General features: G+C 47.1%; 4 protein-coding genes across 17 annotated transcripts in view; 1 reads left to right on the forward strand and 3 right to left on the reverse strand.

Annotated features, from left to right (window-relative positions):
* Positions 1-8186: 8186 nt before the first annotated feature.
* Positions 8187-61032, reverse strand: LOC115351944 (lethal(3)malignant brain tumor-like protein 3). Of its 11 annotated transcripts, none has more exons than XM_030039425.2 (21): positions 60886-61032; positions 45858-46011; positions 41959-42061; positions 41228-41399; positions 39730-39787; positions 38584-38672; positions 37217-37321; positions 36434-36569; positions 35840-35931; positions 34706-34857; positions 33008-33084; positions 31470-31555; positions 27570-27680; positions 26255-26369; positions 26040-26139; positions 25028-25207; positions 23498-23629; positions 23056-23117; positions 20441-20607; positions 15820-15882; positions 8187-12440 (listed from the first exon to the last, which is right to left on the reverse strand). In XM_030039425.2, the coding sequence occupies exons 3-21, from the start codon at positions 42012-42014 to the stop codon at positions 12312-12314; spliced, it is 2082 nt and encodes a 693-aa protein (XP_029895285.1). In that variant the 5' UTR covers positions 42015-42061; positions 45858-46011; positions 60886-61032; the 3' UTR covers positions 8187-12311. The 11 variants fall into 11 exon arrangements, with proteins under 11 accessions (XP_029895285.1, XP_029895286.2, XP_029895277.1 ...); XM_030039426.2 differs by lacking the exon at positions 60886-61032 and adding an exon at positions 57187-57330; XM_030039417.1 differs by lacking the exon at positions 45858-46011 and having other exon boundaries at positions 60920-61015.
* Positions 61033-68008: 6976 nt separating this feature from the next.
* SRSF4 (serine and arginine rich splicing factor 4) lies at positions 68009-80912 on the reverse strand. Of its 2 annotated transcripts, XM_030039309.2 has the most exons (6): positions 80753-80912; positions 73562-73704; positions 72574-72686; positions 70583-70797; positions 69622-69705; positions 68009-69446 (listed from the first exon to the last, which is right to left on the reverse strand). In XM_030039309.2, the coding sequence occupies exons 1-6, from the start codon at positions 80857-80859 to the stop codon at positions 68663-68665; spliced, it is 1446 nt and encodes a 481-aa protein (XP_029895169.1). In that variant the 5' UTR covers positions 80860-80912; the 3' UTR covers positions 68009-68662. The 2 variants fall into 2 exon arrangements, with proteins under 2 accessions (XP_029895169.1, XP_029895170.1); XM_030039310.2 differs by lacking the exons at positions 73562-73704; positions 80753-80912 and adding an exon at positions 73008-73177.
* Positions 80913-81024: 112 nt separating this feature from the next.
* On the forward strand, positions 81025-85474 carry LOC115352069 (heat shock transcription factor, Y-linked-like). The gene is made up of 2 exons (XM_030039725.2): positions 81025-84170; positions 84833-85474. The coding sequence occupies exons 1-2, from the start codon at positions 83652-83654 to the stop codon at positions 85472-85474; spliced, it is 1161 nt and encodes a 386-aa protein (XP_029895585.1). The 5' UTR covers positions 81025-83651.
* A 38513-nt stretch (positions 85475-123987) lies between these two features.
* MECR (mitochondrial trans-2-enoyl-CoA reductase) overlaps positions 123988-125295 on the reverse strand; it is an 8936-nt gene continuing 7628 nt past the window's right edge. For all 3 annotated transcript variants that reach the window (XM_030039741.2, XM_030039740.2, XM_030039742.2), the window contains one exon: positions 123988-125234. In XM_030039741.2, coding sequence (XP_029895601.1) covers positions 125071-125234 — 164 coding nt within the window. In that variant the 3' untranslated portion in view covers positions 123988-125070. The remainder of the gene's footprint in view (positions 125235-125295) is intronic.

Consider the following 125295-nt stretch of genomic DNA (forward strand, 5'->3'; position numbering starts at 1 on the left):
GCAGGGACCTCATAAAGCCCTGTTCCTTACAAAGGTGCTTATAGACATTATTATTGTTAATTTATATAGATCTACACTTGCACTAGAAGAACTTAGGAACTAATTAAACAGCAACTGAAGAACAGCCCTGGCCTCAGCTCTTGCCCAGAGAGAAGTAATTCCTGGGAAGAAACAATACTGTACCGAGAGGGAACTCAGCTGTTGGAGTGCTGTTTTCCTCTATGTGATGCTTAATTTTCCTAGAAATTATATGAAATTTGGGATGATTTTCTGGAAAAAAGGGAAACAAATTGGCTTACAAACGCTGGAGTTCTCCCAAGGCAACAGTGCAAGCTCTTTTGGCCTCTCAACGTGACAAAATGGGTTCCCCCTTGGTGATCCAGGGGAAAGGGATCATCTGATCAGCAACGATTTTTGACACCATGTTAAGTGGAAGACTTGGATCCGGTCTCCAAGTGACTGTATCTAGCTGAAAACCAGGAAAAAAAGGAGGTGCCATTTGGGAGAGTAATTCGCTAACCCTGCTAACGGGTGCTGGAGCAATTACGCATGTGACTCTAATAGGCAGGAAAATAATTAACACTCTGCCAAGGGCTCAAGTGGTGATTTTATGAGTCCTGCTGAAGCCAAGCTCCCATAGGAGTATCAGGGTGGGTTTTTTTCATTCTTTTGGGACTATTTCATGATCTAACATGCAACTATTTATTTTTCCCATCTATGGATTTACACTGAGCTGCCTGAGCAGCAGTGAATTAGTTGACCCTCCTGCCCCATGAGGAAAGAGCTCCAACACACCTCACCTCCAGGACCACCCGAGCCACGCGCCCACATCACCAACCCCTCCAGCCGGGGATATTTCCCAGCCGATGGTTTCCTAAAGTTAACCAGCACTTGCTGAACATTGCAAGGAGCTTTTCTAGGTTAATCACACTCAGAGCCTGCACAGGCAGGCATAAGGGAAGAGGAGAGAGGAGAAAAATCTTGTCATGTTATTATAATAATACATGCAATAAATACTACTGAAAGCATCCTGTACATCTCGCCCGCGGAGATTCACCACGTCTGACCTCAGTCATCTGAAAATCAGCTGTCCTCTGGGCTCTCCCAAGGGTTAAGGGGGTAAAGTCAGCGTTTCCACACATCCGATCCCAAAACAGCTGTGTAAGAGAAGGGGGATTCCTTCATTTCTGCAGATCCTGGTTTCTTCTCCCTTGACCAGCACAGGAGCCAAGACGCCTCAGACGAGATGTTCAGCTGATGCTAGTTGAAATGAATCATACTTTTGACATTGTCCTGCAAATCTCTGGACCACACCAGATCACACAAATCCTGTCCTATCTCACTTCCCTCTCTCCTTTGCGTGCCAGGGAAAAGGGATGAAAGCAGACAGCACTCACATGCGGCAGAGACGGGCTCAGGCTGGAGCTTTTGTCCTCACTTGCCCTCGAGCCGAGCAGTTGATGCTCTGTGTTGTAGCGACTGGCAGACAGGTCTACACCCATTTGGATGATGGTCTCCCTTGAAACCAGGCAAGAGCAACACATGATGGTCCCTCATGGTCCAAAGCTTTTTGAATTCTGCCCGAGAAAAGAGTGTGAAGAGGGTAACAGAAGGTAAAACTGTCCATTATTTGCAGAGTATCTCTGCCACAGAAGGTCTTACCCCGTGGGATCAACAGAATACTTTGTTTACTTTATCCCTTCCAGTAATTAATCAATTTTACTGCTAAACAAAGCCGCCTCTTTGAAGGCAAGGTCTCCTATTTTAAATCTTGTTTCAGAGGAAGCAGTAGATGATCTTAACCAGACGTGTCTTCTTAAAGGGATGCAGTTGCTACTGCTCTGGCTGAAGACTCTGGAAGATCAAACAGTGCTCTAAGAATTCACTTTACTACACCATATTCCTCTGTGAAGATGCCGTTACCTGATTTCCACTATCCAGAAGGGCTTAAACACATATTCCCAGCTCTTCCCACTGACAAAGCTCATACAGAAACTATACATCCATCTCACACGGGTGACAGAAAGTTCGTAGGGAGGAGGTGGGCAACAGCATCTGTCAGAAGCTCCATCATCTCACCGTAGAGGCTGTGATACCCCGATTGCTTGGATGTTTGTTAACACAACACCTGGAATGACAACCAAGGCTCATGGATGACTTCTTCTGCCATGCCAAGTCTCCAGCTGGGGTGGATATTGTTTGTTTGGAGGTATTAGCATGTTATGCTCCTCCTGCTTACCATCACAAGCTCTTTGTGGCTACAAGTGGACAGGGTTAATTTTGTTACATTCTATGCTCATGTCCAGCCCCCTTTTTTTGCAGTTACAGGGGCAAATCTCTGTCTTTTTATCCCACCTGGAAGAAGGCTTGTTGGTTCCACAATCAGAAGCTCCGATCCAAGTTTATAAAGGTTTCCCATTTGCAGTAGGTATAGAGTTATTTGCAACATCCAGCTGGAAATATGGTGGCAACATGCAAGAGTGCTATCTGCTGCATCACTCTGGATGTTTAATGTAATTTGATTGTAAATAGATGTAAACAAGCACTGGCTTTAGGGCAAGAGAAAAGCTTTGGCAGCTCTGTTGTGGGGATAACTCTGTGCAATAGTAAAAAAACCCAGAGTCTGCTTCCTGCCCTGCTTACATCAAGTCCTTATGCACATTTTATCAGAAAAACTGCCTGCATAGAAAAAAAAAAATAAAAATAAATTACTCACTATGAAACTGATAACATTGAACACAACTATGTTTTGATCCAAAGCCAAAAATGCTTTATTTATTTGAAATGTAAATGATTCCTTTATCTACTGCCTGGTTCATGAGTTGTTTAGGGCAGTTTCCTTCCAAATGGGTCGCTCAGCACAGAGTTTTGCAAAATCCTGGGGAAGTGGAGAAAGCGGCAAGGAAGACATGGAAACCCTCTTGGCTGATTTATGGAGAGAAGGGTGGGAAAGGGGCCTCCCCATCCCTTGGGAAAGCATTCCCAGAGCTGCCTTCGCTAGAGACTTGCTGCGAGGATGCTGCAATGAGATGAGCAACACAGCCCATGCTGCAACCATCAGTGTCGCTCTCCCACTCACACCAACTACATCTCCGATGCTCACTTATCCTCCCAGCCCAGCCTGCAATCTCTAACTGGTGAGCATCACAGGAGCACAGAGATCCTGAAAGCATCCTGCATCAACAGAAGAGTCTTTGTCCTTTGAGCGCTGTGAGATTCCCACTCATTTTGGGTCACCCCGTTCTGGCTCCTGCTGCAGTGATGGGTAGAGAGACGGTGCTCCTGCCTGTAGCCTGGTCTCGCTCAGGCTGGATGAACTTGGTGCTGCTTGCTGCTATTTATTCTGGGCTTTCTGGCTGTGGGAAGGGTCTGCAGTCCATCTCGGTGGGAGCAGGGGAGGCTGCGTTGCTGCTGGGGCTGTGCTGCTGCTGCCCAAGAGCATCCTCGTGCCGTTTTGTTATAGGATTTGGAGGAGCTGGTGGGAAAGCTGCGGGTCTGCCTTCACCCTGCAATGCCCCAAGGACCCCCTGTCCTTTGCTGCCCAACCCACCACCTCCGGGAGGGATGCAGGATCAGGGTGGGCATTTGGGACCGTGGATGTTGCTGGGAAGGTGGGGAAAGGAGGGATGGGGGTAAAGAGAAGGGGAAGCCCATGGGTTCACGCATGTGGGTGCAGTATTCATGGATGGGAAAAGAATTGATGTTGGAGAGCAGCAGAATTAACCAATCACATGAAGAATTGATTGATGTGGAAGCAGCTTCACATGGCAGTGGAGCTGAGCAGGCAGGGAAATCCCACGGGCAGGGGAGGGAGACCAGGGAGAGGAAAAACAACCTGGGGAGAAAAACAGACAAGGTGCTACTGAGCTCTGAAGACTAATGAGGTTAATTCTTTCAGTGCATGGGGCTCTGGCACAGCACAAAGGAGAAGGAAAAAAACAAATCTGTTTCATGGGGAAAAAAATAATCAACGTTTCAACTGTTGTATTTCTTTTGAAATGAAGATGCTTGAGAAGTTTTTCACTGAAATGAAAGGGCAAGACCTTCCCCAGCCATCGACCAGCAGCAGAGACGTGCTTGGGAAAAGGGAAATTTATATTCGAGCCTCTTCTCTGGCCTTTTTCAATTCCATCCAAAAGAGAGAAGAGTTCAAGACAGTGCAAAAACTATCTAGACTCATTGAATAGTTGTGTGGTCCCACTTCATAATGCAGAGACATACCACAGCTTCCCTGCACTTCATTTCTGCCAGGGATAACAAAACCCAGAGCTGCATGCCCTGGGCACCCAAGCCCAGAGCGGAAAAGCTTTATTCGAGTTTTAGGATGGTGCACGAAGCAGAGGTGTTTTGGCAACCTTGACCCGCAGAGCTGCTGGCTCCCAGCACAGCCACGACCCCAACGATGGAAACCATCTGACTTTGGAACAACCTTTTTTTGGCATTTTTATCACTTGGGTAATTTGAGACAACCCAAGCACAGAGCTGAAAGGGAGCCCAGACAACGCTCTGCAGGTAGAAAAGCTTCTTAAATCAGCACTGCTGCAAAAAGCCACTTTCTGGCCCAAAAGGACCCACCACCGATGATGTGTGGGGACATCAGGTTGACCCTGGTGAAAACATAACATTGTTTTTGAGGACAAACCTTACTGCAAATGCAACACCCACATGATGGAAGGCACTGGTGCTGTGCTCCGAGATGGGAGCTGGTCAGGCTGGCCGGGAAGGGGTTTGCCAGGGGGATACCAGAGCCCCCGTGCTGGCACCTCTTGGGGCCATGGGACAGACACCCTGCTTGCGCAAGTCTTTGGCGCATTTCTTGGAGAAATGGCTGGAAACATTCCAGCAGCAAATGTATCCGTCTCCAAAAGGGGGAAAAAAAAAAAAATCTTGCTTACATTAACAGTGTCTGGATGGTGAATAATGTAGAGAGGAGAAAGTGTCGTAGGGCAATTAATAAGCTGAGGCTGTACTTGGTGGCAAGGATGTAAGAAAATATTAGGGAAGTGATATGCAAAGCCAATAAATAGTGGAGCAAGTGCATTATTTGGGGAAAGGACTGGCACTCCTGCTCATGGCTGGGGTGCAGTGAACACAGTTAAAGCCCCCCCCCCCGCCGCCTCCAGGCAGAGCACAGCCAGCCTCATCATTGAGCCCCTCCAACCACAGCATTTTTCTTTCATGCCACCGTTATCTCTTTCTCCCGAAGCTGGAATTTGCCCGTCAGCTTCAGACATGCAGGATGGAGAGGGCAGGTTCCCCCCTCCATTCCCACATCCTTCTTCCCCGCTGGGGCTGGGCTGTCAGGGTAGTGCAGCGATGTTTGTCTCTACAGTTCCTGCTCCTGGGAAAGCTGCTGGGCTTGAGAGTTTTAAGTGGCCAGATGAGATGCATGTATAGGAAACCAAGGCAGTGACCCTGCCGGGTATCCCTGAAGGCGCAGGATCCGGCCAGCCCTGTAAGCAAGTATGAGGAGGTAAGAGCTGGAGCTGGTGCTCAGTACACACCTCCTTTTACGCCCACTGGTAATAGCAGGTTAACTGAGCCCTGATAAAATGCTGATTAACACCTCAACTCTGCTGCAAAAGCACAATGAAAATCAGCGTTTAAAAGCACTTAAAAGGCAAATGGGCTTGGCTTCTTTTTTCATTTAACGAGATGCTCAGCAGAGCAACCTTTGCAGCAGCCTCCGGGCTGCTCCCTCCCACGGGTGAACTGTGGGGGCATGCAGATACCTCCTTCACCAGAGCAACCCCACCGCAGCCCCTCAAATCTCCCCATGGCACGTTACACTTGCAGGGAACAGAGGCTACAGACAACCTTTCAAAGGAACACCCCAACTCCAGCACAAGCTTTTCTCTCAAAATTAGTGTTGTTCACTTTTGAAAGCAACCAGCTCGCACTACCCCAAGCATAAAACCCAGATCCACTGCCACCATCGCTCCAAACGCAGCCCCTCTGTGCCACACCATCTCACTTGATGATGACGGGAGCAGATCTCAGCCCAGCAAGTACCAGTTCTTAAACTCCAGAACCACGTAGCCAAGGCCGACAGCCTCCCGTCAACCCCAGCTCTCCAGAAGGCTGCAGCATCCATGGAGGCACAGATGCAGCGCTGCTGCCCTGCCGAATCCTTTAAGGGAGGAGACAGAGGAGGAGAGGGCAGGTGGTCACTTATTTTATCATGCAGGAGATGTGCTGCATGGGGTGGAGGTGGGTAGGATGCTCCTTTTCCCCGTTGCTGGCTCTACCCCCATCAGCCACATTTGTCCCTTCGGCACGTTTTCACACCAGCACGAACAAGAACGAAGGAGGTGCTCGAAGGGGAGCTCAAAGCTCTGTGCAAGCGATAAAATCACACAATCTCCCGTGAGCACTGCAGGTCGCACCTTCCCTGACGGGAAAAGAGCACTCTTTCAGCAAAGAAAGGCAACAAGAGAAGGTTTGTGCACATACCTCACCGCAGAGCTGGGTATCACCGTCCTCCACGGGGCAGAGCTGCTGGAGAGGAGAAGGAGGAGGTCGAGGAGGTCTCTTCTGGAAGTGCAGGCTAAGGGAGTGCTTCAATGGCGTGTGTGCAAATGCAACCCTTGAGTCACAGCTGCCAAAGCTCAGTATAATTACAAGGGTTTTTGATGAGCATTTGGGACAGGCAGAGTTTAAGTAGTTTTGCTCCGATAGCTTGAGCTGGTCTGAAGGGCTGCAACCAGGTTTGCGAGGGGAGAGATGTTCAGCTGAAGGATGATGCAAAGAAGCGATGCAGGCGGCATGTCCCTTCCACCATACTTTGTCTTCACTTTAAATCAAAGAGACCCCTCCAACCCCTCAAGTGGGTGTGCAAAGCCCACCAGGGAATTGTGCAAGGGCTTCAGCACAAGGGAAAAATCAGTCCCAAGGAGCACGGTCAGGGCTGAACACAGAATGACTTGAGCATTCAAGCAGGCAAAAAATAAACTACAGGTTTTTCCTGCCCAAGGAGAAGTATGACTCGGGACTGTCTGCCTGAGCAGAATAATCTGCAAATATAATCAGCCATTTGGGTGATTAATGCACCCTGCTCTGTTAAGACTTCTCCATCAAAATCTTGGTTAAAAAAAAATCCCTTCCGCAGAGAAATTCAGATATCACAAGTGCAGTGACACAGACAAGCATGCATCCCAGCAGAACCCCAAGGGAACTAACAGAGCAAGTAAAAGCAAAATTTGATGTTACTGAGCGTGCAACAAACATCCCAGCTAACCAGACTGGGAATCCAATCACGGTAACAAAAGCAAACAAGCCAGGGTTTAAATAGAAGCAAAAAAACCTTGGAAGGGAAAAACCAATGAGAGCAAATGTTTACCCTGATGATGGGATAGTTTAGAAATTATGGCTGGGTGCCAACTCTCCAATATTTTTAGTTTTGAAAGGTCTGCTAATCTCAGTCACCAAAGTGAATCTGTGCCCTGGTCCCCTCCTGCCCTTGGCTCGGTGACGCGCTGCAGGTGCAGCTTCAGCCTCTTGGCTCTATCAGAAACACCTCTGTGAAGATCAGGAAGAAGTTTCCGCCACCTGAGTTTGAGGCAAAACCAACTGATGGCATGTTGCACAGTGTTTTGCAATTTATCAGCTAATTACAATTACAGCAGAAACAAATGCCCAGGTGAGTTAATTAAAATTGTTATGGGGGACACAGTGAAGAAGCCCAACAGAGCATTAAGGAAGGGAAAACAGACACAAAACCCTCAAAATGCAGAGTTTTAACATTGATTCATAATAATAACAAGTTCTTGCTAAGTTTTAGTTAAACACTCAAAGTTGGAAGCTGCTTTAGGAAGATGGCAGAGTCCTGGGATGGTCTGCAACAGGAAACCATGAGGGATTAAAATATTCTGTCAGCAGTAGAGGACAGCAAGGAATTGGGGGATTAGGCACAGCCTCAGTGGATGAAGCTGGCCAAGGCTGATGCTGTCCTGTGTACAAATCAAGGAGAGCTCAAATATATGGCTTTGCTCTGCCTGACGAAAGAGATGAAAGATGACAATGCTGCCCGCATTTTGATTGCCAGGTTTAGGGGGAGGAAAACAAGGGGACAAACTTCTGCAATGACCAAGCCACCCCAGTGACAGGCCTTCAGGGCAGCGAGCCAGCCCAGCTTCTCTGCAAGCATGTGCCAGGGTCAGACCCAAACACGGAAAGATCAAGTCAGGTTTGAATTTATATTAATTTTATTCACATTTCCAGAAGAAAGCATCGGTGGAGTGCAACGTCATGGCTAGTGTCAGAAAGCTCAAGTATTTGTTTGGTTTAAAACAGGCAAACATTTCAGAGGCTGAACCGAGACAACGGGCGCACACTCCCTTCCCCTGCACGTGTTTCCAGTTCAAGCAATACGAATTTCAAAAATAAGCTAGCTCATCACATGATGGAGAGGATGTCAAAAACTTTAAAGCTTTCTGTAGTATAAATCCCTAAGCAGGGCATGAAAGTAGCAGGCAGGAAATCTTCTACAGCTGAACTAGCTTATCCCCTGGGCTGAATGTTTTTTTTTTTTTCTCCTTTGGTTGTAGAGTTTTGCTATCAGTGTTGCCAAATGCTTCTGTCCAACTTTAATGCGATTCATTACCCAGAGCAGAAATTTGCTGCTACTGGATTACAAGGATGATAGTTGGTGATGGCACAGAAAAATTTTAACAGGACTCTCTACCAAGGAGAAAAAAGAGAAAAATTTGATCATTTTGGATTTCAAAACCAGGGATACAGGAACAAAAACATAACCAGGAATGAGATTCATTTTAACTGAGAACTGAAACCTCCCAATTGCACTGCTGGCCCACAGGAAGTTGTCACAGCTCCGGGTTGCTTCTAAGTAATATATTTACATTTCTAAGTGACTTCTGGGTTCAGTTGGGCCAACAGCTGGTTTCTGCTGACATTTAGCAGACAATGAAAGCCTCCTAAAACCAGGTGGCATTAACCAGTTTCAGCTTTGTTCACCACAGAGCTACAACTTTTGGCTTTCTGCTTCAAAGTGCATGTTTCAAATTAGACAACAAGGCATTAGAGAGTCAAAGGCATCTGCAGACCCCTCGCCTTGACACAGGCCTCGATCAGGACTGGGAAAAGGCAGAGCTGAGTTTGTACAGGCAGTCTGGCAGCAGAAACAAGTCACCAAATCACAGGTGAAAGTGGCGCTCCCCGATGCAAGTGAAATGGCATCAGCAACTAACGAATTCCTAAGTTATGGGGCTAAAAGATGAGCTGGTTTAGTTGTTTTTCTGTCTTGTAAATATTAGGGAATTTTAAATGTGTCCAGTGAAGACACTGGAAATCTTTTTGCCCTGGTGTTATTGTGAAGTTGCTTGATTTTATTAGAATATAGCTATATTTGGAAAAGGAGTCAGTAATAGATATGTGCACATTCTTGCTTGCTCTGCAAAGACAATTATCGGATTACAAAAAAAGGCACAAGAAGCACATTCCTCCTTCTTCTATCCCTAAAAGGGTTCCTCCTTCCTTCTTGCTGAAAGCACTACTCTTGCTGTCACTGAACAAACTCCAAGTACACATTTTCGTCTTTGATCCAGCTGGCTTGGAAGCCTCTAGGATTAAAGATTTCTCTTCTGTTTGAATAATTTCAGTGACTAGCATCTCATTGCTTGTTTCACCAATTCTCTTCATTCTCTATCTATATATAGTAAAAGAGATGAAATAATATTATATTTTGTTTTATTGCTGGAGGCAATCTGCTGTCCCCCAACTCAGTTTCCCAAAGGAAGGAGGTAAAACAGAAAATCTGGCAGGACCTGCTTGCTAGAAACAAGAGCAAGGTGAAACTGCACTCACCCCATCTGGCTGGGTGTAACAGAGGGGGAAACTGGAGCAAAGAAGGGCTCAGGGTTATTTAGCAAGTCGGTGAAGAGCCAGGAACAACACAGTCCAGCTACAGATCCTCTGCTCCAGTTGTCAGGAAACAATTTTGCTTTGCCTAGAAGGCGAGTTGTGTCAGAGTCCAGGACATGCCACTTACAATTCAAGTCTACACTGACGCCAGATGCGCAGAGTGGGATAAAGGAATGTGACTCTTTGGTGAATATCCTGGTTATCATACTAAAAATGTGTTTTAATAAATTAAATTCCTATCTTGTCTAGTCCTTAACACTGCATTAAATTATTCTCCTGCAGTTGCCTGGCTGATATTTAATGTTTCAGCTATTAAATATCCCACAACCCTATGTCTTCTCTGTGGAAGGCTTAAACTCCTTAACATCTTATATAAAAATAGGAAGTATGGAGACAAATTGCTCTATATATTAATTCAGGACTGAATGGCTTCAGTGGCGTGGATTCTGCTCTATTTACAGTTTTAAGGAACTTACTACTTTAGGCAAGTCACAAGGACCTTCTCAGCAGCTGGAAGGTTGGACAAAGGACATGGAGTGATTAGGGAAGGAAGACCAAGTGCGTTCCTTGCGTCACCACACAGTCATGGACAGCGTGTTCATCCTGTTCCCAACGGCTCTCGAAGCAGCAGGGCTGGGAGTGTGGCAACAACACTGGCAACAAAGATGCCAAGTACAGGAGGGAGTTTGAGGTGCCTACAGACGGATCACATCTCATCATGCAGCACCCTGCGAAATTCATGCAACCCTCGGCAGAGGCTGATGGCACACCTGCCTTCGGCAACATCATGTAAACACCCTTACAGTGCTCAGAAGGATTCATGCACACAGGATTTAACCTGGCAGCTCTGAATCAAGGGTGAAAAGGCTTCCCTAGCTAAGATCGTTCTAGCTAAACTCCAGAACAGCTAAGTAGCTATCAGGGAGAGTGGCCAGAGGAAGAGTCATGAGCTAGCATGCTGCCAGGCACAAATTGTAACACTGAGCAGAGCCCTAGCACGACTCACTGCTTCTCCCAGGGCTTCCATTGTAATAGGTCAGCTCTGGAAGTAATGGTGTGGAAATCCCCCATCCAGGACATTGCAGTCCCATGTGAATGTTCATAAAACTATGCTCTGACTTTGAGCAGAGCAGGAAATACTCGTGCTCCCCTCCTGCCAGGAGAGCACAGACTGCATGCACAGGAACACAGCCACAAGCTTTGCTTCCTCCCTGATATAGATTAGCTCTCTCTTTTGAGAAGTAATTCATACCTCGTTTTGCTGTCTGTTTAAACCCCAGTTCCCCTCCAGTCAAATTTCCCTGTGTGCTCTGCCTGCCTTGCCACTAGAGAGGCAGGGGAGTCAGTGCCCTGCTGCTATAGCACACTGACTCTTGGGTAGAACAGACCAAAGTCCACCTGGAGGCTGAAAAGGCTAAAACACAAAGCGTTCAGGAGTTTTGATTGTTCAAAAATAAAAGCAAATTGTTTCTAGGAAATCTGTTTGCATCTGTATGCATATGCTGGCCACTGCTGGGTTTCCAACTCATATTCCTAGCATTTGGCTGACAGTGGAGAGGACAAGAATGAACCCATCAAATTCCCAAGTGCTCCTGATTGTGCCATTTTGCCCCAAGATGTTCCTGGTCTAGACAGCAGTTGCACAAAAGCACTGATGGGAGAATTACAGCTAAAATATTTATCTTTGTCTCCTGTGGGAAATATCTTTATGAGAGATCTTTCTCTACCCAAAGGCTATCTACACAGGGCTTGCTTCCCGCTCTCCGGTGACATGAACAAGAACATTTTGCTTGTTACCAGAAACAATGCAAGCCGTCACTGATGGAAACCCTTTGCCCGTGCCACCTTTCTGCTGCGGTGTAAGCAGCCCAAGTAGCCAAGGGTATTAGAACAACTAGGATCAGTAAGTGAAATTGGAATTTAAAAATCAGTCCTGAAAAGGTCAGGTTTTGAGTCACAGCATTGAAGGATACAGGTAAGTTGCTCTGAAGTGCATCTTTTTCCTACTCTCTTTTCTCAGAGTTTTTATACATACAGAACATATTAAACAAGCTGGTGACAACTCAGTCTCTCTTTCAGGCACTATCATTGGACACAGCAGTCATTTTACTCATAGCTTTCTTCTTGCTATTGCAGCTCCACCAACATTACCCTGGATTCCCCTTATAACCGGAGGTTTCTTCTAGATCTCAAAAAGAGATTGATATATCAAAACCAAATTCAATTACAAAATATAATAATATCCTCTTCTTGGAAGTGAAGCTGCCCCATATTCCAGACTGTGGCAGGATTTTTATGTCCTCAAAATATTTTTAATAAGTTCTACTTAAAATATATCTGAGTCCCAATTTGCCTGTTCGGCACGTTGTCATGCTCTCAGTTGAAGATCCGTTCCCTGTCAATTCCTTGTGGGCTCTGCTGAAGGGCTCTTCTCAGTTGTCTTCTGCAGACTTGAACATGAGAATGGCGTTGTAGATCTTCAGGGCAGGACCCAGCTTGATACTGAGTATTTTAACTATGTCACTCTGGTTCAGGAGCAGGAAGGCCTCACCATCTATCTGCTAGAGGTTGGAAACACAAAATAAGATAAAGATTAACATCAAGAGATAGACAGGATTCTCACTTCTGGTCGTTCAGTTAAACAATGTACTTTGAACTGAGGAATGAAAGTACGAACACAGGTCCAAAGACTGAAACCTTGTATTTCACCCTAGTTCTGGCACCCACATCCCTGTGAGGTTCCCAGGCATGCTGCCCTTCCCAAGGGTCTCAGACCTCATCTAGCAGCTCTTTTTCTAGAAATAGAGAAGTCTGAGTGTGGGCAAGGCTTATGGAAAGACCATGAGGAAGATGCTTCACTAGACTTTATATTCACTATAATTGCTCTAAAAAGCCAGCAACTGTCAAAAAACCTAAGGCCTATTCACAATCTGTGGCCAGAAATTAGATCAGGAAATCTAGCACGCGAGTCTTCAGGAGGCGGCTATCCAAGAACTAATATATTACACTGATTTACAATGATTAGAAATATAAAATCACCATTTCCTACTGCATTCATTACATACTGTCATTCCATAGACTCTTCAACCCCTGTTAAGCTGTTCAGGGTAAAATTTAAAGCCAAACACCCTTTTTTTTTTGGCTTTTTTTGGTCAGCTCTGCAAAAAACCTTACAGATGAGAAAAATTCCTGAGATGTGAACATCTGGCTACTCTCACAACTAGGATGTACTCTGCCCATAGACAACAAGTCTCTGTTTAAAGGAGAAACAGGAGGCTATTGTGAAATCGTTTTCAATGACACTAAATGGGCTTGTTTAGCACATGGTAAAAGAGATAATGTGCTATATAGAACAAGGCATAGAAAAGACATGTAATCTGTCTGAACTTACACACACTCTCTCCTAATCCATCAGCAATTCAAAGCAAGCAAGTTAAAAACATACTACCTTGTGAAAATACAGGATTCTTTAGGTAGCAGCAAGTGAAATCATAACATATTATTTTAAGAAGAGGTTAAAAATTTACTTAGGTTTACAAGAACATCCGCAGAGACAACACAGATATAATTAATATAAACCTCAATTGCTGCAGGGAAGAAGCCAAAGATTAATGGACACAGACAAACAATATGTGACTCCCTAAGTTATTCCGTTAAACTCCATTTACAGAGACTGACAGCATCTCATCCTCTCAGTTGATGTTCACCAGTGCAGCAGACAACACCGGACACTCAACACATCCAGAAAAACAATTCTTCTATTTCTGTAGTCTTCCTAACTTGGACAGTAATGACTGGTGGAAGAGGACACATTGAATAAACTTGGACAAACATATAATTAAAGCAAAGAGCTGGGAGCCAGGAGATTTGATTTCCCCCTCTCTAACCACACAAGAGACTGTTAGCAAGTTACTTAACCTCCCAGTATGTACACTGGAAATGACAGCAGTGCTCCCAGCCCACAGATGATTGGCCACACAATGTCCCCGAATCTTGTTTGCAAGCTGCCTAGAGTCTACACTACTGCAATGAACATGTTAAAAATATCTTGAAACAAATGGACTGCTGCTTAAATTAAATCATACAGAGTCAAGACTAGCAGAAAACTGCTGGAAAACAGTCCTACATTTCAAAATGGTTTTGAGTCCAGCATTATTACTATGCTTCATTTTCACTGCATTGCCTCAAAGATGCTTATTTTAAACAGACCTTCCCTGAACTGGACCTAGAACAAGCACAGTATCAGTGCTTGTGCTTTATTATTCATTTCTTTGTTCCATCTTATTTGGATGGTTTTTAAAATTCTGTGCACAATTTGTTCTCTTCATTCCTAATGTAAGCAGCAACTTATCCCTCTCCCCCCCGCCAAGAGAAGTCTGCAAGGGATTTATTTATCCTGAACGGTGAGCACTCAAAGGCCTGATTACAGCTAATGGACAATGTGGGTGGAGTTCAGCAGTCCCGTCACTCACACCTGAATTCTGGCCAAAGCCAAACTGCTAAAAGGGTTTTAATTTCAAACTGACAATTTGGTTTGAGCGTAAACCTGAAAAACAACCCAAGCCCCTCTCATTTGGCACAGGGAATCATACTTTGAGGCTGCAGAAAGTAAGGTATGAAAATAGAACATGGCTATGCTGCTCTCTGAACCAGAAAGCAGTCACTGTGTTCAGGACCCGTTTAAATTAGGGCTAGAAGAAATAAAATACATTGTGAATGGTTGGATTCATTAGAAGATTTGCTAGTTACATCTTACCTACCAAACTCTCACCCTGAATGCATCTTTGCTAGAAATCAGGACATACCTTTTACACTCAGCTACACTGAAAGATTGGTTCATTCGAATAAATTTCATCATTCCCACTATATTCAATTAAACAGTAGTCCACTATATTGTTACATTGTGAATAGTGCTTTGTGCAAGCCTCCATTTCTTTTGCTTTTTATTTTGTGTGAGTGGATGTTTTTTAAAATAAGGGAAAACAAAATACAAATACATATATCCCATAAAATGCACTACAGCCTGATTCATCCTGAAAGGAAGCCAGCTCTGGGGAGCAGTCATCTATTAAAAACCTGCCCTTTACAGTTGCTACAATGTGCAATGCTTTTCCTTGGTCCAGAGGGTGCACTCAGTGCCACACAGAACAGAGAAGGTACAGCCCCTTCCCCCAAGCTCTTACAATCAGAGCTGTAGAGCTGTGATGATAGAAGGGGAGGTATGTCTGTGCAAATTAATCAGGGGCTCATAAAGAACCTCCAAGTCATACCTGCAATGTAACTGGAAGCCAAAGCACTCAACGGAGACTAAGTGTCTACGATCCATGCAAAGAAGTGTGCTAAAAACCAGGACAGCCATATCCTGCACCAGCTGAGGTTTCCGAGAAGCCATGGTGAAAGCACCACAAACAGGGAACAAGTCCAGCCCAGCACGTGGCAGCGGTGACAGGACACACTTGCAGGAGATGCTCTGATTGCCCAACCACTGCTTGTTCAAGGAAAGGTTCCCTTCCTGCTCTCACCTCAGCCCATGGGGCAAGCCAGCAATTCCTGGGAAACCCTACGACTGCCAGCCTCACCAAGAGAAGCAGGCATATGTGCTCGTTTGAGGGAGCAGATGAGATCTTCATTGCACCATTCCAACAGGACATCTTTATAACGATGCCAAACCCACTACACAATAGTCCAAGACAGGATGTTAAGCATAAGCTCAGTGATTGGAACTGCAGGGGAAATTTAAAGCAGCAGAATGCAATTAGCCATGCTGGAATTCAGCTCGATGCTGAAGCTGCCTCCTAAATGCCACAGGCTCTTTAATGACAAGTCTGAGCATGTCTATGCTATCTGCACTGTAACTCCAGAGTAATGGGGTACAAAACCACCTCACTGCCATCAGACCAGCCAGTGGCATGGCACAGGATTTGGGCAGACTTGACTTACCTCTTCCCTGAAAACAGATGCTTGTTCCTTGCAACCAGGTAAACGCTGGATAAAGCTTACCACCTGAAATTACATTTGAGAAAACAGGAACATGGACGATTAAAATGGCGTATCACCAAGGAAAAACATCTTATTTCTGTATGAGAGTTCTATATGCAAGAGTTTTTAAAACTTTAGTACTTACAACTCTCCCATTAATGAAGGATATATATGAAAAACATTACTGGGTTGTTGCTGCAACACCCCTGCAAAGCGTATTCTGATTACCTATAATACTTTCCATATTGCCTTTTGACCATTTATCCTTCTGTAAAAGTCTAGTTTCTCCATTTTAGGATCTTTATAAAATATCAAAAATATTTTTACAGATTAAAAAGACATATATGGCTATACTATTTTAAACCCATCCACAACTTCACTTTCTCTATGGTATTACTGGAAAATAAAATTAAAAAGAAAAAAGGATTTAGACGGTTTCCCATGATGACATGCCTTTAAGAGACAAGATAAACCAACCGAATGAATACTGCTGGTTTACCAACATAGAGAAGGCAGAAGAGCTGGGAAGGAAAGGAGTTTTGGTTTTATTTAATCCATGGTGGGTGCACAGGATCCATGGAACGAACAGGATTAAACGAGTAAAAATTTTACATTTCACATTAGGGAAAAACCTTTCTAAGCAGGAAATCCATTAACATTTGGAATAATCACCCCATAGACATGCTAGCAGCCCTTGGATTACATTATATAACACTAAGCAGTGCGAGAAGCAGTCCTGAATGCAGTGGAAGATGACTTAATATGTATTGTCTTCTCCAGCTGTAGCTTCACTGGTTCATAGAAGATTTGTATATTGAGGCATAATCAGATCAAACATCTCATGCTAATTGGATGCTCCCTTGCAGGAACAGCTCTGTTTCATCAGGCATATTCATTTGAGTTATTACAGATGTGACATTTCTTCCATGAACACAAACAGACAAACAATTAGGAGGGGTCACTGTCAAATACAAGCTTCCCTTTAACTCAGGATTGTCAGATTCTCTCCTAAATCGCGTCATTGCATCTCCAGCTGATCCTACCACTCGACTAATATTCATTCCCTTCCCCCAGGTCCGACCACGCAGGAATGGAGCTGTCAGCATGCCCTCTGGTTTTGCTCTACCCTGGCAGAAACTGATTTTTGGTGAACAGCTCTGACTCCCGTTGTTTCTGTTATGTAATCTGAAAGCAGAGCATCCCTCTCATGTTTTGCCCTTATCTTCTGCTAGTAGGGACAGCTCCATTTTAAAGGGAACCCCTAAAATCCACATCAGGCAATGACTCCACATTTTCTTCTGTAGAAGTGCAGACTCCTATTATAAACAAATAACAAAATACTACTTTCCTTTTGAATCCCCCCACCTCCTTATAATTAAAAAAACAAATGAAAATCCTTCTGCAGGGTCTGGTACCTTCCAGAATTTAGGAGACAGTTGGACCCCTCGGGGCAAAACGATAAGTGTCCTTTAGTGTCTATGGTATTGAGAGGCTGGTAGAAATCTCTGGGGAATGGTCTGAGCTTGCCTTGCTCCTGCGTACTTCCCTGCACAATTGCTGCTGGCTATTGTCACTGACACTGAGTGACGGGCCTTTGATCTGTCCCAGAAGTAATTTGTACAAACACTGCAAGCACTCTTTGCCACAAGAGCGGCCTTTTAAACAAACAGGAGTCCTGCGGTTTACCAGAAATGGCGAAAAGAGAGGAAAGGAGGATGCAAGAGGAGAATACAGGAGAGAAGGTCCCCAGCATGTGAGCCAGACCCTGGGTTCCACTGAGCTGCAGTGACCTGCCTGGCCCATCACTGCTGGGGGAGGAGAGTCCCCAAACAAAGACAGGGCAGTTGAGGGACAAAGGAGGTTCGGGTGCACAAGGCCAAAACACAGTAACACCACGGGCTAGAGGAAACCAGCACAGCCCCACAATGGTTGGCAGTGAAGCCCTGAACCAAGGGAAAGGGTAAGGCCGGAGGGGCTCAAGATGAGGGTGGGAGAGGTGTCAGACAGGTTCGGAGCACAGTGGGATGAGGCAGATCAGGGCTTTTCCTTTGAGGAGGTCAATGCCTGCCTGCCCTTCCAGCTGGCAACAACCTCAGTGCTCACAGAACTATCTGGTGGAAGCTTCTTACACTACGACTACATGTTGGTAAAGGGAAGGGGGTTGAAAAAGAGCTTTATGTAATTCTGAGAACACCTTAGAAACTCTGTGCAACCCACATGGAAGGTGCTGACACAACCCCACTTGTGTGTGATATATTGAAATCAGCACAGTATTGGCGTACCTTTTTGGTAAAGTTGGAAGGTAGCCTCATACAGCGCTCCTTTAACATCAAGCTATAGCAGAACTGACAACACCTCATGAGACTATGCAGAGAGAGGCTGAGTTTAACTGGAATTTAGTAACACACAAGCAATTAGCACAAGGACAGTCCCCCCACAAGGTATTAGCTTCTGATGCAGGATTAACTAATGAACAATACAACTCTAGCACATACTAATGTTCTTCTGTGATTCAATATCCTTCACTAGCTGTGCTCTGAAAACATGACAGGAAGCTTTCAATAAATAACAAAGCTGTATTAAAGTAACTACTCTTGTTGATTGTTCAGTGTTACCAAGAGTTTCTTAGCTTGAAGGCCCCTAAATACTGCTGCTGCTCTCCCATTTCAGCTGTTCTCAACCAACAGAGAATTAAAGCAACATTTTTTTCCTTAATGTGGGTTTTATAAAATAAAAACAGTTCTTCAGTCTGAAACCAAAGGAGAATTTTACACCCCCATTGCTCTTGTTTCAGATCAGCAGAATGGCCTCTTTTGTGCAGCAGAGTTCAAAGTACAACCCAAAGGCAAATGCTTGCCCTGTAGGAAGATGTTAGGAGCCCAAATGCCGACAGATCAAATCTACTTTGGACTCACTAAAACACAGAAAGTCCTGCTGCTTTCATCTTCCAGACCTCCGGCTACATTTCACTGCACATGCTGATCCTGCAAGTGCTCATACAGAGGCCAAGTTGATTCCTATGGGAATCTGTGATGAACATAATTTGCAAAACCAGATCCACTTTACTGAAATTCAAGACAAAGCCTGTAATGACTTTAGCCAGTCCATTGTGGTGCTGCAGCTGATCTTTTTAATGTACCATTCACACTCCTACTGGCAGTCGAAACTTCATCAGTTGTTTCAGGCTGCAGCACAGAGCACAGTTCAGTGTATTCTGGGTTTTGAATCACTATATCCAGACTGCCCTGCATTCATGCCCTGTGGTCCCTGCTTACATTCATCTGTTATCAAACTAATATCCCAGTTAAATTTACCCAGCAGTTGCTTTAAAGGTCAACTGCAAAGGACAAATTTTATTTGGCTTGTATCCTGACTCTGTTCTTCCATGAACCAGCCTCCATGTTTTGTCCAAAAGAAAGAGATTCTGATTTTCACATCAGAGGATTAACTGCTTCTGCCTTTACTGATTTTCTAGAAGACCTTTTGGAAAAATCATTGGAAGCTTTCTCAAAAGAAGGGTATGAACAACAAATCTTTCAGAGATATTTTTTTCTTCCTTGCTATGGATTTAATTCAAACACATTTTCATTACCCCAAAAAACCCCAACAAAAAAAAGGACCAAGTTTTAAAACAGCAACACTAATTGCTCTATCCCCTTCACAATTGCTGTGGTTCCTGTCTCCTGTGAGACTGCAATCCCACCAGCCTCTTAGCAGCCTTCCAGCATGAAGAGCAAAGTCAAGATTGGATTTATCTGATGTAAGAGGTACTTTGGGAAAATGCACTTTCTAAAAGTCTCTGAGGATCCTCTATGCATCATGAAGAACAGCACCTTTTTCCTGCTTTGCAGTTTACCTACATACTTGCAAGCACAACATTACAGCACATTTCTCTTGAATTAAATGGCCTGCGATTAAGTGCCAGGATCCAAATTGTCACCACTTCTCAAGTGGAGATACAAATATTATTTATGCCCAAGGCATCGAGGCAAAAACCAACTACTCAGCACACAAAAGACACCGGCTTTTTCACATGCCACCTAATTACAGGAGACATCTCAAGAGCTAGGACTGCAGAGACATATCCCCAGCTGCACAGCTACCTCTGTCAGAAATCAGGTCAGGCTGTGGGCAGTTTTGTTCCAGGGGAATCAGGCAGGAAGATGAAGGAGTGGGCATGCACAGTGCAGTTTGGAATTATCTGCAACGTAGAAGTGAATCAGCAGCAAAGTCACAAGAGAGGGGGAGGGAGATCAGAGAGAAACAGAATCTGCTGTCAGAATCATGTTTCAGGCCTGAGGACTAAAAGATCAAGGGGTAAATAAACAAAGAAAGGGAGAGAATCCTATTCAGGGAAATAAGCTGTGGACACCAGAGGGTTAACAGGGATCCTTCCCCTCCCTTATAAAGGGACTTGGGTATAACTTCTAGCTGAGTCAGCTACAGCATATGCAAAGCAAACAGAAGAGCATTGCCTAGGAAAGGAAAGAAAATAAAGATGTCTTCCAATGAGCATTCCAGAAGAGGAGGGCTCTGGCATTCTTGCACCCCAAGAGAGCAGAAGGAGGAACAGGTAACTCACCTCTTCCACAGTCCATTTGGCCACGTGTTTGGCTGTGAGGCCCGAGACCTCTGGCAAGAGCTTGCAGTGCTGCTCCCAGCAAAGATGGAGACGGTGGGTCGGGTTAGAGGCCAGGGAAGGCATGAAGATGGACTGGTGGAGGGCCTGCTGGAGATCCAAATCAGGGTCTGGAAAAGGAAACGAGACAAGTCAGAGTGAGGCTTCAAGCAGGAGCAATTACGACAAAGCAGGAGGAAGGGTCACACTCCGGAGGGAAAAGCAAGGCAGGGTGAGCAGACAGCCAGACACGGCTACTGCATGGCACGCTGAGCTTTGAGGGCGTTCTTTCCACCCTCCCGAGAAGGAGAAAGAAAAAAAAGATAAGATTGCCAGGCTGGAGGCTTTATCGTCAGCTTCTTCCCTGGAAAATGATGTCATGCTGCTAACAGAAAAGATGTTTGCAGCGTTTTATTGACAAGGTGGAGGAGTTCTGGTAACAGAATCTTCAGCTGGAAACTAATGGCATCATTCCAGCTCACAGCTGTAGCCAGCCTGCGAAGAGCGCTACGCGTGCCAGCTGATGGCCTGAGCTTGCTGTCTCCCCCAGAGACTCCCAGGCCAGGAGTGCTGCATGTTACCTCCAGACATCAACTCCCTCCTCATGTGTCAAGTGATGGAAGCTTTAAAAAACAAGGCGAGAAAAGGAAGAAATCACCCCTCCCTAATGAGATCACTCGAGTAGTGCAGAGTCATGGTCCTACAGGGACTTGCCTGGTTATACAACAGGAAGCGAAGCAGAAGATGGAAACAAGATGGGAAACATTCCTCTGGTTTACAGCGGTTAACGTGTGCTGTCCCCTCGCCCCCCACCATGCCAGGCTGTGCACAGGTTGCGCAGGCTGCCCGGCGCCATCCCGTGGCAACCATACAAAATTCCCATTTTCTTCCTGCTTTCAGAAAGGTTCGGCATGCCCAGCGCTGGTACGGCTGCTGCTTGCCTCTGCCGAGCTTGCTCAGTGTTAGCACAAACGGTTGTTAGTAGGCTGGTGTGTTAGTATCTGTGGGGTGTGCCAGTCGCTATGTGTAAAGCACAAATCAAAACAGTATTATAAAGAAAAAGCAAATTTCCATGATTTGCCTGCTCCTCACCAGCCTAAGTGAAAGCAGTGCTGGAGGGAGAGCCTGATCTAGCGAAAGGTCACTCCCCTGTCCCCCACCGTGTCATGTTACCTCGTCTCCACCCCCTAAAGGATGTGGGACAGCATCAAATACAGGTCTGTATTTCTAATAATGAGACCAAAGAGGGAGGATTTAAAAAAATAAAGCCTGAGCAAGAACTGCTCAGTTCAGGAGCTGATACTCCTGGTGACAACAGGGCACAGGACACTGCTCGTGGGAGGGCTGTCACTCCTCACCTGCCTCCCCCACCTCCCCGGTGGCGCGGGCAGCAGCTAGCCTTGCCCCCACCTCCCTGCCACAGGAGCTCCTATTCGTGCCTAGGGTTTTACATACTGCCACGTTCCTGCTGGGTGGGCACTGCTTCTATCACAGACTGTCTCCTTTTCTTCACTAAGCCCAAATCCTTGGAGGTAAGCGTCCAAACCACGATCTAAACAAATTACTTTCCCTTTGAGAAGGAAGCTGTGTTCTAATAGTTTAAATATAGATGAGATGAAAGCTCTGGGTAATCGTGAAATTACAGGTCAGTGGATTATTGCAGAACTTCCCTCCACTGATTTCCATCACTCTGTTTAAGGTGAATGCAAAGGGAGAGCAGACAGCTTTCCCTGCCAGCTGCAACTGCAGCTCATAGCTGGCAGAATTCTCAAGCTCTGACTGCAGAAGTCAGCACTAGGTAAAAATGAGTATTAAAAAAAAAAAAAAAAAAAAAAGAAAAAAGCTAGGCACCTGTCCCAGTTTGTGCCTGCTTAGCTATTTTTGATTGGAGACTTATTACCATGTTAAATCCTCCTAAAAGCCTGGTCAGCTCCGTTCTCTGAAATGGCTTTTTATAGTAAATCTGAAAGTTAAGCATATGGTTTGCTAAAGTGATATCAGAAAGCTTCTCTTAAAACTTAACCTGTCATGTACCAGGAAAAAAAAAAGACATTGTTTTTCCATTTAATTTTTTGTTTTCTTTTTCATCCTTAGGCGAACCTTAAAAAAGTCACCACCCAAAATGATTCAGATTATGTTTCTGAAAACCCAAGATGGTCTAAAGAAAGAAGTAAGTCGATGGAACTTAAACTATTTGCCAGGTTTTGAGCAAGTCTCCCTTGACACCTCTGCTGGCTCTGTCAGCAGAATGGTCACCAACTGTCTGGGGAACAAAAACCCCTTGCTACTTCAGAAGAGTATGCAGTGGTACAAGAGATGGTGCAAGCTTGTCTTCTCAGTTAATAAATATGAGGCTTCACTCTACAAAGCATTAAACCTTTCACTTCTAAGTAATTTCACCCCTCCTCCTCATTTTAAAGGAAGAAAGACTACCATTACCATCACCTCCAGCATCTGCTTTCTCTTGACTGTGGAATCAAAGACAAAAAAAGCTGTAAAGTTTTAAACGCTCCTTGTGACTGTGGTATATTGCACATATATGCACACACGCATAGAAAAAGAAATAAAATTTAACCAACCTTTCCCATTGCTTTCCTGTTTCACCAGCTGGAACTTTATATAGGCATGCGAGCACCCAAACCTGAAAGCACCAATTACAAAACATTTCAAGAGATACACAAATTGATATAATTTCTCTATACAGATATTAACAGGACTTTTAGGAAACAAAACCTTTTCCCTCTTAAAATAAGCAATAGCCCTGCTCTGTCCTTGACACCTCTCTCTAAGCTAAGGACTGTGCTATTAAATTCATGGCTAGAACTCAGATTTGAGTTTACTGCAGGAAAGAGAGGGCCCAAAATAATGGGTGGAAGGGAGGAGATTTTACCCTATGCTGCAAATCTCTGATCAAATTGGGCTGTTCTAACTTATGATTTACATCTGTATTTCAAATACAGCATCATCATCAAGAAACACAACTGTAAATGCATGAAAATACATCACAACAATCTTATTTACTTTTTTGGTTTGGCTTTGATGTCTGCAGAGGAATCCTCTTCTACCCAGTCCCTCTCTTGATTGTTTTCAGACTGTTCCGACAGACTGTGAACACTGCTTTGACATGACTTTTCACTGTCTTGTGCAGATTTTCTAGAAAGACAGACAAATGATAGTAGCTAAGCTGATATCCTCTGTTCCCTTTTCCCGCAGGAGAGCAAAGCTGGCTGCTCCTTGCAAGTGAGAGCAACAACTACCACCTAGTGGTAGAAGCTTTCCTCTCCCCCACCATCATCACGGGCGCAGTACAAAGTGATTTTTTACTCTTCAGCGTGGATTGAGAGAGATTATGTGAAATAAATCAGCCCCTGTGGACTGAGGCTGTGATTCCAGCAGCTACAAGAAACCCACTGAATTATGTGTTATGGTGAAATCAAGAGATTTAAGATCTTTGAATCTTGATACCTCCAGATAACATTTAAGACTCTCCATGACTGAGTTTGATGCATAAACTGAGCTACACAGTTGCCCAAGGAAGAACAAGCAGTAGGGTGTTATCAGATTTGCATACTGAATACAGACCTCCCACTACCAGGAAATGAAATATTTAGAAGAATAGAAATATATTACAATTTTAGAATGCTATTTATTCTGGGAGAATCCCAAAGCTCCTGAGAGAATCCCAAAGCTCCTGAGAGAGCTTTATGGTAATGGTGCCATTGAAACGCAATCAATTCTGGTGTTAAAATTAGGAAATGGAGATGCCTGCGCATTTCTGGGATGGGAGGAGTAAAACTCTGGCCATGTATACCAGGGAGGGGAGAGAAGTTTTCCTTTTTTCTAGCCAGATATATCTTGAAAATGTTATAAATCTAAGCAAAGAAATGAACTTTAAAAGGTATATAAGATGTCATATACAACAAAGACCAAAAGCGTTGCTGGAGTTTGCTCTAGTGAGACTGGATTCGTACAGACTAAAGGTGACAATAATAAAAGCCTTCATGTCCAGGTCTGTCCCATGACACGTTCTAACTGCCTCCTGCAGTCCAAGAACTAACACACTGTTTGCTTCAATGCTACTCAATTCCAAGATTTTCATGTAAGAAAAAAAAATATCTGAAGGAGCTCAACTTGTTTGCCAAGTGATACACATGTAGTCATTACGCCTACCAGTGTAATGCAGCCGACTCTGGGGTGGATTGCAGTTACAGTTTAATAGTGCAAAATAACCTTGCTTGACAGTTTTAGGACAGGAAACGAAGGAAAAGAATATATTTTAAATTGAAACAGCAAGGAAAAATTTATGGAGACAGAATGCAATTTCCTTTGTTGGAATGTGACCAGAGCAGCAGGATTAAGGAATCAAGAAACCTATTAAGGCATATGAGGGTATAAAAGTGCACTGCTCCGCGTTAAGAGTGTCTGGGGCATGGGTCAATATTACAGACAGATGAACTCAATGCTCTGCTGATTCTCAGTCTTCCTGTGTTTTTCAGCCTTGTAAAATGGTTTTGCTCCCCAGTACCTGCCAAAGAAAAGGGTTCAACTCACCTGGATTGTGGAGAGTCCTCCTGAGAAGACTCTCCTGCTCCCAACAGAAACGGGACAGGAGTTTCCAGCCTCTTGGCTTTCTGCATGCTATTGCTAGGGGAAGGTCTCTCCCCACTCAGGCGGTCCTGTAACAAGTTTTCTCTGTTGAGGTTCACATCAGAATATGGGCAGCCAACTAACCTGTATTAAAGAAAAAAAAGACAAAAAAAAAAAAAAAAAAAGAGAGAGAGATGACGATGCATGTTTTTAAGTCATACAGTCTTACCAGCCTCAGGCAGACATATCCATCAACAAACTCAGAAAAAGTGAGGCCAGAAACAGACAGGGAGATGTTATTACCCAATTTTAGGTACGGGAAAGCAGGGGACTACATGGCAGAATTAGAAACCAAAGTCATGTTTTTAAAGAGTCACCTCAGAGAACAAGAAGAGCTCTTCCTCTGTAACCTGCTTGTCTGAACAGTATTTCATGAAACAAGAGGCCTGCAACTTTCACTCAAAAAAATTCAAAGCCCTTTACCACATTATATACTGCCAGATCTTCAGACCTCCCACCCGAGTTTGTTTTCTTGCTCTTTAAAATAGTTTAATAGAGAAAATCCTTAAGAAATCAAAAGGCAGAGCACAAAACATGAGCTAGCTCTCCTCACTCTTATACTTTAATCATCTACCCACACTCTCTCCCTCTTTAACTGTCTCCTTGCATGCTCTTCCTGGGTATATTATTTTACAAAAAACCTCCTTCAGTAATGCTGGAATGTAGAAATTGGAGTTAATTAATCTATGCTGGATTGCATAGCAGTTGTAATGATTATACTGGTATAAACAGAATTTATGATGAAACAGCACATTTAGACACAAGAGGGAGCTGCAATTGCAGTTATAACTATCTCCAGAATAAACATCCTGAGACAATTTCAATGCAGTGCAGGTGCTTGTTGCTGCATTATTATTATGGACAGCAGTCAGACTCTTGCAGGCAGAACCCTTATAAGAAGATCTCATATACATACGTATAATGTGTTCCATATCGTGGTCCCCTGACGTGACCAATACCATGGCAGCCTGGAGTAGGGCATGCTTGTCCCACTGTTCCCACTCGATCAACAGCACCTGGTAATAAGAAGAAAAAAGTTAAAACAGATTTGTAAAATGCTCCCTGCATCTAAAGAGCAGACTTCACTTCGGAAAATTATTCAACATAACAATACAATGTAATCTACTTTACCTAGAGGGACTTGCAAAGCATGTCCAGTTTTTGCACACCAGCCTACTGGATGAACATCAGGGCTGTCTGCATCGACCCAGAAATCATAATTACGGTCCCAACCATCAAAATGTATCTAAAAGAAGCACACAGTCTCAGTGAGAGATACAGTTAAGGACATGACTCAGCTTTTATTTTAACTTCCCCCTTTGTTTCACCTTGCTCAGCTTGGGGATGATTCATTCAATCTTTCAGTCAAGCACAATCGTCCTTTGTGCTCAAACAAACTATTTGTTTTCCTGACCCCTGCCCCTATGTTTTACAGAAAAACCAAATTCTGGTGACACAGTCAAATCGCAGGGTCTGCAAGAAAGCACAGACCATGGGGTACTCCAGCACACTCTATACTCAAAGACTAAATCCATGCAAACACAATTGCTTATTTAATTGTTTTGTTTTCTGAGGATCCCAAAACACCATAAAAGCCAACAAGTTTGGTGAGTTTTGCAGTAATCAAGCTAGAATTTTCTGCTGGACGAAGAGACTAAGAATAGCTCAGATCCAGGTCAGGTTAACAGAGACTAAGGATCACTGCAGTTTAAAGGCTACTGGGTTGTCTATGCAGCAAAGTTTCAAACAAATGTATGTACTGAGTATCATGCTACTATATATTGGCAAAACTTGACTTTTGCTTGCGATCACAGCGATGAGGCTGAGAATCAAATGGCTAATGGGGAGCGAACTCCACTCCTGCCCACATAATCATAATTTAGGAAGCAGACCTGTGGCCGAGGAGCCTCCATTAGTGCAGCCTCCACTTTAGCTGGCTCATACTTAATTACTCAGAAGCCAAAGCACAACAGATTTTTCTGGCAATATATTTATGTGAAAAGAATTAGTTAAAATCCATTTATGTACCAAATTCACACTGGAGAATGAAGCTGCTTCCCACATGTGCCAGGGTTTAACTTACTTTGGGTTTTCTTTTAAGTATGCTAGGAAAAAAAAAATTGTCAGATAGCTTCCCACCAGCAGAACATTAATGCTGCCTTCACTCACACAGATCACACAGAAACAGATAAGAGATGGAAAATCATGCTGTCAAATGTTATTTCAAAATAGTTACATCAAAACAGTAACTAACAATACCAGGCAATTCCATAGGAGTTCAACAGGACAAAACAACAGAAATAATTTCCAGCTAGGCAGGCCTGTAGGCTAGATCATCTGCAAGGTGTTTGTTTGCTGCTCCTCATACCAACTGGATATTTTTTCTGTACTGCCAATCACTACATTCCTCAGCACAAGGGCTCTGCACTTTGAAGCAAGGTCATACCTTAATGCGATGGTCGTCTTTGTCAACTATTGTCGCCACTCTTATCAAGATGGGATTTCTTCTGTCCACAGCCTCTAACTTCATATTAACTTGGAATCCGTGAGCAGGACGCTGTAAGAGAGGATTATAAGCAGAATGCTAAAAAGTCTGTGCGTTCAGAGCTAGTCACCTGCTCTGAATAAAATGCGCTGAAGTTTTCATCTTCCATTCAAATGCCTTTGCAGCTTTGGCCCCTGATCTCACACGGCAGACTGCTTCAGAGGTTAAAATCAGAGCTTCCTAGAGGATTAAGCTGTCTGTTTGTCGGCAGCCCAAAACTACTCGAGTGGAAGTCTGAGCTTTCTCAGTGCAGAGGAGCATTTCACAGCCAGGGCAATTCCCTAACAGAAAAAAGGCCAGATACTACTACAAGCTCCACTGCCATACAGACTCTGCAGTCTGACGGCAAAACTCCCAAACACAGTAGAGAGATGATCTCATACCTGACAAGGACAGTGGCCAGTTCACCACTGTCTTACACCTGAACCACACCACCACGTGATGTCTCTCTTCACTACACTATACATGACATCCTTTTTGGCATCTGGATATTACAGAGTTACCTTCATTAAGCAGGTTACCACCTACTTCTTACGACGACAACTGCATCTGCTTGTTAACAACAACTGCTGAGAACTGCAGTGCTGGGACTCAAAAGCAGCTCCAGCTGCCGGAGTCTCCCATCTGCAGTTGCCAGCTTACCCTTTCTCTCAAGCCCCAGCAGTCAAACTACTTTGTAAAAACTCCAGAATGTCCTTTGACCTCATGCGTGCCCTTTGCAGCACCCACAGATGTAAACCTCTAAGTAACAGACAGCGTTTACCAATTTTTCCATTTAAATGATCAACTGCAAATTCCTCCTCTGACCTCCTCAGCTGGGGGTTACGGAACACTGGATACTCATTCAAAACACGTCCTTCTTCACTTCTGCACACAAAGGTCAGGATTTTAGCAAGAGATGATAAGTCATGTCTTTGAACAAGATCAGGTTAATGAAAAGATGATCATAAACATTCTTCCCTCACAATCTTCCTTACCCTTTTTACTGCTGGTAGCTGGGGGCAGGGAAGGAGGTCCACTTCTGAGCTAAGTGGATTACAAACTCCAAACCTCAAGTTTCTCTTTGGTCTTTTCACCTGGACGCAGACATTTATCAACAGGCTTTCAGCCACAGGACACACTGGAAGCCAGACAATCTAAACTGCTTTTAGTTTTAAGAGCGCCTTATTGAACCAGCCAACCTTGTCCGACTTCCTTGAGGAAGGAGCCTGAGTGCTAGAGAACAAAATCCTGCCCAGATGAGCCAGGGTGTTTGTTTAAGTCTTGCTGAAGGGTTGCTGCCTTTTTGGCAATGGCATCTGAATGTTTTTGAATTGACAGCCCAAGACAATGGGCTGAAATAGCGATGCTTACGACAAAGCTGTCTCCTCCTGCATTTTTGGGTGGAGAAGGCAGAAATCCAGACGCAAGATCTGCTATTTGTGCTGATGATCCATGTCTTCAGACTACGCAAGATAGCTCTTGAAAACTGTTAAAAACTAATTCAGTGAGAAATGCCTGTTCTGGCTCTCAACCCATATTTTTATGTACTGATTTCCTGTAATTGCTAGCTGGAATAATAATAATAATAAAAAAAAAAAATCAATAACTGTGCCATGTATTTGCACTTCAGACCAACCAAGCCAGAAAAATAACAAGGTTTGATTTTGCAAGAGCTCTATTAACTGTTGATATATCAAATGCCATTTTTTTTTTTTCTGTCTCATTTTCAAAACACAGTCTCAGATGCTAATTTATATTCTGGAGTTTCATGAGAGCCAGAATTGGCCCTTCTGCTATTCTCTCAAAGCCAGCTACCTGAAGGAGCAAAAAACATGGCTGCAGAGACGTAGGTAAAACAGGAAAAGAGGCAGACAAGGCAGTTGCACTCCCCCTTGGAAAACCACTTCACTTTGTAAGAATCCAAAAAAAAGAGCACTCAGTACTGAAAAGGCTCCCTGTCCTGAGCAAAGCCCTGTTATCGGTGACAGTTCTCAACATATTTTGTATTCCCAAAATCTGAGGAAAGAAGGCTGTAATGACAGATTACTGAGGACTTCAGACTGGGAGTTTTAAGTAGGTCGCACTTCACTGTTTCTTTTTGTATCATGAAGAGTTTTATTATCTTTCCAAAATATTTGTCCCTAGAAAACTACTACTATTGTTTCTCTATTGTGTAGAAGACCAATTGCTGCATACTTTCACTCTTGTATTCTGAAGGCTCCTGTTTTCCAGCACCGCTGGGATTTTATAAGTATGGCTCAGAAAAAGGCTGAGCCTACACTGGGGGCAACAAATGTGTCCTACTGACAAGCTTCACTCGTTATCCTGCACACTGGCTCTAAGGTGCTTCACATGCTGCGCTGCATGATCGAAGATGCTGGCTGCCCAACTCTGGAAAACCTTAATCCAATGGATGTTTTTGGAGTTCAACCGTGCTGCAGATAACTCCAGCTGTGGCCTTACAGTTCTCTAAAGTGGCAAACCCAACCTCTTCCTATTCCCTAACACCCACCTTGCAACCTACCACAACTTCAAATGGACACCTGCTGAAATCTAGCAATTATCAAACTTGTCTGGCTGGATTTTTACCTCCCTTATCTGAGGCCTCCCTGATTGCTTTTCTGCCTCAGTCCCAAAAAGCTTACCAACAAAATATACGGGAGGGCAGCAGGTATTAACCTGCAACGCGAACTTCATCAAAAGGAATCAAGACAAGTGTCATGATGGCACAGAAAAGTTTTCAAACATATTGCAAAGTTTAGCAAGGTGAGCCAGCAGTGCGGAAGAAGCTGCTAAGAAAAAAACCAACAAAACTTTAAAGAACGGGGAGTTTTTTAATAAAGTTATTTTAAAGCTTTTATTTTGTCTCTGCTCACAGAGAGCTTCCAGATAAATGCACTGAACTCTAATGTAAGAAACAAAAGCTCATGCTCCCAAGGTTGAGAGAACCATCTTCAGATTTAGTCTGCAGGATGATCTTACTCCATCTAGGAGTTTGGCAGAGACGCTCTATCATCTGTTAGTACACTTATTTCTGTGGAGGGTACAGCTGGCTCCTCCCTAGAAGAACTAAGATCTATATTAGAACATAGTTCTTGATAGGAACTTCTCGCTCTGCCTTAATTTGAGTCTCACCAACCAGGGGAAGAAAGGATTTGCACAACTGCAAGGTGAAAATATTTTAAAGAAGTTTTTAAAACTTTGTGTGGCGGGGAAACCTGATGGAGGTAGTGCACACTTCTCACTCCCCCTCAAACACATACACACCCCACCCCCCCCCCCTCCTCCCTTCTCCACCAAATGTTGCCAGTTGCAGGCCAGTGATATCCACTTCTGACCCCCATGAAGGGAGTTTGGAAAGTCTGTTAGACCAGCATCAGTCCTGCTCAGATGTCAACTGGGAGATCCCCTTTGCCCACGCAGTCAGACCTCAAGCAGAAGACCAGCTCCTTCTCTTCTCCATGTCCTCTCTGAGGCAGGGTACTGCCCTTCACACATTCCTCTGAAAGCTACAATTATCTGTGTGGACTGAAGGCTCTTCCCTTAAATCTACTAATGGAGCAAGTGAAGATGTTTAGTCAAAAATCCTTTCCAAGACAGCTTTTCATGGCATTTTTTAAAAAAAATAATCTTGTAGTCTGCTGTGTGTCTTGTTTTAGCAGCAGTGAGAGATGATCTTAAAGTAAAAAAAAAAAACGTTTCACCCTCTTGGCACAGACATGGTGAACCACCATCAAATAAAGCATCTAGCAAGAAATGGTAGATAACAGCAGTTTCCACTACCCTCCTGAACTAGGACAATCAGAGAGATTCACCAACCAGTTTGAATGCTCTTGCTGGGGCTGCCTGAGAATTAGTTTCTTCCAAGTACTTCTCCCATGAGAAGGCTTTGGAATCCTTGTATCCTGAAAAAAACAGAAAATTAACATTTAAGTAAGAAAAACCCACATTTATTTTACAAACAACAGAAAAGCAGCGATGTAACACATAGTTATTATGTTAATTTAGCACTTACAATGGATGGCACTGGAAAGTGGTCTGTTTATTCATACACACCACCTACAGCACACAGAGCAGCACTGCAAGTTTCCCCAGCTTCTACATAGGGCTTTAACCCTGACCAGAAAAACCTGAAGAATTCATTTCTGTACAGCTTAATCAATGCTTATTCTCTAGAGAAAGCTGCCAATTAAGAGCTAGTCAGAGGATTCAGTGATGTGCAATGGCATCACTAAATTAATTTCCTATTTTATTAACTATTCTATGTGTGAGTGCCTGCAAGATTGTAGAAACTTCTCATCTTCTGCTACCTACTCACCCATAGCTGAGTAAAACTAGCAGTCTGGAGATAAAAGGCTCCATTGCCATTACCTTAATCTCAAAACATCTACATGGGTGTGCTACTCTAACAACAATGGGATGTTTCTCCCTGGCAACTACATTTAAGAAACTGTTCTACTTTTTTCCCATCCCATTTCAGCATTTTTTAGCCTCAGTATTGTTTCCTTTTGGCAGGAGGGTGCAATGACTAAACACACAGGACAGTCTGCAAATTGCTGCATGTAAATCTCTCGGCAGAGAAATCAGAATTGACTGCAGATTCTGCTGGGGGCACAGGCAATCATGATATGAGTAGAGGAACTGCATGCCACAGCCTTGTTGCACGTTCGAGGAGCAGGAACAGATGTAGTGTTGCTGAAGAGTAAGCATTTACAACCCCTTTTGCATCTGCAGCAAAGGCACAGAGGCCAATTCCTCCAATGCAGAGGGATCTTGTAGTGCCATCCCCTCTACTAAACTTGATACACAGTAATTACAGAAATTCTTGCTCCAGGGCTGTCAATCTAGCCAACAGCAGACATAGTTTTCTTATATTTGTTATTTTTAAGGTGAATGAGCACTTCCAAGGCCTGAAAACAACACTGATTTTCCTGTACGTTCTGTCCTTTTTCATTTGCCAACATTGTCTTCATTTACTGAATTCCAATGCAGCAGAAAGAGATGTGGCTTCAGTTACTCCTTCATTTCCAGAAATTCCACCTTATCATCTATGAAATCATGATACTGATTCCTCTTTCTTCCAGCTCACCTTAAAGGAAATGCTGCAAATACTTCAAAGTTCTTTCCCTTCTGAAATCAAATTCAATTACAAATTGCCAAACCCTGTTCCATTTTTTGAAAGAGCTATGAAGCAAAATAAAATGCAGTGGCAAGAAGTATGAACAATAATGTTGTTCAGTCAGTAGAGAAGAGAGTACTGAATGGAACCTGTAACTTGCAAATACATAATTATGTGGAAGATAAAACTTGTAGGTTTTTTGACTGAGGCAGGAAATAAAGTCTCACTTTCTACATACCAGGTGGTGTTGTCAGTGGGGTTCCAGTTTCTTGGCAGTAGCCAACAGGACGAATATATGGGCTGCTAGCTTCACACCTGAATAAAGAGGGAAAGTTGGCACCAGTCAATTTTAAAGCAAAAAGAAAAGCAGAATTGCAAATGCTGTCTGATATGCCTTTGCTGGGTTAGCAGATGCTTTCAGTGGGTGTGATCATGGTGTAAAAGACAAGCATTACCTCGTTAGAATTTATAACACCAAGTTTTCAAGGCGTTCAAGCTGCCTCAAAAGATAGGGAAATACAAAGAAGAATGTCCGGTGCCTTAAAAAAACAACAACAACAAGCTCCCCCCCACAGACCATACCAACCACAGTTCAGCCTGGACATAGATCATCCAAAATAAAATGCAAAGGAAGCAAAGAAACAAAAAACAAACCTTCATCCCTAACTGAAATACCATTACTGTAGAAGACGGGGAAATTACTTTTAAGGTCTTTGCCAAGAACTGCACATTATCCATTCATTCTAGCTGAAACCTAGTGGTAGTTTGCCTGGTTCCCAATTTTATTGAATGTTTAGATCTTCTGAGTCCCTGAAGGAGACGACAGGCCAATTTGAGACAGCCCCTTTTGTCACATCTGCTCCGAGGAAGGGACCAAAGCAGTCTTTCAGATCGAGGAAAAAAACTGTGTGTTTTCAGCCAACCTGTACTTTGAAGCTTTGTTTGCTTGTGTTTCCCATTAAAATTTTCAAATTCCAGACAAAACATGGTGTGGAAACAAAGCTTCACAGGCTAAAATGGTAAAGGAACAAGATCTAAAGTCCTGCAAATGGAACACTGGTGTTACAAAGCTCTGCGTGAGGTATTTACAGCAAAGAAAGAAAAGACTCACTTGCCACCAAACAGGTGCCTATTCTGAAAAAAAAAAACAAACAAAAGGAGATGGGGGAGAGAACACAGAATACTGAACGAACCAGTGCTATTTTGATAAGCATGTGTCTTGTGTTGCTTTCACAGACAAATAAAGTTAGGCTGTTCATGTAGGTTGGAAAACACAGACCAAAAAGGAAAAACATTTCCTTGACTAATATTCGACCTGGCCCCAGCATGACGGCAGGGGATCAAGATTCTCAGATGCAGAACAACTGTAGTACAGGTCAGGACTTAAAAGCCTAAATGTTGGACATAATTTTTATTTTCAAAGGGCCTTAGCCAAACTCCACTGAAGCAAATGTAAAAGATTTTTACTGACTTTGGTACTGCCTGCTTCCGAATGTAAGTTTGCAGAGAGACATGCCAACACCCACTGCTAGTCCTGGAGGAGAGGATGTTACTAATTCCAGGTGGTGTCACTAGTGGAGCTTACTCTTCCTTCAGCTCTGCCAGAGGAATGGATAACATGAACATTCCCTGATCTGACCCAAGTCAGCCAGCTTCATTACCTCAAACGCTTTTTACCTAGAATGCTTCACAAGTAGTTCAAGCCAACCCTACTGGTTTTGCATTGAGCCAGCTGATGAGCACTCAGACAGCAGGGGAAGCTACTGGGCAACTGACACTTTGTAAAAACCCAAATTAATTATTCAGATGCTTGAAAACTCATTTAAGATCCCAACTCCAGTGACTACGTTTAAAATATTAGATATTACCCTTAGTGGAAGAGTGAAATAAACCACCGTCTACTTGCAAATATATATTAGAAATAGAATCTCTTTACCAGTAGTCATAACTCTCATCCCAGTTATCAAAATGAATGAGCAGGCGGTTATCCACCATGTCCATGATGGTTGCAACACACATCAGTGACGGATTCTTCTTGTCCACTGCCTCTAGTTTCATTCCCAGACGAAAACCAGAGGGTGTGACAGGCTGAGGAAGAGGACATCAGGAAAAGGAAATCAGCCACTTCTAGGTCAGGCCATTTAAATTAGCCTTATAAACTCACTTGTTGCAGGTTGTAACCCCGAAACCCACAGACCAAAACACACTATAGTTACTAGCAAGAGGTCTACAGACAAGATTTCCATGTGTTCTGGCAATGATTGTTACTATTTCTAAAAAAGAGCTGATGTAGCTCGAATACCAGAATCTCCAGGTACACAACAATACAGACGCAAAGGCTAAGATGCACATGCCTTGCAGTGATGAATATTGGCTGAGGATAAGCGTGAGCATTGCAGGTACTGTTGTCTTAGTGGAAAAGTTACAGAGTCTTCAAGGAAAATAGGTGACTTGGTTGGAAGCAGAGCAGAGCTGCACAGTTGGGCCCTGATCATACTGAAGTCAGTGCCCTGGTCCATCTGCAGCATCAAATCTGCCGCACCGTGGACTTTGTGTCATCTGACTGACATAAAATGGGAGTGTGTGTTATACAGGAACTGAGGCTAACAACCAAAAAGAAAGCAACAGTGGGTGAAGGATGAAAAATGCTCAAGATCCATAGCCTCATAATGAATCCCATGGCGCACATGAGTATGCTGCTGGAAACCAGAAATTATTTTGGAAATGATTAAATTAGAGGAAAGTGACACAAATATCTTGACTGTAGGGACACAGCAAAACAGACTGTTGTAATATATTTAATAAATGGTAGAGTAAATCTTTTCCCTCAGTATTAAGGAGAAAGGGAAATACAAATTCTCTCTCTGGAAAGCCAGTGACTGGGGAAAGGAAGAAAAATTGTACTAGTTTCCCATCTTAAAAATAAATCACAGCAGGAAATAGCTTGCATCCGATTGTACCATGGTTGTACCTCTTACATGAGCATATTAAAAACACGTAAATATTCTGGTCAAAACTCACTTAGCATCAGACCTATTTGAAACATCTTGTATTCAATATCACCACTTACAGTGCTGAGGGTCTTAAAAAGGTTTTTTGGAGCTGCTTGAGCTTTGCAATTCTTCAAATAGGAAGTCCAATTAAATTCTCCCTCCTTGAAACCTAGAAAGAGAGATAAAAAGATTGTTTTACACAGCCCCGTTACATTCAGATTGGTTTTTCAGAAATGGAAATTACCTGGGAAGAATATGAACTTTGCATGATAACTGCCCTTCTACAATCTTCAGGGATTATCCATTTCAGCTAAAACATCTCTCCCTTTTTCAGTATAATGTCCAATCATTAATCTCAACCTTCAAATGTTTCTAGGAAATTGAATGCAGGAAAGAAGCAAGTTCTGAAACCCAAAGAGACTCCTTGCTTTATATGCTCATCCAATAAAGAGTTTCTAATTTGACTAACAATGTCAATCTTTGGGAATATCAAAAGGAAGCTGTTTTGTTCTTTTGTGATTCACTATTTTAGTTACACCTCTTCCCTTTAAGCCACTCAGATCGAGTTCCACAATGAAATCACACTAAAAATGAAACATGCAGAGCCAGGACAACTAGTTCTTAGTAGAATTTATGGTTTCTTGTACACCATTCTATTTTTTTTTTCATACCTTTAGGAGGGAGCAGCTTATGACTTGTTTTTTCACACCAGCCAACGGGATGGATGTCTGAGGAATCAACATTAACCCAGAAGTCGTAACACTCTGGATAACCATCAAAGTGTAATCGCATTCTGTACCCTTGTACCTATAAGCAGGGGAGCTCTGATTATCATAAAGGGTCATAAAGGAGTTAAAGAAAAACACTAATCAAGCACTCTTTCTGTATTTGGATGTATGGATAAAAGTAAATATAAGTTCTCATTTATTTCTCAAAAGTCTAGTTTTATTTCTCATCATTTATGTCTCCCAGTTTCCATGCTCCTCTTTCCTCACTTCCAACAGCTGAAAATAACATGGGTTGGTCTAACTTCACTGGCCTCCTATTCCATACTCATACACACATTCCTGTGCGGCAATAACTGGAGTACAAATGCAGCCTGAGAACATTTATGTCTATATCAGATCAACACAGATTTCACAGAATTGGAGGCATAAGTGCATTTCAAATTGCTTATATATGCAAGACTTAAGACCTAATTGCACTGTTCTTTTTAATATTTATCCACTGCATGCAATTAATAGGTTTACTATTGTGAGTTACAATTGCAAAAATCTGACAGTAGGATTTCAGGCATAGCTCCTTAACCACATAACACTATTCCTTTAGTGTCACCTTGAACTCCTCGTAACCATTAATTAATTAAAGTACTATTATTATGTTTATACTTTTTATTGAAAAAAATCGTAAATGTACATGGGACTTTTAGAATCAAAGATAGGAAGAGCAACTACCTCAGCCACTGTGAGAACACAAAATCGAGAGGGGTGTTCAGGATCCAGCCCTTCCAATTTCATTCCAACTTTAAATCCATTTCGGCCTTGTGGGAATGACTGATACTGAGGGGGAAGAAGGAAACATTTGTTTTTAATTCCTAAAGACAAAATCTATTGCAGAGCAGTCATCAGATATACTTAAGGCTTCAAATTTTCAACTCAGAGAAGAAAATTCTATCACTAAATGATTGCTGCTTTAATAGGCAGATGCAGGTACAGAGATCAATAATGGCATGATCATATTTCAGATTTACTTGTTATTCTAATTAATCTCTCAAAAACACTAAACCACAAGCCTGCTGCAATTAGCTATGAACAAATCTTTCAGCAGATGCAGAAATGAGCTCTATTCAAACACAAAAGAATCCCCTTCACAGCCCAATGTAGGAGGGCTGGCAGAAACAAAGAGCCAGGAAAGCTAAAATCATTTTGCCTGTGTCAGCATGAGGTCAGCAGTCCAGACTTTCCCAAAAGGTAACTTCTCATCTTCAAACGGTAAAAGGGAAAATGCATGTTTGATCTGGAGCCCATTTACACAGTCATTCCAAAAAACATTTGTGTTTTTCATTTATTTGCAGTCTTAATCCAAATTAAACGTGAAGTACAGTAAAGGCTTAAAAGAAATCCGAACTGGAATTGCAAATGGCTTATTGCATCCATTGCAGTTGCTCGACTTTACTTCTCATCTCACTCTGTAAGGTGCCAACAGCCCTCGGCTTTGAAGAGCTCACTGGGAGGTGAACTTTTAATGTGGGCTGGTACACTGGAATGCAGAAGCAGCTTCACCAAGGCTAAACTCGCCCTCTCCCACCTTCAATGCATTCAGACTATGAATGAACACAACTTCCACCCTCCCTCGTAACAGTCGCTTCTCACTGAGACAATCTACAACATTCACAGACCTGACTTGCAGTTTTCTACAGAGGAAGGCTGAAAGGGGTGTTGTACAACCACAGATGAAGCAGAGGACATGTGAAAGACATTAAGCTGTCCCTCTCCAATGCTACTTGGAGATTGCCTAACAGCCCATTTATCCAGAGCTACCCAAAGCAGATCAAAACCGTCATTGTTTATTTGTGAGTGAGATTCAACCAGCATTTTTTACACCCTGGTTTGGGATGAGACTCACAGGGCAGATGCTTGTTTCCACAGTGCTTCAGGGCTGGAAACAAACATGTGGGGGTTTTACTGCCTGCTCACACCGAAACAACTCATAAATGTAACTGCTGGCTTGAGGGTAGTCTCCAATCCTACCTCCACTGAGTTAGTAATACTGTTCTGTTGCCTGAGAAAAACATAGCAAGAGAGTTGAAAAAGCTGCCAACCTCTCTGAACAATTTTAGGGGAGCAGCTGGCATCCGTTCCTCTTCTAAGTAGGAAACCCAGTTCCATACCTTCTTCTTTCCAGGAACAACTAAGCAATCAAAAACAAAGAGAAAAATGAATGTTTCTCTCAGACGCCTCCCACTCTGCCCTCTCTTCTCTTTCTCCTCCCACGTACACGCCAACACTGTTTTGCTGTTGTACCTCAAAGGAGGCAGTGTTACCCAACTTTTGAGGAAAGGCATGAATTCCAGCAGTAGGAAAACTGTGCTCATTTCTCATTAAGAAAAAAATTATTATATCACAGGTCAAATGAATTGTGGCACCCGGATTGCTGGCATGCTGCCCATGGAAAGTTGCCACTGTAAAGTCTGGACAAGATATAATAACTTAAAATTGTGGAAAATAATTCCTTCTCCTGACATTTCACAGAGGAATAAGGGGTTAGATATAAACTAAAAGACAGCACAGAGAGGCATATAATTGCAGCTGAAATAAACCTAAAACAAAGCAGATGAAAAACCAAGTGATTTTTTTTTTCAGTTCACAAGATTTTTTTATATATATACACATATATTTATAACGTGCTAATACCACAATGCCTCTACTAGAGAGGCAGCTACCAGTACACAGATGATGAAAACAACAACTTGGGTAGGTGCTTGGATTCATTCTAGTAGGACCACGGTCATACACACAGAAAATTACATTTTAAATGCATATGAAAAATCTCCCCCCAGTTTACATATGCTAACTCCTTTAAGGTATATAATAAATTTAACCCATATTCTATAAACAATCACATGTTGTTTACAACTTATTTTCTATTTAGCATGTGTAGTCTGTGGCTATGAAGCTCTCCAAAGTCAATGGAAAAAAGATTCTTATTGTCTTCAGTGAGCTTTGGATCAGGCTGTCTCCTTCTAGATCCTCTATACTGTGCCTATCGTGCAGGCAAATCTAGTCTATTCTTGCTAATACATTTCAGAAGACTGGCTGTGGTAAGAGGGTTATGTACCTAATAAGCTATTCTGAATGTGAAATGAGCTCTACTGTCCTTTCCTCTCCTGTTTACTATTATTCATTTTATAATAGCTAGTAAAAAAATCTATAAACATTAAAGAAAAGAGACTATGAGCTTAGCTCACCTTGTTTTATTGGTTTAGTGTTTCTGCGGCTTTTCATATTATTTGATTTATTCTTCTCCTAGACACAGATATGTTAAAAAAAAGTTTAGCAATATTGTTTTTTCCTCCCTCTTTGATCATCTCACAATGCAGGTACAATAAGGATGTAACATGTAACTAACAGGACTATTAGCTAGCATTATTTTCTTTTGAATAACCCTGCAAGAACATTAGTAGGGTATGTTACATATATAACTTTAATCCTGCAGTATCCCAAAGTCCTTTACAAGTTATTTAATATATGCTACTAAAGTTCATTTAAATATGGCTACTGAAGAGCAGCACGGGCCCAAAATCTCCATTACAATACACAGGATTTGCTTTCTGCAATGCAGGATTTACTGCTCACGTAAGCAACCTTACTGTAATGCTCCATTTTCCTTTTCCTTTCAGAGGTTCTTATGTCCATCTATGCCAGGGAATGGATACAGAAAAAAAAATCATTTATGAAGCCCTGAAGGAAGCTTCAAGTAACTACTGTCATAGATGAACACCCCAGAAAATGTGGTCTCCCTGTGTCACACTCCGAGCCAGACTGCCATTCACATTTCTTCTATGTGGTTTTCAAACTCATGTAATTCACCCAGGGTTGTCATTTCTCAAAACAAACCAAAAAGGGCAAAATCTGAAATGCAAAGCTGCCTGCCAAACATGCCCCAGAAGAGACAGGGGGGCAGTTTCAAACAAGTAGAAGGGGGAAGAGACAGAATGCAAGTACTTCTGAAAACAGACGTACTTTAAAACATCTTACACACATCACAAAGATGAGCAACAAGATGAGTTAAACTGTTCACGACATCAGAAGTTTCAGCTTGCATTTCCAACAAACACCTACCCCAGCATCTCTGCATTACAAAAGCATGTGCAATATGTGAATATAAATAAAATGGTTCAGGCCTGAGACGCTATGCACACAGTAGCAGTGTGCAGGCTTGCACAAAGAAGGGCCCCTAAAGGGAGTAAGATGCTTAATGAAAGTTAAGAAAAGATCAGGTCAGGACTGAGGTACTTCTATTCATCCGCCATTAATACAGGTTTCTAGTAGTGTAGTGAGTCTGCATGCAAGCACCTAATAAAAAGCAATCAAACTCTGCAGTTTGACACTAATCTTCAATATCACGTAATAGTACTTGACTGTAGTTAGAGAAAGTATTTTGGGGGGCATGTGGTTTTATTACTGTGAAATACACTTGGTGCACAGGGCTATAACTACACCTATAAAGTTACAGTCTGAAATCTCGACCTTGACTTCACATGAGCTATTCACCCTTATGACTAATCAGACTTCAGAACAGATATTCTCGTTACTGATGTAAATGAGGACCAGACCCAGACCATTCTCATGGGTACAGAACAACCTCCCTCAGCTCAGTTTGCATCGCACAGTGAAATCTGAGACACAGAATTGTCCCTGCTTTTCACAGTTCTCTTTAAAGAAAATACATGCAGCCTCATTTACCTCATCCTCATCTGCATTTTCCTCGTCATCCTCAGACTCCAGAAGCAGTCTTCTCTTCCTTCTGAGACGTTTGACAGGTCTGTCAGCCTCATTCACCTGACAGCCACTGCTGGTATTAAGATTTCTACTATTTCCCCTGTTTCTGTAATCATCTGCAATGTCTCTGGTATCACTAAACATCCAAAATTGAAAACAAAATCAAATTAAAAGTGCAACAATACTCCTGCAGTATTCCCAGTGTCTCTGTACCTCTTCAGAAGAAAGAGGACGCCTGGGCTGAGAACCTAAATAAGTGAATCGTGTCTGCAGGATTTGCCAGATATGTATCTTTTAAAAGCACTCCAAAGTACCGGCACAGCTCTCACCACCAGAGCAGCTTGAGAGGGTTTTTAATTTTGCCTTTTTACAACTCTACAGAAAGTTAAGGTATCATCCTTATTTGTAGTAGGATGGGGAACTGAGGCATCAAGCACACAACCAGTGTTTCCTCAGGCTGGGAAGAGAAATGAGGACAGAGCTCTAGAGAGGATCTTTCCTCTGTAGGGCGTGGGAGGCTCAAGGGTAACAGGAAGGTCATCAGCAGAGCTGTACAGGTGGCACTACCTCAGCCATGCCATGGTAACACTCGCTCTGAGGATTTCACTCTACTCACAGCAACACTCTTCTCTTAACACAGTGTTCTCTTTAAACATTTTTAAACACAGAACAGGAAGAAGCTGGGGTTTCTTTACCTGTGCTGCTGGGAGCCTGTTTGAGTACAAAACTTTCCATTCTCAAAGCAATCCATTTGTTCACAGGTTTGGAAATCAGAGCAGGGCACGTGTTCTCTGGGCACTGCGGAAGCAAAGAAAAAGGAAACTATTAAATTAAAATGTTAAAACAACTTTCATGCAACTAGTTCTGTCAAAGTCCTTTACAAACTTTCATTAAGTGACCCTCAGTATCCCATGGTGAGGGAAGTAATTATTATCTGTGTGCTGGCACATAGAAACAGTGTACCACCTCATTAAAGAAAAAACCCCTTTTATCAGTAATATTTTAATTCTGGAGAAACCCTGCCCCCATAAAAGTGATAAAGGAGGATATAAACTCAAGGCTATAACCAGGACACAGTTACAAATCTTTTTATACTTCTTTATTCCTAGTAACCCTCTAACTTGAAAGACAAATGTCAAACAAGTCCATCATGTTTGGATACTTCTAATACAATTGGTTAACTTTAAAAACTTTCACCTTTACATACTTTGTACATATGAAAATCCTTCATAGGCAGCCTCTAAAACCAGCACATTATTGATGGGAGAATAGAAACAATTATTTCTGTATCTAGCAAGGGATCTATATCAATTTTTCATCTGAATGAAAGCATGAAAATGTAAGGAATAACTCCAATATATCATTTATGTTTACTTTCTCCTATGATTTGAGTTCTTCCTAATGCAAATTAATTTATGTTTAATATTTTAACAAAATACAATTACAGTGATACCCATTACCAGGCATCTGCACTATCCCAATGCATACTTTGCTCAAGTAACCTGACATGCAAATAGTGCTCCTACGTATACGTCGTTCCTATTCTGCATTTAGTGGCACCGTTTGTGTGCACTGGTTTGATAACCCATTTTTGAATGCACCATTAAATGCTTTAAAAGAAAAAAAGAAAAAACACACCACACCACACAATCCAGAACGCTGAGATATGAGTCACTGCTTTTTGTTTAAAGCCATTTTCATAGTCTCCTTACCAGTACTTGTACTCATTCTGCTAGGACAACTGACATTTTTCATTTATATTTGATTGCTCCCTATAGCCCAATATGGATGTCAGATGGTCCTGGCTGGAATTGGGCAGACAGACTGCCTACGCAGAGAGTGCACGCATGCCTGCTTGTATCACAACTTAAAGCCTCTCGCTATGCCATTGGGGACCAATGATTCCAGGCAGGGAAAAGACAAAACAGGGAAAACTTGCAAGAACCAAGAGTGCTTGAAGAGCTCTGCTCAATTAGAAGTCACACTGATCTATGGAATACACTTGGACAAAAAGGCTGTGAAAAATTCTTAGTGCTGAGGTGTCCATATAAGAGCGAGTTCTTCACCTGATAGATTGACATCTCCTCAGCTTGCGCAGATGAGGAGAATGACCCACAATCAGCAGGAGTGTAAGTGAATGCCTGTAAGTGTAAGTGAACCTGCAGAGCTTACAATGAAATTTGAGATGAGAAAAGCCAGCAGGGAAGACAGGTACAAAGCCTTCCTACCAAAACCCAGAAATAGTTCCATCAAAATCCTGGGGAAAACCAACTGGCAGACACTTGTCCAGGCAGGCAACAAGATGAGAGATCGTCCTCTCCCCAAAGAAGAAATTCCCTCCATAGGGATGTATGACTTCCATGATGTAGCTCTGCCTTGATTAGGGATCCAGCATCGCTAACACAGACCTTATACAAAGAGTTAATGCCCTTTAAATTACTGCACCAGGATGCACTGGTGATGTCGAAGACATTGAGACACTGAATAAGCTCCAGCTGCTGTCCTGTGATGCCTGTGTGTCCCAAGCTAATTCTCAAGTCTCCTGTCACCACCTTAGAAGAAGATGTTTCAGTACAAGGCATCAGGCAAACCTATCAAAGGCTCCCTATGCCACAACCACATGCTGTCACGTTTAACCAAGAGCATCTTTTAAAATATGACCTTATGCTGGATGGCTAATGGTACTCTTGGGATGAGAGCACTTAATCGTTACTCACTCCCTAGCACTGGTCTCCATTAGTACCCTCTGGAAGACACCCAGGCACATCTGTGAGGGAGCTCTACTGAAACGGTGAGTAATTTAATCAGAGGAAACTAGTGATTTACCAAAGTAAGTGAGACTCGCCAGCTTAACCGAGTGGTCTGGAATGAAGAGCTCAGAGGTTATATAAATATTCTGTTTTGAGCTACTCGTTTCTGGATAAACAGAGTAAGAACAGGTCTGCAAAGAACTGAGATATTTCTTGTCCATTACATTGACGTGCATGTTGTAGAAGATTTTAGAAAATTTAGGACTATAAGACTGTTAGAAATCAATATAGAATGGGTTAAGGTTATTAATGGCAACAGAGCTGCTCAACAGGCCATGAACAGTGTTCTCAGCCTGCCCCCCTTGTATAGCCCCAATCCAGGACCAGATTAAAACCCAGTCAAACTAATCAGTAGAGACAGATGAAACAAAAGATGAAAAATCAGCAAGATACAGGGGCGTAGCTGGGGAGTGAATAAAATATGTAGAACTTACAAAGATATATGTGGAATAGTTAATGGAACAACCAGAGAGGTTTTTTCAGAATTGTGTAGGTACGAGACTTCAAAGTAAAGGGTCAGTCATCTTCTCATCCCCAAGACGGACTTCGAAACCCACACGACGATGACCAGATGTAACAAAAGAAGAATGGATAAGATGATGACGAATGATAATGACATGGGAACCGAGATCAATTGGAAAATTACAAAGACTTTGGACTGGGATAATGGGTAGTAAAAAGGTATATAAGACTGAGAAATTTTTGGAAGGTTGCCACTCACTGCAGTGGTGGCCCAACTCCGAGTTGTTCATAAAGCAAACCTAGAGAAACCCATGACTGAAAATTCTTTAACACACGTCCAGTAATATGCTTGTATTACCCTGTTAAAACTCAGTTTTTCCCTAATTTCAATTACAGTAGCCTTGGAAACCTCAAAACTCTTACGGCTAATAGTGTAACTCTTGGCATGAGCCAGGTTAGAGGAGATTCTCCAGGATGTTCTTGCGAAGATAACTAACACTACTGGGAATTCATCCTGAGCCAGGAATCCCAGGTTAGCACAACTCTGTGCTATCCATTCATGCTCCACGCTGTGTAATGCATGCAACCAGAGAAAGGAAAAACACTGGAAACTCCCGTCACTCCTGAGAGCAGTCAGCTAAGGCACAGCTATATGAGTAAATCAAACAGTGCCAGGTCCTGCAACTCAGCCACATGCATCTTTAGCCCAGGGCACCTAGCACCATCCCAAGCAATTCCCAAGCACGATTCAGGAGTTAGCACGGAGCTGAGATGCTGCCCAGTGGGTGCAGCCACTCTGTTCTGGAGGCTGAGAGTATTTAATAAGGTATATATGACCAGACAATTCCAGTCTCAAAGCCCCCAATCAGGCAGTTTGGTTTAATGTGGACGCAGACTTAATTGCTGTCATGACAAGCAAATCACTGGTGTTACGGAGAAACACTGATGTCACTGATGATCCACTACCCTGGAAAGAAGGGGGTCCAACTTCCCAGAATCACCACTTAAAGAGATCCCAGGATGTAAGTTAAAACTCAGCGTGAAAGGGATGTTTGACTACATCGACAAATCTAGCCCAGAACATTTATATAACCACACTTACCTTCCACAAAGGCGAGCACAATGCGTGTGCCAGGTACTGTTATGACTATGCAGTAATTACATTCACTCTAAATACTCCTAAAATATTCGAAATAAGACAGTGACTCACTCCACACGCTGCGCCAGGGAGCACCACTCTACTAAAACACACATTTCAGTTAGACCTGTTTCTAGAAGCTTTTTCAGAAACTGTATATTCTCTTCCACAGCAAAAAGCTCACCTTCCAAACCAGTGCTAGAGGCAGTGGAAGCGTTGATAGCAGCAGGAGCAAAGCTGGTTGGGCTGGCATTTACTGCTGAGGCTGAAAGAGTTTTTATGGCTTCTGCTTCTACTTCAGTAATGATTTCTAGCAATCCAAACTCATTTAAACGGAACTGCAGGTAAGAGAAGAAAGCAAGCAAATAAGCAGTAGTAAAAGGGCTAGGATGGGGGACAGAAGGAATAGGATTCCCTGAGGAGCAACTAGGTAAGGGACAAAACGAAATGGCTGAATGTACATTAAAAAGCATTAAAAATAAGTAACAATAAAAGCGAGAAACACACAACACAACTCCTCCTCAAAATGTCACCAACAGGCCCCCAAAAAACCCCAATGATGCATTTTGTTGTCAACAAAGGAAAGCAATTCCACCTGCTTTGGATGTGCTCCCCTTATAAAACCTGGACTTCTGATGAACACATCAGAATAAATACCATCAGAAAAGCAGTTTAACCCAAAACTCTGCAGGCCCAAAACTCTGCTCTGACAGTTCAAATTCATCCAACAAAGCACAATTACATGTATTACAGCAACTTCCCTAAAATCTCAGTGCAAGCAGGAATCACCCAGCTGTTGACAGAAAGGTCACATTCCAGTGGAGAACTTGTCCAATACATCCCCCAGCTGGTGCTGGCTGGGCTTTAAACACCTCAGAGCACAGCGACAGCTGGGACTGCACAAACGCAGCAAGCATCTGGAGCTGCAAGAGGCCAAGCAGTTCTCAACCCTTCTTCAATGACACTTGACAGTCTGGTGGGACATGAACTTCCTAGAGGAGCAGAGGAATGTGGGGATAGGCAGAGGCAATACTGTTGAAGAACAGCAGACACAGAGGAATAACTAGCCTTTCTTCAATTGATAAGCTCCTCCTTGCACAGTACCACTTATTAGTGAAAGCCACAGTGGGGCCCTGACCCAAAGACAGAGGGGAGGGTCTCAAGTCCAAACCAACTGTTTCCAAACAACTTAGACATACACCCAACAGAAGCCACAGGCAGCGCAGGTGGGTACGTGACACATACCAGTACAGCCAGGAGTCACAGTGTCCGAACTCCAGTCCCGGCTCCCCCACGTTTTGACCCTTAAGAAACCCTCCATCAGCTGCTGGGGTAGGTGACCCTCCCACGGAGGTTCTGCTAGCACACCCATCCTTTGCTCCCAACACAGCACCTACCTACCAATCCTGCACACACAACACCTGTCCTACTACAGGCCAAGAGTAAATTCAGATACAGAACAAGAAAACCCCTCTAGACACAGAGCAAAGTGCTTACACCATGAGGTAGCTATGGAAAAGGAATGATATGTGGCAGACTTCAGAGACTCTCATCCTTTAAGCTTAAAAAATTTCTTAGGCTATGAAGAAACACTTCAATGCTCCAGATAAAATTATTAAAGTGTGCCAAGTAGTGTCAATTCAATGTGCATCTTTTACTAGTCCCAATCTGCAAAGGCAACCGAGCACCAAAAAAAAAAAAACCAAAAGATTTTTACAGATCACCTTTCTGATGAGCAAATAGCTCTAGATTACTCACTCCTTGATCTTCTTTACTGTCTGCAATACAGAGCTACTGAGCTCCAGAACGAAAGATACAAGTCAAAGGTGGGTTGCATTTGCAACCTCTGCTCCAAAGCTTTTATTCACAGCACTTTATTAGTTTGAGATCTTTTCTCAGCCATCCGCTCTTCGCTCAAACCTGCTAAACCCAGTTTAAAAGCATTTGCTTCACCTCTGAAGCAGGGCTCCTCACTGCATTGAGAAGCACCATTCTTCCTCTACTCCTGCATGCTTCCTGGGCTCAGGATCCTGCCTCCAGCACCCTATCAAAGCCTTATTCGAAACATTCTTCCCCTCTTCCCTCTTTTTTATCCGAAGCCTGTATTTCTTAAAGCTTCAAAGATGTTGGACTTGCTTCTAAAAAGCTCACTTCTTCCTCTCCAGCCCTGAAGAGACAGAGCATCATTTTTATTTCAGCACCAAGAGAAACAATTCATTTCAAAGAAATGATAATCCTAAGTGGACTAAGTTTCCCACAGGAGAACATCCAGTTTAGAGAAGAAACCTATCACTTTCCTCAAATGCCAGAATAACAGCAGCACAACAGTGCAGATCCCAGGGGTTCCTTGCTATGGCTGATAATGGACAGCTCAGCATCATGAGCAGAAGGTCAGTGGAAGGAGCATCTCCAGAGTTCTACGTGCCATTAAGCAGCAGAGTGAGCACAAAGCAGAGCTCGCAGCTGGAGGTGGGGAAGGGTGCCAATGTCATTTTGTATTAGCAGATTAGTCTCTGGGGTAGTGACACTCCTGCATACAAATTAACAGTTCTGATTCAGCTCAAACCAGTAAAGACAGCAGGCTGTTATTTCCTCCTTTAATAATTTCATGGCATACCTGCAGCCACACGAACTGGTGAAGCCCAGCCCCAAGAAAACATAAGTTTGCATTAGAAAAACAACGAGCATCTTTATTAACAGTCTCTGATCTGATGCTGAGGACTGGCTGATCCATGGATGCAACCGCCAGTTTCATCCTGAGACTCTTCAAGGCAACATCCCTCATTCCTAAGTTCTGAAAATGCATAACTGTGTTACTATCAGGACTGCATCTTCCTTTACACAAAGGAGTTCAATATAGCATGTTTGCTAATATGAAATCCACACAAACCCTCCAGAAACAATCTGTCCTTCCTGAGAATTTTTTGAAGAGAATTAAGGAAAAATATATTTCGTTGTGCATGCAAGAACTGGAATATAGCAGAAAGAGAAGGGAAAAAGGATTAAACAGCAAAAGCAAAAAAGTAAGTGTTTCGCATTTCTGCAGGGCAGAGCGGGGCCAGGTGGGGAAGTGTTTAGCATCTAATGACCGAAGTGGCTTCCTGTGCAGCTAGTTATCATATTCCAGCTAAACATTTCTAGCAGACTCACTAACTGTGGTACTCGGTGCTCTTATACTTGTCCATCTAATATAAAAACAATACAGTATTATTTGGTGTCTTTCACTCTAATAAATAACGTGGTGTTTTGTTGATTCTCTACTATTACGAGGAATCAATAAAAGTGAAGCTGTTTCTGCAAAGGAACATTACTGCTGTTTAAGAGAAAACCTGTGGCAATACACTGTTAAGTTCTTTTAAGAAGCAGAAGGATAATGACTTTGATTAAATACAGGGCAAAAGTTGGGCCACTGCAAAATAATCATCCAAAGGACCTCCTAGAAAGTCAGAAGACCCAATTCCATGTCAGTTTTATGGGAGTGTAAACCACTGATCTCAAAATACTCCAAGCATGCAAGTTCATCCACGTTCTCTCGACATCTGCTGGCAAAAGCATTTTCCTCATAGCCAAAGCGAGGTCTGACAGCCCATGTAGAAGACTTTTCTGCACAAAGGGATGAGGAGGAGGGGAGGAAGGGGAAGACTGTCAACACCTGCAGAAGGTGGAGGTCCTGATTCTGAATGCCTGATGTGATACCAACAATCTGATTTTTCAGAGCTCTCAAGCCCCTTCAGCTCCAATTTATTTCACTTGGAATTGATCTTCCCCCCCTGAGATTCAGAACTTGCAGCCCTGAGGGCAATTTTATGTATTCATTTTCAGACATCAGAAGTGCAATCAAACTGAAGTAACAGTTGAAGGTAATTTGGGAAACTGTCAACAGACTCCCTCCTCTAACATAGAACACCATGTTTGTGACCATCAGATCTTGGTTCTGATTTACACAAGAGCTGTATTTGTCACTATCATGAATACATAAGATACAGACAGCTGTCAAAAGCTACAAAAAACAATCACTGATGTGAAAAGAACCTGAAGACTCAACCCCACAAGCTGAGAAAATTTGTCTTTCAGAGAAAATGTCTTTCTCATGCTGGGCTGAAATTAATGGGATTTCTTGCCTGAGTATGTTGTATGGACATTACTGAGAATTAGGAAGATCAGGCCCATAACTTCTATTAGCAGAAAACAATTACCTAAAATACTTCCTGCCTTTAGAAATCAATTGAGCAAGAAATTAGAAGGGGAGAGGGAGTATCACCAGGCTTTCAGAAACATTACTAAAATTTCACCACTTCCTTGGTAATGCCAACCCACTTGTTTAAAAGTGTCTTCTCTGCACAATTTTTATTTGCAAACTACATAATATATTGCAAATGTTCTGTGTTGCCAAAGGCATGGTGGCCACTCAGGTATTGTGTTCCTTGGTTTCTTACTTGTATGTTGCTACCAGGCAAGGTACCAATGCCGTCTTTCCAGTCTAAGGCATTCAATGTATCGTAGTCTGCTGTCGGGATGCTGATGGTTCTCTCCGAGACATTCTGTTCCATCTTTCTGCTTAGCCTTTGGGCTCTTTATTTAATTTTAAGAAAGAAAACTAGGGTGTGAAAACAAAACAAAACAAAAAAAGAGGCACAGAATAAACAGGCCTGTTGCTTACATTTCACCAAGGGTTTTCAGAGCAATACTACTTTCAAAAGATGGGAAGAAATGTCAAACTTGCATTTTGCCCATGACACTTAAGTAAATATGAATAGAAAGTTAAGAGCATTAAGCATATGGGCAGTTTGAGGACAAAAAGATAAACCAGTAAGTTTTAACAGTTACTTGATTTGTATGATGTTTTTGCCAATTACAGTTCACTGGCAAGATCCTGGTGTCTCTGGATTCAGTAGAAGCTTTGGTCTGGATATTAGGAGTAGCAGGATTTAAAATTACAGAAACACAAATACACAGGTGCATGCACAAACTCATATACTATAGACAAGTGACAAGTCTTTACAGCTTTGGGGGGAACAGCAGCATCTAACGGCTGTTGCCAGGTCCCTCTATACTGCTATAACGCCAAGGCTGTATGCCAGAAATGCTATAAAGCTCTTAAAATGCTTAAGCTCCATGTATTGCTTTCACGTCCCAGAAAATAAACTAATGGGCTCCATTAGAAGACTTGACTAAAAGCCATACTGCTATATGGGCTCCCCATATCCAATTACTCAACTATTTTTGCGGTAGACATTAACCAAACACTGACCATAAATTAACTGCACGTTCCTGTCCTTTAAACATAACCTGAATATTTTCAGCCTATAATTGCTTGCTTTAAAAAAAAAGAAAAAAAGATTCACAACCTTCCCTTGGAATGGTCAGCTCTACTAATTTTTCCAGTGTGAGAAAAAACACTGATGTTAAGTTCGAAAAAGCACAGGCCAGCTGACAGGTCTAACTGCATTCCTGTGGGAATGGGTCAAAACTGCCCATAGTGGGGGTCTTTGCTCTGACATTTGAACGCCGGAGTTCAACAAGGTCACTCTGAGCTCTTAACTCAGAGTTAACAGAGAAAGAGCAGGCATCATCCAAGGACCATGTGCTTGATCTGCCTTTGGCAGATTGTTTCTCTCCTTGAGCACTGGAAAGTGCCTTAAGACACATGGCCAGGGCAGGGTTTTAACTGCTGAGTGCTTAAATTAGGGCAGGTGAATTCCACTCTTGATCGGAAGCCTTCTACATGCTAGACCTACCTACAGGTTGAGAGTATAAGTTTAATTCAGCCAAAGGCAAAACCACAGATCTGATGTAGGATAATTTATGACATTTGAGCATTCCTGCAACTCTAATTCAAGCATCACAGCTCTTTATGATTATCTTAATTGGGTCAAAAGCAGGACAGACCTTTGTAAACTGCAATACCAAGTATCTTTGGGTATCACAATCTAATCCCTGTAGGAGGAGTTCCTCCTCTTCCCCCAGCCCCCCCCAAATATAAAATTCCAGCTACTTACAATCCTGCATAATGGCGAAGTTTAGTGGCATATAGGCTAGTCAGAACAAGTCAGGAGGGTGAAAACGGGAGCAAAGTGGACCAGCAGTCAAGCTGCAGAAGCCAGTTCAGCTTCCAGCAGTTCTAACTGAACTGCAGGTGCGGAAGATCCGCAGCCGGTGTCCTTGGCTACGTACACAGAACAGATCCGCATCAGCACTGCGCGCCACGGCTGTATGGAGATTTATGAATTGGACTGAATCAGCCTTATGTAGGGCGGTATTGAACAACTGTAGCCAAAGGCTCACCATACATTAATATTTGATGTAGCCTTGTACTTCTATAAACACTTGTTTGCAGCCAGTGTTTTGATGCCAGTTTCAGCAAGGGCAAAACCATCACTTTTTAGATGTTACTCTTTGCATTCAGGCTTTAAAAATAAAGAAGCTCAAACATCAAGACTATTTGCAGAGCTCCCCCTGGGAGAAGGAGTTTGGAAGATACTTGGACAGAAGTTGTAGAATTTATTTAAAACTGGGCCAGGAAAATTGTCAAAAATCACAATGCAGAAAATAATCTTGTACTAACCAGAGAAGATCTGATACAATAATGGCCCCTTTTCATCTCTCTATTTTATAAATCCAGTAAAACTCCTAGAAAAATATAATAAAGAAATTACTTTTCTTATAATGCTCCCTATCAGTAAAATCTACAATAAAAATCAAGATAGCCCAATAAAAGGAAGCAAGCTATGCAATTAAAAAGACAGCAGAAACTAACTTGAAAAATTTTGAAGAGCCACAGTCAGGCACAAATGTTCCCCATTTGTCCGTATTTGTGATTGCTTTTCATCTTTAACATTTTAAGACTCAGAAACATTAACGCAAAAGAAGATATAGCAAAACTGAGTCATTCAGTCCCAAGTCGCAGATTCAGATTTATGAAATGATAAATGACTACCATGCTTGCAAAGATAACGGCTCATAATTAATATGCTACCACCCAGACCTCTGTGCTTTAGATAAGGGAATCCATAGGCAGAGGAGGTCTGAAATACTCAAGTTTTGATCTCGTTTCTGCCATGGAACCACAGTGCAGCCTTGGGAAACTGCTTCATCATTACTGTAGAAAAGCAGCTTTGGCTTTTAACATCCATCTTGCCTTAGGAGACAAAAAAAAAAAAAAAAAAAAGGAAAAAAGCGCAAGTTCATACTAACAAAAGTGTGAAGGCTAAATGGGTGGATGGGGGTTCACTGTATTTCTCTATACACCATCAGATCTACTGGGAAGAGAAACATTTCAACAGAAGTCCCATTTCATATGCTGCCTGGTTGATTTCCAATGACATGAGGATTTCAGTGTCTTTATATGAGGGTAAATGTGAGAGAAACAACGGTGCAATAAACCCAAAGATCGTAAATCAAGTAACAACACCAAAGTTTGCAGCCCTTCTGGCTAAGCCTCCATGTACCAGGAGGCAAAATTCCATTCGAGAAGCAGCTGTCATCAAGAAAACCATCTGATACTGTGCTGTTCTGGGAATAACCGACTTACAAATCACCTTTCTTCACCGAAACAGCAAGGGAAACATAGCAAAGCTGGTCATTTAATTCAGTGTAATATATACGCACTCAAAGCGAGTTGGCATTCAGAGCTCCATGCATCCCCAGTTTCTTGTAAGATTTGGCAGCGGTGTCTAACACCCAACGCATTAGATCTGCCAGTCACTCTTATGACGTTACTGGAGAAATGAACTGCAATTTAAACAGAAACAAACAAACAAACAAATTCATGACTTCTCGCAGGGCACAACTAATCTGGTCTCAGGAACTGCTTTGAACACTTACCACTTCAGACACAAAAATCATTTCCCTGTCCTTTGCTATGATGATGACTGATGATACTTTACTTACCCATCAAAACCTATTACTCACCTCGGGCAAGTAATATTTTGCAAGGCTGAACTAATACCATTACCAAAAACCCCCAGCCTCACCTCCAGGAACCTCATCAGTCAGGGACTGAAATGAACTTTCAGAGGGAACCATACCAATGGCTCAAGAGAAAGTGTTAGTAGTCACCAGCAAGCATTTAACTGCGTGAAGAAGGCTTAAGTGCTTTCACTATCTATGTCAGTGAAGAAAAAAAAAAAAAAGAGATAAAATTCAGAATTGAGGAATCCCAGGCTCCATCCATTGCACTTCCTACTAATTTTTGTTTCTCAGGAAAAGAGAGAAAAATTGTAACTACAAAACAAGGCAAATATTGCTCTGAAAGATTAGAGGGGGAAAATGGCCTAGGAAAGGAGAAGGAGGCCTTGGGCTTGCAGCATGGGCTGGAACAGAGGAGAAGCAAACGCTTTTTGTCTTAGCTCCGCCGCAGGACCGCTAAGATAAACTGCTTTGGTTTTCAGGAGTTTGCCACGTTCATTTGTACAACACAGCCCTTCCAAGGTTACCTTAAGTACACATTAATGTACGGATTATGCTTAGATAGTACTGTGCTGGGAGACAAATAAATAGGCACCATGGCAATGTGACTTAAATCAATTTATAAGATCAGACAGCAATATTGTGAGTTTACTCTAAACCCAGCAGCTGATCCCAGTATTAAGCCCAAACCAGCATTGTAGTTCGTAAGCTGCTATCTCTTGGTTTCTTGTCACAGTTGTGCCAAAAACATACACACGCACGCGCGCGCACACACACACACGCATATTTATTTCAGCTGTTGAAAGAAAAGCACCCACACAGGCTGCGGCTGCTTACTACATGAACACACTTTCTGCAAAGCACCTGTTTTACACACAAACCCATTCCCCGCGCCGCTGACGCGCCAGCCAGCTTTCTCCACAGAGCACACTGAAAAGCAAGCGTGCAGCAAGTCGGCGGCAGCACGTCTGACTGTGAAGGCTGAGAGCGGCACTGCCTCACTTCTAGTCTAACTATCCCCATCTGTGATCATACTCACTTTGTCACCTTTCTCTTTAGATTTATGTGACGTTGTGAAGCCAGCAAGGAAGCAGCCTTTCTCCTGTCCTTTCTGCTGCAGGAGCTGAACGAGGCACTCAGTACTATGCTGATGAGCATTTCAATCTATTCCAAATAGAAGGGGAGGGATACAAAAGAAGGTACAAAACCTACTTCCATGTCCACAGAGTTAACGCTGTTTGTTTACTGAAAGCGAGGAACAGAAGCACATCTTATCACTTTCATTAAAAGCATTTGGTGCTGAGCTGCTTTTCCCCAGCTCTTCATCTCCTCCTGCTTGCGAAGAACGGTGGCTCTGGGGGAGGCATCTGGCCACTGACAAAGCCCTGTGCAAACCTTGCACTCAATGGGCTCAGCCAGGAGGCCCAGGGATGTCTCCTCGAGGCCTGAGACCGTGACACTGCTAATCCCAGTCTCTGGGATCCACTTGTAACCACGATAACACTTGCACATGCTAATGAACGTCACCCGGTGCCACACAGAAATCATATACCATCAAAACCGTCACGTTCAGAAGAGCTCTGCAGTAGCAACCCAAAGCACTCCCTAGCAAGACACTGGAACTTCTGCCATTTCTAAACCTGATCCAATTTCTACAACAGATGCAAGATATAAATACTTTCCATCACTCGTAATCAGAACCATTTTCACTCAAAACTTAATGACCTGTAAGGAAGCCGTAAGATTTGTGATTCAAGATAAAGCCAATTTTGTGACAGCATAAAAGTTGCAGTGCTGGGGGCAAAAAAAGTGATTCTTCTAATGGTAAACTAAAAGTTCAGTCACACCACTTACATGTTTAACTAAGACACAAAGAATTAATTTTGCAGTAAAACATGTTCTTAAAGTGGAAGTAGTTAATGAAAACAATCAAGAGGAGCACGACATTACCCACAACGTTTTGTTGTCCTCCAACATTTCTGACATCTATAACGGCTGCATGTTGGGTGTAGGCTCCCAGATAGACCCTTTAAAGGGATGTCAAATCTCTGCACTAGTTATTTTATTTGCTTCTGTTCCGAAGCCACTTTATTATGTTGTACTTTTCTGAATACTTAAGAATTCAGAATAATATGGAATAATTAAGGTTGGTTATCTAAACTCCAAATGACTGGTGTTAAGGGGACTAGCCTTAAACTCCGGAACTACCAGTACCTACTCCACAAGTTCTTCATGTGTCATACTGACACCAACAGCAATTGTTCCATCTTGAATAATGCATGTCAAGTACTTCAAAAGGAAAAAAGTGCACTGAATTGACGAAGCAAGCTTAAAAAATACAAGTAAGTGCAGGCTTGTCTTTCAGATCCATTTGATGCTGAAGTCAAGAGGCAGAACCAGCCAGAGTGCTCATATACTGTGTACATAGTTGTGCAACAAAAATTGCAAAACAGATTTTTCTTCTAGTATTTGTTTTCTAAATAGCTTCGTAGAATATGCAGTCAAATCTGGCACAGACGGCCATCAATTAAGCATCACATACCTTCTTTGTGTTTAATACAATGAGAAATTGCAAAAATACTGCTGTCCCTGTTGCAGAAAAGGTTAGGTCAAGAAGGAATCTTCTTAGAAAATCATCTGAGTCTGAAAAGTGAAGTGTTTAGTCAAGGAACTAATTAAACAAAAACCTGGAGAAGTACTTTTTCAGATAATATGAAAAAAAGCACAGCTTGCACACATACATAAGCCATTTTCCATCCCTCCTTTCCCATCAGAAGTTTCAGCAAGTACAGATGGATTGATACCACAGTCATGAAAGGTGAGCGGGGGAAGAAAATGTGCAAATTTTGTAAGCAATATTGCTGTTATTGATCCAACAATGCACTAAAGTATATGCTTAGTCCTACTGGATTTCCTAAAGGATTTTGTGCGCCCTTTGGAGCTTCACTGAGAGCATCTATGCAAGTGCCCAGAACCCCACGCTTTCTTTACTTCAACTACATCAACCAACTTTTCACCTTGAAAACTTATAACCCAAATTTCCAGCTAACTTTTTAAAAAAGAGAAAAAACCTCACCCGCAATCCACACAGAATTACCATTTTCCAAATGTGATTTATAAACATCTTGTGATTTATAAACATCTTGTGATTTATAAAACAAGGATAAACAAATGATACCTTGGGCTCTGATATCCCTGTATCAGGTTTAGTACAGTGAGTTACAAACCAGAGTTGAGATGCTAATTTTCTCCAACAACCCAGTACCATCCCCAATCTCGCCATGCCTGCTCTCTCAACTGAGTGAGCAAGGGCAGCTGTAGACCCTCTCCAGGCATTTCAGAGGCAATTCCTTCTCAACACCCCTCCTGTAGCCAAGGGTGACCCGCTGGAAGTACAGAAATCTGCAGCTGGTTTCAATACAAGTGCATGACAATGAAAAGGACTGCTGAGCAGGTAAGGGCCTTGCACTGTTTGAAATAAATTTTTAAAAATACACCTTTATGGGACTGACCTTTTTCCTATGCATTTACTATATTTAAAAAAAAACTTAAGTGATCCAGTCCTATGCTATCTCATTTGAAAAGCTGCATTATGCCAAACTTACATATATTCTGCCCCCGAAGTGGATGTAGCTCCAGCACCAACAGGGAAACTGGGAGCCCAGGCTGCCATGCACGGGAGGGGACAGGACAGAGCTCAGGCTCCCGGGTCCTGTGTCATGCTGCCATTCTTCTCTAGCCATGAAGACATCCACTGAACACAGCACAGGGAAGAAAGCATCTCCTTAGAGCCACGACAAGGGCACGTGAGTTTAGCATTAACAAGGGAAGTGAAGGCTGAAACTACTGTGGCTCGCCCTGTAAATTCACTGCAACTATCTTCTCCCTGCTCCAGCGTTCTCACCATTCATGTTCCAGCTTCTGCGGACACCATACAGTAGCATTGTGGAAGAAGCACTCAAAAAAACCAAACAACAACCCAACAAACTACATGCAAACGGAAGAGGAAGGGTCACACAAAGACATGGAGCAGCAGGAACGCAGGAAGAGCTGCCAGGTACTATTTGAAAAGCCATTCTGACACAGGTTGGAAGACATAGCACACCCCTGCAAGCCTTCCAAAACTCCTGTCTCCACCAACTCCACCACAGAGACAGACGAGCCACACAGCTTTTAACAGTGGTGACTATTTCCGTCCCTGGGATCATCTGATGTGCCAGCAGGACCTCAGCTCTGCACTGCCCTGCCACCAGCCAAACAGCAACACGCGAGCAAGCTTTGATCTGCCTCACACTAGTCAAGAATGAACTCTGCTGCTGCTTATGTTCAGGTTTCTTGCTTAAATCAGGTATTTTGTTTGGTTTAAAAGCTACAACATAAATAGGGTTATCAAAACAAATCCTGTGTGGTTCATGACTACAGCTTCTACCTCTGTTTGCTTAGATCTACCATGCTTTTATCCCACCATTTAGCTGGATTCAATCAGAAATTTAAAAAAAAAACAGGACGTGAGCCAAAAGATGCTAAACCTAGTAATAAAACATCCATTCCTTGGAGGTAAAGTATTTTGCCAATAAGTTGAACCAACCTCTGGAAAGTAATCTGCCAAATTTAGCAAAGCACATCTGCATGCATACCTCACCTGCGGAGCACAGTTGGTGCTACTAATTAGAAAGGATGGGGTTTGGTCGGATCTCTTTTTGCTTCGATTGCTAATTGATTCCACGTGTCGGAGCTTTCAGCTGCCAGCCTTCATTAGCAAGTAAACATTTGGTCATTTTTCCCCCCAGTCTCTAATCTAATTTTTCAACCCACTGTGCTACCTTCTTCCCTCTCCTCTACCTCAAGACAACACACTGCTGGAGGGCTTGAGAAAAGGCTGAAATAGATTAAAAATTACAAACTATGTGAGAGAGGGAACAGTGTTTGTCTGGGGAAGAAGCACTGACACTGCAACTCAGGAACCACCCCGTTATTCCACAGAAAGACTATAAAGGTCCAGAGCAACTGCTGCTGTGGTTCAGCCTGGTTTTGACCCAGTTTAACTATGTTTTCCTGATATTCAAATTGTGCAATCCTGATAATGGGACTTAGGCCTCCAAAACCCCTTCCTGCGCAGAGGTGAGGCGTGGACTGGGACAGGAAGGCTCAAGAGGCAACACTCCACACCTTCATCTGCGTCTCCATCACCATCCTGGGAGAATCTGATCTCACTACCCATCTCCCAGTGTCAGGCTTGCAGCCCACCTCTCGAAAAATACCAGCATTCATATGGAAAAGGACAAGGGGGTTATACTGAGGCTTCACCCTCAAATTCATATCCCCCCTACCAATGGAATACGTGATCATACCAAGATGTGTTTAGACTAAAAGCTTTGCATGAAGATAGAAGAGAGATAAGGGAGAGCCAGACCTTCTCCTGCAGCTATAACAATGCAATTTTAAGCCAACCATTATAAAGTAAAATTGCAGATGGTGTTTTAAATAAATTCTAGATGCTACTTTTAATAATCAGTCTGAAGACCCATGCTCCTGCTACTGCCTTAAAATTCCAGTAAATAAAGAATTAGTGGTAAAAAGTGCAGACAAACAGCACGGCTGAGTCAAAGAAAACATGTCCTTGGGCCATGATAAGTCAGTCGGTCAGGAATCGTCTGCAGAGCACATCTGTTTGTAACCACTCAGCCTACTGCAACTTACTTATTATGGCAATAAAAACCACAAAGGCAAGATAAATTAACTCTGGCCAAGAAAAATGGAACTGGCCCTGCACAATCTGCCCAGTAGTTGTACCCGGTTGTACTCAGCAGCTCAAATTCGGGCTCCATTTCCACCTCTGTACTCAAGATGAATTACAATTTATTTCACACGCATTCAGCCTTAATAGGATTATTTGCAATGTAAGGTGCGATCAATTTTAGGCCAAAACTAGAGCACAGAGGCCAAAAATGTCCTCTGTTTTAATTGCATCTGTAATTACTTTATAAGACTACAATCCAGCAAATTACCCTGGGGACTCTTACTAATTATTATTACATACCTTACACCGCCAAGTAGAAATACTCACTGAGGAAAAGACTGTCCCCACCTTCAAAAATATATACTCTAAATAGATGCGACAAGGAAAAGTGGGGAAGCAAAACACTGACGCTAACAAGACCACGTCAGACTGTTGTTAATGGCTATGTAGTAAGAAGAGTTTGCAGCACCAAGTACCCATTTTGTCTCCTTTTACTTCTGTTTCATTGTATAATAAGACATGAAGCAGAGAGGTCTTATGTAATTTGGCACAGAAGATCAGAGCTCTTTATCCCTTAATCCCAATTACAGACCAACGTGCGCATGTTTTTGTTTCTTTTCTAAACTTATCTGGGTGATATTTGAATAAATTAGAGGAAATGTTTTCATATTAAAAATCGAATCCAATTCTTTGCGGCACCAAGTATCAGTAAAACTGTCCTAATCCCTTTCGTCTTAACACCAAACATCATTAAGATCATCCTATACTGATCTTTACCCAGAGCACTGATCAATACTTTTAAAGTATTATGTTTATCCCTCTATTTATCTGGCACCGACATTCCCTCCGTTCATGAAATCTTGGTATCATTAGTTCTAGTCTTTGAATTTGCCATCAGAAAGTTTGAAGATGTTTTCCTCCCTCACATAAAAATCTCTGTTTTCAAATGTAAGTCTTTCTGATCTTGGGTAAGTCTCCAAGATCTCTTTCTATTGCACGGTATTTACATACTTTTTAGTATTTTTGAGTTTTCACACTCCCAAGAAGTTTCTACCGGAGCTGGGACCAGGGCTGGATAACCCCAATTTTCTCAACCACCTCTTGTGGACCCATTAGAAACGGGAAAAAAACCCACCCCAGAAACCGTAAATACTTTCTAATTTTGCTCCGTAGCCTGCAAACAACTTAAACTCGGTTTCTGAAAGCCTCCTTCGCTGAGCTTTATAGTGGACTTTCCCCTCTCTAGTGGTTTAAAACACACTTTCCCCACCCAGCTGGGAGCTTTAAGCCGAGGGAAACCCGGAGAGGTTTCCTCAGCACCCAGCGGGGAGGAGACCCCCAGAGAGGGGCCCGTCCTCGCCGGGGGTCGAGCTGTGACAGGACGCGAAGCTGCCCCTCACCCCAGAGGCGCCATTTCCCCTCACAGACCCCGGGGCCGAGACGGGCCGGGCCGCTCCGCCACGGCGAAGCGGCCCGGCCCGTCTCGGCCCCGCCGCCCCCCGCCACAAGATGGCGGCCGGCGGCTTCCCGCGCTCCCGCCGTCCCCCCCGCCGCCCCCACTCACCCCGGCCCGGCCGCCCGGTGCCTCTCTCGCGTACCGGGTCTTTTTCTCTTTAACTCCGGCAACAATTAGTGCCCCGGCGGTCCCGCGGGGGCGGGAAGGAGCGCATGCGCGGCGGTCCCGCTCCGCGCCGGTCCCGGCCCCGGCCCCGGCCCCGGCCCCGGCTGAGGCGGTGCTGGGGGCAGGGCGGGACGGGGACCTGGGATGGGGACGGGGACGAGGACGGGGACGAGGACGGGGACGGGGACTGGGACGGCGAGGCACTGGGATGGGACTGGGGTCACTGGGATGGGGCAGTCAGTGGGACAGGCTGGCAGCAGGACGGGGCTGGTGCTGGGACGGCTGGTACTGGGACGGGCTGGCACTGGGGCAGGGCTGGTACTGGGACAGGGCTGGCGCTGGGATGGGGATGAACTGGGACGGGCAGGCACTGGGACAGGGCTAGCAGTGGGACACGCAGGCACTGGGATGGGGTTGAGCTGGGACAGGGCTGGCACTGCAACACGCAGGAACTGGGATGGGGTTGAGCTGGGACAGGGCTGGCACTGGGACAGGGCTGGCACTGGGACGGGCTAGTACTGGGATGGGGTTGAACTGGGACAGGGCTGGCACTGGGACAGGGCTGGCAGTGGGACAGACTGGTACTGGGATGGGGTTGAACTGGGACAGGGCTGGCACTGGGACGGGCTGGTACTGGGACGGGCTGGTACTGGGACGGGCAGGCACTGGGTTGGGGCTGGCACTGGGATGGGGCTGGCACTGGGACAGGACCACTGGCAGGCATGGGTCCCTGGGGCACAGCCCCACGCCTGGTGCTGCTCGCCCTGAGCCAGCCGGGGGATGAAGCCCAGGCAAGTCCGTGGGGCATTAAGGCACATTCCCGTCCAAAATGGAGATTTGGGAAATGGAGATGTAAATTGCTATTACTACCGACATCCAGTGGATCATGACCACGCCGGACTGTGCCATCGTACTGCCTCCCTTGCCGATGATTAATGTAAAATATTTCCCCCTCTTCTCTGTGTTTGTTAAACTTGTTTTTCTTCTCATCTGAGAATGTTATTTTCCTTTGTATTTGAATTTTGAAACAATAAAAGATGTGGTAGGATTTTTTAATGACACTTTGGGGGTTTTTTTGCCATGGTAAGCGAGGAAGGAGCATGAGCGGGCCCCAAGCTGTGACAACTTAAATGGAATGGGATTTCAGGAAAATAATAAATGAGATTTGAAATGGCTCATTTGAAATACACATCATAATATTCTTCATCCCTCGAGTGAGGCACATAAAATACCCGTCTTTAAAATTAGTCAGAAAACAAAGACATTTCTCGCCTCATCTGTGTCAGCAAGTTCCAGCTAAACCCCTAATTCTGCAGATGCTCGTGGCCGGTGTTGAAGTACACACTGGGTCCACGTTTATAGGGGTGTTGAGGAGCCAAAAGAGTTTATAAATAACTGAACTATCGATGTTTATCTAGACTCATATTTTAGTTTTAATTGTAGTAAGGTAAGTTTTGTTGAGAGATCCCTATTTCAGGGCTTCTTGCCCTTTTATCTCACTGCTTTGTCCAATCATTTTGGCAGAGCCTGCCCTGTGCCTGCCACATGAATTTCTGCTTTTGCTCCTCAGAGCTCACCTACAAGTTGCATTTGCCCCATGAGAAGGGTACCCCAACCCTAAATCACATTTTGGGGCTGTTTTTCAGTGCATCTGGGTAGATAAGTCCAGCCTAAAGCTGGCTTCTCACTTGTATTTAATTATTCAAACAGAAATATTGCTTGGAAATGTTGCAGAACTATTGCAGACATTCCACTCATTCTTCTTCTCCGGCCATGCAATATTATTATTATTAATATTATTATTATTATTATTATTATTATTATTATTATTATTGCACTGGCTTCACAACTGCTGCCAGTTAAGTCCCTGCAGCTTCATGAGCCCATTGTGCAGCACCATGATTACAGCAGCTCCGGGCTGGGAAAGGCTAAGTGCCAGCACCAGTGAGCCACACGAGCCAAAGGTTTTCATGCAAAACCCTACACTTTTATGCAAAATTAGTGGGGGAGACTCATTCAGTGACATTCAAACACCCGTGAGACAGAAATGAACATTAAATTATACAGCATGTGCCCATCACTGCCCATGGCAGTGCTGGTGGTAGAGGCATGCCAGGCACGGTGACCCACGCCGCTGCAGAGACCTGGTGCAATCGCTGCCCTGCCGTGGGGGGCACTGACGATGTGTCAGCCTAATTATTGGCAATAAGATGCCCCAGAATATCCATACCCTGGAAATTCCTGCTCCGACACCCCAGGCCACACATCTGGTGCAAAAAGGTACCTGGGCTGAAAATCATGGTATGCACCGGGGAGGATGAGCATGCTCACGGGGTGGTTGCCCTTCGCTAGGCAGCAAAGGCTTTCCCTACACCAGGTAGTAAAGCATCTCAGCGCTTCTGCAAAGGGTCGGTGGGGAAGTGATGATGCCCATCACCCTGAGAGCAGGCAAACCCGAGTGAATATTTCCATCCTATAGGTAGGAAACTGAGGTACACTCTGTGCAGGCAGCGGGCTGAGGCTTCACATCGTCCCTGCCCCTCTGAGGCACCCAGGATTATGGAGCAAAAGGAGAAGGTGCCACAGAAATGTCTGTGTTCCAATTTTTTCCTGCTTTCCAGACATGCCTCAAATAGTTTCCCTTTTCTCTTGGACAAAACATTGAGCAAGGGTGGAATTAGGAAAGAAAAAAAGAGAGCAAGAGACTCCTGAAGTGCTCCCTTCCAGTGCTGTCCTGCCGAATGCCACCTCCCAAAGCTGCTGAATTCAGATAATTTAGCATAATACACCCACAGTGCTTGGGAAAGCAGCACTCTCACCTGGATTACAGCAGACCGTTTTCTCCTGTGGAGGCCAGCTCTGCGTGGCATCCCCCAAGCTGGGGGTGGGCAGGGAAGGCTTTTGATTTTCGGTGCTGCTGTTTTGCCTTTTTAAAATGCTAATGGTTGGGGATTTGGGGACAATGAGTGCATGTGCCACCCCCTGTGCTTGAGACCTCACGGTGCTCGAGGGCTTTGCAGCCCAAAGCAGCTCTCTCAGGGCAGGGAAGGGGCAAATGTGCTGGTCGGTTGGTGACGGAGGGGTGGTGGGTGCAACTCTGCGCTCTTGGGAGGAGACCTGGAGCATCCTGGGCATTGGAGCATCTCAGTCATCAGCAGCCTGCGGGGATATTTTAGGGGGGGTCTCAGTCCCGGAAAAGAAGTAGAGATGCTGGGATCACAGCCAAGGTGGGGACTTGGGGACCAGGAGAGGTTTGAGGACTCCCAGGCCAGCCCACAGAGCCCACCAGCACCCACAGGCAGAGAGGCTGAAGGCAACGAATGACCATCATCATCTCAGCCTCCAGCTGGGGACACTGGGCTGTGATGGGAGCCATGGCTGTTTCCCTGGAGGAGCCCATTCCCACGCAGCCCCTGGCCAGACCAGGGCACAGGGGACAAGGAGGCTGCAGGGAACCCCTGGGGACTTAGTGGCAGCTGGAGTTGCCCACCCTGCAGAGGCAGGAGCTGGAGGAAATAATGCCTCTCATTTTCTTAATACAAATTTCTATACCTTCTGCAAACAGCGGCAGCAACCCCTTTTATGTGCTAAATCCTGCTTCAAAGCTGACATCGCTAAAGGCTACCTTCACTGCCTGCCTTTGTGGCACGGGAAGAAAGCCCCAGCTGAGATGCACAGAGGGAGCGGGGCGAGGGCAGTGGAGCTTGCTTAGCTCAGTGCATTTTGGGACAGCTATCACCACCCAGCCACATCCACCCCATGGGAGCATCACCAGGTCCCCCCAGAGCAGGACACATGGGGATACAGCCCCAAACAAGCCACTTGCTGGTCCTGCTGCCAGCACTGGGACCTGGGGTATTCGATGCCCAAGGAAGAGCCAGAGCCCAGAGCTGGGGCAAGGGTTTAATTTTTCACCGTCCTGATGGTTACAGCTGATGAAATCTCTTCAGGAAGATGCTCTCCCCCCATTGCTCCTACCACATCCTTTCTGAGCGGGTGCCCAGCACATGCAGTAGCTGCATCACGTGTGTGTGGTGGCACAGCCGGGTTCCTGGCTTTGTTTGTAACTTCATGTGAGCAGCCAGAGATGCGGCAACCTCAAGCCAGCCAAAAAAGGGACTCAGCAGTCTGAGAAAGCAGCTTGCCCTGGGGATGAGGGTAATGCTGCTGCTGGGGTCGCTACATCACTGCAGCCCCCGCTTAGATCTGGGCACATTTAGGGGTAAACCAAAGCACAGGAGGGTGCAGACCCAAATTGTAGCAAGTGCTTAAGCACAGGCTTCGTGTCAAGTGTGGGAAGAGTCCCAGGTGTTCACTGGGGTTACTTGCGTTCAAGACAAATCCAGCCAGATCACAGCCTCGGAGCAAGGTTTGCTGAGGTAGCAGGAGCCTGAAGTGCAGTTTAGCAGCTCTGGGCTTTGCAGAAGACCCTGCCTCTGGTAAGTGACCAAATTCTTACTGAAATCCAGAAATTAAAATTCTTACTGAATTTCTAGTGCTTCCAAATAGATGCTGTAGGTGCATCTTTAAATACTTAAGTGATTTTGTGAAGAGCTGCCTCCATAAAGGTAAGCCAAAGGCTCCTCCTGATACAGAAGTAGAGACTTGGGCAAACACTGATCTCAGGCTGCCCAACTCTCAAATATTGTCTTTTAATTAAAACTTTTTTTTCTACCCCTCAACAATTTGCTTGCAACAATCAATCACCTGCTTTGAAAATGGCAGGAACAAAAGCAGGGAACTCCCACTTAATTATATCAAAACCCCATCCTAATGCCCTATGCACACACAGAAACTTCCCCGTAGGGCAGGTGCCGGCCCCATACGTTCAGCATCGCCCGAGGTGCTCACGCACACAACCTCAAAGGATTTTTGTCTTTCCCATTGCAGGGAATGTCCCTTACTGCACACAATGAAAATTTATACCTCAGCCAAAAGTTTTCCATGTACCTCCATCTCCAAGGGCCTGTCTTCAGGTATTTAAGGAAGAAATGTTTCTCCCAGAGGGCTCACTAAAACCACACTCACTTCATTAGGAGCAGCCTTGGCAGCCAGACAGCAAAAGCCAGAGTCACTTTTAAACTCTTGGCCTAGACTTTATCATTTGCAGATTTTCTTAAAGGTATTCTTAAGCTAATTATCCCCTATTAGCAAACATCTTGCCTAGCCTGGTTTGTTTCTGTACTAAGATTAAGCAGCAAAAGGGATTAGAAATGTTATTATGAGAGCCTAAGATGTTAAAGCACTAAATGTATATAGCTGAAAAAGGCTTTTCCTTCTAAAGAAATTAAATATCACTTCCGCAGAGCTTTCCCATGCTGCTGTAGTAATATGACATTTGATAAAGTCTGAGCCACTCATCAAGCCCTGACCCTTCTCAAACTCTACGGAACTATTTTGTGTTGAAAGCAACTCTTATGATCTATTGCCCTTTCATCTTTTTAATAGGGCAGTACAAGTTTCAAATGATCAAATTATATGGAATTACTTGCACCTATGAAGTTAACATCTAGCTGCAAGAACTGCTGTTATAAGTATTGTTAGCAGTTTGAAATTTGCTAAAGAAAAGTTTTTGATAAAGCCATAACTAACCCTTTTTTTCCAGACCAAGTAAGCACTCACAAAGTAGGTTTTGCCCTTTAGTTTTTGGAACATTGCTGGCAGGCAGAGTGGGGTGCTGGGGACATCAGTTCTTCATTCAAAGCCACCCGTGCAACAGAAGAGCTTGCGGAAAGTTCAGTTTGAGCAATTTGCTAATGGCCTAAGTCTAAAATTGGGATATTATTCAGGAACATCTACAAAATTCCTGCTAGAAGCTGCCTGCCTTCTTCCCCATGTCCACGGGGATGCTGGGTACACGCCGGCAGAGCAGCCCCCACCACTCTTCAGTGTTTCCAAGCTCAGAGCTCCTCAGAAGCACATCCTGCACTTTTTTTCTTTTATAAAGGTTCCTCCCCAAGCACAGGTGTTTTATTAGGAGGAAAAACTCCCAGAAAATATGCTGAGAAGAGACAAGCCGAGGCTTCAGCCTCAACTCCACGTTGCTCTGGGTCTAACTAAAGAAGCCGGAAAGGGAAAGCGAGTGCTAGGAAATTTCAGTTAGATGGCAGAGCCAGTCTGGACACTGCAAACTCAGAGCAGACGGGGTTTCTCTACAGCAGCTCCCTTCCAGGAGAGGGCCATACACAAACTGAACCTTCAATCCACAACTGGAAATGCCCAAGCTATAATTCACCCCACATTTTGGGGGGACATTAAGACAAACATGCAGCTATGCAGTGCCCAGAGCAAAGGCTGGTTCATGCTATCAAAGTCCTTAACGTCCTCGTCCCACCTGGGTCAGACTAACACCTTCCTCTTTAGAAAGTCATGGTTCGTGACTGAAATCCCAAATTCACAATCAGGGATCACGAAATCAAAGAACCAGAAGTAAACAGCTGGGACGGCTTCACATTCTCCTGCTGAGTGTGCTGGACTAGAAAAACACGTGTAAAAGCATCATGCTTCTTCCCCCTTCATTCCCCAAAGGTACCGTAAGAAAGGCCAACAGTGTGAAAGATGAAACAATTGAACTGATGATCTACAGAATAAAGCAGAGAGCAGAAAAGCACACTTTCCGTGCCAGCCACACTTACCTCCAGCATCAGCTCTACAATGTGTAAAATGTTGTGGGACAAACAATGATTTCAGTTGACTTGAGTCAAGCGAGTTAAGTGGGTGAAAAATTGTCCTCTCTGTATTATGGAAGCTGAAGCTTACTATGGTTCATTTATAGAGACAGTGGAAAACAGGCTTGTCACCTTCGTTATTGCTTCTGGTTCATTTTCCTGTATTCTTCTCCTTATTGCAATGTTAAACCTCCAAACAACGCAGTAAGTGTTTCTAGAGAAACAAGTTATTTTAACTCGATTGTATTCGAGTGTCATGACTATATTAATATTGAAGTGGCTTTCTAAACCAAGAACCCATTCTCTGCAAGTAACTTCTGCAAATTCAAGCTTACACCAATTGATATAAAACACTGACAAATCACAACACGACTTCATGTAACCACCACCAAATGTCATCAAGCAAAAATAGTCTTTATTCAAATTTCATGGAAACAGGAATCACTGTACTTTGCAAGACAGGGAAAAATAAAATAAAAAAATTTAATATAAAACAAGGATATTGTCACAATACCAGAATATGGAACTATACTTCTTTTCCCTATGGATTACTGCAAGTACCTATATTTTCTTTTTCCTTTTGACTGTGCTATTCACAACTTTGTAAGTCCAAAAAATATGAAACAGAAGTAGTATGAAACCTAAGACTTAGCACTTCCACTAAATGGCATACATCAAAGGGCATCAATTCAAGGGCAAAGACTGTTGAAGCCATCATACCTACCTATCAGTCATCACTGCAATCTCATAAACCCACCAAGGTGCAGTGCTCATTCTCTGCAAGGCTCTTCCTGGAAAACAGGGCAATTTTGGTGCTCTAGGAAGAGTTATATTTAAAGAGAACATTTCTATAGGATAGAAAATGAGCTGAACAGCCTTGCATCAGAGAGCATTGCAGGGAGGGAGCACTGCAGTTAATAATGACAGACATACCATCAGGTTTGTTAAAAATATACAGCATCGACATGTTTTCTACTTCAATCACTTGCGCTACAACTACTAAACATGTACAAAAGACTTTTCCAACCATTCCAAGTGTGGCTGCAGCAAGGTTAGGATCTGGAGCGAGACCTTGACCGCGATCGGGAGTGTGACCTAGAGGGAGACCTAGATCTAGACTTGGACCGGGACCTAGGCTTTGAAACAGATTTAGACCTGGAACGAGAATCTGACTTGACATTTGGTTTTGACTTGGAAATCGACCTAGACCTGGAGCGAGACACCCGACGTCCGACTGCATCCTCACCCTCACCTTTTGCCTCCTTTTTGTCAGAATCTGCTTTTAGATGCTCCTTTTCTTTGGAGACTGACCTGGACCGCTCGTGGCTGTCCTTCCTTTTCTTCTTGCTACTTGGTTTGCTGTCTCGCTTGCTGCGCCTCTTGCTTTTCTCACTCTTGCTGCGGCTCCTGCTTCTACTTCTGCTGTCATCCCTGCTTCTCTTCCTACTTTTCCTTTTATCCTTACTGTGGCTCCTGCTCCTACTCTCGTCCCTGCTCTTGCTCCTGCTTCTAGCCTTGCTAATGCTCTTCTCCCTGTCTTTGCTTCTACTCTTCTCCTTGCTCCTACTCCTCATGCTCTCCCTCATCTCTCCCCTGTCCTTACTCCCACTCCTGCTCCTACTCTTTTCCTTGCTGTGGCTCCTGCTCTTTGCTTTCTCATCACTGTTATGGAGAGTGCCCTCAGGTTTATCTTTACTTTTGTTTCGGGATTTCTCTGCACTCCTGCTCCGGCTCCTACTTTTATCCTCTTTACTTGGAGTCCTGCTTTTCTCTTTTTGGCCTCTGCTACGGCTCTTGCTTCGACTACGGCTCTTGCTTCTGGAACGGGACACAGACCTGAAAGCACAAAGGCAACAGACAGCTCCACTTTAGTGTGGCTTGGATTTGACTAGCACTTAAATAGCATGCATAATACGGTAGGGAAAAGAAAAACAGTGTTCCTACTGCAGACTTAGGATGATGCTTCTCATTTAAGTGGGTAGCCCCCATTTCTTCCAACACAAAGACATACCTGGATCTTGATCTACTCTTGGAGCGACTACTACTGGCACTGCGGCTCCTGCTCTTATGAGAATGTCTGCTTCGAGAGCGAGACCTGGAACAAAATCAACCAGCTTAACATTAGCACATGCTCATGGAGAACTTGTGATCCCCCAGTCCCCTGTGGGTAAAACCCCATAGTATTAAAGCACCTTTCAAGCAGCTGAATGGTGATAGCGTTACACAGTAAAGTTACAAACTTAGAGTACCCTTCTCCCCACTGCTCATCCCCTGCTGCCGTGTCTGGAAGCGAGCAGCGTTGCTAATCTGGAAGAAAATAGGCAACCTTATTTAAGATAAGGAAACGAGAATCACTTTCCCAATCAAGTCAGAGGTTGAATACAGTGAGACACTAGGATAAAGCTTTGACTTCAGGCTTCGATTTCATAAGCAAGCTGTTCTGTGAACAGTAGAAGTTTGCCTGAGTTTTCTTGCAACAACAAGTTCTACTCCAGAATGGAAAGGGGAAATACTTGGTGGTGTGTGCTGAAGCAATTCTCTTGATCACACAACGAAAGCAGCAAATCTCTAAGAAACAGGGAATGGGTGGGGGGTTCCAAGCTGAGAAAGTACTGTTAGTCCTGGTGCTTATAGCAGAACACAGTGTTCAAAGCTGAAGTGTTAAAAGCACCTTCTGTTTCATTCTGTATGCACAGCTCCACCTGCAAGACAGCAAGAACTACGGACTTGATGTAGTTGGGGAAGAACAGTAGCACGCTGTCAGGTGTTTAGCTAGCAGATACACACATTCAGCAAGGAAGACACCTTTGAACAGAAGCCTCATTTCCCTTGGTTACTTGCAGGTAACTAATACATTCTCAAAAACTATATTTATTGAGAACTCTGAACACTTCCAAGGTGTTTTTGAACCTGCTGCATATTCATGTAATTGCAGCTAGATTCAGCCTGAGCTATGTGATAAAGAGACATACCTCGAATGGCTTCGGCTTCTGGAGTAAGAGCGGCGCCGTCTCGATCCAGGTCTGTCTTCCACTAATCTAATCTTTCTGCCATTTACTTCTGTCCCGTCCAGCTTTTCAAGGGCTCTTTTCATGTCAGAATAGGATTTGAACTCAATCACACCTTCATTTTTCCTTCCTTTGTGTGCATCTGCATATGTCACTTCCCCTGCCTGACGCATATAATCCTAGAGGAAGAGGACAGAATAACCATTGCCTCGAATCCACAGTCAGGCTTCCAGGCTGACCCTGTTCATTTTTGCAACGATTCTCACTTAGCCTCTTCTATTCACACAGATGTCAGCAAGGGTTTTAGCACTGCAAATGCTGTTTGGTTAACGCCAAGGTTGCTGAGCAAGCCAAATAACACACTATGATTTCACAGAGTTTGTGTGATTAGAACCAAGGTGGTGTTGATAGTTTTGAGCCAAACAATAATTTAAGGTCTCTCATCTCAAGTCTAGTATCAAATATGCTCTGGACTATGATAAGTTTCAAATTTCAAAAGCGATTAAAGTAGTAAAATGCTTGCTCTCTAAATCATGTTTTCAAAGCTAACTTGGGAAAGGTGATAAACTTAAAGGTTGAATAAGAAGAGGCAAGAAGACTACAGGCAAGCAGACTTCCCTTTGTCCTCCACCTAGGTAACACATCTCATTCTACTGGAAGAAGCTGCCACACGAGTAAAAGCTCAATTCATTTTCCCACTTCATGCTTCCTGGCTTCTCTGTTTCAATTACTGAACACCTCTGTTTATCAAGGAGGGCCATTCTGCCCTGCTTCAAGCAAGCCGTCAGACAGGGCCATCTTTCAGCCGCTGTGGACTTTGGCTGCAATGGAAATGGGGCACAGAACTCCGGTTCAGTCTGTTTTCAACCCAGCTACTCCCATCTTAAGTACACTGAAATGAAAGCTATTCAAAAAAAGCAATGCATCCAGTAGAGGATTAATCATGCCATGCTCTACTTACAATTTTTAATACCAGAAGCAAAGACAAGCTATTGATGGTGTGAAGCATTAACAACAAAAGACATTTGAAGAATCTCAGTACGTACCTGAACTAGTGTTACATATTCAATTACAGACCAGTTTCTACTACGTCAAAGTTTGTTTAGAACAAATTTTACACATCCTTAAAAGAGAACCATAAAAGAAAGCGTTCCTGTAAGAACAAGTGCTTTTAACCATTGCTGCTCAGTTTGACAAGGAAACACTGTTTTGCACCTACTATTGAAATTCTGCTCCCTGTCCTGCCCCCTCAATCCACGATGTAGATAATCACAAGTCAACACTTCACCTCCAGGATACTCAGAGGTACTGTGGGCTTCACAGTGTTACCCAACACTTCCACTGCTGAGAATCACTTTCCACTCCTTTGGACTTAAGAAAATACTAGCTTCTGGCAGAGGTTTTGCATGATTGCTCATTCTGGAAGCATCCTTTCCCTGAAACTCTCTTTAAAACAGCTTTACATGGTGTGGACATTCTTAACAGAGACTGTGCAAGAACGATGCAATCATTTCCAAACAGCTCTAGCACCTTACAAGTTGATGAGGAAAATCCAAAGTGACAAGGGCAAACTCCTCCATCTCTAGTGAATCCTGCCACCGGCAGGATTAAAGTCTGTTTTGACAGGGCTTAAAGATAAGATAAAACACATCTGTACATGATGTTGGTTTGTGTTAAGGAAAAAAGTTATTCTCCCACTGTCCAGTGACACCAAGTCTGCAGGTGCAATTCCCAATGTCGCATTAATGATTTCATATATGCAAATACACTTCTGTATTGACTTAATGTGTGTATTACTTCCAAAATCTACTTGTATACATATGAGCACACAGACTTATTAACAAGTTGGAGTCAAGAACACAGGTGTATACCATTTTTCCTTGTTGAAACGGAAGCTAACTTTTTTACCCTTTGTGCTCTTTAATAGAGAGAGGGTAAAGAAAGGAGCCCCATACCTTAAGGTCTTGCCAACTGCAGCGGCTTGACAAATTTTCCACAATCAATCTGTATTCTGTACGGGTAGGAGGACCGTACTTATCTCTTCCGCTTCTTCTATAACCATATCCACCTTTAGGAGGTGACAAGCAGACAGCAGTACTTCAACTAGGGAAATGGAGCGCTCACTCTACATCCCGGACGAAAACTGTTCTGCCCCGTATGTTCGCAAAGACATTAAAAATTCACCCACCCACTAGTCTGAATTCAAGCCCCCTTGTATAAAATGTTACAAAGATCCAAAGCATTAAAAAACTTTTACTACAAGCATATAATTAAAACAATGCACGTAATTATAATTATGTTACAATTAACATGCAATTAAATTTAAAGTTATTTTTAAAACAGTTTGAAAGAAGAAACCGAATTAAGCCAGTTTACTAATGTTACTTACATTGCTTAAAGGCTTTCTGAATATCTGACATGAATAAAGCTTTTCAGGCACCTATTTCAGATTAATCTCATCTGTCTCTAACCCTTGGGATCCTCACCACCCAGGTCTAATGGGAAAAGGTTGCGGTCGTCACATGGCTTCCTTTTTTGGTCAGCCAAGGGCCACAAAGGTCAAAGAGCCACTCATGGAAAGGTAACCCAAGGTCAGCAAATGGAACGGGCAGTCATCTTAGCCTCAAAGGACTCTTTTAATTAAAACATTGAGGTCTTTGTTAAATCTATGTTAAACATCACATTGCAAATAAACCATTCAAATAGTTAAATGAAATGATAATAATAAAAATGGTACAAGAAACTGTGTTTATTAATTTATCAGTTAAAATAGTTTAATACAACAAACAAGTTAATAAATATTCAGATCAACAGTTACATTTACATTTACAGAACACTATTCACAACTTCGTATCATTTTCTTTTAAAATTACTTTTTAAAAAATGAGCAAAAAATGTTTTATTTAAAATAAGTCACAGATACAAATGCATGTTAGTGCTTACTGCGTCCAGAACCGTAACTGCTGTCACGACGTGGGCCTCTGGCATGCTCAACGATCACTCTCTCCCCACAAAGATCTTTACCATTTAGCTCATAAACAGCATCATCTGCATCTCGCAGATCATCAAACTCAACAAAGCCGTACCTAGAGCGAGGGAGAGAAAAAGAATCACTGGGAAGGAACTGAACTTGAGGTATCTGTGCTCAAAACCAACTCGCATCCCACAGCAGGTTTCTGCAGGGCCCGAAGAACGCGCCTCTCTGCATGCTCTTCTTTAGATGAACAGTGGTTGCAACCTCCTGAAGGCTACCTAAGGGTTCAAGGCCATGAGCACTACACCCACAAACCCACTAAATATGGCACTATGCTGCACCGTATTCAATAAATAATTCAATAAATTTGCTCAACAGCAGTGAGGCTGAAATGGCATTTGACAGCTATTGCAGTATATATGTTCCCATGGATTAGGATTTATCCTGATTTTTGAGAAGTCCTGGGTTCATTCCTGGTTCTATTAGGAAGCTACCTTAATGCCTATACTTCAAAGGGAAATATTCATTCATCTCTGCAAACACAAGTGGTCTGTACACCCTGCGTGAAAGGTCCAACAAGAAAGAAAATACAAAGGCAGGTTAGGAAAAGGGATTTTGTTTTAATCAGACTCATTTTACTATTGACTGTGGACAGTACTGATGGTTTGGGTAAGAAAAGCAACGTGCTCATGCAACAGGACAGATCTTCCACCTGCTGAGATACTTGCAGCTTTCCATGTACTGCTGAGAAAGTGTTTTATGCCCACTGTATTTCCAATATCCTAGCATTTAAGAGAGCAGGGCTAGTCCAAAACTTGTTAAGATACTTAAAAAAACCACAGCAGCAGTAACCAGGAACAAATTTCCTGGGCAAATGAAGAGTCCACCTGCAGCCAAGAGGCCTTGCAAGGGCAGCACAGGGTGCAGGTCCAGAGATGAGCAAAGTTTTGTGTTTGAAAACACCTGCTGCATTAGCCTTGCTCAAGACTTGGAAGTCACACACAGATCAAGCACAAGAGGAAGGATACAAATTGAAAAAAACAGATTATGTTAATTTCAACATTCAAATGAACCTTGTGGCATCAGTTCCCTGTTGCAAAAAATGGACACAATACAGAGACGAAAGCTCACAGACCACTGCTTGCCTGAAAAGTTAAAGCATTTTCAGTTTAAGCTTCAGAGGTGCCACAGGCATCAGTGCCAACATCAGGCTGCTGCAAGTGCCTAATCCCTGTTGGCTAGACATCCCAAAAGACTGAGTGCAGGGTTTTAAAATAATTTCTCACAGCTGGTGCTCAGGAACAAGCTGGTGACTTGCTTACAGTTGCAGAGCAAATTCACAGCAGCACTGAAGCAAAACTCAAGCCTGCCAATTTCTAACCTGACAAGAGTTAAACACCTATTTAAAAAACAGCATTGTGTAAATACCCATTATCCCAACAGGTCAGGGGAAGAGGACAAAAAGCATCAGAGTGCTGTTTATCATAGTTCAGAGCCTACCTGTGTTTGAAATGACTTCTCCTTCCGTTACCTGCCAATACCAGATCCGGGCTCCAGAGTCCCCCAGGCAATAGCCAAGGATGCTGCAGCCCCGTGCACAACTGGGAGCCTCTTTTCACCTGCAACCTCTCTGGCTGCTGTAAGCAAACACATAATCCTGAACTCGGGTCTTAGCAAGTCTCAGGGGGAAATTTTTGTGAGTGCTGGTGTATTAAATAATCCAGAAGAACAAAGCCCTGATACAAAAATGCTGGCCTCCTCTTTCAGGTCACTTCATTCTCAAGCTTTCTCACTACCTCTCCCAACCACAGCACTACCAGCAGCTACAGCTTTGCTGTGTAATGATACCTGTATTAACAAAATACTTAAGAATGACTCCAAACACCACAAATAAGATGGCTGCTTTCGCATGCAATTGCTGTAGTTTCATGGAAGAAACAAGTGTGATTGATTTATAACAACTGAAACAATCACAGTCATAAAACCATTCAAATTGCAAGTTTCTTCCCTTCAATTCCAAAAATAAAGCAAGCGAGTGCAAACGTTTAAACGAGATCTCACCCTAAAAGCAATTACTTACAAGGTGAAGTGGCTGGTACGCACCAGCACTTTCAAGACAATAAATGCACAGACATTTGAAGCTAGAATAATGGAGGAATATCTGAATTCAATCAGAGCACAGTATTGAACTTGTTCTTCCCAGAAGCGCACCCAGAAGTTGCTTGGGGGGCACTTGGTCACCCGTATCACACACCAGATAAAAACCAGCACCTCCAGCAGCGCCTCGCTGCGCAGCACCAGTGGGCTGACACCAGTTCCTCCACTTGGCCTCCCACGGGAATTTGCTCCCAAGATGGTCCTACATCGACAGGACTTCGTCTGGCCAAACCGTGATGGAAAGCGTTAACACTTTTTCTTCTCTTCACTCATTCCAAAAGGGAATGCTTATCATTTACCCTATGCTGTTCGTCTTTTTCGTCTGGGAATATGTAAAATGCAAGTAGCCCTAGAATAAAATGTTACTCTGATAGAAAAGGAAAAAACAAAAGTTACAGGAAGAAACTTCTAATTTCTTTTTTAAGACAAACAAGCGAGCTCATACAAACCTTGAGATTACTTGCACTTAAAGAATACTAAAAATCATACCCCACATCACTCATAAATGAAAGTAATACTGATCCACCTGTTAAATATGTGTAATATTGCACTGTACAATCTAAAAACATGAATCAAAAACCTCCAGAAGCACAGTTTTACACCACAGAAAGCCACAATTGCTGACACAGCCTTAACTACAGCAATCTGAACCTGCTGTTATATGACAACGGTGCAAGTAAATCTTCTTTTAAATGCCTACTATTACTACTTCATATGTGGCATAAAACTACTTACTAAAAACGTCAATGCAATTTACTTCAGCTAATGTGAAGCTACACCATTTTCTGTTCACGTATCAAAAAAGGAAAAAACTACAGGAGTATGTCCTTATCCCAAGCAATTCCAATAGACTGAACCGCCTAAAAGGTGGGAGTTTTGTTTTTTAAATCCAAAGTGAAAGGAAAAATGTGGTTTTCTAAAATTGCTTAATACCCGAAATAAAAGGCAGACCCTCATCTTTCTCCTCCTTTCAGCTGCTCCCCCACCTGCATCACTTTGAAAGCCCGCTGGATCCTCCCAGCTGGCTCTGCGCCTGCTCTCCATGCCAGCCCACCAGGACCAGCATGAAGCCCACCTCTATGACATTCCCCACGTGCCAATTTTTTCCCACTACTCATCAACAGCTGGTGCTGGAGCCCAAAAGCACGAGTCCCGTGAGCTGAGGAGAACCTCAAAGCTGCTATCCCTGCCTTTTGCCAGCACAGGCTAGAAATCCGTGAAGTTCAGATGGGTTGCAATCCGTCTGAGCTTGTCCTGCGGCTGCAGGGTCGATTCAGCAGCTGCTTTGCAGGTTCCCAACAAAGAGAGACCTGCTCAACTCTTGCCCCGCTCCTCTCTCAACAAATCAAGTTGACGGTTTGGCAGCTTTCCGAATTTTATATTACACAATTGCTTCATATGGACAGATACTCTCAAAATGAGCTCACTGCACCTCCACCGTTCCTCCTGCATCTCTGGATGAGCGAGGTCAGGGCAAACAGGCATCAACACAGGCAGCCGCAGAGAAGGAAATGCATGGAAAACTGATTCCTGGCTTCAGCTTCATTTGGAATAAAGAATGCAATACGTCCAGCCCTGAAAAACACTCCTGAAAGGTAACTTGTAGGCAGCTCACAAACCACTAGGGCTGCTTGCTCGAGCCATACACTCGCCCACACCGTAGCCAGGAAGGGGAACGGCAGAGACGCAGGCAGCACTCTGCATGCCAGTTCTCCTGCTCAGACCAGGCTACAGCCAGGAGCAGGGCATTATCAAGGAAAAGCATCTTCAGGCCGCTTGAAACAAAACACTCATTTAAATGAGTCACTGAAGTTACAACCTCAAAAAATACTTAATTTTCAGTACTTAAACTACTTAAATGTAAGAATTGGTAGTGATTCTTCCAAGTTTCTGCACTAATGACAAACACCGCTGAGAATCTCTGGTCTTCTAGCACAGCTGAACACCTTAAAGCAAAAAGAAATTAAAATCTCACCTTATTCACCCTAATATTAGCAAAGGAAAAAAAAAATCCACAAATCCACTGGAATTAAAATACAATTCATTAGGAGGTCACCTTACCGTCATCTAGCTGTACTGGGTATCATTATGTTGTCGCACCAGTTTGATTTTTTTTTTTTTTTTAAATACCAATTGCTCTAATTAAAGTTAATGGGCATTAAATATTTTGGTGGGGATGGTGCAGGGAAATCAAATCACTTCTCTTTGGGCAACAAATACAGACTTTGAACATAGACAGATGAAAAAATTCAAGTTTGAAGCTTTTAGTTTTGATCTGTGTTCCTCAATGTGTTGGGAGAAATTACATCCCCCTGTCTTGCAGGTATTTTATGAGGGTGAAGCCGTGAATTCTCGAAAGCTGGTCAGGGTGATGCAGGACAGGTGAGTACACAGGCAGAACTACTTTTTAACCTAGCGAGACTGCAGATTGGTTTCCCCATCAATGAAAGCTTGCAGCTAGAGTTATTACAGCTAGTTTTTAAAAGATAAAAAAGCAGGCTGAAAAGTCCAATTTTCTGATCACTTAGTACATACACTACTGCCACACACAGCTCCGGTTGTCAATGCAGTTCTGAGTAGGAAAAAAAAATATGAAAACTATGAGCATACAACTGGAAATTGCAACTTGGAATGGAGAATCCTACAGAAACTGGATTTTTATTTTCCCCATCATTCTCTCAGGTAAACATTGCTTTAAGCCTTTGAATTGCAAGCTTAAATTACAATTAGCAGCGAGCAGGACCCAGCGAAGCTTTTAGGACTTCACTGTATCACATTGCAGTTTCATCCTCTTGCTCGAGCCTTTCAGCTCAACTGCTAAAATACTGAATGGCTAATCTCCTGCTGGCTGAGCATTGAAGATAGCCCACAAATTTCCAGCAGAAACTAGAAGAATCTCTCAAGTCAAACGCTGTGTGGTAATTTTTAATCATTTGCTAAGCACTACTAAAAATAAGTTGTGGAGAAAGAATCAGAGGGTGAACAAAGCAAACTGCAGAGTACCCCAGCAAAAGTGCAGCACGAGGCTACCCCAAGTAGAGAGACACAAAATCTGATAGCTCAGGTAAATTTTTTGTCAAACTGGAATTTAACAACAAACCAACAGCAGCCTGTTGAAAGAGCTTCAGAATATAAAACTAAAAAAGGAATTAAATTGTTGAGTTAATCCTAGAAATACAGACTGAGCTCTATTTAACCCACAGCTGAAGCCATCTGCTACAGAAGCAAACAGCAAGGTGAATGACACCTCAATTACATTGAGTTTCCTGTATTCCTTCCATTACCTGCAACTTTTGAACTCTGTCTCCCCCAAGTGAAGTTACAAAAACGACTTTAGCTCTGTAATAAAAGCGTATCACATACAGACCACCCGAATTTTAGATACAGGCAGGCTGTGCCCTCCTCCCCTCTATACCTGGTACCATTCACACTTATGAAGCCACAAGTCTGGGCTGCTCAAGCACACCAGTAAGTTGACTCCTGTGCCCACATCACCTCCCTGCAGATGATTTCTAAATGCCAAGCTGGGATCATAGGGCTGGTCCTCGGTCGATACTTTTCAATAAAAGCAAGGAAACAAGTCCATTAGCCATGTCAGCCACATAACTTGGCAGTTCTATGTCTGCTAAGAAAACAGTTGAGTTTGTTTTTTCCAACATCTGTCTATGAAACAGACATATTTGATTTGGAGGCTTTAAACAGCAACAGGAAAACTCCCCCCCCCCGCCCCCAAACACTTTCAAGGCTATGCAGTGGAACTGGAAAACAGAGTGCTCAGGTATTTCAGTTACGGGCAATCTTCAATACTGCCTGAAGCTGTGTTGGTTAAAGCACTGACACATGCACACTTGTTTGTTTTAATAATGGATTTTATTAATCTTATAAACCTGTTATACGTCCACCTACCAGTACAACTAGCATTAAAACTTAATGAGGTTTTTTTTTTTGTTTTTGGTTTTTTTTTTTTTTTTTTACACTCAAGGACTGACGTTTACAAGAAATTCCTCTTCTCCACTTCTAAAGTGAAATTAATAATTAGCTCCCCTGGCTACTACTACTAAAATCCATATTCCACTTGGCCTTCCTAAGCAAGACTTCAAGTTGGGTTTCTTGTAAAAAGTAAAGATGCCAACACTCGTGAGGCTTTAAGTGTTGGGGAAAAAGAAGACACCAAAAATAGCAATTTATTTTCTCTTGAAAAATCCACACTTGAATGTCTTGGGCAAGTCCTGGTGGAGCAGGATCCAAACCCTCTAGGTGCAGGAAGGGGTCAGTTGCTGGAACAGCACACAGGTGAGAACACACACGGTACGTCAGGGCTTCCGTGGGGCTTTGGGGGGGCAGGACACCCCCATCGGCTGATGCCGCCGCGAACCTCCCACCCTGGGGGCTCTGAGAACAGACCTCTGCTGCTGCAAAGGGGGGTCTGTGCCCCCCACAAAGGGTTGGGTTGGGGGGGGGGGGATATTGTCCTGGGGTAAGGCCTGGCTCACCCTTGGGTGCTCATCCTGGGGCACGGAGAGGCCTGGGGGCACAGGGGAACCCCTCAGGGGACACCCCCTCCCCACAGAGGAGTAGGACACAGGTGACTTGCCCCCCAATAACTGAAGCAGGGACCCAGGTGTCCTGCCCCCCCCTTGCCACAGAGGCCCAGGCGTCCTGCCCCCCCCATTGCCACAGAAACCCAGGCGTCCTGCCCTCCCGCACCCCCGCCATAGAGGCCCAGGCGTCCTGCCCCCCCCGTTGCCATGGGAACCCAGGCGTCCTGCCCGTCCCCCCCATTTCCACAGAGCCCCAGGCGTCCTCCCCACACCTCCCCCAAGGGGCTCAGGTGCCCGGCGGGGACCCAGGCGTCCTGCCCGCCCCCCCTCCTCCTCCTCCTCCTCTTCCCCCCGGGGGAACCCAGGCGTCCTGCCCGCCCCTCACACCGCCGCCGCCCGGGGCCGGGCCGGGCCGCGCTCCGCCGGCGGGCGGCAGGAGGGGCCGGGCCGGGCCGCGCTCACCCGTTCTTGAGATCCACCTCCAGGATCTTGCCGTAGCCCTTGAAGAACCGCTCCACGTCCCGTTCCCGCGCCTGGTAGCTGAGGCGGCCGATGTAGACCCGCGGCATCGCGCCCGGCGGGGCCGGGGGAGGGGGGGGGGGGGGGGGATGGGGGAGGAGGGGGGGGAGGGCGGCCCGCGGGGGCGGGGCTGCACCGGCGGCGGAGCGCGCGCGCCGGGGGCGGGGCGAGGCGGCAGCGCGACGTCACGGCGCCGCACGGGGAAGGGAGGGGGAGCGATGAAGGGGAGGAATACGTCACCGAAGGCCACGCCTCCCTCCCCGCCTCCCGGCCTGGCCGAGCCGCTCTTAAAGGGGCCGCGCAGCTGTGTGGAGTCGGCTGTGAGACAGCGGCGCTGTGGGCCCCACCGTCCCCATCTACAGGGCAGGGACAGGGGTCCCCTTTCCCCCTATGGAGAGGGCGTATCGGTCCCCCCTTTTCCCATATGCAGGGCACTAATGGGGGTCCCCGATCTGTCAGGGGGCTTGTGGGGTCCCCACTTCCCTGATATGCAGGGCACGGGTGGGGTCCTCCTTCCCCACGGGTCTGGGGGGTCCTGGGGTCCCCCCTCCCCATATACGCGGTGTTGTTGGGGTGTGCCATCCCGTGGTTCGGGGGTCTTGTGGGTGTCCCCCTTCCCCATGTACACGGCAATGACGGGGGTTCACCTTCCCGTGGGTCGGGGGGGGTTGTGGGGTAACCCTCCCCCAGCTGCCAGGCACAGGTGGGGGTCCCCCATCTGCCAGGGCACTTGTGGGGTCCTCTATATGGCAGGGGCTTGTGGGGTGCCCCCTCCCCAACATGCCAGATACTGATGGGCTCCTCCTTCCTCAAATGCAGGCAGGGATGGGGGTTCCCTCTCCCCACACCCCGGGGTGCTCAGGGGTCCCCCCACGGCATCCCCCCTCCCTGGGGACACCCCCTATCCCTGGCCACACTCGGCCATTCCTCATTCCCACCGATGAGCAACACATCCCTCTCGCAGATCCCTAAATGCCATTTTTGGGGACTTATTTTTATCGTTTCGGTTGACACATCAGATGCCTAAATCGCACCAAACCCCAGCAGAGGCTCTCGGGAACATTTCAGCTTTAGCAGCCACCACCCCCCTAAAAAAACCTCCACCATCACCCGCTAAAAAATTAATACTGCGTATCTGCAACGCCAGCAGCTGGATTCCCTAAAAAAACCCCCACCATCACCCCCTAAAAAATTAATACTGCGTATCTGCAAAGCCAGCAGCTGGATTTCCAACCACGATCCTGCTCATTTGACAAGTAGAGTTAAATTTAATTATTTATTCCTTCGTGCCCTGGTGTAGGAGTAAGTGCTCGGGAACATTTTGTGAAAATAAGAGAGTTCTCTAAAGCTTGTTAGGTTTTATTGCCGAATCAAATAAACAAGGGGGATAAAAGCTTTGCATTAATTTTTCTGGTTTATGTCACGCTTAATAGTGGTCTTAACGATCTCAGAGTCCTTTTTTTGTTTTTTTCCCCACTTTATTTGTCGATCAGGAAAGCGCTGGGGCATGCAATGCTGCTCTGCCTCCAACGCCGGCGGCTTTGCTGCAGGAGTAAGAAAAATGCAAAATATTGAGGGGTTTAATAGTGGTGAGAGAGCAGAGGGGAGATGCTGGCAAGGAGTTTATCACAGGTTACATCTAGTAGGCTTCTTGGTTTGCTCTTGTGTAAGGGAGGTCTGAGTGCTAGGGGTTATGGGGGGATAAAATGGCTTCAACATGTCCAGGCAAATTTAGCTGCTAACACAGGCTGTGAGTTTTAATTTCAAAGTGGTTTGATCTTCGAAAAGCACACGCAGTTGTAGAGGAGCCCCCTCCAACCTCAAGCAATGTCCCTGCCCCACCACCCTTCTTCTCATCCCCCCGGACCCAGAAAATGCATAGGTATGATACTTAACTCCCCCTTTTCACACCCAAAAGCTATGTTTTTGGAATGAGAGTCCCTCCTGCAGCAGTGATTTTACATATCGGTGTTTTCCATTGCACGTCACCCTCCAGGGAGGTAAATATGCCGCCTGTGGCTCTTCCTTCCCATCAGCAAAAGGCAGCAGTGGAGCTGAGTGGCTGTTTACCAGTCTCCACCAGCGATACTCATGAAAAAATATTGCATTGACTCCGAAATTGTGGGATGCTCAGCTGGAGGATGGCATTACCCAAAGCACGTTGTGGTGCTGCACCACGGCTGTGCACGAAATAACTGAAATCCTTGTTCTGAGCTGGTGCACCAGTTTATTTCAATTGCAGAGTATATTTAGGTGGCATTTCACTTCTAGTTCATCCTACGGAGCAGCACGGAGAGCCTGCTGAAAGCTGAGAGCATCACCTGGGTACACAGACAGCCACGACAGAAGCAGCACTACTGAAATCACAGGGCGGGTTTTATTCCATAGAAGAGGGGACAGGCATTTCTGCACAGCGGGAAGGTGCCCAAGGGAAAAACTTCAGGTCTGGGGCACTTTGATGCCCAACGCCGCAGCCTTCCCCATCCCTCCCTGGGCACCATCTCCCAGAGGCAACGGGATGCAGCACTGCCCTAGCAGGACATAGCAAATGCAAACACAGTTGGATTCACCTCTTGGCTCAAAACAGCTCTCTCCATGAAAAGAAAGCAGGGCTTTCTAGCAATTTCTTCTGTCTTCCACTTCCTGTTGCGACGAGACAGGCGCCACGCTGAGATGTCACCGTGACGCAACACAGGTAGATGACAGATGACACTGTAGAACTTCCCAGGCAGCTTGCGCCAGGGCCCTTCATCCTGCTGACCGGCAGGACGGAGCCTGGCTGGTCAGCGAAAGGGTCACGGCTGGAAGTTGCAGCCAAGCTGTGAAAAAAAAAAAAACTAAAATGGAGCCGCCTTCACCAGAGACATCCTGGGCTTCCGACCCAGAGGAGCCAGACTGGTGGGTGGCTTCAGCTTCTCCCAGCCACCCAGGAGGTGGTACGGGAACATCCTGGGATGATGCCACCGGACCTCTCAGAGAAGAAAACACCTTTAAAAGTTTGCCTGATGAATCCTGGACCTCCATCATATGGGTTTTTTTCTCAGAGGAGAGCTCTGCCAACACCAACCAGTCTTCAGCCTGCTCCTTCCTCAAGAAGCTCTGGAAGATCGTCAGCAGCCATCATGTCCAGTCTATCTGGTGGGGTGATGATGGAAACTGCATCGTGATTGCAGAAAAACTCTTCAGAAGGGAAGTGCTGGGGAGGAGGGGACCCCTGAAGATCTTTAAAACCGAGTCCATGAGAGGCTTCATTTTCCAACTTAACCTCCATGGATTCTGCAAAATGGAAGGGGATTCTCTCATATCTGCCTCCATCGAGGAGATGCGAGCAGTAGCAGCAGCAGGTTCTGCTCTGGGCAAGGTATGTCGGTTCCTCCGCACATGAAAGAACCCTTGGGACATTCTCGGGGGGAGAGGTTCACATTCAGAAAAAATAAGCTTTTACAAGGTGGGAGATGCGGCTGGGAGCAAATGGCCTGACTGTGTCTCACAGGTCATTTTCAGGAATTCTTGATGCAGGATTTCAGAGGAGCAGAAATGCCGACAAAATAAGATTTTGGTTATTTCTGCTTACTTTGAATCTGTGAAACAGAAAGATCAGCCCATCATATTGTGCTTTCTTTGTGTTTGTGCCGTATCTGGCTGCACCAAAAATTTACATCTTCTTGTGGCACCTGCTGAATGCTGACAAGATACCCGGCAGCATCACATTATTCCCCACATGTCCATTCCACTCTGTGGTGCCTGAAAACTAGTGGTATTTGCATTTCTCCATCAGCTTTCAGGCTTTTGAAAACCCTACATTTCTCTGCTCCCAAATGCCAAAAACACAAGGGTGGTTATTACTTAACAAAACCCTATCCTAACATTTTATTCAGCTGAAACTTGAGGTTCAAAATGCCCCAGAGGGCCCTTTTTAATACCCATGTTTGGTTTTGCTCATGCAGATGCTTAGTTATCAGATCTCTGTCTTTCTCCTCCTTGCAATGATGGCAACTAACTCCTCTCCTTTGCGTTTTGTAGCTGCTCTTCTACCACAACCCCTTTTTTAAGAGAGATTGCCCTAACCTCCTCTGGATGTGCACGCAAAGTGCTGGTGAAAGAAAGAGAGCCCCCGCTGCATCCCCACTGGGCCCCAACTTGAAGGACAACCACCCGAGAAGAAGACGACCTGATGCTCAGCCAGCGGTAGGAGCTGCGGAGGAGGAGAACGACACCCAGACATCTGCAACCACCATCTCCACACCGACCAAGCCACGGGCTGACACAACCGCCCAGACGGGCAGTGCCGGTCCATCCCCACCAAAGCAGCACCGCAGCCACAGCCCCACTGGCATCCAGGAGGCGGCTCCTGCTCCATCCATGGCTTCACCACACCGTGTCACACCTCCTGCCCCAAACACTCCCTTCACGCCAGCCATGGGACTCCCCGCATTTCCATCTGGGCAGCCACAATTAGTTGCTATGCAGGTCCCCGGGGCTGGCCTGCCTCCATTCTGCGCTCCATGGTTTGCGATGACCACACTGGCAGCACCATCTGCTGTTCCCGTGCCAGGGCCACCGCACGGCCAAGCTCCAACCCAGTGCCACTGCCCGACCTGCACCTGCAGACCAAACACCGCAGCTGCCGGCGACGGGGTTGGACCTCAGCGGGGGCTGGACTAGAAAGAGCAGAGACCTTAGGTAGCAAGTAAGCGTCACAGGGGTAGAAATACATTAGTATAGGAATAAGTAACAGTAAATTGTTTGTTGTTCTCGATAATAAATCTTTTCCAGTTGCCTTGTCCTGCCTCTGCAGTCTCACAGTCACTGTCTCTACACCCGGGGCGGGGGGTTGCCTTCAGGGACATGAAGGGTTTGGCTCCAGCCCGGAAAACCCAAAGGCCCCAGGCACTAGCCCTGCGCTCAGCAAAAGCCAGCAAAAGGCCAACCTGGGGCTGCTCCAGGAGCTGCACCAGCACCCAGGGCCACTCAAACCAAACCAATCCCTCCTAGCTCTTGGGGAGTCCATGCCCCTTCCTCCCCCAGCTCAGACCAGGGGCCAGGGGCAGTGGGGCTGCAGGGAGCAGGCTTGGGCTTCTCCTGCTCATCCTACATCCCATCTGGGGACAACTACAGCATTGCAGCTGGCAAAGCGATAAATCGGTCCTACAGGAGTGAATTGGGTTTGTGTGGCAAGGTTTTGGTAGCGGGGGGGCTACAGGAGTGGCTTCTGTGAGAAGCTGCTAGAAGCTTCCCCTATGTCCCATGGAGCCCATGCCAGCTGGCTCCAAGTCGGACCCACCTCTGGCCAAGGCCGAGCCCATCAGCAACAGTGGTAGCGCCGCTGTGATAATAGATTTAAGAAGGGAAAAAAAGTTGTGGCAGCACAGAGTGCAGCCGGAGAAAGGAGTGAGAACATGTAAGAGAAACAACCCTGCAGACCCCCAGGTCAGTGCAGAAGGAGGGGGAGGAGGTGCTCCAGGCGCCGGAGCAGAGATTCCCCTGCAGCCCGTGGGGAAGACCATGGTGAGGCAGGCTGTCCCCCTGCAGCCCAGGGAGGTCGATGGTGGAGCAGATCTCCATCTGCAGCCCAGGGAGGACCTCATGCCGGAGCAGGTGGGTGCCCGAAGGAGGCTGTGACCCCATGGGAAGCCTGCACTTGGAGCAGGCTCCTGGCAGGACCTGTGGCCCCCTGGAGAGAGGAGCCCACGCTGGAGCAGGTTTTCTGGCAGGACTTGTGACCCCACTGGGGACCCACGCTGAAGCAGTCTGTGCCTGAAGGACTGCAGCCTGGGGAAGGGACCCACACTGGAGCAGTTCGTGAAGAACTGCAGCCCGTGGGAAGGACCCGCGTTGGAGAAGTTTGTGGAGGACTGTGTCCTGTGGGAGGAGCCCCACACTGGAGTAGGGGAAGAGTGTGATGAGTCCTGCCCCTGAGGAGGATGAAGTGGCAGAGACAATGTGTGATGAACTGATTGTAACCCCTATTCCCCATCCCCCTGCGCTGCTGGAGGGGAGAGGAGGTAGAGAATCCGGGAGTGAAGCTGTGCCTGGGAAGAAGGGAGGGGAGAGGGGAAGGTGTTTTAAGATTTGGTTTTATTTCTCATTACCCTACTCTGGTTGATTGGCAATAAATTAAGTTAATTTTCCCTAAGTTGAGTCTGTTTTGCCTGTGACGGTAATTGCTTGAGTGATCTCTCCCTGTCTTTATCTCGATCCATGAGCCCTTTGTTATATTTTCTCTCCTCTGTCCAGCTCTGAGGGGCGGGGGGAGTGATGGAGCAGCTTGGGTGGGCACCTGGCATCCAGCCAGGGTCAACCCACCACAAGGAGTCACAACTTAGACTTACTGGAGCAAGAACCTCTCCCTTCAGCATCTACTGAGGCTTCCTGTAGAGAAGAGGCTTTAACCAAAGCATTTAAACAAGATACTACATCATGATCCCCTTCCTTTCCACAGAACAGGGAATTTCAGTTTTTGGTGAGAGCAGCCCTGTAGCACTGGCTGTGGAAGATGCTCCACACTGCACAGCCATTTATGCAAAAAAAAAAAAAAAATCACAGTGCTCATGAGAAATTAGATCACGAGTTCATAGGTTCACAGTAAACATGCCGCACTGCACAGCGCTGTCCAATCATGGAAAGATTCCCTAAATTAGGTCCCAAGGTAACAGAGCTGAGTATGTGATTCCACCTCCCAAGTTAAGCATCTGTATGCCAGACGAAGAGGACAACAGCCAATTCAACTGGCACCGGGAAAAGCAGCAGACAAATGTATTTCATCTCATGACCTGTCCTGATGACTTTAAAATCAGTATTGCTGAATCACTGGCTTGGGTTTCAGAAATCGGAGGTCTTCAATAGCATCTGAGAGCTTTCCAGGTCTGCACAAAGTCACTGAGAAGCAGATCAAAGTGAGAACAGTAGCTCGAGCAAGGTTCACAGACGGAAACATACCCAATGAAGTCAGGAATGTTAAAAATGCTAATCCAGGGAGGGGGATGTCACTTGTACCGAACCAGGTGTTGAAGACTTCTGGGCTTGTACTATAGTCTTCAGCAGAGGACACCCAGATCATTTCTCACTTTGGTTTTCGAAGCCAGTGGTCCCCAAAGTGGGGTGTGCAAGACAATCCATCAGGATGCTAGAAGGAAATATTTAGTTTCATTTTATTTATATATTGTCATTCAGAGATGGTATATTCTCAACAGCAAATGACTTCTTTACAATACATTGGAATGAGACGGGGAGCAACCATGAAACTCTCTCCTACCACATGGAGATTTGCTGCTTTTCTCATGGCAAAGGGCTTAAAAGACTTGTGGAACTCAAAGGAGTTTTATTTGACAAAAAGACAAGCGTTGCAAACTTGCTGATGACCAGCTGCTGTCAGTAGTATGCTACCTAGCAGATATTGTCCAAACAATAAACACACTTAAGGTGCCCCTTCAAGGTGAATGGGCCATTTGAACGACGAGTGAGAAAGTAACTGCTTTTTGAAAGAAACGCATGCTATGGAGAGGGCATTTGCTAAAAACCCCCAAACGCAACACCTTCCAGTCAGTTTGCAAGCACAACTGGCTGACACCAGGGAAGATGGACATTTAACAGCCAAGGAAACCCTTGGCCTAAGCCCACTGCTTAGGGTTGAAAAACAAGTATTGTGGTTTAATAAGTGCAGCCGACGATGCACTTCTTCCATTTGCATCTACACATCCGTGTCAGGCATTTTTTTTCAGCAGTGAGAGTCATTAAAACCAAGTATCAGAATAAACTGGACTTAGAACCAGCCCTTCGGATGGCTCTATCACAATGCGCTAAACCAAGATTTTCAAAACTAATGAGGCGTAGGCAATCACAGTGCCCTCACTATAAAATATTGTTATTATTAATAGTATTTTTTTAGCAAGAGAAAAAGGGGGGGTTGTACCATTAATAGAGTAAAATAAAAAAAATATTTTCAAATATTGTTCATCTTTATCGCCTACTTTTTAAATTTCTACTGTTTGTGTATGTCTTACAGGGTTCCTAATTAGTTCAGGAAAACATACATATGATTTATAAATAAATAAGTACACATATTTGGGGGGGGGGGGTGTATGCTCAAAAATTGTTTACTGATAGGAGTGTGCCATCAAAAAAACCTCTTAAATAGCAGACAGCAATGGTAAGATGGACCTTCCCTTCCCCCGCAAGACCCTCAGCCACAGTCCAGCTATTGCACTGATTGTCACAGAATCATTGAATCATTTAGGTTGGAAAAGACCTTTAAGATCGTCGAGTCCAACCGTGAGCCTAACACTGCCAAGTCCACCACTAAACCATGTCCCTAAGTGCCACGTCCACACATCTTTTAAATACCTCCAGGGATGGCGACTCAACCACTTCCCTGGGCAGCCTGTTCCAATGCTTGACAACCCTTGTGGTGAAGAAATTTTTCCTCATATCCAACCTAAACCTCCCCCGGCGCAACTCGAGGCCATTTCCTCTCCTCCTATCGCTTGTTACTTGGGAAAAGAGACCGACCTCCACCCCACTACAACCTCCTTTCAGGTAGTTGTAGAGAGCGATCAGGTCTCCCCTCAGCCTCCTTTTCTCCAGGCTGAACAACCCCAGTTCCCTCAGCTGCTCCTGACAGGACTTGTTCTCCAGACCCTTCACCAGCTTCGTTGCCCTTCTCTGGACACGCTCCAGCACCTCCATGTCTTTCCTGTAGCGAGGGGCCCAAAACTGAACACAGGACTCGAGGTGCGGCCTCACCAGTGCCCAGTACAGGCGGACAATCACCTCCCTGCTCCTGCTGGCCACACTATTTCTCATGCAGGCCAGGATGCCGTCGGCCTTCTTGGCCACCTGGGGCACGCTGCTGGCTCATATTCAGCCGGCTGTGGACCAGCACCCCCAGGTCCTTTTCTGCCGGGCAGCTTTCCAGCCACTCTTCCCCAGGGCTGTAGCGCTGCGTGGGGTTGTTGTGACCCAAGCGCGGGACCCGGCACTTGGCCTTGTTGAACCTCATACAATTGGCCTCGGCCGTGTTTTGGGTTCGCGTGGCGGGGTTTTGGTAGCGGGGGAGGGGCTGCAGGGTGTCTCCTGTGAGAAGCTGCTGGAAGCTTCCCCGGCTCCAAGTGGGACCCGCCGCTGGCCCGGGCCGAGCCCCTCAGCGACGGCGGTCGCGCCTCTGGGAGAACAGGTTTAAGAAGGGGAACCTGCGGTGAGTAGTGGGAGTGGAGTGTGAGAGGAACCCCTGTGCAGATCCCGAGGTCAGTGAGGAAGGAGGGGAGGAGGAGCGGGGGAGGAGGGGATGCCCCTGCAGCCCCTGGGGAGACCAGGCGGCAGGCTGTCCCCCCCCAGCCCAGGGAGGGCAGCGGGGGAGCAGATGCCCGCCTGCAGCCCGGGGAGAGAGGAGCCCGCGCCGGAGCAGGTGGGTGCCCCCCAAGATGGCCGCGACTCCACGGGAAAGCCCGCGCTGGAGCAGGCTGTGACTGAAGATCGGCCCGCGGAAAGGACCCACGCCGGAGAAGTTTGTGAGGAACCGCAGCCCGCGGAAAGGACTCACGTTAGAGGCGTTCGTGAAGGACTGTCTCCCGCGGGAGGGACCCCACGGCGGAGCAGGGGCCGAGTGAGGAGTCCTCCCCCTGAGGAGGAAGGAGCGGCAGAGACAAGGTGTGAGGAACGGACCCCAGCCCCCGTCCCCTGTTCCCCTGCACCGCCGGGGGGAGGAGGGGGAGAAAACCGGGCGTGGGGCTGAGGCGGGAAGGAGGGAGGGGTGGGGGGAAGGTGTTCTCTGGTTTGGGTTTACTTCCCATTATCCTTGGTTTGAGATGATTGGTAGTAAGTTAAATTGATTTTGTTTCTTCCCCAAGTTGAGCTGTTTTTTCGCCCATGACCGTAAGTGGGGAGCGATCCCTCCCTGCCCTTGTCTCGACCCATGAGCCTTTCTTTATATTTTCTCCTCATCCCACTGTGGCCGGGGGTGTGGGGTGTGGGGTGGGGCAGTGGTGAGCGAGCGGCTGCCGGATGGGCTGAAACCACGACAGAGATGGAGGAGCAAGAGAGAGGAGTTAAAGAATAGACACAGGGAGCAAGACAGAGTGACAGAGAGAAAGGGACAGGGAGCAGGACAGCACTGGAGGAAAAAAACGAACTGTGATGGGCAGCAGGACAGAGAGATGGAGAAAGAAAAAATACTGGGTAAGAGAGAGAGGAAAGAAGGGATAGCCATCCTCCTCTTCCTCCTGTTCTGCCTGCTCCTCCTGTTTCTCCTGTTCCTCCTTCCTCTCTTCCTCCTCCTGTTCCTCTCACTCCTCATGTTCACCTTCCTCTTATTCCTGTTGTTCCTTCTCCGCCTTTTCCCTCCAGTTCCTCAAGTTCCTGCTCCTTTTCATGTATTCATCCTTTTCTTGTTCTGCCTCTTCCTAATCCTCCTGTTCCTCCTGATCCTCCTTTTTCTACTCTTCCTCCTCATCTTCCTCCTTTGTCTGCTTTTCTTCCTTTTATTAATTTCCTCATTATGTTTGTCCTCTTCCTTTTCTTGTTAATCCTCCTTCTTCTGTTTCCTATCATACTCCTCTAGTTGTTCCTACTTCTTCTGTTATTCCTCCTCCTGTTCTTCTTCCCCCTCACCTTCATCCTCCTCACCCTCTTCCTCCTTCTCTCCCTTCTCCTTTTTTTTTTGCTCCTTTTCTTTCTCCTCCTCCTCTTTTTCCTCCTCCTGTTCTTACTCCTGCTCCTCCTCCTGTTCTTACTCCTGCTCCTCTTCTTGTTCTTATCCCTCCAGTTCCATGTTTTTCATCTTTTTCCTCTTCTTCTTCACTTCTCCTCTTCCTCATCCTTGTCCTCCCCTCCTCCTCCTCCTTTTACTCCTTCTCCTCTTCCTCCTCATCCTCCTCCTCTCTTCTTTCTTTCTGTTCCTCCTCCTCTTCCTACTCCTGTTATTACTACTCATCCACCTCTTTCTTTTTTCTTTTCCTCCTCCTCGTCTTCCTCTTTCTCCTTTTGTTTATTTCCCTCCAACTCCTCCTCCTCCTCCTCATGTTCCTCTAGTTCCTCCTCCTGTTTCTTCCTGTTCCTACTGTTTCTCCTGTTTTTCTTCCTCCTGTTCTTCCCATTCTTCCTCCTAGTTCTCCTGTTCTTCTCAGTGCTATATATTCCTGTCCTCCTCCTGTTCTTCTTATTTTTCCTCCCCCTAATATTCCCCCCACTGCTCCTCCTCCTCCCTCTCCTCTTTCCTGTCTTCCTCCTCCTGTTCTTTCTCATGTTATTACTTGTCCTCCTCTTTCTTCCTGTTCCTCCTAATTCTTCCTGTTCTTCTGCCTCCTCCTACTCCTGTTTTTTTTGGTTCCTCCTCCTGTTCTTGTTCTTTCTCCTCTTCCTCCTCTTCCTTTTCATTGTTCCTCTTCCTTTTTTCCTCCTCCTCTTTCTCTTTCTGCTCCTCTTTCTCCTCCAACTAGTGTTCCTCCTGTTCTTCTGTTTCTCCTCTTCCTTCTCCTCTTCCTCCTCTTGTTCTTCCTCCTTCTCCACCTCGTATTCCTCCTCCTGATTTTCTTTTTCCTTCTACTTCTCCTCCTCTTCTTCTTTTTCCTCCTCCTTCTTTTCCTCCAACTTCTACTCTTTCTGTTCTTCTTGTCCTCCTGTTCCTCCTCCTCATGTTACTCTTCTTCCTCTTTTTCCTCATCCTTTTCTTCCTCCTCCTCCTGTTCTTTCTCCTCCTCTTCATGCTGTTCCTCCTCTGCATCCTTCTTCTGCTCTTCCTCCTCCTGCTGTTGTTCCTCCTCCTCTTCCTCCTTCTCCTCTTCTATTGTCTTCTTCCTCCCTTCTTCCCCTTTTACTCCACCTCTACCTCCTCTTTTTCTTCCTCCTGTTCTTCCTCCCTTGGTTCATCTTCCTCTTGTTCTTCCTCCTCATCCTCCTGTTACTCTTCCTCCTCCTCCTGTTCTTTCTGTTTATCTTCCTTCTTCTGCTCTTCTTCCTCATCCTGTTGCTTTTCCTCCTCATTTTCCTACTCTTCCTTCTCCACTTCTTCCACCTCTTTTTTCTCAACCTTCTTTGCCTTTTCTTCCTGTTCTTTCCTTTTCCTCCTTCCTTCCTCCTCCACCTCCTCCTGTTTTCCTGTCCCTCCTCCTCCTCTTCTTGCTGTTCTGCCTATTCCTCCTGTTCCTCCTATACTTCCTGCTCTTCCTCCACCTTTTCCTCTAGTTCCTCCTCATCTTAAATTTCCTAGTCCTTCCCCACCCATTCCTCCTGTTCAAATTCCTCCTGTTCCTCCTGTTCTTTCTCCTCCTCCTTTTCCTGTTCGCCTCTGGTTCCTCAAGTTCCTGGTGCTCTTCTTTTATTTCTCTTCCTCGTTTTTACCTGGCCATCAGCAATTTAAAGCAGATGGAAAAGATATTTAGATGGACTGGGAGCTGTGTGGCAGGAGGAAAGGGGATATAGGAACAGAGTCACAGCAGCACAGAATTGATGCTGAAAGGGACCTCTGGAGGTCATCCAGCCCACCTCGGCTGCTCAAGCAGGCTCAGCTACAGCAGGCTGAGGCTGCTTCTCGAAGGTGCCGTTGGCCGCGTTGCTCCCAGGTTGTGGAGCTCGCATGGGAAATGGGCGAGAGAGAGAGATGAACTTGCCAGGCACTTTCTGGCCGGTGCTGAGATTTTATTTGGGTTTTTTTTTCCTTCTTCTGTTCCCCCCCCCCCCCCCTTCTGGGTCTTGCGGCTGCCCAAGGTGCAGCCAGCCAAGGGGAGGAGGGTCCCTGCCTGGCCTGCAGCTCCCTCCCTCGCCATTCTTGGGGTGATTTGGGGCTATTTTGCTGTGCCAGCGAGGCAAAGCTGGGCTGCGGGGCTGAGCGCGGTGGGAGCCTGAGGAAGGGTGTGATTGTCTTGAGGCTTTGAAGGGCTTTGCAGCGAGCCCTGTCCCCGCTGGAGGGGACGCTGGTGGGGTTCAAGACGAAGGGCTCGCAGCCCTTGTTGTCGTGTGTGTCCGTGTCCCCCCCCGGCCCCCAAGGTCTGTCCTTGTCCCAGGGGCTGCGTGCTGCTTTCTGCGTGGGGCCGTGTCCGTGAGTCTGTCCCGGCTTCCCCACCAAAGGGCTGCTTCCCCTGGGGAAGGGGCCAGGGGAGTCGTTCCCGTTCCCGTCCGGGTTCCCGTCCCCCCCCACCATCGCCTGCCCCGCTGGTGGGGACTCGTCCCTGGGGGTGGCTGGGTTCCCCTCGGGGCTCGCCGGCTCGGATCTGGGGCTCAGCGGGGCTTTTGCACCTCTTGGGTGCTGTTTCCCGGTGCCCCCCGCGCTCCCTCCCCTTCTCACACAGGCCCGGAGCGGTTCTGGGGAAACAGCTTTTAATTGCAAAGACGAAAGAGAAGGTCCCATCCAAGCTGGTCTAAACCCTCCCTACCCCCCCGCCCGGCCCCCCCCGCCCCCTCCTCCCCCCCAACAACCCCCCCCCCTTCCTCTCCCACCCCCCGCTCCCCCCATCTCCATCTCACCCCTGTCTAATCCCCCCCTCACACCCCCCTGTTGTCTGCGAGAGCCCTGCGCTTGCTGGGTGGCATTGGCGAGGAGCTCTGCGCCTGCCTCTTCCTCGGCGTGTCTGCCACGGCAGGCGGGGATGGTGGCAGGTCCATCCCCGCATCCTGCCACGGCTCCTGGGGCTCCATCCCGACGCTGTTGAAGATTTCGAGGCTCAGCGTGGTGTCGCTGAGCTCGGGGACGCAGGAGTCAAGGGTGAGCAGCTCCTCAGGCAGCGACAAGGGGCTGAAGTCCCAGTCGGGGGTGGCTGCGCCGGTGCCACCAGTGTCCCCAGGCAGGGGGCTGCTGCTGGGAGCGTCCTGGCTGGCCCCCACCGCGTCCAGGGAGGAACCGAGGAGCCTGAGGGCCTCTTCCAGAAACACGTCGTCAGGCACGGCAAGGTCACCTGCAGTGTCCCCAGGGGCTTGGTCGTGGGGGGCAGCGCAGGGGCTGCCCGGGGACACGTGGCTGCCCGGGGGTGCCCCCGCGGGGGTGGCCGTGCCGGAGGCGTCGATCTTCGCCGACTGCCCCTCGACGTGCTGGTAGCCGGGGATGGATGTGGGCAGCGCTGGGGAGGCTGGGGCCACCCCTGTCCCCTCTGCGCCGGTGCCACCAGCGTCGCCAGGCATGGGGCTGCTGCTGGGAGCGTCGTGGCTGGCCCCCACCGCGTCCAGGGAGCAGCCAAAGAGTCTTAGGGCCTCCTGTAGAAGCGTCTCCTCGGGGACGTCCAAGTCACCTGCAGTGTCCCCAGGGGCTTGGCTGTGGGGGGCAGCGCAGGGGCTGGGGGACACGTGGCTGCCCGGGGACACGTGGCTGCCCGGGGTGCCCCCGCGGGGGTGGCCGTGCCGGGGGCGTCGATCTTCGCCGACTGCCCCTCGACGTGCTGGTAGCCGGGGATGGATGTGGGCAGCGCTGGGGAGGCTGGGGCCACCCCTGTCCCCTCTGCGCCGGTGCCACCAGCGTCGCCAGGCATGGGGCTGCTGCTGGGAGCGTCGTGGCTGGCCCCCACCGCGTCCAGGGAGCAGCCAAAGAGTCTTAGGGCCTCCTGTAGAAGCATCTCCTCGGAGACGTCCAAGTCGCCTGCAGTGTCCCCAGGGGCTTGGTCGTGGGGGGCAGCGCAGGGGCTGGGGGACACGTGGCTGCCCGGGGACACGTGGCTGCCCGGGGGTGCCCCCGCGGGGGTGGCCGTGCCGGAGGCGTCGATCTTGGCCGACTGCCCCTCGACGTGCTGGTAGCCGGGGATGGACATTAGCAGCACCGTAGGGGCTGGGGCCAGCGCTCTCGCCTGGTTTTCGTAGGGTGCAAGGTATTGTGGCTGGCCCTGGGGGGTCCCTGGGGCTGCCCAGGCCAGGGGGGGCCCCGCAGCCCCAGGGACCCCACAGGGCAGCCCCTGGCAGAGAAGCGGCAGCCTGGCCGAGCGTGGCGGTGGGCGGTGGATGGCGGAGGTTAGTGGCTGTCCACTGGATGTGGTAGACCCGGGGGTCGAAGAGGCAGCCACACGGAGCCCTCTGCAGACCTGCGTGGGTGAGAGGGAGGCGTGCTGGGCCGGGGGGACTCTCCAGGGGCAGCCGCCGAGCCAGCCCCCATGGCCGGCGTCCCCCAGCTCTGCGCCAGGCGTGTGGGGAGCTTGTGTGCGGGGGGATCCTCACGGGGTGAGCTGCTGTGCCAGTGGGACGGGGTTGCACATCGGGGAGGAGACTCCCTTCTAGGAGGTGAAACGGGGGAGATGGCCCCAAACGTCTGGGAAATTCTCTGCCGATTGGCTCGACCGGGCACGCGTCGCCCAGGCGAGGGCGAGGGTGCTGGCGAGGGCGAGGGTGCTCCCGCGGGCTTGCCGAAGGCCCGTGCGAAAAGTGCCGGGGGGACGGTTGTGATGGGGATGCCAAAGGTGGCAGAGCAGACTGGGGTGCCATACCTGCTGGTGGTGCCTGGGGGGCCTGGGGTGCCCCCCCTGGCCGGGGTGCCCAGGCCGCAGGGAAGGGCTGCTCCTGCCCGGGCAGATGGCACAGGTTGGCTGAGCCTACGAGAGAGAGAGGGGAGCGATGGCCGGCGGTCACCTCGGCTCTTGCCCCCACGAGCGTCCCTGGGCTGCAGGGGTTGGGGTCGGTCCCTACCTCGAGGGTAGAAGGTTTCGGGGAGCACAAATGTCTGAAAAAGCTGGGGCGCCGGGGGGCCCCAGGGCCCAGGCAGTGGGAGCTGCCGTGGTGGCCGCGCCATGGTCCCTTCTGGCTGTTGGCTGCTAAGGACTCTTTGGCATCTCCCAGGAAGGAATGCGGGGGCTCCCCGTGTTCCGCCCCACCCCCAAGAGCCTCCCCAGCTCGTCCTGGGGAGGGAAAGGCTTAAGGGAGGCTGGGGTGCCCCCGGGGCCTAGAGGCGGCTCTCAGGGGCTGTGGGTGCAAATCCTCTTGGCTTCCAACAGTATTTTTCCGGTGGGGGGAAAGAGAACAAGTGGATTCAGCCGAGCCGAGCGGGGGACCAAGCCGCAGCCGCAGCCGCAGCCGCAGCCGCAGCCTCCGCCTCCTTGTGCCAGATGGGAAAGGCATTTGTGACTATGGCCGGTGCTTCTGTTGGCTGCATTGGCTGGAGTGAGGCAGAAATAGGAAAAAGGACTCCTGAGGGCGCGAAGGAGGGTCACGCGGTGTCACTCGGTGGCATGCTTTCCCCCAGCCCTGGCTCAAGCAGTGCTGCCAGGTCTTTTAGCGCCCGGTCGGAAAAGCAGCAGGCGTGGATCCCCATCGGAGGGGTCCGCGCTTTCCCTGGGTGCGTGATACCCAGGAGGAGACAGTACCCGCCGCTGCGTGCTCCCAGAAAAGGACTGGATTCTGCACAACATCCAGAATGATGAGATGCTGGGGCTGTTTGTGCTCTCCGGGGATGGGGTTAGTGCATCCCGTCCTCGTACTTGGAGGATTTGGCACTCCCAAGGACTCCCTGGTAGGAGCGCAGGCCTCTCGCTCCCGCTACGGGAAGAGCGTGTGGCCTGGGGGAGTCGGGACAACTCCTGCCGTGAACCGGAGGCCAAAGATCTCTCCCGGCCTGTATCCTGTGAACGAAAGAGATTGCTCTCTGTTCTGTGCGTGAGGCAGCTCTGGCTGCAAGATTGCGCAAGGCCGTCTGCTGCGTAACTTGTGGCAGGGACACGGATGCCGGGGGCGTGAAGGCAACCGCGCTTCTAAAACCATAAAACTTGATTTCGTTTCGGAGCGCAGCTGAGCAACCCCGCTCCTCCCCACTCTGCCAGCTGCACCGTTGCGGCTGGGACCGGGCAGTGCTGCACATCCCGAAGGGCACCAACTCCCACCTGTGTCCCTGCTGCTTTGCCAGGAGCTTGTGCGCTGCGAGCGATGTTTTGGGGGCTGATCTCTTGGACCGCAACTCCTCCATCCCTGACGCGCAGCTGGTCAGGAGGATTGTGTCGCAGGTGGAATTGTCCCTCTCTGACGAGAACCTGGCCAAGGCTGCTTTCCTCCTGAAGCATGTCCAGAAGAAGAAGATGGGCTTCGTCAGCATCAAACTGCTGACGTCCTTCGGGAAGGTAGGCAGCCCGTTGCGTTGGCCGCCCGGGGTGGGAGGTGGCCTTCACGTGGACGAGGATGCCTGGGTGTCGGGTGTGCTCTGGCTGTCTGCGGTGAGGTGTTACGGGGAGGTGCAGGCTCTGCTCAGGCTGTCTGCGTCCCTGCAAAGCAAAGCGCTGGTGGTGCAGAGCTGGGCCCTGCTCTCTGCCTTCCATGTGCTGCAGCAGCTCTCCAACCAGGGAGGGTGGCTGGGGAAGCGGTTGAAGAGCCCTGAAACCCCAAGCCCAGGGCCTGGGTTCACTCTTCTGCCCGTGGTTCCCCCAGGCTGCTTTGGGAGAGCTCGTCCTCCGGCGCTGAGGCTCCTTGACGTTTGGGTTTGGGGCTTTTCCTTTTTCCTTTCCTTTCCTTTTTATTTACTGTCCTTGCCTTCCTTTCCTTCCTTTCCTTTCCTTCCTTCCTTTCCTTTCCTTCCTTTCCTTCCTTTCCTTTCCTTTCCTTTTCTTCCTTATTCCTTTTCCTTTCCTTTCCTTTTCCTTTCTCCTCCTCCTCTTGAGCAGCAGAACTCTCGGTGGCCCCCGAGAGCTGGCGGTGCCGCGGCTCCAGGGGACAGTTTTGGGGCAAGGACAGTGCTTGGGGCGAGTCAGCGTGCGAGGCGAGCCTCTGAGCAGCAGCGGCAGCGGGAGCTTCGCCGTGCTGACGCCGCCGGGACTGCGCCTGCCCGGGGTCTGGAGCGGCTCCTGCAGCACGGGGACTGCCCGAAGGAAGGGGCTCAGCCCCCCCCCAGCCCCCCGGTGCTGGGGGACCGCCCCGACGGGGACCTCACCCTGCCCCTTCTGCAAGGCAGAGCTGGAAAGGTGAGGCTGCTTCTCGAAGGTGCCGTTGGCCGCGTTGCTCCCAGGTTGTGGAGCTCGCATGGGAAATGGGCGAGAGAGAGAGATGAACTTGCCAGGCCCTTTCTGGCCGGGGCTGAGATTTTTCTTGGGTTTTTTTTTTTCCCTTCTTCTGTTCCCCCCCCCCCCCCCCTTCTGGGTCTTGCGGCTGCCCAAGGTGCAGCCAGCCAAGGGGAGGAGGGTCCCTGCCTGGCCTGCAGCTCCCTCCCTCGCCATTCTTGGGGTGATTTGGGGCTATTTTGCTGTGCCAGCGAGGCAAAGCTGGGCTGCGGGGCTGAGCGCGGTGGGAGCTGAGGAAGGGTGTGATTGTCTTGAGGCTTTGAAGGGCTTTGCAGCGAGCCCTGTCCCCGCTGGAGGGGACGCTGGTGGGGTTCAAGACGAAGGGCTCGCAGCCCTTGTTGTCGTGTGTGTCCCGTGTCCCCCCCCCCGGCCCCCCAAGGTCTGTCCTTGTCCCAGGGGCTGCGTGCTGCTTCTGCGTGGGGCCGTGTCCGTGAGTCTGTCCCGGCTTCCCCACCAAAGGGCTGCTTCCCCTGGGGAAGGGGCCAGGGGAGTCGTTCCCGTTCCCGTCCGGGTTCCCGTCCCCCCCCACCAATCGCCTGCCCCGCTGGTGGGGGACTCGTCCCTGGGGGTGGCTGGGTTCCCATCGGGGCTCGCCGGCTCGGATCTGGGGCTCAGCGGGGCCTTTGCACCTCTTGGGTGCTGTTTCCTGGTGCCCCCCGCGCTCCCTCCCCTTCTCCACACAGGGCCCGGAGCGGTTCTGGGGAAACAGCTTTTAATTGCAAAGACGAAAGAGAAGGTCCCATCCAAGCTGGTCTAAAACCCCCTCCCTACCCCCCCCGCCCGGCCCCCCCCACCCGCCCCCTCCTCCCCCCCAACAAACCCCCCCCCTTCCTCTTCCCCACCCCCCGCTCCCCCCATCTCCATCTCACCCCTGTCTAATCCCCCCCTCACACCCCCCTGTTGTCTGCGAGAGCCCTGCGCTTGCTGGGTGGCAATTGGCGAGGAGCTCTGCGCCTGCCTCTTCCTCGGCGTGTCTTGCCACGGCAGGCGGGGATGGTGGCAGGTCCATCCCCCGCATCCTGCCACGGCTCCTGGGGCTCCATCCCGACGCTGTTGAAGATTTCGAGGCTCAGCGTGGTGTCGCTGAGCTCGGGGACGCAGGAGTCAAGGGTGAGCAGCTCCTCAGGCAGCGACAAGGGGCTGAAGTCCCAGTCGGGGGTGGCTGCGCCGGTGCCACCAGTGTCCCCAGGCAGGGGGCCGCTGCTGGGAGCGTCCTGGCTGGCCCCCACCGCGTCCAGGGAGGAACCGAGGAGCCTGAGGGCCTCTTCCAGAAACACGTCGTCAGGCACGGCAAGGTCACCTGCAGTGTCCCCAGGGGCTTGGTCGTGGGGGCAGCGCAGGGGCTGCCCGGGGACACGTGGCTGCCCGGGGGTGCCCCCGCGGGGGTGGCCGTGCCGGAGGCGTCGATCTTCGCCGACTGCCCCTCGACGTGCTGGTAGCCGGGGGATGGATGTGGGCAGCGCTGGGGAGGCTGGGGCCACCCCTGTCCCCTCTGCGCCGGTTGCCACCCAGCGTCGCCAGGCATGGGGCTGCTGCTGGGAGCGTCCTGGCTGGCCCCCACCGCGTCCAGGGAGCAGCCAAAAGAGTCTTAGGCCTCCTGTAGAAGCGTCTCCTCGGGGACGTCAAAGTCACCTGCAGTGTCCCCAGGGGCTTGGCTGTGGGGGCAGCGCAGGGGCTGGGGGACACGTGGCTGCCCGGGGACACGTGGCTGCCCGGGGGTGCCCCCGCGGGGGTGGCCGTGCCGGGGGCGTCGATCTTCGCCGACTGCCCCTCGACGTGCTGGTAGCCGGGGATGGATGTGGGCAGCGCTGGGGAGGCTGGGGCCACCCCTGTCCCCTCTGCGCCGGTGCCACCAGCGTCGCCAGGCATGGGGCTGCTGCTGGGAGCGTCGTGGCTGGCCCCCACCGCGTCCAGGGAGCAGCCAAAGAGTCTTAGGGCCTCCTGTAGAAGCATCTCCTCGGGGACGTCCAAGTCGCCTGCAGTGTCCCCAGGGGCTTGGTCGTGGGGGGCAGCGCAGGGGCTGGGGGACACGTGGCTGCCCGGGGACACGTGGCTGCCCGGGGGTGCCCCCGCGGGGGTGGCCGTGCCGGAGGCGTCGATCTTGGCCGACTGCCCCTCGACGTGCTGGTAGCCGGGGATGGACATTAGCAGCACCGTAGGGGCTGGGGCCAGCGCTCTCGCCTGGTTTTCGTAGGGTGCAAGGTATTGTGGCTGGCCCTGGGGGGTCCCTGGGGCTGCCCAGGCCAGGGGGGCCCCGCAGCCCCAGGGACCCCACAGGGCAGCCCCTGGCAGAGAAGCGGCAAGCCTGGCCGAGCGTGGCAGGGTGGGCGGTGGATGGCGGGGGTTAGTGGCTTGTCCACTGGATGTGGTAGACCCGGGGGTCGAAGAGGCAGCCACACGGAGCCCTCTGCAGACCTGCGTGGGTGAGAGGGAGGCGTGCTGGGCCGGGGGGACTCTCCAGGGGCAGCCGCCGAGCCAGCCCCCATGGCCGGCGTCCCCCAGCTCTGCGCCAGGCGTGTGGGGAGCTTGTGTGCGGGGGGGATCCTCACGGGGTGAGCTGCTGTGCCAGTGGGACGGGGTTGCACATCGGGGAGGAGACTCCCTTCTAGGAGGTGAAACGGGGGAGATGGCCCCAAACGTCTGGGAAATTCTCTGCCGATTGGCTCGACCGGGCACGCGTCGCCCAGGCGAGGGCGAGGGTGCTGGCGAGGGCGAGGGTTGCTCCCGCGGGCTTGCCGAAGGCCCGTGCGAAAAGTGCCGGGGGGACGGTTGTGATGGGGATGCCAAAGGTGGCAGAGCAGACTGGGTGCCATACCTGCTGGTGGTGCCTGGGGGGCCTGGGGTGCCCCCCCCTGGCCGGGGTGCCCAGGCCGCAGGGAAGGGCTGCTCCTGCCCGGGCAGATGGCACAGGTTGGCTGAGCCTACGAGAGAGAGAGGGGAGCGATGGCCGGCGGTCACCTCGGCTCTTGCCCCCCACGAGCGTCCCTGGGCTGCAGGGGTTGGGGTCGGGTCCCTACCTCGAGGGTAGAAGGTTTCGGGGAGCACAAATGTCTGAAAAAGCTGGGGCGCCGGGGGGCCCCAGGGCCCAGGCAGTGGGAGCTGCCGTGGTGGCCGCGCCATGGTCCCTTCTGGCTGTTGGCTGCTAAGGACTCTTTGGCATCTCCCAGGAAGGAATGCGGGGGCTCCCCGTGTTCCGCCCCACCCCCAAGAGCCTCCCCAGCTCGTCCTGGGGAGGGAAAGGCTTAAGGGAGGCTGGGGTGCCCCCGGGGCCTAGAGGCGGCTCTCAGGGGCTGTGGGTGCAAATCCTCTTGGCTTCCAACAGTATTTTTCCGGTGGGGGAAAGAGAACAAGTGGATTCAGCCGAGCCGAGCGGGGACCAAGCCGCAGCCGCAGCCGCAGCCGCAGCCGCAGCCTCCGCCTCCTTGTGCCAGATGGGAAAGGCATTTTGTGACTGTTGATATTGCCAAGACCACCAAGTCACATCTTTGTTCCTGGTTCTCTGCCAGGAGCTTCTGCAACATGAGTTATGCTTTGGGGGCTGATCTCTTGGACTGCAACTACTCCATCCCTGACCTGCAGCTGGTCAGGAGGTTCATGTCCCAGTTGGGGTTCTGCAGCTCTTTGTGGAGAAGAGCATCCCTGCTGGACAAGTTGTCCAACTGTAAGATGAGTGAGTTGATGAGATTGCAGGGTGAAGAACCAGCTGTATGGCAGGACACCAGGGGGTGTAGTTGCTGTTGTCTGGTCACCAGCAGTTGTTCCTCAGGGCTCAGTCTTAGGGCCCGTGCTGTTTTATATTTTTGATCCATGACTGGATGCAGGAGTTGAATTCCCCATGAGGAAGCTTGCTGACAATATCAACTGGAGGTGCTGTTGACCCTCTTGAGGGACAAGGACCTTGCAGAGGGATCTGGATAGATTGGAGCATTGGACAATGGTTAATGGCTTGAAATTGAACCAGTCCAAGTGTTCGATTTTCTGCGCCGGGACGGAGTGAAGCCGGGCACAAGTCTAAATGCCTCGTCTGGTGGCTGTCCGTTTTCTTGCTGATCTTCGGCAAGTGATGGGGTTAGCTTATAGAGCAAGTGTGGAGCACAAGCGTTGGTGGTGCTGTGAAGGGGCACCAGGGATGGTGAGGGCCACTAACAACATCCAGTCCTGGCCATTTCTTTATGGGAGCCTTAGTGGAGGGCTGTCTTTTTACTCCAAGGGCTCTGGCGAGGTAAAGGATTAGGTGGTAGAGAAAGCGCAGAGAGCCAGTTTTGGTGGGACTATGAAGGTGCTGCCAAGGGAAGGGGAGGGCCAGTAAAATCTTTCAGTCCTGGCACCTTCTGTATGAGAGCAGTAGCTGGACGTTTTTTAATTTTGAAGCTGGGCTCGGCTAGAGAGCGAGGAGAGAGTGAGGGACCATTAGGTGGCTAGGCAAGTGCAGAGCCAGCAGTGTTGGTGGGGCTGTGAAAGGGCTGCCAAGGGAAGGGGAGGGCCAGCAATAGCTTTTAGCCCTGGGCCACTTCTGCGCGGGAGCCCTCGCTGGCTGCTCTTCATTTTCTTGCTGCGTTCTGGCAAGTGACAGGTAGAGCTTTTAGAGGAAAGCACAGAACCCCCACATTGTGTGGCTATGTAGGGGCTGACAAGGGAAGGTGAGAGCCAGCAACATCTTCCAGTCCTTGTCACTTCTGTGTGAGAGCCCTCGCTGGCTCCTGTCTGTTTTCTTGCTGGGCTCTGGTGAGGATGAGTGTTTCAGTAAGTACAGAGCCCCGGTGTTGGTGGGGCTCTGAAGGGACTTCCAAGAGACATGTGAGGGCCATCAGCAACTTCGAGTCTGTCCGCTTCTTTGTCGGAGCCCTAGCAGAGGTCTGTCCTTTCTGTTCCAGAGCTCTGGCAAGGTAGAGGGTTAAGTGGTAGAGCAAGCGCAGGGTGCCAGTGTTCGTGGAAGCTCTGTGCTTGCTAGCCACCTAACAGTACCCTCACTCTCTCTCACTCTAGCCAGAGGCCCAGCTCCAAAATTGAAAATGTCCAGCGACTTCTCATACACAGAAGGTGCCAGGACTGAAAGCTGTTGCTGGCAATCGTATTTGCACCTGGAATGGCAGCTGCCAAAATATCTGCATCTGCAATGGTATCTGCGCAGGTATGTGAAATGCAATAGCATCTGCAATGTGGTGCATGCCATGGTATTTGAGTGTAAAGTGGTATCTGCAACGGTGTTTGTCTTCATCTGCAGTGGTATCGGCAATGGTATCTGCATCTGCAATGACATCTGCAAGGATGCCTGCAACTGCAATGGCATCTGTAGTGGTATCTCCAATGGTATCTCCACCTTCAACAGTATGTTCACCTGCAATGCTGTCTCTGTTGGTGTTTGCACTGGAATGGCATCTGCCACTGGTATCTGCATCTGCAAGGGTGCCTGCAGCTGAAATGGCATCTGCAACGGTTTGTCTGTATCTGCAATTGAATTGGCTTCTTCAAAGGTATCTGCAGCTGTTTTGGCATCTGTAATGGAAGGAGCATCTGCCGTGGTATCTCAATCTGCAATGCATCTGCATCTGCAACGCTATTAGCATTGGGTTTCTACATCTGCAATGTTCTGAGGAATGGATTGTGCATCTGCCAAGGTATTTCATTCTGCAGTGCCATCTTCAGTGGTGTTTGCATCTGCAATGGCATCTGCATCTGCAGTGATATCTGGAGTGGTATCTACATGTAGAGTGGTACCTTCAGTGGCATGTCACATGTGTTTATAGGTGGTGGTAGTGGAACCTGTATGTGTAGTGGAACCTGTATGTGTAACAGTATCTGTACCTCCAACTGTATCTGTATCGGCAATTGTACTTAATGTGTTTCAGTGTCCGTATCTATAGTCTGTGTATGGAAGGGTAAAAGATGGAATTTTGGTCTGTGGATGAACACTGAGTAAGAAATAGATAAACTAAAAAATGTAGTCAGCACAGGGAACAGATAATTTATTGTGTATTGTTTGAAAATGCTGACCATAGGGATAAGAAAGTAGAGCAAGGTTAGGGGATGGTAGTATGTGCAATAATGGAAGAATACAAGGCACCACACATAATTGCTTACCTTGCAAAGCCCTGCTATTGGTTAGAGCATAGTGGACGTGACTGATGGATTACGGTAATTTGCCGCGTGCACAGAGGCCCATGAACCAACAGAAGGGATGGCTATGGCACATTGCAGCGTGCCCTGGCCAGCGGGCACATGTGCCGTAGGCCTACCTTCTGTTGCAATCGAGGCGTGTTTCGGCACTTATTGGCCGCAAGTGTCGACAACCCATTCCTCCACCAAATGTATAAAATACTGGAGTTTTCCGAAGAGCAGATGGGCTGGTGTACGGCAAGGTCACCGTTGCCTCCGTGGGGATGCCCACATAAAGCTGGCACCTACCGACTGCTGGACTGGGCTCGCGGCGCAAGACGGCACAAGAATGTACAGAATGTACGGATGGTTCATCTTCTTCTTCACAGTCCTTGGGTTGGTATGGTAATAGGTTTTTTTGCTTTGTAAAATACCCTTAGCATAACGCATGTATGTAGTTAATAAAAGCTTGCTTTTTCCCTTATATCAGTGTGTGTGTGTTTACCTTCTTGGAATCCTCGAAACCACCCTTAAAACAAGTTCTTTCTCTGCCTGTATCTCTATGTGTAATTGTGCCCATCTCTGGAATTGTACCTGTGTCTGTCATTGTATTTGTATCCACCTCCGTATCCTCATCCTACCCCTGTCAGTGACTGTCTGTGTAGTTATCTGTGTGTATTTATCGTCCCTCTACTTGTAACAGACATCTGTGTGTAATGGTAGCTGTATTGTATCAGTGCCTTTCTGTGTAATGGTTCCTCTGTCTGTCATGGTACTTCAGTCAGTGATGGTGTTGCTTGCTTTATCTGCTGCTGTTGTGTGATTGAATGCATCCTTGTATCTGTGACTGTACTTGTATCCTAAATTGCATGTGTAATTGTGTCTGTATGTGGAATTGTATCTATTTTGTGCCTGTATCTGCAGCTGTATCTGCAATTCAGTATGAGTCTGTGTCTGTAATTATGTTGATATGGGTGATGGGACCAGTACCTGTTATTTCTGCTAGTGCCAGTATCTGTGTCTCTAATGGAATCTGTACCTGTAACTGTACCTGCCATGGATAACATATCTGCAATGGTGCCCGCAACGTGAACTCTTTCTGTAGTACTATCTGGAATATTTGCATCTGCTATGGTATCTGCATCTGCAATGGCATCTGCAATGGTATCTGCAGCTGGAATGGCATCTGCATTGTTGTCTGAAATTGTACATTGCAGCTGCACTGGCATCTGCAAAGGTGTCTCTTCAGTGGTATTCTATCTCCAGTCAAATGTTCTTCTTCTTACTGTCTCTGCATCTGCAATACCACCTCCAATGGTATCTGCATCTGCAGCTATAGTTCCATCTGGAACGACACCTGCATCTGCGATGGTTATTTGCTTTGGTATCTGCATTTGTGATGTTACGAGGAACGGATTGTTCCTCTGCAGTGCGATCTGCAATGGTGTCTACAATGCTAATTCATTCTGCAATGCCATCAGTGAACGGCATCTGCATCTGCTATGGTATCTACACCTTAAATGGAATCTGTAATGGTGTCAGCATTGCTACTAATTTCTGGAATGGCTCCTACAATGGCATCTGCATCTGTGATGATATCTATAATGGCATGTCCATCTGCAATGCTATCTGCGGTGGTATCTGCATCTGGTGTGATATCTTCCAACGGCATTTGCTGTGGTCATCTCCAATGGCACCTTCAATGGTATCTGAGCATGTCCTACAACTGCAATGGCATTTGTGTGGTATCTGCATCTGCAATGCTTGCCCTGCGTCTGCAATGTCATTTGCAGCTATTTCTGCATTTGCATGGGCATCTGCATCTTCAAGGGTCTCTATATCTGCTTCTGCAATGGTGTCTGCTGCTGCAATTGCATCTTCAATGGTATCTTCCCTGGCATCTGTACCTGCAATGACATCAGCATCTTCAAAAGTATCTTCATTTGTAATGGCATCTGCAATGGCATCAACATCTTCAATGGCATCTCCATCTGTAGTTCCACCTGAAATTTCATCTGCATCTGCAATGTGATCTGGAATAGTCTCTGCAATAGTATCTGCATCTGCTATGGCATCTTCGTCTGCAATGGTGTGTGCATCTGCTATGGCATCAGCAAGGAGACTGTAATGATATCTCCAATTGTTTACATTTTTTTCCTGTATCTGCATATTTAATGGTGGTCTGTGATGTAATTATATCGGTATCTGTGATGGTGTTCTGTGATGGTCCCAGTACCTTGTATTTCTTGATGGTACCAGATCCTATGTCTTGTCTTGTATCTGTATGCGTTAATTGTCCCTGTAACTGTATCTCTATCAGTAATGGTGTCTGTATTTGCCACATGTACTGGTAATGGTTTTCGTAAGTGTTACATGTGTCGGTGTATCTGCAATGGTATCTCCACACTGTATTGGCATCTGCAAACTGGTCTATGCATATCTGCCAATTCGTTACCTCATCTGCAATGGTTTCTTGCATTCTGCCAGCTGTCTGCATCTGCAATTGCTGTCTGCATCTGCAAACAGTTACCTCCATCTTGCAACTGTATCTTGAATCTTATCTGCATCTGACAATTCATAAGTAACAAATTCATTTCTGCTTGCATGTTGTCAAATTTGTGATGCAAGGTTAGTGAGACCACAGCTGATCCATTTAGCTCCATGTAGGTTCCCAGCTGTGAGTAATTTTGTCTCTGCAGTGGTGGATGCTCCTCCTAGTAGCAGGAGGGTTTCCTGGTTCCAGTTCTAGACCGGTTGCAGCTTTCAGGGCAGGAGCGATGGATCCAAGTCGGGTTTTCTTCCACCTTACTGCTGAGAAGGTTAGCAATACCAAGATGGTCCCTCACACCGAGGAGGGTAAGTTATCCTTTCTTTTGTGTACTTTTACTTAAACACTAATTCCCTAGATTGAAGGGGTGCAGAGCCCCTTCTAGAGGTACTGGTTGTATTAGCTGTGCCCAGTCCCCGATTGTATTTTAATAAATTTTCTGAACCTGTAAAATATAGGGTGTCACATTTTCATTTCCCTTTAATAAGCTTACATGATGGTATACATAAGTTCCAGGGCGTTGTATCAGGTCTTTCAAAGAGTATTTCAACAGAGAGACATTTTTGTTGTTTATTGAGATCTTTGCTAAATATTCATTAAGGCTAAAGGTAGTGCGTGCAAGATGCAGCTACCTATTTGGCTGTGGCCATTAATTCTTGGTGGTGAACCACTTCTTCAGCACTGTCTGGGCTAGTGCAGCAGTCCCAAAATGCCCTGGATGTTGATGCATTTTTGTTATGGGAATCAGGCATTGCTTAGGTAAAATAGGAAGGTTTCTGTACCTGATGGCCACATTCCCCTAGGAGCCTTTCGTTGCTTCATACCTTTTTCCAAGAGCCAATTTCTTTGGCAGGAACAGTCGCAATACATCCTTTCAGGAGCGCGCACCACCAGGTCGGACCGTTGGACCTGCTTGTCAGCCCAGCAGTCTTACAATCAGTAAGTGGTTTGTTACGGCTGTTGTGCTGTGGCTTTAGCGGCAACATCTGCTAGATCATTTCCCTATTTCTTCTTTTTGTCTTTTCACCAGGGATCAGCTGGCTGATGAAGACAGCTATTATCTTTGGCAATTGTATAGTTTTTAACAGTTCAGTACTCCCACTAGCAGTTACAACCACCCACATCTGCTTCCCTAACTGTCCAGTGGCATAGCACAGTCCAAATGCGTACCAAGAATCAGTATAAATAGTCACAGTCTTTTCTTTGGACAGCTGGCAAGACTTTGTTAATGCAATCATTCTCGCGCTTGTGCACTTCAGCTTCAGACTGAGAGGTGAAGCCTCCACTACTTAATTTTCAGTAGTTACTGAATGACCTGTAACTCGGTTACTGTTCAGATAATACGAGGACCTGTCTACACATAGTTCAGGATCAGGATCTGGAAATGACACCCCTTATGGAGAAGGTAACCCAGATATTTACTTTTCTCTTACAAAAATTGTATCTTACATGGACAAGCCCCAATGGCCCTTACTCAGCAACGACAAACAGGAAGGTACAGGTTGTCAGCTTTGTAAGACTCTTTGGCTACCAATAAATCATCAACATATTGTATCAGAATGCATCCATTTTTTAAACACAGAATCCTGCAAATCTTTTGCTAAAATTTTTAGAAAAATAGTGGAGGGCCCAGCAAAGCCCTGAGGGAGACTTGTCCATGTGAGCTGTATCTTTCTGCAAGTAAACACAAAAGGTATTGAGAGTCCAGATGAATAGGTATACTGATTTAATGGTACCAAAAGTTGCCCCTGGATCTATTAGACAAGGGTAATTATGTTCATCGATCGAAAGGTTTAAGATAGGATTTTCATAAGAAGAAAGGGAAAATATTTCATATTCAGAGGTTTCTGTAGTGATCACACCATAGGTGCCTGCTAACTGTCAGTCCTGGGTGAAATCTGGCTGCTGCTGTTGCACAGGAAAGATTGCACCACAGGATTGAGAGTTCTTTTGGGGAGGCTTCTTTTGTTTTATTTGGTTGGGTTTTGTCATACTGGGCGCTCCCATTTCCAGTGGTTTTGTTGTCCGTGATAATTACAAACAGTTACAACAGTCTTCTGTTCCGTGAGATCCATTGCTTCTAAAATTTTCCCCTCTGCCCCTGCCTTAGAAATCTCCACCTCCTTGTCCCCTTAATCTAGGATTATTATTCAGCACTGCTGCCATAGACTAGCTTTCTGTTTCTGTCTTTCTTTTTCTTTTTTTCTTCAGCTGTCTTCATCTTTTCCATTAAAGACAAACATAGCAATGCTGACTATTTCATCCAATCTTTTGCCCTGCCATCCTGGCCATATGTTTAGAAAAGAAAAATATTTCTTAATATCTGAGGCTGACTGATCTGCAAGAAACATACCAGTAGAGTCCAATTTTCCTCATTTTCAGGTTGACCCCTCAAACAACATTCTCACTTGTGTGACCAATGGGGTGGAATATTCAGAAGGATGTTCAGCATTTCTTTGCTGGCATGCTTGGACCTTAGCCCAATTTAAAGTCGTCTTCCTGCAAGTTCTAAGGACTCTAACAATCCCCTCTCATGCTTTGCAGCACATCTCTATCAGCTCGTAAATTTGGAGGACTGACCTAGGTCATTGGCTGGCCATGGGGTTCTGCCCTGTGCTTCCCCAGCTGATTCCGTGATTTGTTTCCCCAGATGTTAATCCTTTCATTGGGAGTAAAGACAGTCTCAACACTTGCTGCACATCAGTCCAGGTAGGGTTATAAACACGGAAGATGCCACATACAGTTTGTATTGCCTTCTCCGGATCATCCTGCAGTCTGGGCACTTGTTGTTAAAAACAAAATCAGTGGGAGAAAATGGCACATGGTCTGTTCCCACAGAAAGCTGGCAAGGTTCCAGTCCCAGTCCTAAATGTCTTGTCAGAGAGGTGCTTGCAACGAGAAGTCGTAGCCATAGCTGGAGCAGAAACCAGAGTAAAAGCAGAAAAAAGCATCAGGATGGGCAGGTGGAGCTGAATGTGGAACGTCCCTGATTTTCCCATCTGGACAGAGATATTACTCAATTTCTGACCTGAACGGGAAGCTTCTCTCTGATACTTACAAATTCTGGAACGTAAAGAACTCTTATTTTTCCCGTTCGTTCAGAGATCTTTACTTGCTCTCTGCTCAGGAAGAGAAATTTTTTTTTTTTTTTTTTTTGATACTTCATACTTGATATACCAATAGTTCAGTAATCATCCAGACATACCAATAGTGCATTGTGATGGAAACAATGCTCCAATTGCTAGCATAAATGGCTCAGCTTAATATCATCAAAAAGAATCCAGGCTGTGGCCATGTCTGGTACGCATTACCAAGGGCCGATCATTTCTGGCCAAATTTCCTGAAACAGGGCAAAACAAGATCAACATTTCACTACCCCGTGCCCGAGTATCTTGAGGTGAAGTCACCCACAAGCTGGCAGTGCAGATCATCCGGGTCTGGGTGGCAGTGAGATGCTGGGTCAGGTGAGCTGTCTGTGTCCCATCTGAGTCACCACATTGTCCCAAAAATTGCAAGTGGCCCGTGTCAACCGAGGAGAAAGGCTAGAACGCAAAGTATAGAATAAAAGGGTAGATATTTATTTGTGCACATGAGGTGTCCCAGCCAACTTGGGGCACTTCCAAATGTGGTTTTACACAGGATTCTTATACCCTTCAAACATTCAGGTACAATATGACTTGACTAATCACTAACACACACACCCCACAGATTACTAATCATAGTAAAACTTTTGCAAAGCAGTGATATTTCTGCAGCATTCTTGCTGCTTGCCTATGATCCAGATGTCCCTGGAGTCAGTCTTGCTAGAGTCACTTGTCTATGATGTCAGATGAATATTGGGAGGGTTTCAAATATGTGTCGGAGGGGCTGGGATGCTGGTTGTATATTGGTTGTCCTGGAGTATCCTTTCTCCTTCATGGACAGCTTTCACAAAGCAAAGTCCTTATCTCCAGGGCCAGGCTGTCCTTTAGTTTGTTTTACTTAAGCTGACCAATACCAAGTCTCCAGGAAAATTCCACTACCTCATCATGTTATTACAGTGTATAATACGAACTCATTATATTATATATATCGCTAAAAAAGTTAATACACTTTAATACTTTAAAGACTGGTTTGATATAATAGTTTCATGACATGCCTTATGGGTCCCACGAGCCAGCGCCCCAAAAAGCCAGTGACAGGGTGATGGAAAGCCATCTGGCAGAGGATCGGCCCCCCTCCCTTAGTCATTAGAATTGCTGCTGCAAATCGGAAATCCCCCTGCAGTGCTCACAGGCATTTCAGTGGTCCCAGCAGAGCCGTCCCACAGCGTTTCATCTCACTCGCTCCTGCGAGGAGGTTTCTGCCCTCTTTCCCTGCCCTCCGGCAATCAGACCCCAATTCAAAGCTCAGCACGTGCTGCACAGCCACTGCACGCCTTGCTCCTGGCACCCCCAGGGTACCCGTCCTGCTGCTCAGTCCTCTAAGGATGCTCTGCCCTTCTTGTGCTTCCCCAAAAATGGGTGAAGAAGACAATGGCCACCACAACCTCAGTGGAAGCCTGGCTGCCTGTGCAAGCCCAGCAGATCCTCCGGCAGGCTATCCAGGGCTGGATTAGCCCTGAGGGGGGACAAAATTCCCCAAGGACAGAAAGAAGAGTGGGAAAGGGGTGCTGCAAGAGGGCAGGGGCACCTGAAGCCTCCAGCCCTCATTTCCAAGCCCAACATTAGCCCAGATCTGGCTGGAGCAGAGCTGGAGCCACGCTGGGAAGCACGGCACCTGCCCTCCATGCTGCCTTGTCTCTGGAGGAAGGAGCTGCGGTACTTTGCACAGGACCTGCACATGGTAGGGCACATCAGCATAAATCTGGGGCAGCCAGGGCCAACAGCAGCCCTGACACACCCACACCACGGGGACCAGCTATCACAAGGCTCCCCAAATCCCTCCGGATTCTGGGGGCTGCCTCTCCCTGTGCAGCCGAGCAGGCACCCACGTGCTCTCTCCTCACAGAACACCTTCTGCTTCAGCCGAGGGTGCTGCACCTTTTTTGCTATCCCTAACATCATCTTCGACGTCGGGCTCACCAAGAACTTCTGCCCCATCCACAACTGGCTTATGGAAGCTGCAGGCACGGGGTGAGCGAGCTGCCCAGGGTGGGAGCACACAAGGAGGGGAGGGGGCTCCTCCTTGACCCCCCGATGTTTTCTTCTTCTCCCTCTGCAGCTCTGCGGGGCCAGAGGAGACCTGTCCCTCCCACATCCCCCACATCGCAGCACTCAAGTTCTAGGCCAGGGGTCTACTGGGTGCGGTGGCAGACCCTGCGCCCCAGGAGCTCCTGCCAAGCTCATGTCCAAGCACTGCAGAGCTCCGGGTCCCTCCAACGTCTCTTCCTCAGCCTCCTTCAGGCTCTGAGCATCTGACAGGGATGCTCCCCAGAGCCTGGCTGATCTGGGGTGCAAGGGAAGGGTCCCTGAAGCTCTTGCTAACTGCTGGCGTACCCCTCACAGTGGCAGATGCTGCAGGGCAGGACGCCCACCCGCTGCCCCGTGATGCTTCCCCACACCTGGGACGGACCCCTGGCATGGCCCGACCGACGTTCCCCAGGTAGGGGAACACGAACGTCACGGAGCTTCACTTCCCTGACAGCAAGACCAGGACTGACCTCTGGACCATAGTAGTGAGTTCTGGATGTCAAGTCCACTATCAGGCCCGGCTCTTTGTTCTGCTCTTGGATTTTCTTAATGAGGTCACGAGGTAAACATCTCTCCTCCGGGTGAAGGTTCCGATTGCAGGTCTGAGAGGAAATAATGTTGAACAGCAGGCATTAAATGCAGGTGTGCTGCAATAGGTTGATGGAGGAAGGAGGTCTGTGCTGCAGAACCTCCCAAAGATCATTCCTTCAAAGAGAAAGACACAGGCAAGGAGCAAAGGCAGACGCATACTGACATACAAGTTACACCAAGCCAAACCAGAACATGCTCAGACCCTCACTGCTTTGGGACTGTTCAGCTGAGGGTTTCCCAGACTGACTGACAACTTGAGACTGGGGCAAAGCACTGCAGCATGACAAACACTCCCAGAAACTGAAGTCCTTGTTTGGCGAAGGCTGTATCACAGGCCTTCAGCAAAAATGGAGGTGAACAAACAGCACTGCTCCCTGTCATAACCTCCGTGACCCCCACGGAGCTGATTGTCGTGGTTTAACCCCAGCCAGTAACTGAGCACCACACAGCCGCTCACTTACTCCCCCTCAGCAGGATAGGAGAAGAGGATCAGAAGGGTAAAAGTGAGAAAACTCTTGCGTTGAGATAAAAACAGTTTAATAATTGAAATAAAATAATAACAATAATAAAATGTAATCAAAAGGAAAATAACAAAGAGAGAGATATAAACCCCAAGAAAGACAAGAGACGCAAATGAAAAGAATTGCTCACCACCAACTGACTGATGCCCAACCAGTCCCCCAGCAGTGGCACTCCACCAACCTTCCCCCTAGTTTTATTGCTGAGCATGATGTCATATGGTACAGAATATCCCTTTGGTCAGCCGGGGTCAGCTGTCCTCACTGTGTCCCTCCCAATGTCTTGTTCACCCCCAGCCTACTCGCTGGTGGAGTGGTACGAGGAGCAGAAAAGGCCTTGACGCTGTGTAAGCACTGCTCAGCAATAACTCAAACATCCCTGCATTACCAACACTGTTTCCAGCACAAATACAAAACATAGCTACTGTCAAGAAAATTAACTCTAGCCCAGCCAAAACCAGCACAGTGACCCACAGCGTTTGTTTTAGGCATAACTGCTGCGCTCAAACCACTCCGGAGCAGAGCTCACCCTCGGCACACAGCGGCAGGGACCTCCAGGCATAGCCGGGTGGGCAGCTTGCGCACCCCGACCCCTCACAGCCTCCGCTCCTGAAATTTGGCTCTGACACTTCGTTCGTTGGGCTGCATGGCCTTAAGGCACCTTGCCGCACTGGTGGGGACTGCCCGCAGCATCTCTCCTGCCCTAACAGAGCCAGCCCGGACAGACCTCCTTGTATCCAGGCTGTCCAGGCAGTGCTGCCGGCACCAGAAAGCTGCCAACAACCCCCAGAAGCTGTTCCTTCTCACCCCCACGGCGTGACATGCTGGTCAAACAGCAGCAAACATGGTATACTCTTCTCGCTGCCCAGTTATAATCCACCTACCAAAAATAAACACCAAAATGACACCAGCATTGCCCCCCAGTACCTGTATCCTAACCCTGTCCTTGTACCAACACCCCTGGTACCACCATCTTTACCCCATCCTGCTACTGACATCCCCACTACCAGCATCCCCAGTACTGTCATCCCCAGTAACAGCATCTCCACACCACGCTGCTACCATTATCCCCACTACCAGCATGCCCCATCCTACTATGAGCAATCCCCACAAGTACCTCCTAGGGTTCCGATATGAAAATCTCATTCCCTAACTATTGTACCAATTAGTCTTTATAGTATGCAACTGCATAAACTTTCTTACGATAGATAGAGATATACATATGGTTTATATTGTATACTGCGTAGTTGTGGTTCAGTCAGCATTACTAAAGGACCCCAGCTCATTGCAAGGAGAAGGACAGCCCTCACCCTGAAGAAGAAAGGATACCCCTGGACTACCCAGATCACGCCGGCATCCCAGCCCCTCTGACACCTCTGCGAAACCCTCCCCTTATCTGGCATCATAGACAAGTAACACCAGCAAGACCGACTCCAGGGACATCTAGATCAAGAAAGAAGCAGATGGATGATGACACCACAGAATTAGAATTGCTTTGTAAAACAGCAGCCTCTGTGTGTGTGTGTTAAGTAGCGATTGGTCAAATCATGTTGTACCTGTACTTTCACCACGTGTGAAAACGCGTTGGGGGTGTCCCAGTTTGAATGGGACAGCTCATGTGCATGAATAAAAGAATTCCTCTTGTAATTCTGTACTTTGAGTCCCAGCCTCTCTCTGCAGTCAGCACAGGCCAGGTGCCAAATTTTCATGACAGCTCCCCACCATAGCCACACAGTACCGGTGCCAGCACCGGTTCCACCACAGATGGGAGCGGAGAGAGGGAGGACAAAACCAACCCAAAACCCAACGCTATGGGGATGGACCCCCCCAAACCCTATTTACCCCAAACAAACCCCACACTGACCAACTGCCACGGCAGGTACAGCAGCAGGCTCCTGGTGCTCCGGCACTCCGTGTAACCCCGCAGCCGGCTCTGCCAGCCAATATCTCACCCGTCGCCCCTCTTCACTTCCCCCAACAGAGAGGTTCCCTCTGCAGCTGCCAACAGCGTCGGAGGTGCCTGGCACAAGCTTCACTGCCCCAGCCATGCCACTGCCGGTCACTGCCTGCATGCTGTCCTCTGCCCCGGCGCTGCTGGTGTCCTCTGAGCCTGCCCAGTTCCACCTCATCACCTACCAGCTGGCGCAGGCCAGCATCTGGCAGGGGGTCCCGGGACCCCTGGGAGCCCCAGGGCAGCTGGTGCAGCTCCCCCCCCCCCACGGCTGCTCCCTGTCCCCCTGCCTACGGCTGGGGACAGCATGCTGGGATGGGGAAGCTGGTGCCCAACCAGCCGATGGGGCTGGGGCCATGGGCCACGGGGAGCCCCTGTACCCCATGAGCTCCTATGTGCTGTACATCCCTGCCTGCCCCAGCCCCCTGCCACCCTGCCGCCCCACGGCTCAGCATTGGGCGCCGTGCTCCCCTGTGCTCCACACCCTGATCAGCAGTGCCAAGAAGCCGTTGGAGGCCTCCAACAAGGACGTGGCAGACATTGAGGACAGCATACCCACCACCAGCCCTGACAGAACCATGACGAAGCCCAAAGGTGAGTTTTGGGGGGTAGCAGAGCCCCAGCTTGACCACGTTTCTCCATGAGCTCCCTGACTTCTCCAAGTATGTGGCAGAGGAAGGCTGCCCCAAGGAGGGAGTGGTGGGGCTGGGGGACAGTGAAGACACCGTCCCCGATGTCCCCAACATCCCCAACTTGACCACCTACCTCAACAAGCTTCCTGACCTCTCCGAGTACAGGGCAGAGGGCCTCAGCCCCAAAGAGCGAGTGGCCATGGCGGGGCTGGGGGACAGTGAAGACACCGTCCCCGATGTCCCCAACATCCCCAACTTGACCACCTACCTCAACAAGCTCCCTGACCTCTCCGAATACAGGGCAGAGGGCCTCAGCCCCAAAGAGCGAGTGGCCATGGCGGGGCTGGGGGACAGTGAGGTCATGGTTGATTATGTCCCCAACTTGACTGCCTTCCTCAACCAGCTCCATGACCTCTCCGAGTATGTGACAGAAGGTGGCTGCCCCATGGAGCAAGCAGTGGTGGTGGGGTTGGGGGATGGCGAGGACACCATCCCTGATGTCCTTTATGCCCCCAACAGCCTCGCCAGCACCACTTTCCTCAACAAGATCCACAGCTTCTTGGAGTACGTGGTGGAGGGCGACAGCCCTGAGGACCAAGAAGTGGTGTATAGCAAGAACACCATCTTGACTGCCAATGTCCCTACCTTGACCACCATCCTTGATGACCTCCCTGACCTCTCAGAGTATGTGGCAGAGAGCAGCTGCCCCAAGGAGCAAGTGGCAGTGAGGCTGAGGGATGGCAAGGACACTGTCCCCAATGTCCCCAACTTGACCACCTACCTCAACAAGCTCCCCGACCTCTTGGAGTACAGGGCAGAGGGAGGTTGCAACAAGGAGCAAGTGTTGGCAGTCATGTTGGTGGATGGCAAAAACACCTTTCCCGATGTCCCTGACAGCCTCGCCAGCACCGCCTTCTTCAATGAGGTTCCTGACTTGGAGTACAGGCATGGAGGGCAACTGCCCCGAGGACCATGTGGTGGCGGTGATGCTGGGGGATGCTGACCCCTTTTGGAGGTGGAGGGTGGTGACATCCCCCTTGCTGGACCCCAAGAGGAAGGAGGGTGGCGTGGCGGTGGTCCTCCCCACCTGGCTGTCAGTGAGTCCCCTGAAGACTTCTGAGAAGAGTCCTGAGGAGACTTCAGAGGACAGTACTGTGGAGAGTCCTGTGAAGGGTCCTCTGGAGATTCCCCTGAAGGGTCCTTTGGAGAGTCCCCTGCTGAGCCCTCTGCGGATCCCACTGCTGAGTCCCCTGGCCGGGCCCCTGACTGCCCCCACTGTCATCCACCCCACATGACTCAACTGGTGGAGGAGGCATTGCAGAGGCAACCCCAGGTGGTTTTGACCCACTTGCTGCTGCACCTGGGCATTGTCTCCTGCCTGGTGATGTCCAGATTGGACAAGGTGGGCGGCAAGCAGCCCAAGCACCCTGCACTGGCTGGCACCCCCAAGATACAAAAGACCTCCCCACGGGACAACATCCCACCAAAGAAGAAGAAGATGGTGATGTGCTGGATGGCAAAACACTCGAAAACCCTGTGGGAGGGGAATTTGGATGGGGAAGGCGCAGCGGTGGGCAGAAACGGGAAGCAGCAAGCGGAGAGCATCTGACGACAATGTGCCCAACAAGCGACCTAGAACCTGGGGGGACAGCCGGGGCCAAAAGTGCCCCATGCCACCCCCCAACCCCCCCCCCCCAACCACTGTTGATCAAGAACGGTCCAGCATCATCCCCCCTAGCACCCATGCACAGAGAAGATCCAGGGGCAGAGACCTGCACCCACCCACTCCGGCCCCAGCCCTCTCCCATATCCCTATTTATTGCTTAATTCATTAAAAGTTTGGTGTTCGTTTCACAGTGCCTCTGCCTCTGCCATCACAGTGGTCATTCACGTAGCAGGAAGGGGGAGGTTTAACGCAGCCCCTGACGCATGCGTACATCTGACCCACTTCTTCACCCCAGTATATGAGGAGCACCTAATGATTCTGGATGGAGATGTTTAATCAGAACCTTAATTCCTGGAATCAGGGTAAATGAACTAGAAAGAGCTTTTAAAAATCTACCGTGGAAGCCATAGACAATCGCACAGTAGATGCCACTTAAGCCTTGCAACACGAAATTTGAGGAAATCCCTAATAAGAACATTGCTTCGGGGTTCAACGGACTCACATAGACCAGATTAAATGCTCAGAGCTACCAACACAGAACAGGGAAATGAAGAGGCTATTATATAAAGTAATATTTGCACCAGGAAAAAACACATGTACAAGATCTAATGGAGCAAAAATTCAGCCTTTTCATGATTATCACAACTGTGATGTTTCCTTCAGAAAAAGATGGGAATGAGGGAAAAGAAACCTACCTAGGTTGAAGGTAGAGCATGACCAGTTAATAAATGACCAGGAATGACTCGGTCCAGAGCGGGCAGGAAGGACATCCCAGGATTAGGATGAATTTTACTTCTGATGAAACAGCATCAAGACCCTGGCAGTGTGAAGGCTACAGAAGACTACTGAGAAGACTGCAGTCCCAAGCTTTTTGTGGGACCATTATCATGCAATGGGCTTTACCTTGGCAAAGCAACAGCAAACCAAACATTTCCACCTGAGCACCCGAAATACAATGATGTCACGACCCCAAGGGTCTCAAGTCTGTAAGACTCGGAAAGACTTAGCTGAGAAAATAATGAGTCCAACTGAACAGTATCTCCAGGACACAGAGTTCCATGGTCTGAGCACAGCACTATGCTGTAAGCTTGACTTACTGAACCTCTACTTTTCCACCCAAATGATAGTGATCTCCATAGAGATAAAGCTGCTTTAGCCAGTTACCCTCCAAAGCCCTTACATTTGTAAATCCAGATGAACAGGAAGGCTCTTCTGCAGATAGCCACAGCAAGCAGAAAGGCAATCATTTGTTAAATCCCTCTGGAAACGCATACCAGCAGAAAACAGAATCCTTACCGGACTGTTGGCAAAACTCCTCACAACTCCAGGCCAGGGGGTACATCAGCAACTGTGGTGGTGTGCTCCCCGCCGCCAATCTGACCTGTATTTCCCATAACCCTGCTCAAGTGATAACCACCAGTGGCAGTTGTAATGGATGCATCTGGTCATGATGGCTGCATCTGTCTCAAAGTGGATTTGAGGGAAACAGATAACACCACAATAGCCAAGGGCTAATTTAGAGCAATGCACCCACCTAACCACAGTGCTGATCAACATCCGACTCAAGCCAAATTTGGAAGAAGCTAATGTCTGTAGTTGGTATGCAAATATGACTATGAGTCAATTACCTTACTCCATAAATAGTGGACAGCCCAGGGCCTGTTGAGCATTCCTGCATGGCAGCGGGCTGCACACAAGGATGTCCCCTTGAGTAGGGACACCTCTCAAGGTTACTCCTTGGGGCTGACATTCCTTGCCACAACAGATTCTTGGTAAGTGATTAATAGCATGCTAAACATTGGAATCTTAGCTGAGTGATGGAAAGGATTGATTGCGCACATATAATCCTTTAGACATAACCCTTAACCAAGTCTGGGACTAAGTCTGGATCCAGCCGCACCTAAACTCCCCTCTAAGGAGGAGCTTAGATTGCAAGAGGGTCCTTTCTGAACCTCATGACTCAATGGGAGGGTCTCCCTGACAGTCTTGTCTGACCCTGTCCTCTATGCAGTAAGTATCAAGTGAACCTTGCCATTGAATCTTGTTAAACCACTGTTGCATTTACTTAAATCACTGTTTTATATCAATAAACATATTGCTACTTCTCTCTTACAAGTGAAGTGCGTCACTCCATCCGCCACAGCAATACATCCACACCTTTGACATTTGGGCTCCAAAACAAAGATGGAGCCATTCTGTCCATTCTGTCACATCCTCTGAGCTTAAACTGTTGGCAGGACCTGGCTCATCCTGGGACTCAGTACCACTCAAGCACATGACCTGTAGTCCAGAAGTACCCCTGAAAAGACCTTGATGGCCTGCATTAATGTACCGGCATATACTTGAGATGCAAACACTGCCAAGTCATCTCTTATTTGCATCAGGTACTGTCATGGATGAGTGGAATGCACCTCACTCAAAAAAGGAAAGTGGCAATATGTTTTGTTGAAGTAAAATAATAATTTGACAGAGTTTAATAAGTTTGATGGAATTTAACAAAGTTTTAACAGTGGTTTGACAAGGTTCAATAAGTTTGATGGCAAGGTCCACCTTATTAATTACTCCATGGAAGCAACATACAAAGGAAAATTGAGTCAAAATAATTCACACAGAGACTGGAGATGCAAAGAGTAAGGAAGACCCTCCCGTTGAGTCACGAGGTTCAGAGTGGACCCCCTTGCTTCCTAAACTCCTTCTGGAGCCTAGGTGCAGCTAGATCTAATCTTAGTCTCAGACTTGGTCAACGGTTTAAGTCTAATGGAATTATCCATACAATGTTTATAGTATTTGAATAGCTACATGGATTAGTAATGTTTCATAGTATTAATACAGCATGCCATCAGTCTCTTACCGAGCATCTGTTGCGGGTAAGTGATCTCTCCGCCTTGGGTAAGGAAGGATCTCTCAATCTCAGGTAAGGAATCTCTAACCTTGAGAGATGTCCCTGCTCAAGGGGAGAGTCATCTCATGTGCAGTCCAGCTGCAATTCAGGGACAGCTCAAATCGGGCCCATCCGGACGGTAATATTTATAGGATGAAGTAGTTGGCTGCTAGTCAATAGTATAGACAAGACAGACGTCTTTGTTTTAGCTCTGATATCTTGTTCTGTACTTTGGTTATCTTGCACTCTGGGGTTTCAAAACCGCCTTTCAAAATATTTTTCAAGACACCTTCACTCTCTTGTACTTGAGCCGCGGGCTTTCCAGCTCACAAGTTCACCCCAAGGACATGAAGCCTGTTGCTCTTTAGTCAGCCTGAACCAAAGTATGGCTAGGAGTCAAGTGTATCCATCACAGATACAGAGGACCAAATTAGCAAATTTAGCCTTACTTCAACTTAAACTTTCCTTATAGGGAGCTCATTTTCTGTGTTCATAAACTGTAGTAAAGAGCTGTTTTAGCACAATAGCTTGAACCCTGCCCACAGTGAAGAAGCCATTTCGACAAGCCCCAGTTTTCTCTCCTCCCTGCTCCCTTGCTTCCCAGAAATCAATCAATATCAAAAGCTCTGTATGAAGACTGCATAAGAAAGCTAACTGCAAGTGCCTTTACTTGTTACTATTTTTGTCAGGCATCATGCTAGGAAGAAACTAGCTTTTCCCGCTAGTTTTGCTACAGCTTCATTACCTTAAAGACAACATTTCTTACCTCTGCTACTCCAATACAGCCTCACAGCCCAGCAAAATCATACTTCAGGTAGGAAACCTTCACCATAAAAAGACAGGCATGCTACAGGAGTACATTAGTCTCAAAAAACAGACTCTTTCAACCACTCTTCCTTTTGCTTATCAAAGTTCAGAGAGTGTTAGAAAACAGCAACAAAAAAATCAGGATCCTCTTTCATATTTTACAGAGCCCATTAAGTTCAACATTAAGTTCAACTCCAGTCTGTACCCCAGAGTAAGAAACGCCATCTTAAATTTGCCAGGAAAAGGAAGGGCTTTGAAGTGGCAAAACCAGAGAACATTCATGAAAACACCATCATGCAAGTACACATCCCTTATCACAGACCACCTGCGCTGTCACCTAAACAATTTATGTTCTCAGCTAATTTTTGGCCACTGACATTTGGAAAATAGCACACAGTTTCTTCTTCATTAATGCTGAGCATGTAGGTTGGAATTGGAGCTGGGAAGAAACCCATATGCAGTCACTCTGGTTTCATTTGAGTACATTAGGACGAGTTCAGTTCACACTCACTAGGAACCACAGCAGGACCCATCCATCCCTCCAAACCCCAACACCACCGTGCAGCGTCCCTAGGAGCAATAAGTGCAGAACAAGAAACCTTCCTTCAAAATAAGGCCCATGAGCCTGCTGTTTCAACAAGATGCTCCACAGAGAGTAACCTCTGCTTTAACTACACCTAGCTCTAACTACACCCCAACCCCCATTCCCCGTCCCCCTGCGCCGCTGCGGGGAGGAGGTGGAGAATTTGGGCATAAAGTTAAACCTGGGAAGAAGGGATGGGTGGGGGAAAGGGTTTTAAGAATTGGTTTATTTCTCACTATCCTTGTTTTGATTTGATTAGTAGTAAATTAAATTGATTTTGTTTCTTCCCCAAGTTGAGCCTGTCTTTTGCCCGTGACCATAACACTGGTGAGTGATCCCTCCCTGTTCTTGTCTCAACCCACGAGCTTTTCGTTACATCCTCATCCCGCCAGGGCCGGGGGGGAGTGATCCAGTGGCTTCACGGTGCTTTGTTAGCAGCTGGGCTTAACCACGACAGCCCATTGATCTGGCCTGTCCAGATCCCTCTGTAGAGCCTTCCTACCCTCAAACAGATCAACCCTCCTGCCCAGCTTGGTGTCCTCTGCAAACTGACTGAGGGTGCTCTCAATCCCCTCGTTCAGATCACTGATAAAGATATTAAACAGAACTGGCCCCAGTACTGAGCCCTGGGGAACACCACTTTTGACCAGCCGCCAACTGGATTTAACTCCATTCTCCACCACTCTTTGGGCTCGGCCATCCAGCCAGTTTTTTACTCAGCGAAGAGCTCGTCCATCCAAGCCATGAACAGCCAGGTTGCTGAAATCCCACCCCATCCCTTGGCCAGTTGCCTTAAAACGATGTTTTTTGCAAGTGCTGCCATGTGGATTCTCTGCTGTCTAATAGGGTTGAGTGGTGCTGAACCTTGCTTCTGACCAGGAGCACAAGGAGTTTCTCCCCCCCTTTATTCCACCACTGGGTTTTATGAAGGTTTATAGCACATCTTTGGGGATTTCACTCTTCTGGCAAGTGTGGATGAGACTGGTTGTGGCTCTGGCTTTACTGGTGGAGCCGCTGGGGGACAGAGGGGTAAAGGCATGCATCATGCTCACAGCATCTCATCCCCTTGCAGCTCAGTACTGAACCATCCTCTTCCAAGCCTGAACCCAGGGCTGAGCAGAGGGACATGAGTGGCTGCGAATTTGTGGGGGATAAATAACCCGGGACCTCTCTGCCGCTTGCAGTGGATCTCGGAAGGCTGGGAAGGCATGTCCCCATGCAGGCACCAGCCCCTCACCCCAGGGCTTTGCTGGCCACAAAGCTGAGGGACATCACCAGCAGCTTCCCCCCCCACTCAATATCGTAATTAAGACCAAAAATTGAAATTAAAATGAACAGTGCATTGCTTTAAAATGACTTTTGACTGGATTCGTGGCTCTTGTTCCACAGTCCTGTTGCCCCGAGAAGAGCCTCATCCTTCCCATTGCAATAATTGGGGGGGAAAATGGGTCTTTGTCTGCCTTGGGGCACAGATTTGGGGTAAGAAATGCTGGTTTTGGTGCCCAACGGGCACTAACAGGGCACAGCCAGCCCCATCTCCCTGACAGTGGCCAGCAGCTGGCTGCCCAAAACCATGTCCATCCTGCAGCTGCTTTTAGCAGGATGCTAATTGCTTATGTGCAATTGTAATTAAAGCTTTACAGGAAGGAAAATCCCCTTGATTGAGGACGGGGAAAGGGCCAGGTAACAAGGGAGCCCAGTGCATTAAGTGTGCCCATTCTCGATGCTGAGCATACCCTGCCCACCCTCACGTGCCCGACTGAGCACAGAAACATTTACTGGCAGCATCTTGAAAAAATATATGTATATTAGATATTGATTTCCAAGACGTTCTCATCATGATCAGTAGTGGCAGCAGGAACAGCAGCAAAACTGGATTCAAGTCCAGGTATTGCAAAAAGCCCCCCTTGCCCTGCATGTGTGTGGCTGTGACCTGACGGGTGAGTTCTGTCCCCGCCTTGAATGCCACCACACATGCGAAGGGATGACAGCGTCTTACAGCTCCCACTGGTGCAGCAGTGCTGGCTGGTATTTGGTAACTTGGTGTTTCTTTTTTATTTGCTGTTGGAGCTCATTTTTGAGATGAAGTAATGCCAAGGGCTGGAAAAGCCCTTTGTGCCCTTGTCCTCCAGCCTGCACGGGTGTCCCCTGCCCCTGTTCTGCCAGCATTGCTGGGGCTGGGTAGGGAAAAAATTAAAAAAAAAAAAAAAAAAAAAAAGTTAAAATTTGTTTTTCCTCTGCAATTCAATGCAGGGAGTGCCCCCAGGCTAGGGGCACTTGGCTGCTGAACTTGGAGGGGGGGACATGGAGGTGGCTCAGAGGCTGCAGCAGTGCAGGGGGGACTGGGCTGGCTGGGAGAAGAGCAGTGACCAGCCCCGTGCTACCCTGCAAAGTCACCCAAAAGCAGCCAAAAATCACAGTACAAACAGCAGAACAACACTGACAGCTGCTAAGCCAGGCAGGAGGCGGCAGCGCAGCCCCTCCAGCCCCAAAAACACGCATAAGGGGGAACTGCTGCTCTTTTGAAACCCTGAGCCAAGCAAGCCACTGTCCCTGGGCTCCCTGAGCTTTCCCTGGTACCCAAACTCACCCCAGCTAAAGCGAGACTGCAGCCTCCCTCCAGAAGCAATTATGCACGCTTGTATCCATGCAAAGCTGCTGAGGCTTCTAAAACTTCAAGTGGTCACCCAAAAGTTTAAAAAAAAAAATAATAATAATAAAAAAATAATCAATGGATCTGGAGGGTTTCTTTTCCCCCTAAGCATCTCTTTTCTGCAGACAAGGCAGCAAGGGAAAGCTTGGCTGTGGTAGAGCAGCACCGGGCTCAGCCTGCTGCTGCCCACGAGCTGTGGCAGAAGGCGGTGTGACGAGGCGGTCAGAAGAGGAGGATCTGCTTCGAGGACGCGAACGGCTTCATGGTGGCCTCCAGCGCTGCCTTGTAGTCCTGGAGCGGGACCTCAGTGCAGGCCGGCGCGGTGAGCTGCCCCCTCCGGATGAGCTGGCACAAGGCATCCATCATGCTGGTCAGGCTCTCCTGGTCTGCAAGGGAAGGAGGGAGCTCTCACCGTCGCGCATCCAGCGCCTGCGCCGCGCCAGAGCC

Source organism: Aquila chrysaetos, chromosome 16 (genome assembly GCF_900496995.4).
Source record: "Aquila chrysaetos chrysaetos chromosome 16, bAquChr1.4, whole genome shotgun sequence".
Taxonomy (NCBI): domain Eukaryota; kingdom Metazoa; phylum Chordata; class Aves; order Accipitriformes; family Accipitridae; genus Aquila; species Aquila chrysaetos.

Coding starts and splice junctions, on each gene's coding strand:
- LOC115351944 (XM_030039426.2), bottom strand. CDS start 57,324: ATGGCTAGAGAAGAATGGCAGCATGACACAGGACCCGGGAGCCTGAGC. Junction 35,932..36,433: donor TAAGCTGCTCCCTCCTAAAG/GTATGAAAAAAA, acceptor CTCTCTTTCTAG/GTTTCAAGGAGGGAGAATTT. Junction 34,858..35,839: donor TTTTTAAGACCCTCAGCACT/GTAAGTGGTGAT, acceptor CCTCTTCCTCAG/CCTGTCACACCCTCTGGTTT.
- SRSF4 (XM_030039309.2), bottom strand. CDS start 80,859: ATGCCGCGGGTCTACATCGGCCGCCTCAGCTACCAGGCGCGGGAACGG. Junction 73,705..80,752: donor GAGGTGGATCTCAAGAACGG/GTGAGCGCGGCC, acceptor CCCTCGCTCTAG/GTACGGCTTTGTTGAGTTTG. Junction 69,447..69,621: donor AAGAGTAGATCAAGATCCAG/GTATGTCTTTGT, acceptor TTGTGCTTTCAG/GTCTGTGTCCCGTTCCAGAA.
- LOC115352069 (XM_030039725.2), top strand. CDS start 83,652: ATGGAGCCGCCTTCACCAGAGACATCCTGGGCTTCCGACCCAGAGGAG. Junction 84,171..84,832: donor CAGGTTCTGCTCTGGGCAAG/GTATGTCGGTTC, acceptor TGCGTTTTGTAG/CTGCTCTTCTACCACAACCC.